Source organism: Carex rostrata, chromosome 16 (genome assembly GCF_964058835.1).
Source record: "Carex rostrata chromosome 16, lpCarRost1.2, whole genome shotgun sequence".
NCBI classification, from domain to species: Eukaryota; Viridiplantae; Streptophyta; class Magnoliopsida; order Poales; family Cyperaceae; genus Carex; species Carex rostrata.
In genome coordinates this window covers 4,237,740-4,361,305 of record NC_135933.1, presented here as the reverse complement: position 1 = coordinate 4,361,305, position 123,566 = coordinate 4,237,740, and the positions used below count along the sequence as shown (strand labels likewise).

The following is a 123,566-nucleotide window of genomic DNA, read 5'->3' as shown; positions in this document are numbered from 1 at the left end:
CGGATCGACCGTAAGGATTTTAAAAACTCAAATATGGAGCCGTAGCACGGGAGGCCTCTATGCAACCCATAGCATAGCCAAATCCTAATAAGGACTTGGCTACGGTGCTATGGGTTGCATAGAGGTCTCCCGTGCTACGGCTCAATATTTGAGTTTTTAAAATCCTAACGGTCGATCCGAACCATTCATCTTGTTCTCCATATTAATATGTGTTTGGAGATCAAATTTTACATTTTTTGGAAATTTTTTACTATATTTTTAGATTTATTGAAAATCGTTGTTTTTCAGATAAATCTGGACCATAAAAAACAGCGATATTCAATAAATCTAAAAAAATAGTACAAAATTTCCAAAAAATGTAAAATTTGGTCTCCAAACACATATTAATATGGAGAACAAGATAAACGGTTCGAATCGACCGTTAGGATTTTAAAAATTTAAATATTGAGCCGTAGCACGGGAGGCCTCTATGCAACCCATAGCATATTAGCCAAATTCTTGTTAATAATTATCATAGTTAGGTTTATTTGATGATTGTGATGTAAGTATTCTTTCTGAAATCACTGTGTATATTTAACGATTGATTGCTAAAAGCCTTAAAATTCTTTTTTTGATGTGTGTATGCTTGTTCCGCCGATATTTTTATTAATATCCAACTTACAATATAAATATCCAATTATATCCAACATCCAACAACCCAAATCGCAATTTTTTTTTGCAGTTTAGAATAAAAATTCCAAACGGCTAGATTATCTTGCGGTTTGAGTTTTTTTTGGATTTTTTCACTATAAATATACCATTTCTTTCTCCTCCCTCTCAAACTCATCAGAATTCAAAAAGAGAAAGAGAGGAAGAGAAGTAGAAGGCTATTTCTGTGGCGAAAAAGAATGACTTCAGAAGCGATTTTTGGGTAATGTCTTTTAATAAATTTTTTAACCTTTTAATTGTTAGAAATTATTAGAAAGTGTTACAAGCTACTCCGGAGAAATTGTTATTAATTTTTATGATTTTTTAGAATTAATACCCAATGTCTAATCTATCACTGTCATTTGAATTCCTAGTTTTAACCATGTCATGGGAAGAGAAAAGAGAGATTATTAACAACTTTTGGACAGGTAAAGCCCTCTCGAGGAGGCATATGCAACATTTATTTTCATCCAAGATGTTGAAGAATTCATGAACGGCCTAGATCCTCGTGTTAGAGATATCCTTGATGAGGATTTCGAAGACAAACCCTCTAACTGCATGGGGACATTGCTGCTTATGTTAGATTAAGAGAGATATGGTGGATATGTTCTTTTGTTTTAATTGTGGCATAGCTGTTCACCCCAATTGCATCGACAATGATGTAGATCCAGTGAATGACGCTCATCTCACTAAGTGGCAATGTCCTGCATGCATCATCAGGGCTGCGGAGAAGAAGGGAGCAAATTCCTCAGCTCGTAAGCCATAGGCTGGATTTGGATTTTTATTGTATCATAGCATTTTGTAAACTCCACTGGCTTGTATAATTTTATGTGTGAACTCTACTGGCTTGTACTCTAATTTTATGTGTCTGGATTTTATGTTGTAGTATTTATGTTGAATATGGATTGTAGTCCTTTATGTTTATTATGTTTCTTTTATTGTAATCGCAGCGTAGCGAGAGAAGGGTCAAAAAGTGGTTGAAGTAGGAATGAGGAAAAAAACATGCCGCTATAAAATATGCTTTGTGAAAAAAAGATTTTGTAGGTAGCCAATTCGGTTTGAAATTTCAGACGACGATTTTGTGGAAAATCCATATGGATATGGTTTGAAAAAAAAATTGATGTCGAGCCTCTAACATTAGACGATGACTTTGTTCCATGTGCTTATACTGATATGGCTAGCACTTTGTCGGGTGTCCCTGATCAAAAGCCGCCTCCTAAAGATTAGAATTTTCCGTTTTATGTTGTCGTATTGTTGTTGTTCAACTATGGGAACTTAATGAATTTATTTTTTGTATTATTGTTATTTTTATTTTTGGTTGTTATTTTTTGTATTGTTTTATTTATAATTTAGTGGCAAAAAAAGCTATAAAAATGATATAAATACTATCATAAAATTATAAAACTATATAATGTAGTTCAAACTAAAACAAAATAAAACACAACGAAACTAAAACTAAAACTAAAACTATAAAACTACTCTCTATTACTGGGAAGGCAAAGGGGAAAATCGTTGCGCTGCCTGTCCCTGTTAGCTCTGTCGAATGCGTGACGCCAGTCATGCCACTCTCCTTGACCAGGTGTAATCTCATCGAGCTAGGGCTCAGCCTCTTTGCTAATCCTGTTTTCTATATCCTAGGCATCCTTAGCCGTATAGGTAGCTCCTGGTGGGGGGTACAAAATATGGATGCCACAAATTCAGACCCATAGTCAGGCTGAGTCTCACTACCAGAGGCCTCCCTATTGTGTGTCATCTCTAGAAACGACTGATATGGGGAGGCACCTGTATCCCAATCATCTCTGACATAATCAGCCATGCTAAAATGGGTGATCTCCTCCTCCATAGGGTCGATCTCTTGAGGCTCCTGCTGCACTAGCAAAGGCTCCTGCGGCATGTAGGCAGGACCTTGCAAGGATACTGTAACACCGTGAAAAAAAAAAAAAAAAAAAAAAAAAAAAAATTCCTAAAACGTTATAACGTTTTTAAAACGTTATGTAACGTTTTTCACTGTAAAACTTGATGAAAAACGACGATTTTATGAAGGCTGGATTCAATTAAAACGTCATAACGTTTTCAGAAAACGTTATAACGTTTTATACACCAAATTATGCGTTTTATACACTATTTCCTGCGTTTTTCACTAGCTGAATCGTTATAACGATTTAACAAAACGTCATAACGTTTTATCCGATAAAGTGAGGGTTTATTTAGCAAAAATTCCTGTTCTCTCTCCTTCTTTCTCTTCCTCCTTTCCCCTTTTTCTCTTTGGCCGCCCCAACAGAGAGACATGAGAGAGAGTTTGATTTCCCGCGGAATTGGCCGAAACTTGAGAAAATTGTAGAGGAGCTCAAATCTCGCCCCTTCCTCCACTTGGTTTGGTAATCCCTCTTCACGTTTGCTCTATTTTCTCTTCTCTTGATTTCTAGGGTTTCGGTGAAACCCGACCAAATTGAACCAAACTCGAGAATCAATGTCTTTGTTGCTTCTTGAGCGTTATTTGATTGATTTTATGTCTCAATTCCAACTAAAACCCGAATGGTGAGATTATCCCAAATTGATTAGGGTTTTGAACCAACTTTCGAATGAATTGAATTGTAAATGACCGTGATTACGAGTTTGAGTGAATTGAGACTTCCTTATTGCTATCTATTCGATATAAACCCCAATTGAGAAGAAATGTGACTTAAACCCTAAAAAAAAAGGGGTGAATTGCAAGGGTAAGATGGTAAAACGTCCGAATTTGTTGAATTGACCGTTTACGAGTATTAGAATGCGATTGGGTATAGGAATTATGAATTATATTGAAATTGACTTGCTATGCCATGTAATTTAGGCATAGACCCGATTGACCGAGGATTAGCGGATTAGACGAGGTCGTCGAGTTTAGCGATACCGGATCCTACCCAAGTGCCCTACTTGATCAGGTGCGGGGGTTCACGGGATCTGTTTTGGATTCTATTACTTAGAATTAAATAACGGTACATGTATATATATATATATATATGTGTGCTTATATATATATACCGATTGAATTGTTAATTGACTTATTGTGCATGACCTCATGTTGGATCTCTATTGTTAGCATTATTTGCAGCATTGCATGAAAATAAGTAATGATATAATTGAATTGATATGATATTGTTGATCTAGCATGTTGGTATTGTTATTCGATTGATTGTTCTATTGTTTTGATAATTGAATGGAACCACAGTACTGAAATGTGAAGAGGGCAGAGGATAAGTTAATTGTGAATGAAATGAGTGAATTGTAGGGACAATGTCTAGCTAGCTACTAGACTTTGTCTCAGGGCCCATATGCGCATACGGTGAATAACCCTAATTGTGGAGGGTATCGGTAACCAAGGAGAAAGGCAGAGCTAGGTTAACTGATACCAAAAAGGTAGAGTATAGCAGGAGGATTGAAACTGTGGATAATTGATTGTTATTGGTCTCTCTTTGGAAGAGTGACAACCCGTTGCATGATCGGGAGATATGAAATCCTAAATTGGAAATTGACGAATTGATATGGATATTTGACTATAAACCAGACCAGAGAAATGTTGAGCCAAATGAGATGGATAGTCGATATCTATCAATTGTAACCGGACTTAGCAATTGTATCTGTTATACCAAACCATTCTATGAATTCTTCGATTTCATTTGATTGTGATGTGAGTTGGATTTCAATTGCTTCTATATATGTTACATATGCATTTCTTTTATCGAATTGTTGAATTGAAACTCGTTGCGGGTTTATTTAGTTCCGGTAATGGATTTCTTACAAATCCAGTAGCCCTGACTAAATTCCGCACTGAGAAAACGGTTGACAAGTTTTCTCACCCCCTATCCCCTCGGGGAACTTTATTCTTTTGTATGTGTTAGCAGGTAAACGCGAATAGAAGGGATTCGAGTGCTCGACCAGTGAGGTTTAAGCCGCATAGCGATAGGGTATGCCTCACATTGAGTCCATTTTGATGTCGATAGGGTTTTGGTATGGTATTTGTGTATAACCATGTTATCGGACCGTGTCGAGTGGTTTTGTAAACCTAATTGTATATTAAACGTTTACTGTGATTTAATATGAATTTTCTTTTATGTTTTAAACTGTGTATAAAATGTTAATGGGAATGGTTTATATTGATTTGGAAATATGAGGATCGATCGAGTTGAAATCGGGGAAGAGAAATGGTATAAAATGGGAATTGATTTGGGATTGTTTAATCTTTCGATTATATAGTTATTGCACGAATTTATACATATACTATTGAGTATAGTTTGATAATCTATAAATGTATTTGTATAAACATGATTTTAAATCGGATTAAATGATAAGTGGTGATGTTGTAAACCGATATTATGTTAGGTTTACACCGTAATTGCCTTGTGAATGTATAGTCATCTATATATTCACGGCGTAACTGCACGACCCCTAGTTCCGGGGTGTGACAGATACTAATAATTTAGTAAATTTTAACTAACTTGATCTAAAATAAAGAAAAAAATTTACTGAAAGAGAAAATTTTAACTAACTTGACTAAAATAAAGAATGAATATTTTTGCTAAAATATGCTAAAAAATGTAAAAATATATAAAAATAGTCAAAAAATTGCTAAAATATACTATTGGCGCTACAATATGCTAAAATTGACTAAAAAGACTAAAAATATGCAAAAATTGGCTAAAAAGACTAAAAATATGGTAATTGCAGTAAAAATATGCTAAAAAAAGCTAATATGCTAAAAATATATTATTTCGATAAAATATGCTAAAATAGACAAAAAAAAAATATACTAAAATTGGCTAAAAAACTTAAAAATACACTAATTGCGATCAAAAATTGCTCAAATAAGCTAATATGCTAAAATATGCTAAAAACAAAATATATGTCACTTAAATATGCTAATTATGCTAAGAAATGCTAAAATAAAAAAATATGCTAAAAAAGGTAAAATACACTCAAATAGGTCCATAAATATGCTAAAATAAGTTAAAATATGATAAAATTTGCTAATTACGCTTTATTGCACAAAATTAGGCTTAAATATGATAATTAGAACTAACTTTGGTACCTTAATTAACACTAATTACAAATAATTTTGGTACCAAAATTAACACTAATTACCACTAATTTTGGTACCTTAATTAACCATAATTACAACTAATTAACACTAATTCAAACTAACTAAATATAATTAACACTAATTACAACTACATTAGACTAATTTTAACACCTTACTAACTAAACTGGACTATTTTATAACTATTTTAACCATGAATGAAATTTGAAAAAAAATATAGAGACTTACTTACAAATATGGAGAGGAGAATAAATTCTAGAGAAAGAGAGGAAGTGAGGAGAGAGAAAATGAAATTTGAGAGAACGATTTTTGAAACTTTCGGCCAGCCCTCCACCTCTTTATATAGACCTCAAACTGCTAGATTTTTTTTGTGATTTAGAATGAAAATTTCAAAAAGCTAGATAATCCTGCAGAATTCTAAACTGCAAAAAAGTTCTAGGATTTGAATATTTAAAAGCAAAAAAGCTGAATATTGGATATAATTGAATATTTACATTATAAGTTGGATATTAATAAAAATATCGGCTTGTTCCGGTACTAGATTTACAATTACAATATCGATAAATATTTACCATGTTTTAATCTTTTTGAAATACTGTCCATGTTGCTGGTACTTTTTTATTGCCAACATTAATTACCCGTTTACACAATTAAAAGCGAAAGAGAGCGCGAAAAGGATATAATAGTTGTCAATTGAATTACTCATCCAAGAGATGATGAATAATACCATATAGTTTTATTTATTCCTCATGTATATTTATTAATAATATTAGGGCGTGTTCAGAATTTACTGTTTACGTGAGAATTTTTTTTTTTTCACTCAAACTGATTTTTTCTCTCTACATATGAACAGTAAAAATTAGTTCAAAAATTTTGCAATCTCATTCTCATTTCTATTTCTCTCCGTCGGCCGAACACGCCCTTGCTATATTGATTCATAAGAGTGCAAATCCTTTGAAATATCTCAACTTTTGCGTGACCGACATGTCCGGTGCCTATTCGGGGGGTGATGTAAGGGTTAGTATTATGTGTGCTTTGAGATTTGTGCATAACGTATTTAAACGGTTGGGATTTTTCATAAAGTTACGCAAAGTTTGAGATATCTCTGAGGATCCAGTCTTCCTTGTTTTTTTGGGTTTTTTTTTGCTACTTTTCGTTAAATTGCTAGCAGAGAGCCTCTTCTTCCGTATCTCATTCTTTTTATTCACAAAATTCCAAGTTTATTTGTTATATCCAAAAACACATCGAAATAAGAAGTCAGGATCGTACATTGCCATCCAATATCAATTGTTTATGCAAGATATATTTGATCGATGTAGGAGTTATGTTATGATCTAATTTTTATATGAGAAGTAGTGTGGGAAAAATGGCACAGCGAAGCCGGCTCTGTCAAGGAACGGCATGACTACGGCACGTGTTACTATTTTGTGCTGTGGCTATTCCTTGACATTTTGGTCACAGCACGGCACGTAATCACGCGAGTCAGGTGTAATTAGGACCGTTAGGTCTTAATCAAATGGTGAATCATGAAAAAACTAACTTAAATTATGAAAAAAATAGTTAAATGTGAGAAACGTAACCAATTACGTTTAGACACGGCACGTGAATAGTCACGGGACCATTCGTGTGCCGTGACCACCCCTTGACATTTTGATCACGACACGAGTCACTGTTCATTTGATCATGGCATGGCACGGCACGAGACCAAAGTCACGGCGTGTTAGTCACGGCACGTTTTTTCCACTTTAATGAGGAGGGTTCCAATACTTCATATTTTGTATCTTTATTTTTAAAGTCTAAATTGTCGATCCGAACCATTCAACATGATATTTATACTAAAATATGCTTGAGAATGAAATTTTATAATTTTTGAAATTTTTTTATTATTTTTTAAGATAGATACAAAATCACTGTTTTTTTACCGTTCAAAATACAGTCATTTTCCACCTATCCTAAAAATTAGTAAAAAAATTTCAAAAATTATAAAGTTTCATCCTAGCTTTTAGTATGGACATTATGTTGAACGGTTTGGATCGATGATTTAGACTTTGAAAATAAAAATATAAAATATGAGGCATGACGAGATATGAAAGACATGATGCATTGGAAATTTGAAACCCTCCTCTTTTTATATATGGTTGGTCATATTTTACTTTTAGTGGTAATGTTTTCGATAACTGATTTTTGTTAAAAAAAATATATTATATATGTAGATATAATTATTACATACGTGTTGTGTGATTTTGTATGCGACAATGATGGATAATATTTGATTTACCTCATAATAATGATCTAATATGTTTAATTGTGTAATGAGTAACTGTTTTATTTTTGAGGAGGGTTCAAATGTACTCAAATTTTTGTGCACCCAAATGCATCATATCTTTCAAATTCTTTTTTTCTATTTTGAAAGTCCAAAGAGTCAATCCGAACCGTTAGATGCGATCTACATATTAAGATGTGCTTGGAGAACAAATTTTACATTTTTTGAAATTTTTTTACTATTTATTAAGCTACTTTGAAAATAGCTGATTTTACATTTTCTGGACCATTGGATCAGCGATTTTCAAAGTGGCTTAATAAATAGTAAAAAAATTTCAAAAAATGTAAAATTTGGTCTCCAAGCACATCTTAATATGTAGATCGCATCTAACGGTTCGGATTGACTATTCAGACTTTGAAAACGGAGAAAAAAGATAGGGTGCATTTGGGTGCACAAAAATTTGGGTGCATTTGAACCCTCCTCTTTATTTTTTCATTTTTAATAAAGATAAAATGAGAATTTTGAACCTAAAAGAATGATGATTTGAGAATGATTGAAAATAAAATGAAGAATTGAACAAATATATCAGTTATTATAAATTTTAGAAGAAAATATATGAAATTTTTAAAAGATATATCTGTAATTGTTCATTTTTAAAATATGAGAAACAGTACACAAAACATGAAAATAAAAACAAATCTCTAGATTTCATTCCAGTCACTTTCCGTCCCCAGCTGTTTCTAACACGGAGATAAACACTGCCATTATTTCTGTAGTCCCGCGTTGCGACTCCCTGCCATCTGCTCCCACAACATATAAATACTCACTTCCTTTCACTTAGAAACTCAAAACACCAACGGTTTACAGTTGTCACTCTAAAACTCCACTCATCTCTATTAATTAATTCGCTCTTTCAATTCTCAAATGGAATCCTCTTCTAGCAACGCACCAGACTACATGACCGTATGGTCAGCGCCTCCAAAGAAGCCGTCAGGACGCACCAAGTATCAGAAACAAGGCATCCCGTCTACAGAGGAGTTCGGCGCCGAGGGTCTTTAAACCGGTGGGTCTGCGAGGTCAGAAACCCTAATAATAAATCTAGAATCTGGCTCGGTACTTACCCGACTGCTGAGAGGGCGGCTCGGGCGCATGATGTTGCAGTGATGGCGCTGCGGGGCCGCGCTGCTTGCCTAAATTTTGCCGACTCAGCATGTCTGATCAGCATCCCTCCTTCATTCTCCAGTGTGCAAGAGATGAAGCAGGCAGCTGCCGAGGTTGCCGAGACACTCCATTCAAGGGATTCATCATGCTCCGCTGATAATGTCTCTGTGTCTACATCATCGGTTAAGATGGCAGAGAAGAAGGAAGTGGATTCATTGTTGATGCTTGAATCTACCATCAATTCCGTTGCCTATGATCAAATGGAATTTAATTGTGATGGAAATGGAGATATGAATTTGGGACTGTACTATGCGAGCTTGGCTGAGGGACTGATGATGGAGCCTCCTGTTGAGGGGTTGAGCAATTTGGATGATGATAATGAATGGGGTGAGGCCGTGCCTCTGTGGAATTGGTGAAGGTTTAGGAACATATTTGGATAGTTTTCATAGACATTTCAACCGTCTCTGGTTTGACTTAATTGGTAGATTGGTGCCTATTTAAAACAGATAATGGAATAACTCCATTGTTATTAGTAAAAATGGAAATTTTAATCCTTCTATTCGTTTTTCTATTTTATGGTTACTTCCATGTGAGGACTGTGATTCAAGTATTTTTTTTTTTTTTTTTCTTTCAAATCACTGTTTGTATAAACCGATTGATTGCTAGAAAGTAGAAACCTTAAAGTCTTATTTTTACGAGGATGGTTCAAATGCCTTCATTTTTTGTGCCTCCATCATGTCTCTATTTTTTAAAATTTTAATTACTCGAGATTTAAAACTTAAAAGTCAAAATAAAACCGTTAGATGTGATCAATGTTATTTTCTCTGTGTGCTCATAAAAAATTATCACATTTCAATTTTGTTTTTATGTGAATCAATAAGTTTAAAAATCAACGTCTAGAAATCATCCAAATTAGTGTATTTTTTACAAGCTCTTGATGACAATCAAAATAAAATTGAAATGTCATAATTTTTTACATGTGCATAGATAAAATGATGTAATATCATATCCAACGGTTTTATTTTGATTTTTAAGTTTTAAATTTTGAATTATTAAAGTTTTAAAAAATAAAGACATGATGGAGACACAAAAAATAGAGGCATTTGAACTCTCCTCTATTTTTATATATGCATTCTTGTTCCGGTGCTAGATTTACAATTATAAGTAGAAGAAAAATATAACCAAGTTTTAAAGTTCTTGGAAATAATATCCATGTTACTTTTATTCTTGCCAACAAAAGCTGTATCTGATGACGAGCTACGCTGATATCCACATATCCTTCGCGAGAGAGAAGAATATTTCAGAGTGTGAGTGTGAGTGTTGCGGCTTTGTGATCCAAGGGAAACAGTTGGCGTGGGAAATTACCTTATTAATACCTCTACTGGTACCGGATATTTTTCTATTTATGTATTTTTAGTCTGTTCGTGACTCGCAAGTGGGGCGCTATCCTTTTCTAAGCATGGGTGCAGCATGTGGGCCCGCAGTCTTTTCTATCAGCATCTGGTTTCCATTCATCGTTTGAACAAAAATTACGGTATAGACTGTACAACATCGCTTAAACTCGTAAGTCGTAGCTCGCTCATAACTCGCTTACTAAGTGCTCGTTTTAACTCGTTTATTTACAACTCGAGTCAGTTTCAACTCAAATTGGCTAATTCTTTTAATAAATTAGCTAAGTTTTAGTATATCTCAATTCGAGTTACATAAAAATTCATCACAATAAATCTCATTTCCTTCTAAATGACTTCTAAGTTGTTTGAATTTTTTTATTTTCTTAGTTGTCTTATTATTTATGTTTAAATTGTTTGTGTTTTTAGATAAACTCTTATTTGTTTGTGCTTAGATAAACTATTACAAGTATATAACTATAACTAAGAAAATTGACTAGTCAAATGAGTAATAATTATAAATGAGTTGTGAGCCAACTTGAGTTAGTAATGAGCACTCGAGTTGGTTTTACAGCTCGTTATTGTTAACCTAACTCGAGTTAACTCGCTCATTTACTAAATGAGCTAAGCACGAGTTGGAGGTAACTCGCTCGAACTCACTCGAACTCGTCTCATTTACTATAGAAATTAGACATTCTTAGACTCCATATCTCTCTTGAAAATGATGACAAAGATATGTTATAACTGATCCGTCTTGTCAAGTCAGTGACATCTATACAGTTTCTATTGTTGTTGTTGATAGTGCTTAGTGGTATCTATTGGTGTGTTTGGAGAACACAAAATGCTATCTGTTTTGATAATACTTATTTACCTACAATTATAAATATGCTTTTGCTTATATGCTCTTTGCTAGATTATTGTCGCGCTCCTTTTTTTTACTAAGACTTTTAGTGACTGGCAACGGCACCGATCGCTAAAACAATTGATCGCCTGATTTTTGATGACTTTTTCTTTTTGAAAAAAAATGGGTATCATCGACCGGTGACCGCACCGGTCGCTGATACCCTTTTTTTGTTGTAGTGTCTGGTCCGAATATCCTCAACGGTATTGCCTCTTCATAGTAGGGGTGTCAATGGGTACGATACTGATAGGATGGAAGCATTTTCATACTCATACACATTAAGAATGACCTTATCCATACCATATCCTTATCCACTAATAATTGACTTTATCCTACCCTATTTTTACCTGTTAAAATTATTGGGTAATAAAACGGTAGCGTGTGAATAATGAATAATACTAGTATAATAATTAGTTTTATTATATTTTACAAATAAAACATAAAAATTCATTTATCTCGCACATATGCAATGACATTATTAATAAAAAAACAAAAAAAAAACAAATTTGCAATCAATTTCAACTAAATTATATTTTTTATAAAACAAGAGAATTCAAAAATAAGAATATATCTTCCGACAAATTATATTATTTAATTAAAGAACAAGACATGCAAATAAAAGTAATATGTTTAATATTTTTTTTGCAACAAAAATAATACACTAAATAACAAAAGTACTCACTAATTAATTATTGCTCAAACATTATCAAATAGGGTAATGGATGCGAAATAGCCTTTACCTATATCCTTACACGTAGTTAACAAAAAAAAAATCCTTATTCATACCCATACTTAATAAACTAAAAAAAAAAATTATCCATATCCACCTTATCGGATAGGATACGGATCGGGTAAGTCAAGAACAAGCAGGTAAATATGCTATTATAAATAAATATGTTATTATAAACTGTACAGTAGACAATTCTAAAAACCAAAACAAATATCTAGATTTCAATTATCTCAAAAAATATCTAGTTTCCCGTCCCCAGCTGTTTGTCCCACGGAGATAGACGCTGTCATTATTTCTGTAATCCCGCCTTGCTTGCGACTTCCTGATCTGTGCTCCCCCCAACCTATAAATACTACCGTTTTCCATTCAATTGCAAACTCAAATTAAACACCAACAGTTGTCACTCTAAACTCCATTCGTACTATCCCTCTATTAATTGGCTCTTTCAATTCTCAAATGGAATCCCTTTCTAGCAAGGAACCAGACTACATGACCGTTTGGTCAGCACCTCCCAAGAAGCCGTCTGGACGCACCAAATATATAGAAACAAGGCATCCCGTCTACAGAGGAGTTCGACGTCGAGGTACCATGAATCGGTGGGTCTGCGAGCTCAGAAACCCCAATAATAAATTGAGAATCTGGCTTGGTACTTACCCGACTGCTGAGATGGCTGCTCGGGCGCATGATGTGGCAGTGATGGCGCTGCGGGGCCGCTCTGCTTGCCTAAATTTTGCTGACTCAGAATGGCTGATCAGCATCCCTCCTTCCTTCTCCAGTGTGCAAGAGATGAAGCAGGCAGCTGCCGAGGTAGCTGAGGCCCTCCATTCCAGGGATTCCTCATACCCAGCTGAGTATGTCTCTGTTTCTACATCATCAGCTGAGATGGTAGAGGAGAAGAAAGTGGCTTCCTCACGGATGCCTGAACTTACCATCAATTCGGTTGCCTATAATCAAATGGAATTTAATTGGGATGGAAATGGAGATATGAATTTGGGACTGTACTATGCGAGCTTGGCCGAGGGGCTGATGATGGAGCCTCCTGTTGAGTGGTTAAGTAATTTGGATGATGATAATGAATGGGGAGGGGCCGTGTCTCTGTGGAATTGAGTAAGGTTTTAGTCTTTTAGAACAATTTTGAATAGTTTTGAGAGACATTTCAATATGCTCTGTTTTTAGTTGATGCCTACTTAGCACTGGGAATAGAATAGTTCCTTTGTTATTAGAGAACACGGAAATTTTGATTCTTTTATTCGTTTGTTTGTTATTTAAAATGGAGTAGTGAATAATTGTTATAGTTGGCTCCATTTGGGACTGTGATGTAAGTATTCGTTTTCAAATCATTGTTGTGTATATAAACGATTGATTGCTTTTTTTTTTTTGGAGAAATAATTAGGGTCAAGCCCCTATTTTAATTTGTTAACCGCAATTAATAAAACCTCTGAAAAAATAAAATAAATTAAATTAAATTAAAATGAAATAAAATGAAACTGGTACAGTCTGGTAAACACTAGAGCTGAGGGTCCAAAGTCAAAACAAGAAAGTTTTAGAAATCCAGAAGAAAACAAAAAGGAAACCTATAAAAATCTATAAGAAAAAATAAGAAAACATCATTCAATTAATGATCTGCCATTGTGAGTGAACTTTTCAACGAGCGCCACTTCGTGCTTGCTTTGTCCCCTGAAAATTCTATTACGACGCTCCCTCTAAATCACAAATTGTGGAGTGAACAGTATCTCCTTTGCTGCCTTGCTCATGCCTTCATCGACAATCAATTTAATAAAATCTTGTTGTGTATTAGATGCCCATGCATTTCTCAAAGAGAATATGTTACATTTAAATTCCATGTCATATATTGTCAGTGTTACCCGACATAAGTAACACATAGTAACCAAGGTGAAACCTCTCCTTTTCAGATTTTCTGCTGAAAGAATTATGTGCAAGGTCAGTAGCCCTGCAAAAACCTTGAAACGTGGAGGTGAATTTAGCTTCCAAATTCTTGATAGAACACATTTAATTCTAGGCCCATTCTTTAGAGTGAAATAAGTTGACTTTACCGAGAAAGCCCCAGAAGACTGTCCCCTCCATAATGATTCATCGTCCTGATTGGGTCTGAGTGAAATGAGGTTCGCATGGTGAAGTTCCTGTTGCAGAACATTAAGTTCCCTTTGTGGTTGAGCTGATAACAGTACCGATCAGAAGATGTCAGAGAGAATAAAGTGTTGAGAAACGTGCTTTCAAAAATCCCCTGACCCAAACGATTGATTGCTGGAAACCTTAAGGGCTTGTTCGGCCGACAAATGATAATGAGCGTGGGCACAGAGATTGAACTGAAAAGCACTGTTTTTGTAAGAAAATAAAAATTCAGACGTGAACAGTGATTCGCCCGAACAGGTCCTAAAAGTATTATCTGATAATTCTTGTTCCGGTACTAAATTTACAATTACAAGAAGAAATATGCAATGATGGTTTGATCTTACTGTTACTTTTATTCTTGCCAACAAAGGCTATCTCACAGGCATCACTGATATCCGCAGATGAATCCTTCGCGAGGGAGGAAAATATTCGAGAGAGACTATTGCACGGAAATGCAGACGTCAGCGTTGATGGTGAAGTGATTGTGAGTGCTGCTGCTATGGGGTCCAAGAGAAACAGTCGGCGTGGGAAGTTACCTTATTAATTAATGCCTCTCCTACCCCTGGTACCGGATATTTTCCAATTTATGTATTTTTTGTCTGTGGTGACTCAGTAATTGGGGCGCTACCCTTTTCTGAGCTTGTGTGCGACATGAGGGCCCGATGTCTTCTCTATCGCGCAGCTGTACTTCCCATTCACAGCCACACAGTTTAGATTTTGGTTGCTCTCAAGTAGATAGGGACTCCGCATCTTTCCTGAAAATAATGACAAGTTGACAACGACATGTATAACTATTTTAGCCCTTCAATTTAACTTAACGGTTTAAATTCAATTTCTTATACTATTTAAATATCAGCACTAATCTTAATCAATATCTTAAATTCGATCTTAAATATACATATGTTAGCCAATCTGATCTAAAATGTACATAAAAATTGTATGCGAAATATGAGATATAACACATACTAATAATGTGTCCAAATAATTGCTCTAAATAAAATCCAAAAACTTGGTAAATAAATGTTTTAGAGAATTTTAGTACAAAATAAAACGCAACATACTAGTATATTATTATAAATTTATTGAATAATAAAGTAAGAGTTTAATGGTATATTTATGATGTCATTGAAATTTTGAAAAACTAAATATACGACCAGTTAGATAACATATAAATGCGTGCATATTATTAAAAAATAATAATATATAAGCTGCGTAAAACATATATACATTATATCGTATTTAAAATACTAGTTTGAATAAGACAACTTATATTGTAATAACCAAAGTAGGACTGGGCAAAAAAGCTCGAACTCGTAACTCGCTCATTTACAGCTCGTTTAACTCGGCTCATTTATAATTTAAGTTGTCCAACTCGTTTAATAAATGAGCTGAGTTCGAGTTGGCCCCAACTCGTTCATTTATAACTCGAGTTACATAAAGTTACACAGTATTAGTCACAATAAATTTCAAAATAATTAAACCCGAATATCTAAACTGTTATTTGTGCTTTGAGATTCGTGTAAAATATGTTTGAACTTGTGTTGTAACACTATCACTAATTAAACGAGTTATGAGCCAACTCGAGTTGATAACGAGCTGAGTTCGAGTTGGCTCTACAACTCGTTATTATCATCTCAAATCGAGTTGGCTTGCTCGTTTATTAAACGAGCCGAGTTCGAGTTGAGAATAACTCGCTCAAACTCGGCTCATTTACAGCCCTAAACCAAAGGCAAATACACACGGATTACAACAATTGTGTAGAGAAACGGTTACACAGCAATCAATATAGTTCAAACAAAAACAGCGGTCCAAACGAAAAAAAAAAACAAAAAGACAAAAAAAAGCAACAACTGTGAGCGAACCGCCGCAGGCTAACAATTATAAACTAACGCCCACTCCGTACAAATGTTGAAATTGAGAGCAACACCCCGGACCTACCAGACATTATAAACTAACGCTCCCACGAATGTTGAAATTGAGAGCAACACTCCGGACCTGAAGGAAGAATAAACAAATTAGAATAAAAAAAAAAATATCAGGATCCCAGTCACTTTCCCGTGCCAGCTGTTTTATATCGTACCCTTTATTTCTCTAATCCAGCGTCGCAACGGAAATAAATCTGCTACGATCCTAAGAGATTGTAGGGTCCTACGAGGCTACGATTCTAAATCTAACCTTTTCATTTTTTTTTTGAATTGTATAAAATCTCTATAAAAATTGTTTTAATGCACGAATCTCAGAAAAATGAAATGTTGGATTTAGAATCGTAGGAACCTACAATCCCCTTAGGATCGTAGCAGATTTATTTCCGCGTCGCGACTCCCTTCTCTCTGTTCCCCACAACCTATAAATAAGCACCGACAGCTCACACCCTAAAATCTACTCATACTCTCCTTACTCTGCTTTATAATTCGCTCTTTCAATTCTCAAATGGAATCCTCATCTAGAAAGGAAATGAAGCAGGAAGCTGTTGAGGTGGCCAAGGCACTCCATTCAAGGGATTCATCATACCCGGCCGAGAATGATTCTGTTTTAACATCATTGATTGAGATAGTAAAGGAGAAGGAAGTGGATTTGTCGCTGAGGCCTGAATCTACCAACGGTTCGGTTGCCTATGATGAAGTGGAATTTAATTGGGATGGAAATGGAGATATGAATTTGGGACTGTACTACGCGAGCTTGGCTGAGGGGCTGATGATGCAGCCTCCTGTTGAGTGGTTAAGCAATATGGATGATGATAATGAATGGGGTGGGGCCGTGTCTCTGTGGAATTGAATTGGAGGAAGGTTTATGAACATTTTTGAGTAGTTTTGATAGATATTTTCAACATGCTCTGTTTTAACTTAATGCCTCCTTAGAACAGAGAATACAATAATTCCAATTTATTGGTGAAAACTTGGGGGTGAATGATACCCTTCTTAACCGTTTATTCTACTCATTCCGTATTCAATAAAACGAGTATATATATGTTTTTTTCTCGTTAACCTATCGAGTATGAGTATGGATAAGAATTTTTATCCGTTAGTTAAACAGGTAAGAGTACGATTATAATATTATTTCGTACTGTTATCTTAAAGGATAATTATATAAAATAAAAAATGTTAATCATATTATTATTATTATTTACATATTATTATTATTTATTTAAATAATTGAATTCGTCTAAAGAGATATTGGTATTTTAAATTTTAGTTGTATTTTATTGCATATTTATTTTTGTTTTTTTTTATCAATAATGTGATTGCATATGTCTGAAATGAATGAGTTTTAATATTCTATTTGTCAAATGTAATGAAATTAATTATTATAATAGTATTATTTCTTATTCATCTGCTACCATTTTGTTACCCAATAATTTTAACGGGTAATGCTAGAATAAGGTATGAGTAACAATTCTTAGTGAGTATGGATACTTATTGACATCTCTATGAAAACTGATATGTTCATATTTTTAATAGTTTTTATTGAATGACATAGTCAAACTTTAATTTTATATGTCTAATCACATAAAAATTTAAAAAACTAAATTGGTTGCATATTATTATAAGAGATAAATACGGTATTATTCATATAAATATGTGCAGATAAATTAAAAGAACAAATATATATTGAATGCATAAACAATATTTATATCATATTTTAGTAGTTAATTTATTTCTTCAATGTCAGGTGGCTCAACAAGTATGGTTCTGACTTGGTAGAAGTCAACACTACATGCATGCCTGGAGGGATTGGAAAGATATTTTCCAATTCTCATTCACCTTATCCAAATCTGACCAAGCCAAGCTGAATTTCTTTTAGTGTTTAGTGCTGTGTGCTGGATTTTATGGAAACATAGGAATGATTGTTGTTTTAATGGTAGTTCCTGTAAAACTACTAGATCTCTTATATTACTAATTAAAAATATTGTTTTGTACTGGACAGGGGGAACTAAAAAGAAGGCTCAGATGGCAGCTGAAGACTGGATGCCCATCATTGAAGATGCTATTTCCTTGGCATGCATTCCCCCTGGAAGGGAGCTGGTGGTGTATCAGGAGCCACCCTGTGTTCCTAACAGTGATATATGAGACCTTATGATTCCTACTTACTTTTTGTTATTAGTAGCAAATTTAGTCCATTGTGTTGCGGCTTAGTTATCTCAAACTTAAACTATTTCTGGTGTTTAGCTAATTCTGTATGCTGGCTTATCTGTTGCCAGCTAGACTGCTCACCTTTTTATTTTTTTTGATGTCAGCAGCATTCAAGATATAAAACTGATGAGCTGAAACAAAATAATGCCTAACTTGTAATTAACTGTTCCTTTAATGGAATGGGCTTTTTAGCCTCTTTTTAAAAAAAATATTTTAGTAGTTAATACTGATAAAAACACTATTTTTATTATGATATCCAAATCCACAATTATTTCAACAATTGAGAAGACAGACGGTCGTAGTACAAGTGTATCAGATCATCACTAGTTCAAAAGAAACGATAATAAAAAATCAGCACGGTGAAAAGTTGTAAACTTGTAATCAAGCTCTTGAGAGGTATAAAGAAAAATGTAACTTTTTTTTGTGCCACTGCATTAAGTTTGTGGCTCCTTGACTTTTATATATATACCTAAAAAAATTTGCATTTTTTTTCTAAAATCTTCAGTTCCATTTTTTTTTTTCTAAATTCTACAATAACATATTTATTCTAGCAATTAAAACAACTCAACACATTTACCGAATATAATTTCAATATATATAAAATATATCAAAAATTCAGATTAACTATATTTGATATAATTGAAACTATAATTAAACATGTAATTCATGAATTGTAGATCAATTATGTTCCTTCTCTGTCTTTTTTGTCTTAAAGAGCTCATCTTCTCTTAATCACTTGTGCCTTTTACTTCATTCTCATTTTTGTCTCCGTTTCTTCTAATCACTTATCGGCTTATCGAAAATGGTACTGGATGAAGAACCTTCGAGACCTAAATAGGAGCTTTGGGTGGAATCACCCACAATTGAGCAAGCTCCTCAAATTATAACCAGTCTTACTTTTTCTCTAGATTATCTCCAGAGCTCATCTTCTTTAGATCACTTATGCCTTTTACTTAACTACAATAGCTTCAGCCTCCACATCTTCTAATCACTTGTCGACTTAATGAAGATGACATTGGAGGAAGAGGCCTCGAAAACTAAATAGGAGCTCAATGTGGAATCACCAATAATTGATCAAGCTAGCTCCTCAAATTATGATCCAGCCTTCCCTTTTCTTTTCTTTTTTCTTTTGCTACTTATTACGCCAAATTGCTAGGAGAGCCTCTTCTTTAGGGGTGAAAACGGAACGGATACAGAGCAGATAATGGTAAAATTATATTCATATTTTATTTTCTAATTTTCGGATACGGATACGGAACGAATATCAGATGAATACGGATCAAATCGGATATTTACTAAAATAATATTAAAAAATAACATTAATATTTTCACATCATTGCATATTAATTTTGTTGTATGTCAATGTGTCATGCAATAATATTTACTAATATAGTTACAACTTTACTAATATTGATCGCGAAATTAGTAAGCGGTTCAATTAATCAAACTTTCCATATAAATATAGAGATCGATTGATAAAACTTTCTTATTTAAAAATTTAATGAATTTTTTTGTTCATTATGTTATAATTGGTAATTAATATTTTTATTTATCCAAAAAAACGTCCTTTGTTTTGGATAATCCTAAAAACATGTCGGGTCCTAAATCTCATCTTCTCACAGATCTCCATCCAACCACATTATTTAACTATAGCTATTTTATAATTTTGATTTATAACTAATCTATTTTAATATTATTTATAGTTATTATTTTCATTGATTTTTTTATTTTATGAAAATATGACATTTTGTATAAAATTTGTTTTTTCTTTTATAATATGTCTATGTTACAACTCACAAGCAAAATACCAGTAACTTTTTATTTAAGTAAGAGTTATAGCATGATCTAATTCTTATATACGTTTGTGTGATTTTGTATGCCACAATGAAGGACAATGTATGATTTATCTAATTATATAGATCTAACACTACTAGAATTTACCAGTGTTATTAAAACCGGACCGGACCGGTTGATTCAACCAAAAAAATCGGAACCGGACACTTGTCATGTTCGGTTCTTCATAAATATCACATCAGTTAATGAACCGTTCAAAAGGGGTTTAACCGGCCGGTTTTATTAAAAAAATGCTAAATCAAACGGACCCAAATTCCCGGTTCAAAACAATTTCGCTTAAGTTTTTCATTTACTCTATTTGGTATATTCATATTTAAACGTGGCTCACATAAGACTACTTATAAACTCTTTCCACAGCTCACGTGCACCAAGCTTAGATGAACGAAGGGGTCTTCTATGCCATCTAAAAACACAAAAACAAAAGAGAAGCATGCCCGACAGAGAAGAAAGCAAAACCAACAACAAAGATGGGAAAGGACAAAACTGACTTTCTTAAGACAGTTCCTTGCAGCCACCAAATATACATACACAAGTACCTGCACGACAACACAAGTACTCCCGGTCATTGTTATTTGATACCGGGTCGAGCAAGTAGGTAGCATTCTGTCTTGGGATAATAACAAGAAGCCTCTAACGTTCCCTACAATTTAAGTAATAAAATAATATTTTTATCCTATTAAGAATAGAAAATAAACATGAGTATAATTAGCAGCTTACCCATCTTTGTGGCATGGTAAGAATACAAGATTCTTATTCTGCAACTTTAGCAAGGAATCGGTCAAGTACGAAAGAGAATGTTCACCGGTATATTTAATAGCTGTGTTGCTAAGCTGACTGGGGTTCAGGAAACCAATAGTTTCATTATTTTGGGCACCATTAGGAATTAGTTTTGTGCAATACCTGAAAACAATTAGTGTCAGAATGAAATAAAGGAGTTGATTGTAAAAATAATAGATCTGTTTATAATAATAAATACTTACATCGTCCAGACTTGAATAATAGAGATGACAATGTCATTGAAAGTCATAAAATCATGAAGATCTTTGAAATTCACTGTTATCTGAAAGCTCTCATCCCGTAAAGCTTCCGGCCCGATAGAGAGGCGGAAGGCTCCTCTTTCGGATGGTGGCTAGGGGTGTTCAAACGGTCGGTTCGGTTAAAACCAAAATAAAATAGTCAAACCGGAAAAAAAATTGGTTTACAAAAATAAAACCGAACCGAACCGATTTATCTTATGAACCGATTAAAAACCGAACCAAACAAACCGAACTAAAATTTGGTTTGTTCGGTTTAACCGAAATAAGAAATTATTAATCACAAAAATAAATATCAATCACAGCTCATTCTAATGGCACGGCTGGTACAACACCTCATCCAAATCAAGAAAATTAAGCACAACGTGAGATGTGTTAAATTTGCAGAAACACGAGCAACACTTCCTTGAAGAAAAAAATAATTACATCAAACTTTATCACTCAAGTATCATTTTTTTGAACAAAGGCATAAATTGATGCACACTAATTTTTCAATAGCGAAATCAAATTTCATGGCAGACCCAATTAAAGCATGAATTGATTCACATTGATTTTGCAAATAAATAAGCTATAAAAAAAAAGATTTATTAAAACAATCAATTTTACAAGGAAAAGACAAGAGACACAAATGACTTGCGCCTTGAGTTAATTGCCCCAAGCAACGCAGTGGAAGGGAAAAAGGGATGGCCGGTTTTGCTTGCCTTTCTGTAGCTTCGTCTTTTGGCCGACCTTGGAGCTTATGTGAACAAGTAATAGAAGCGCAAAAGAGAATCTCTAGATCGGACTTGAAGAATCAGATCAGAGAAATAAAGGCTACAAGCCCTTGAGTCGCACGGTGAAAAGGCGTAAGAATTTGAAGTGAACACCAAAAATGTGAGAGAGAATGGGAGAAGTCTGCAAAGAGACAAGGAGAAGCAAGGTGAAGTCACGGCTTACGAGAAAGCTGAGAGTAGGTGAGGAAAAGAAAGAGGAAAGTAAACCACGAGAGGGCTGTGGTCTGTGGACCGCTGGGGAGCGGGACTAGGGTTTCGAGATTTTATGAAAAGATAGGTTCGGTCGGTTCGGTCCAGCCGAAGTTCAAAATTTTCAAACTGAACCAAACAACAGAAACCGAATTAAATCAAAAAATGAACCGAACCGATCCATTTAAACCGAAAAACCAAACCATTTAGTCCAAAGTTTTACGGTTCGGTTTAAAACCAAATAAACCGAACCATTTGAACACCCCTAATGGTGGCATCGCAAGATATCTGTTTATGTATATTTGAGATTTCCCTTTTAATAGTGAATACAGTAACAAGCAGTATATTATTAAGATTCAAGTGTTGGTCAATAGAATAAGCCAATGTATTTAATTGAGATACAAAAAAAAATGTACAAACATTGGGTCAAATAAAAACAGTGTATAATTAAGTTCTCTCTTTGAATGTCTCTTTTGTCGTCCTGCATAATTTTTTTTAAACATATTATGGGTGTTACTAATGCGAAAAATTAGCATAAAATCAAAGTTAGAAATAAAACCATACTTGAAGCAAATAATTTTTCTAAGCCTACCAACTTAACCTTGTGTTATCTCAACTCCCAAGAATATAGAAGCAACTGACATAGTGGCTTATGTCAATTCTAAGGTCATTTGCTTCTATTCTTTAGAGGGAAACATCTTAAAAGTTGTTGATAGCCCTTAATAATTTTGTATGACTTTCTCATAATCCTACTGGCGTACATGAAATTATTTTATATATAAGCTCATGAATACAACTCAAGTAAATAAAAGGATGGCATATATTATGGTACCATTGTTAATCTTAATCAGCAGCATTGCACTGAACTTCTCGCAAAACAACATACAAAAAAAAAAAACATAAATAAACTACATGAATCTTACAATGTCACAGAAGCAAAAGGACAAAATGGTATTACAACCTAATTTTACATGAATTAGCTACTAAACATTACATAAATACATAACAATTAGTACTCGGTGACCGAATTTTACTTGCAAATGTATAAATGTATAAATAAGGGCAGCAAAGATATTTATCTTCAAATAATCTGAATGAATATAAATACAAACAATCAATACTTATGGAATTAAGTAGATAAAATTTACAAATTGGATGCGACTGATGATCTAATGGATATGCTGATAAAATGAGATTGAGTTTTCTGCAACTGATAAACTGAGATTGAGTTTTCTACAACTGATAAACTGAGATTAAGCTCCCATGTGAACCATTTCTCCAGCTCAAGGTACACCTGCACCAAATTGCTGTAAATCAGAGCCAGAGCCATAACACTGATAAAAATATTTATGGCCAAAAATAATTAATAGTTATATTGACCATGTTGAGAAATAAAGGCCTCAGACCCGTGAGGGTATTTTCGTCATAGGCCCTTTTTAGGAAAAAATAAAGAGCTCACAGTTAAGGAGCTTCAATCTATTTATTCCTTTTTTAGGGACTGTACTGTTACCTTTTTGGGACTGTACCGTTAGGTTTTTTACCGTTATAACTCTGGCTATATAAGCCATGTACACAGTATCAGAAAATAGGATGATTCAATATTTCATCACATAAAAACTCTCTGATTTCAACTGTTAAAACCAACATGGTATCAGAGCAATTCTGATCCAAACCAAAGCTTCCGCAAACTCTCTTCAAGATCCCTCAACCAAGTAAAATTCAAAACAAGGCACTGTCAAAATGGCAGAGATCCTTCCAGATCCAAGGGAAACCACCACAATAATCAGGCATCAAGCCGATTTCAATTCATCTCAAAAATTAACCAATTACCCTTTGGATGGAAAAAACTATATACAATGGGCCAAAGCAGCCAGAGTTACTCTCAAAGCAAAAAGGTTGCTCGGGTATGTCAATGGCAGCAAAATAAGACCCACTCAAGGGGAGGATGATCAAGAAGAATGGGATGTGATAGATAGTCAAGCCATGACATTAATCACAAATTCAATCGATTCACAACTAACCACTTCTTTCTGGGCTTGCGAGACAGCCGCAGAGCTATGGCAAGCCATCGAGAAGCAGTTTAGTGATCCAACAAATCATTCTCAAATCTACCAACTAAAAACCGAAATCATTCAAATTACTCAAGAATCAAGAGACATACCAGAATTAATCGGACTTGTAACAGCCAAATACGAAGAACTCAAACTATACAGACCACCAACCACTGACCTCAATGTGCTCCGAGAACGAGAAGAGATGGATAAAATTTACACATTCCTGGCAGCCCTTGATTCAAGCTACGAAGCCGTGAGAGCTCAGATTCTCCTCTCCAAAGAGAAATTGTCATTTGATGATGTGACAGCCCGTATCCGGCAAGAGGCGACAAGGCGAGTTGCAATGAAGACCTCCGACTTGAACCCGAAGCCGGAGGCTCATGCCTTCTCAGCCCAGCACCTCATCGCCAAAGGAAAGGGTAAGGGGGAGACCGAGAGATGCTCGCACTGTAAGAGGGATGGCCATACTCAGGAAAGGTGCTGGATCCTTCATCCCCATCTCCGACCCAAGAGAACTGATCGGACTCAAGAGGCGGCGAAGAAGAAACCTTTCTTCAAAACCCTAGATCCGAAAGAGGGGGAGAGAAAGGGATTCGCCTCAGCGAAAGAAAAAGAAAGGGGAGAAGAGAGGGGCACCGACTCGCGGAATGAATCGGGTCGAAGTGAAGCAGATAGACTCGACCGACTCGAGTCTATGTTGTCTGCACTACTGGGCCAAAAAATGGGCCAAGGTCAATTTCCGTTTTTTCAAAACAGTAATATTAAAACCAGCCCAAGTTATAATCTGATTGGCCCAGAGATTAATTCAGAAAATTGTACAATTAGGTGTTTAACTATAGGACTTACAACCAAAAATGCACCACAAAATTGTACCAAATGGGTCCTTGATTCTGGTGCCACCGATCATATGACCGGGAATCGAAACTTGTTAAAAAATTATCGACCAATCAATAATGAACAATTTTTTACGGTTGCAAATAATGAAAAAATAAGAATTAGAGGATGGGGCATGGTTAGCATTTTTCCTAAAAAATTTCTTCAAGATGTTTTTTATGTTGAAAATTGCTCTGTAAACTTGTTATCTATTAGCAAGCTTGCTAATGAATTGAATTGTGAAATTATTTTTAAAGAAAAAAATGTTGTTTTTCAGGATCCATTCACCAAGGAGAAGATTGGTGAAGGTTTCTTAGAAAATGGATTATATTTTCTGAATAGCAACAAGTTTATTTTCAATACTAGGAAAAATGAAGATTTATGTGAACTTTGGCACAAGCGGGTGGGACACCCTTCCGACAAGATACTTAAACTAATGTTTAATTTTACTAATATTGATTGTAGCAAATGTGAAGTTTGTAAGCTTGCCAAGCATACAAAACTTCCTTTTTGTAACTCAAATTCTAAGAGTAATGAAATTTTTGAGCTAGTTCACTCCGATGTGTGGGGACCCGCTCCCGTAAATTCTTACAATAACTTTAGATATTATGTTATATTTATCGATGATTTTTCAAGAACAACTTGGATATATTTAATGAAAAATAAAAGTGAAGTTTTCTCTCACTTTCAAACATTTGTAAATTTTGTAGAAACTCAATTTAATAAGAAAATCAAAACTTTTAGAACGGACAATGGAACGGAATTTATAAATCAAAATTTCTTGGATTTTATAAAACAAAAAGGAATTATTCATCAAACTTCTTGTGTTTATACTCCTCAACAAAATGGTATTTCCGAGAGAAAAAACCGTCATCTACTTAAGATGACGAGAACACTTTTATTTCAAAATAATGTTCCAAAGATTTTTTGGTCGGAAGCGGTTCTCACCGCAACTTATCTAATAAATAGGTTGCCTAGTGTCATTCTAGATTTTAAATGCCCAATCGAGATACTTTATAATAAAAAACCAAATCTCGATCATTTGAAAGTCTTTGGTTGCATTTGCTTTGTGCATAAAAATAAAATAGATAAATTGGATTTTACCTCGACCAAAGCCTTTTTTGTTGGTTACTCTCTTGAAAAAAAGGGATTTAAATGCTATGATCCAAAAACAAGAAAACTCTACATCTCAAGAGATGTAACTTTCCTAGAAAATAAATCATTTTATGATAAAAGTGAAGAAAACCACTCTAATAAATTATTGTCAAATGAGTTTGTTATACCTTGTATTACTAATCCGGAAAGAAGAGAAATTCTTCTTGAAAATGTTGAGATAGGTAATCAGGAATCTGAAGAAGATGAGCAATCATCGGAAGAAACCGAGGAGAACGAGGATTATGGAGAAGTCCAAACGGAAGAAATACCGTTAAGAAGATCTAGTCGACAAACTCAACCTTCAACAAGATTGAGGGATTTCGTCACATATTCGGTACAATATCCCATACAAAACTATATTTCCTATAATAATATTTCTTGTGATCATTATGCATTTTTAAACTCTATGACAAAAATAGAAGAACCAACCAATTATGAGATAGCAAAATTGGATCCGAAATGGTGTAAGGCAATGAAAGAAGAATTACATGCCTTAGAAAAAAAATCAAACTTGGGAGTTGTGTGAATTACCAAAAAATAAGAAACCGGTTGGATGCAAATGGGTGTACAAAGTTAAATATAATTGTGATGGCACCATAGAACGGTACAAGGCTAGATTAGTAGCCAAAGGTTATACCCAAACATATGGTATTGACTATCATGAAACCTTTGCACCCGTAGCTAAAATGAATACCGTGAGAATTCTTTTTTCCATTGCGGTTAATAAAAATTGGAATCTATACCAAATGGATGTAAAAAATGCATTTCTCCAAGGGACACTTGAGGAAGAAGTGTATATGTCCTTACCCCCCGGTCACAAAAAGGAAGGAATGTCTAACTTTGTTTGTAGGTTAAAAAAATCAATCTACGGACTAAAACAATCTCCAAGGGCATGGTACGGTAAACTTAACCATTTCTTATTATCTTGTGATTTCAAAATGAGTCTAGCCGATTCATCCTTGTTTACCAAGCATAATTTTAACGGTACCACTGTGGTTTTGGTTTATGTAGATGACATAATTATAACCGGAGATAACCAAAATGAAATTGAAGGTGTTAAAAGAAATTTAAAACAAAAATTTGAAATAAAGGATTTGGGCAAATTAAAATATTTTCTTGGAATAGAAATTGCCCATTCTACAAAAGGGCTATTTTTATCACAAAGAAAATACGTTCTTGATTTGCTCAAAGAAACCGGAAAATTAGGGTGTAAACCAGCTATCACTCCAATTGACACCAATATAAAGCTCAATACCGAAGATGGTGAACCATTGAGTGATATTAACCAATTTCAAAGACTGGTAGGAAAATTAATCTATTTAACCGTGACTAGACCGGATCTTGCTTTTGCTGTGAGTCAAATTAGCAAATTTATGCATACACCAAGAACACCTCACTTAGATGCCATTGATAGAATATTAAGGTATCTAAAAAGTTCTCCCGGAAAGGGAATTTGGATGAGGAAAAATGGTACTAATGCAATATGTGGCTATTCCGATGCAGATTGGGCCGGTAGCTTCGATAGAAAATCGACCACCGGTTTTTGCACATTTGTAGGCGGAAACTTAGTCACATGGAAGAGCAAGAAGCAAAATGTCGTGGCACGATCAAGTGCAGAAGCAGAATATCGAGCCATGGCATCAACCGCAAGTGAACTGACGTGGATTAAGCAAGTGTTGACCGACTTGAATGTGAAGGCTAATGAACCAATGAAAATGTTTTGTGACAATCAAGCGGCAAGACACATTGCGGCAAATCCAATCTTTCACGAGCGCACCAAACACATTGAAGTGGATTGCCACTATATCCGGGAAAAAATTCAAACTCAAGAAATCGAAACTCCATTTGTCAAGAGTGAAGATCAACTAGCGGATATATTTACGAAAGGATTAAGTTCAAAGACTTTCGAGACTATTTCATGCAAGCTAGGATTATATGATCTCTATAATCCTAGCTTGAGGGGGAGTGTTGAGAAATAAAGGCCTCAGACCCGTGAGGGTATTTTCGTCATAGGCCCTTTTTAGGAAAAAATAAAGAGCTCACAGTTAAGGAGCTTCAATCTATTTATTCCTTTTTTAGGGACTGTACTGTTACCTTTTTGGGACTGTACCGTTAGGTTTTTTACCGTTATAACTCTGGCTATATAAGCCATGTACACAGTATCAGAAAATAGGATGATTCAATATTTCATCACATAAAAACTCTCTGATTTCAACTGTTAAAACCAACAGACCATTTTGCCCCCTTTCAAAGTATGAGTTTTCATTCTCATGAGCAACGTTTTCACAGAAGATGAATTGAAGTGATGTTTTTCACTAACCCCACTCGAACCAGTAAACCAAATCAAGCTTTGAGTTGATCGTAACCTCATTTTCATACCGGCAAACCAAAGAAATTAAACAAAAAGAAAACCACACATTTATACCAGTACCTATTCTCCGATGAGCACCCTCCAAAATCTGGCAAGATATGTTCCAGCAACTACGAAAAACTAGCAAAAATAAACAAAGAATTCAAGAAATCGACAATCGGCAAATTGACTTACACTTGCAAGTTGTTCCTCTCAGTAATTCAAACCTAGATCATGGTTGATTCTCCAACCGCCTCTGTCATAACCTCATCCCTCTACCCATTGTTATCAATCCCATCCAATTTCAATACACAATCAATCCAAAACATTAGATAAAAGGAATAAGTAAATTAACCATGTTGAAATAACTACAGTGAAGCTAAATAAGAAAATGAACATTTAATACTAACCGATGCCAATATGAGTATAGTGAAGAAATTTAGATGCTGGATTGGGAGAGAAGCCAATGTTTCATCCGCTTGAACAATGAAGAGAATAGACCATCTTATTCTTTGGAGTATTTTTTTTTTTTTTGGTTCTTCATTGGAGCATTCTCTATCCAATTCTTGAATAGACTCAAATCTGATGCTCGAAAGGCGTGTTGTGTTGTACGTAGTATATATAAAAATTGTCATTATAAAAGTAAGAAACTAACACAAATCAACATGAAGTAAGAAATAACATGTGCAATAATTTGGATAATTTTTTTTCTCAGTAAAAAGGAAATATTATAGCATGTTGGCAAGTATTTGTACATATTTGTCTTAGCATAGCAAATTATGAAATATTTGTACATATTATAGCATGTTGGCAAGTATTTGTACATATTGTGTAATGAGTAACTGTATTAATTTTTTTTTTATAAAGATAAAATGAGAATTATGAACCTGAAAAAACGACGAATTGAGAATTATTGGAAAATAAAAATCAGCTATTAATAATCTTAGAAGAAAATATATGTAAATTTTGAAAGATATATCTGAAATTATTTATTTAAAAAAGAGAGAGAGAGAGAGAGAAACAGTACGCAAAACCTGAAAATCAAAACAAATTTCTATATTCCATTCCAGTCACTTTCCCGAAGTGCATATCCTCTGAGATATCTCATATTTTGCGTGGTCCGGGGGTGACGTAGGGGGCCAGTATTATTTGAGCTTTGAGATTCGCGCAGAACGTATTGAAACGGTTGAGATTTTCCAAAAAGTGCATATCCTCTGAGATATCTCATATTTTGCGTGACCGACGTGTCCGGTGCTTGCTCGGGGTGACGTAGGGGTCAGTATTATTTGAGCTTTGAGATTCTCGCAGAACGTATTGAAACGGTTGAGATTTTCCAAAAAGTCACGCAGAATAAGAGATCTCTCAGAGGATGCGAATTCACTTTCCCGTCCCCAGCTGTATTTAACACGTAGATAAACGCTGCTATTATTTCTGTAGTCCCGCGTTGCGACTCCCTGCCATATGCTCCCACAACCTATAAAATACTTTCTTCGATTCACTTACCAACTCAAAACACCGAAATTTTAGAGTTGTGACTCTAAACTCCACTCATACTCTCCCACTCAGCTCTATTAATTAATTGGCTCTTTCAATTCTCAAATGGAATCCTCTTCTAGCAATGAACCACACTACACGACCGTATGGTCAGCACCTCCGAAGAAGCCGTCAGGACGCACCAAGTATATAGAAACAAGGCATCCCGTCTACAGAGGAGTTCGGCGCCGAGGTAACTTGAACCGGTGGGTCTGTGAGGTCAGAAATCCTAATAATAAATTAAGAATCTGGCTCGGTACTTTCCCGACTGCTGAGATGGCGGCTCGTGCACATGATGTTGCAGTGATGGCACTGAGGGGCCGCTCTGCTTGCCTAAATTTTGCCGACTCAGCATGGCTGATCAACATCCCTCCTTCCTTCTCCAGCGTGCAGGAGATGAAGCGGGCCGCTGCCGAGGTTGCCCAGGCACTCCATTCAAGGGATTCGACATACCCGGCCAAGAATGTTTTTGTTTCTACATCATCAATTGAGATGGTAGAGGGGAAGGAAGTGGCTTCGTCGCTGATGCCTGAATCTACCATCAATTCGGTTGCCTGTGATCAAATGGAATTCAAATGGGATGGAAATGCAGATATGAATGTGGGACTGTACTATGCGAGCTTGGCTGAGGGGCTGATGATGGAGCCTCCTGTTGAGGGATTGAGCAATTTGGATGATGATAATGAATGGGGTCAGGCTGTGTCTCTGTGGAATTGGTGAAGGTTTAGGAACATTTTTAATAGTTTTATGAGACATTTCAGCCTGCTGTGGTTTGACTTGAAGTATACCTAGAACAGAGAATAGAATAATTCCGTTGTTACTAGTGAAAACAGAAAGTTTGATCCTCCTATTCGTTTGTTTTTTTTATTTAAAATCGAGTAGTGAATAATTGTTATAATTGTTATTGTTTTAAAAATCACTCTGTATATATATAAACCGATTGATTTCTAGAAGCCTAGAAACTTTGAAGTCTTTTCTGATGTATGCATTCTAGCTTGTTCCGGTACTATCTAAATTTACAGTTACAATTAGTAGAAGAAAAAAAATGTAACCATCTTTTAACTTTGGAAATACAAGTCTATGTTACTGACTGTTACTATTCTTGCCAACAAAGGCTGTATCTGATAAGCTACGCAGATACACGCTGATGGATTCTTACTGAGACAGAGCTTTACATGTTTACGAGTAACATAGTTTTAAATGTTTTGATATTAGCGCTGAAAATGAAAGTTAAAATACATTGAAAATTATTTTTTCTATTAAATTACTTGGAAAACGAGCTCAGATATGATAGCTCAGGGTACCAGAACATTTTTCATAAAAATATACATAACATAATATAAATATAAATATTTGGGATGTGTTGGAATATATAGAAGAGGTAGTGAGGCACAGTCTAAGAACATGAAATGAAAATAAATCTGTGTTAGAATAAATCTGTGTTAGGCCTAACTGGAGGTTAATTGAAAAATTAAAAAATTCCAAAAGTATAAGGTTAAATATAATAATAATTTTAATATTTATCCTATATAGTAACTGGTATGAAATAGTCATAATTCATATCCTTACCTATTAAGCTAACAAAAAAAAAATTCTTACTCATATTTATACTCAATAAGCTAACAAAAAAAAATCTTATTCATACTTACGATATGAGTGGGATAAACGACTAAAAGGGTATCATTGAGGTACTGGATATTTTTCTATATATGTATTTTTTATGTTTTATATCTGTCGTTTTCTGAGCATGGGAGTGGGCCCGCCATCCTGTAGAAATGTACAGCGGTTTATATTTTGGTTACTCTCCAGTAGACACGGGACTCCGCATCTGTAATGGCAATGATATCTTATTACTTCTTGAGTTCTTGATTTAGTTCTAAACAATGATTATTGTAATATAGCGGCGAGATAAAGAAAAAAGAGGTAATTTTATACCCTTCAAAACTCTTAGGTCATGTTTGGTTGTGGAGTAAAGTTAAACCGGATTAAATTTTTTATTTCAAGCTAAATCAGAGTAAGTTAATTATATTTGGTGGAGTAAGCTAAATCATCTCTCTAGGTGGTGTAAGTTACTCCGATTTAGCTCAAATCTTACTCCATCTTAAACCGCCTATGTTACTTCTCGTTTGGCTTCTTAAGCGTGGAGTAAGGAATTTACTCCACCTCTTACTCCACAACCAAACATGGCCTTACAGTTTCTTATTTACCCTTCAAGTTTTTAATTTATCTTATTTACCTCTCAACTTATTAAACTATTTTTTATTTGTCCTTCCTCTAATTAACCTTTCACTTAAAGTATGAAAACTCCTTAATTTATCTATACTTTGAAAAGAAAGACAAAATTGTACTTTGTTCTTTCTCTTGAAACACAAAATAAATATACCAATCATAAGCAAGAGCAAGCACGAAACCGTCGGAGAACAAACTGTAGCAACTAGCAAAAAATATCAGCCAAAACACAAAGAAGATTGCAAATGCTTAGAATTAGCATGTCTAGAAAAGAGCACGGGAAAAAAGAAAGAAATAAAGGAGGAAAGAGGGTACAAAATTGGATACAATATAACCCTCGTGTATTGCAATGGAAAGAAAGAACTTCAGCTTGGGTCCGATGGTCATTGGATCCAAAGTGGTTATAATAGATTTGTTTACTATCAGATCTGTTTTAGAATTCGTGTGCACGAATTTTAAAGCATACGCAAAGTGCAGGCGCGAATTCTAAAACAGATCCGATAGTGAGTGAAATCATTAGAACCACTTTGAATCCAATAGCTATCGGACCCAAGCTGTTCTAGAAAGAAGGAACATCTTTGTTGTGCTCCATGACTAGTCAAATTAGAGATATCAGGAGCAACAAGCGGAGCGATGTGAACTCGAAATTTAGGTATTTGATAGACCTTTATTGCCAAATCATCTCTAAAACTAGAATCTCTAGCAAATTCAATTAAGATTAAAAGAAAAAAATGATTGCGGTCTATCACCAACAACATTACTGGTTTGGTTTTCAAATGGCGCTGCTAATTCTTAATAAATTAAAACAGATTCAAGGAAAACATATATGTTTTAAGTGCTTTATCCACCTAAAAAACTAAAATTGAAATTGTTATAACCGGTAGTTTTAATTATTGTTAAATAATTATAAACAAGTAATAGGAAATTAAACAAATTATTGATGACAAAATCTGAACTAATTTAAAATTTGAAATTTTGAAAGGGAATTTTATACTAAGATTTAACGAAATAAATTAATTTCACTAATGAATTAATTAAATGAACGATTATAAAATTATAATAAGTAACTGAAATCAAATTTAGTGGATCGAAGCATATTATGGAGTAGAACTAGGGTGTTCTTAAGTTCACCAAGTCCCTTGGTGAACTCAAGTCTAAAACCTGTCAAATCAGCTTCAAATGATGAATCCGAACCGTTGAGGCCTGCCTATCTTACAAGTGATGCGTCTATATGTGAAACATTCGAATTAATTTAGTATAAAGTCAAGCAGTCAAAATTAGAAACTTAATAAATTAATTTTGTTACATTCATCTTTTGAATATTTTTTAACTACTTGACTTTATATTAAATTAATTCAAATATTTAAAATTTTCACAAGTAGACGCATTACTCGTAAGGTAGGTGAGTTTCAACGGTTTGAATTCATCATTTGAAGCTGATTTCATGAGTTTTAAGCTTGAGTTCACCAAGTTCCTGAACACCCTTCTACTCCATATTATGAACTAGAAACATTTGAAAAATAAATACTAATAATATAGAAAATGAGATGTTATAGTCTAAAATTTTAAATTAATTAATTAAGCTAACTATTAAAAATTTAGAACTAATTAAAATGAATTAAAAATTAGTTAATTTAACATATAACTAAAATTATATAAAGTTGGTTATTAAACTGATTTAGAACTTACAAATTCATAAATTAAATTGTATAAATAAGATTTTATTACTTAAAAATATAAATTGAGTGACATATTAAGAAATGAGGAATTTTATGAAAATAATAAGTTTATTAAAAAAATTAGATAAAGTTTTACATAAATTTTATAAGTTTTAAGACTAACGTTCGACTTCAAACGCCGAATCCAAATCGTTGAAATCCATGTACTTCATGAGTGATGCATGTATATACAAAATTTTGAAAGTTTCGAATTTATTTGCTACAAAGTCAAGCTGTTAAAGAAATGATAAAAATTGAATATATAAAATAACTTATAAAATATTTATTTCTTTGACCGCTTGACCTTGTAGCAATAAACTCGAAACTTTTAAAATTGTACATGTACATGCATCACTAATGAAGTACATGGATTTTCATGGTTTGAATTCGGTGTTTGAAGTCGATCCGATATACTTTTGAAGTTGTGCTCACCAAACCCTCTTGCTAAGTATATCACACCATAGCTTTGCTCTAGAAGTATAATTATTTCTGAAAACAAAGACTCACAAATAAATTTCAAATTAGAATATCATTCAGAATAACCGATCCAAATTTTACAGGACAGATGAAATCTTTGTTACACTACGTGCACCTCTAAATTGCTCAAAAACTGAAATTAAATTGTAATTGAAAGTAAATAGATGAGTTTAGATAAATTTGACACGCGGGATGTTAACAGAGTTCGGCAAAATAAAGGCCTACATCTCCGGGGGTGCGCCTTTCTATTTTCCAATACGAAAGAATTACAACTTGTGAACCGTTGAGCCCTTACACACCAAGCGGGAAATCAAACGGTCAACTCAAAGATATGAGAACAAGGTCTCAACTGTCTAGAAACTCAAGAGAAACACTCAATAGATCACTATAACCTAATTTAGATCAAGATTAGTGAAGTGGGTTTGAGGTTGTTTGAGGGACTTTGAAGTTTTAAGCTCTCACAACAATGAAGTAAACTAAGCTCTCCGAAAATTGTTTTTTAAAAGTTTAGGGTCGGCTAAGATGCTTTGGGAAGAAAGCCCTATTTATAGAAACAACTCAAAAATGAGCTAAAACGTTACCAACGTTTTAGTTCAAAATGTGATTTAGGGTTTCAATTTTCTGACAGCTTAGTAAATCGTTACAACATTTTTAAAACGTTACATAACGTTTTGCTCTGTAAAATCTTGATCAAAAACAGGAATTGTTTGAAGCTCAGATTTAATTAAAACGTTATAACTTTTTGTGAAACGTTACAACGTTTGTAATTTGAATTTTGAATTTGATGCAGCTGTATTTATCGTTCTGACAATCCTAAAACGTTACAACGTTTCAAGTTGTTTCTGTATAGCTGTGCTTCAGCAGTTCTGACAATCATAAAACATTATAACGTTTTGTAAAAACGTTACAACGTTTTAAGTTGTTTATGAGTTTGATCAAGTTGTTACTTCAGCATTTCTGACAGGTTTAAAACATTACAACGTTTTACAAACGTTACCAATGTTTTACCTCTGTTAAAACAGCCTCAAACTTATTTTACCAAGTATCTGATTTTACAATTTGTATTCTTGATAAAGGTCTTCATGATTTATTCAGTTAAAGTACTCCATAATGCAATTTCATTTGACTTGAACCTATATATCTTTCAAAAAATAGAAGAAATCGTAAAATTCAATAATTTTATATTTTTGCAAATTAGTCAAATAAACGAAAAAGATTATTGCTCGAACAACAATCTTCACTTCTGAAAAAAAAAAAAAAAAAAAAAATTGGACGGTTCCGTCAAAACCATTGTTAAGGCAATTTTAAGTGGCGGATTCAGGTTTATAATAATTGAAAGCTGTTGGGATGCAATAATGCGAGAATATTTAAAAACAAAGCTAAGGACATCACAAACTTAGCGGAGGAAGTATCTGATCAATGGAGGATTATACAACACAGTTAGCAGGCCACACCTTATATGTTTATTGTTTCTGTGATTTCATTTTCAGATTTATTTTATTTCGTTTTCTTTTCGGCTCAACTGTTTTGAGCCACTTAAACTTGTTTTGTAATGGGTCTTACATTTAAGACCAAACTCCATCAAACAATGAAAAAATAAGGGCCCCTTGTTCTTCTTAAAAAAGAAACAAATTTGAAAGCTGTTTGATTCTTTTATTATTTTTCACCATTTATATTACATTTTTTCTTTCTCTATTGTCTTTCTTTATTTTAAATCGTTATTATTTGCAAAAGAGATGTAATGGCAACTCATGGTTTGTTACTTCTACCGTTTAAGTAGTGGTAATTCTTCAAGAACAAAAAACATTACTGCTGGCGCTGACTCTGAAAAAACACTATGGATTCCACCAGCAATCTCTCACTTTTTTTTTTTTAGTATACAAGAGGTTAACAATTTTGGTACTGGTGACTAGACTAGGTCAGAAATCAGGACAGTAAGAAATTTTTGAACCTCGTTATAAATAATTATAGAGAACTTATAGATAACATCCCTCTCAAAGCACATATTTTCTTGTATAAACAAAACCCTACCCACTTTACATAGCTTACTAACATAAAATAACAGCAAATAACGCACACTACATCTTAGCCAAACAGAAGGCGGCGTCTGATAGACTTTGGCAGGTTCTCGTCCAAATCAGCAGATGCTTTTTCTTTACCCCTAGATTTTTGTACTTCTCCCATTTTACTTCCCTCTCCATGTCCCTTTGTTGAACGGTAGAATTCAGTTATGCTTTTCTGAATCCCAGTACTCTTAGACTTCTTCTCCATGGACTTCAATTCTTTCATCCTCTGCAACAAAATCATATTTTAGTTGTGCAAAAAGTTAATGTGATAGCAATTGTGTAAGATGAGTTATCTATTATTTAAGGTACCTGCTCTTCGTGAAACCTTTCGACTGCCTTTGGAAATGCAGCTTGCACAAGCTCCATGTTTTCATCAGTCAAAAGGTAACAGCCCTTATCATTTCTAACTATCTCTGGCAAAACAGGTTCATCAAGTAAATCCACATCTGGATCGATGGGGTCCGTTTGTTCTTCTATTGTGCTCTCCTCACTAGACCGTTCACCAAAATTATTACAACCAACAGCTCGTCGCCACTTAACCAAGTAATAGCGGTGGCCACGCTGAATTTTGACACGTTGAATTGAGTCAAATTCATATTGTTTGGAGAGAAGGGGTTGCTCAATTGAGGGGCTGTCAGCTATTTTTCTCAAATAGATGGTAGATTGCATAGGTAATATACTCTTGCGAATATATGATGGGTCCCAGTGCTGGTGATAAACTAAAAAATCAATCAATTCTTCAAGTTTATAGTTATCCCACCTATGGACCAGAGAGTCTGTACCTGAAAATAGCAATAGCCCAAAAATGAGAACTCTCCAGAATATAAACATATCATTACAAAAATCAACCAATAAATTGATATTTACCAACTCAAAAGTAAAAGCTTTTTAAGAGAAATTACCTCCGTAACCTCCATGGTTTTCTCTTAAATATAACTGAATAATCTCATCATTAGGAAAGTTCTTCTCTGATGCAATTTTTTCACACACTTTTGTCAACCAATTTTCATGCCTCTTCTTCTCTTTAATCTTACGCTCCTGAAAACAATAAAGAAAACTGGTTATTATGTACACCTCAACATAGTGCAGTATGACATGACCTGATATACTGACAAGGTTGTTATGTACACCAACATGATGTACGTGCTTTATGTCAAAGCTAAGAAATAATTTGCACATATAAAGGTTAAATGCAGCTATCTGGGTTAGTCTGGTGAAAAGAACAGCATTGAAGCATGACTGCACAATTGAAGTCTAAGCTGAAGCAATATCAATTTGCCAGAAAGCAATGCCGAAAGTACCATCATTTATATCTTCAACTCCAATAATTTTTTATTGGGAGAAAATGCACACAGCGGAATAACGCACCTGATCACAACTGGGGCAGATGCATATGAATCCAGTCGACTTCTCCACACAAGAAAACTCAGAGCCGTCAGGAAAGCAGTATTCACAAGCAATTTTACTGTGAGCTCTTTTACTGCCCGGATGGCCACAATTTGAACAATGCGGAGATTTCATGCTTGTTGAAGCTGCAATGGTATCCATATCTTCATTTGCCTTTTCTAAGTCAGAAAAACTACCTTTACTAATTTGACGTAATCTGTATAGATAGCAAGTATTAGTAAATGGACACAGTAGTAAAATCGGGGCTGATTCAAGCAAGAAAGTGTACCTATCAAATATTTCATCTTCAGAAAATAGTCTGACGAGACGAAGAGCGGTATCAACCCCAACACCCAGTACACCATGCAAGTCATGGTCGTTGCCAACCAAAAGTGCAATGGCTATCATTTGGTTTCTCTTCAGCCCGAGACCTGACTCTATATCTGATATTTTATAGCATTCAAATGGTTCCTGTAACAAAAGCAGTGTTCTCTTACAAACAATACTCACTACAAAATTCCACAAACGCCTATGGTTTATGGCATTCCAAAAGAATAACCAATCAATCTAAATGAGACAAAGGAATATACTGTGTTATTAATTATTAATTGTCTCTACAATTATCTTTTCATACAAACAATTTACCAGCATCCCATCTCTCTTTTCGTAATATAGATTGCTTGTTCTGGATTTTGGAATTCAAAGGGTGTTTGTGTAAATAGATGACGAACAACTCCCCCTCTAATCATCTTTATTCTGATCTTCTCTGTGCTAATTGTAATTCTCAAAACAGCTTTAGAACACAGCAATTATTTAATTTTAATCTGACAGAACATGTTAGGGTGTTGGTTTGAGACATTAATAGAAGGAATAAGAGGAAACAAAGGACCTAGTATGAGAAGAACTTAATATAAAGATGAAATCATTTGTACAAGAGTAGACCCATGTTGAGGTTTATACCAGAGTTACATTGGGTTCAAAATCATTAAAAATTTGGTCATGCTTTATTATTTATTTTTCTTTCTTTTGCCTAACATAGTTAGGACTCATGTTAAGTATGAATTACTGATAAAAATCACACGCATCATTACAAAACCCTATGAGTTGTACATGCTGTACTGCTACTTGTGGGTACATTGTTCTTGAGAACACAAGTGGAACATTAACAAAAAACTGAACTCACCTTGGAATTAGATCGGAGGGACTTTATGACACATTTAGCCCCAAACAGAAATGCATCGCTGTCAGCTGTGATACAAGCATCTACACAACCTTCACGGTTTAGCTGTGCACACAAAGCTTCAGCTTCACCATCAGCTCTTAGAACATGCATGCCGAGTAGTTCAAGCAGCTCCTACAAGTGGGATCCACTGGTCAGCAACAGATCCCAAAATTAACGGTGGAAGTAAAAAAGTAAAAGATATAAGATGATGGGGATCTCACCGTGCACTCTTTGATATATTGGGTGTATACAGGGTTGCGCTTAACTGGAGACTCCTTTTGTTTCCCATCAGTTGGCACCAGTGCCTTAACCAGCTCCGATGAGTCCAGTCCGGACCCACGGAAGAAGCGTTCTATTCTGGCCTGATGCTTGAGGGGTGAGGGATTGCCATCAATGACAAAGATAGGAAACACCCCCATCTGAAATTTGCATTTTTCTGTCAATACTGGATGGAAATATTATTTGGCTATTTCTCTATTACGTTTGTTTCATGATACCAAATTGTTTATCCTTCAACAAGAGGTGTTTGATGAACCTTTTCCAATTATTCTTAGCCCAGCAACTCGAATAGTCTCAATTGATAACAATAATTTTGTAAGTTACCGAATATCTATATGTTATTGATGTAAAGACAGCAACTTCGGATCAGATATATGAAGAGCAAGAAGAAGAAAAAAAAGAGGTAAAATCCTCTAAATTACAGAATCAGAAAGCCTTAATTCCTTCACAGGTAAGGCAACACCAAATCAACTTGGTGCCTGGTCCAAATCAAAGCCAACCTGACGACATTTTACAGAAGAGGGACACCTCCAATACCAGCACAAAGGCTAAATAATCAAACAATTAAAGCACGCACCTTGGAGAAGAGAGCGACAGTACGAAAAAAGGTGGTGCGGAGATGCGGATTGCGAGCATGCGGGAGGCGAGCGCGGATCGCTGCGTCGTGCTGCACGATCCAGAAAGGGAGGTCGATAGCCACGCGCTTGCCACGTAGAAAGTCGATGTCCTCGTACTTCGAATAGGGTTTGAGGAGTTCCCAGAAACGGCCTCCGACCCCCATTTTTACGGGGAATTAGGAGGAAGAGAAGAGAAGAGGTGAGAGGAAGGAGAAAGGGTTTTGCGGGTTTTTTCGGTGGTTTGTATTTTTCTTTTTCTAGGGGTTTTTTTTTTTTTTGAAAGGTACGGAGAAATGTTAGGATCAGAGACTCGGAAGGAAAATATGGGACGTGATCTTAACCGTCCATTTGTAAAATGCAAAACAGCCGACCGTTGAGACCTCCGCAGTTTCTTTTTCTGGAACGGTCAAATAGTCGCAGTTAATGCTGTATGGAAAATGCTTTGGAGTTCACAGCTTTCGCCTGTCCATCTTTCTTAACAGATAGCTATTAATTTTTTTTTAACAAATTGCACATGAAAAATATTTAATGAATTTGTCTTTAACAATAATTTTAATCATTTTATGATATAATAATAACCAATAATCTGATGAGTATGTGTTTTAATATTAAATTACTTCTAATAAAATACTATTATTGTAAATGTAAACACTTAATTTGTAGGTTAGGTTTTAGTGAAAAAAATATGTATGACTTGACTTGGTCATGTCATGCTATGGTGTTGTAAATTAAAAATATTTTTCCGTGGCGTGACATGATTTAAATTAATAGTCACATTTTGTCAAGTGAATGATCACGTTAGATTATGTTTAATTATTTTTCATATTTTAAGTTTATAGGGGAAAAAATACTCATAAATTGGTCACATAACGTAAGTTATATTGTGTGATGTGTCATTTTCAATTAAAAGAAGATACATTATACAAACAGATACATCATGCAACATGTAAGTCACGTTGTATAATCAACACACATAACGTGACGTGCAATAACAAAATTGTTCACAATGTGACTCTTCACTAGTCAGGTTTAAATAACATGCAACTCTTCTCTAAAACAAATAACATGTGATGTAACTAAATCATCAGGAATCAGGATTGGATGGCACCTAAATAAACCCAACACAAAAGCTAAGTAGATTAAACTTTTTTTTGGGGTAAAATCTCGTAGGTGTATTGATAAAAAAGATACATGATAGCTCTTACATAAGATTAGATAATGAGTGTCTGTGAAAACATACAACTAAATAAAACTAAAAATGTAGAGAGGTATGCGTATCATGTGGACACAATTTGATCATCCTTGCTTGATTGGAGTGATAGGAGTCTAGTGATGGTTTCCTCTATACGCATATTACAGCTGAGAAGGCACTGAATTGAAACTGAACCGGAAACTAAATTGATCGAACCAGGACAGTCACCCATCAACGACAACAAGAAGGCAATGAATCAAACCAAACTGGAAACTGAATCAACCAGTTCAGAACAGTCACCTTTCAGTAGAAAGAGAGGAAGAGAGAGAGAAAAGAAGCAGAAAGCAGCACAAAACAACACTCAAACATCAAATAAAAAATGGAAGGTATACCTAATGTACACAAAGAGAGAGACCACTCGTTCTTCCATCACCGAAGAAGAGAAGGCATCCGCGACTGATATATTACTTTAGTCTGACACCTATCAGAAGAAAATAGAAGCGGCAGATGAGACCTTGACGTTTTCCGTCACTGATTACCTCATATCGCCTTTCTGTATCCCACGGCCTTAGGCACCGCCTTTTATTCCTTTTAATCCGACACTAGGATACCAAGTAGATTAAACCATGTGTTGTTCCAAGCACAACTAGGGAGATAAAACCATTTTCATTTTCTAGTGTTGAATCTTTGATGAAGATCTTATTACGTGTTAAAGAAAATTATATCAATAGCATGGGCCAACAAGCTTCGTATTTGTGCTTCAGTTTAAAGCCCAACTAAATGTCGCAATTACCCAAAAAAATCAATATGGGCTAGTTCTCAAAATGAGAAAACAGATATAGGCCTATATCATGGCCTGTTATTTAAAAGAAAACGGAAAAGTAGTTGAGATTAACAAAGCTTCCATATCTTGGCCTAATTTCTAGGCTTATTATCAGACAATAATATATCTTCACACAACAATTCCCTTCTTTTTTATAATATTTCAATTTATAAAAACAAAAAAATATTTCAAGTTTCAAATGTTGGTGTGGAGAAGATCATCCCGGTGACCAAAATTATCTGTGTTGAGTCTAAAATCAGGCGGAACTGAATAAATTGTTCAAATCTAATTATTGGATTGTTTAATGAATTGTTGGAATCAGGAATTAAATAAAGATACAACTCGGTTATATGTGATACAACTCGGTTATATGTGATACATCTCACCCGAGAAGAATTAATAGCGTTGTATTAATTCTGGAGGTCGTAGCTTTAACATAAATGGTACATATTTATGCATTGGTCCTTCTCATTTTTGTCACAGTGTGTATACACAATTTTCAAAAAGGGAACAATAATTTCTACACATTTTTTTTCCAAATGAAAACAATAATGAGTACACAATTTTCTGTGAAAGATTTGGAGACGAACAGCCCTTGATGCATTTACTCCCAATTGGCTAGACACCTTTTTGGGTTTCCAATCAGACTTCAATCCAATTAAGAAAAAAAGATATCATTTTTCCAGACAATTAACTAGTACTTCCTCCAGTTGTAAATTTAAAAAGTAGTTCGCTATCTTTTTATATCCTTATGCCACCAACATGTTTTTAGCCATTCTATCATAAAGTTAAAAAAAAAAAAAAATCACCAATAAAAATACATCCCTTTTTTTTCACCTTGCCAGCATACCAACAAGTCTGAGAAAAAAATGAGTACAAGTGTTTCCAAATTAAAGCTAGACTAAAATATTAATCATGAGCGAGGGATTTAAACACAACATGGTGAGAAATTGTAGAACCTTGTCATCACTCAAACAAAAATGAAAGTCATGACTCATGCGTGCATCAAGTGGGCCTAACTGTTACTATATTTAAAAGCGTTCAAAGAAATCCACACTTTGCCTCCTGACGTACAGAAAATTTCTTCATTAATTTTTTTTTTAAAATCAAATAAAAAAAAAAGCTGTCTAATATCCATCCTCCCTAGTTAAAGCTTACAAAAACTAGCATTGAAGAGAAAAGAAGTAATTATAAGAAAATGAATCATCAGGACCTCAGTTGATTCTCTTTCACACTGACTCGTAGCCTCACAAGTCACAACAGTAACTCAAATAGACTCACATTGACCTCCTCCCCGCCCCTCTCTTCCTTGTTTACATCTGAATTCCTAAATTAAACTACAGAATACAACCCAATGGACAAAGGCCTAAATTTCACAACGCTCCTATCTGCATTCCTCTTTGTCCTGTTTCTATTTTCAAAAACTCAAGCACAGAAAAATGGTGGCACGTGGATGCTTCTCAAACAAAGTATCGGTATCTCGGCCATGCACACAGCTGTGCTTCCTAATGGTCATCTAGTTACTTTCGACCGTACCGATTTTGGCCGGTCTAACATCTCGTTACCGCCACTTATGTGCATAAACAAGCTCAAGGATTGTACTGCTCACTCAGTTGAGTTTGACCCTGTCACACGTGCAGTAAGGCCGTTAATGGTTCTCACTGACACATGGTGCTCCTCTGGTGCATTGTTGCCAAATGGCACCCTTCTACAAACTGGTGGGTACTTTACTGGTGAGCGTACCATTCGGTATCTCTCGGCATGTGATAATTGCAATTGGTTGGAGGTGTCGAATGGGTTGTCGGTACGGAGATGGTACGCAACAAACCATGCATTGCCTGATGGAAGGGTGATTGTTGTTGGTGGTCGACGCCAATTTAATTACGAGTTTGTACCGAAGTTTGAAAATGAGCAGCCGATGTATGCACTACCTTTTTTATATGAGACGAAGGACCAATGGGAGAACAATCTCTATCCATTTGTTCATCTCTCAACAGATGGAAATCTCTTCATATTTGCTAATACCAAATCTATTTTACTAGACTACATGAACAGCAAAGTTATAAGAACTTATCCTGAAATGCCTGGTGGAATTGCACGGAATTACCCTTCGACTGGCTCCTCGGTTCTACTACCTATTTGGCTAAACAAAGCAAGCAATGACACCAATTTGAGTGCTGAAATTATGATATGTGGCGGCACAAATCCTCAGGCTTTCTCATTAGCAAACAATTCTAATATATTCTTACCAGCCTCAGATACATGTGGCAGGCTGGTGATAACCGCTGAGTCACCAAGTTGGGTAATTGAAAAAATGCCGATGGCGAGAATAATGGGAGATATGGTTTTGCTACCGTCAGGTAGGGACCTGCTTATAATTAATGGTGCTGGTAAAGGGTCTGCTGGCTGGACACTCGGCCGTGAACCTGTACTCCAACCTGTGATTTACAACATTGGCTCTGTTGAAGAGAATTTCAATCCTAAATTTGAGATCATGAATCCATCAACCATACCGAGACTCTATCACTCAACCGCACAATTAATTCCGGATGGTAGGGTTTTGGTCGGGGGAAGTAACCCAAATGTACGCTATGAATTCTCTGGGGTGTTATATCCAACTGAGCTTAGCTTGGAAGCCTTCTTGCCACCTTATTTTGAATCCCCTCGGCCAAAAATTTTGCGCATCTATCCAAATGACAGGAAAATTGGATACAGTAGCAAAATCACTATAATATTTGATGATGGAGCTGAATCCAAGGTGGAAAAGGATGTCATGGTGACAATGGTGGTACCGGCTTTCACTACACATTCATTCTCAATGAGTCAGAGAGTGTTGATTTTGAGTGTAGATGCGGTACGAAATGTGGCTTTTTCACCGAGTAATCGGTACTTATTGGATGCTTCCGCTCCGGTGACGTGCAATGTGGCACCTCCAGGTTATTATATGTTGTTTGTGGTGTATGGAGGAATACCAAGTAAGGGGGAGTGGATACAGTTGATTTAGTGAAATTATTACGAAAATTATTGAATTTAAGAAACTATATAGTTTCACTAAAATTGTATGCTGATTTGTTGAAAATTAAGAGTTTCTAATTAAGTTCTGTCTCAGGTTCTCATTTTCTCTTATATTAAAAAAAAACCTTGTAGAGTCATTTTTTCAAAATGCAAGGTTGAAAAGCAATATATGGCGTATTGATTAATTGTATGTATGTGCAACTTATCATTTGGACCAACGGAATATATCTTTTTCCCATACCTGTCCTTTATAGTTATAAACCATGTTATATGCAAACAACTGCATGAAATCTCTTTTTGTACTTCTTTTCTTTAATGAACTGAAAATGATTTTCATATCCATCATCATTAATGATTGCCATCACATGGTTTTAGTTATGAAGCTATGATACTATGCATAGAGTATATTGAGGGGCACTATGGATTCAAATTTTCAGTTTGAAAGTCCTAACAATCGATTTGAACCGTTCAATATGGTCTCCATATGAATATGTAATCGTAAACTAAATTTTACAATTTAAAAAAAAATTATAATTATTTTACTATTCTTTTAGATGAGTAGAAAATCACTTGATCTAAAAATTCTGAATCATCCAAAAACAATGATTTTCTACATATCTAAAGATAGTAAAAAAATTCTAACAAATGTGAAATTTAGTTTACATGTACATCTTTCATACAGAGACAATATTGAACCGTTTAAATTGATTGTTAGAATTTCGAAAACAAAAATATTGATTCCAAACCGCACTATGCAGTCTCGAGACTGAAAGGGAAGTTTCTATTTGTAAGGAACTAGCCAGGCAGGCCGGGAATTTGGAAATTTTTTATTCATAGAAATTAAGAAAAAGGGAGAGAGAGAAACAGAAAGAGTACAGTATTTATTATATTGATAGAAAGATCGGTACAGATTCTACCGATCCTAACAATCAAAATACTTATGATAGGCAGAATTTCTACCCATCCTAACTCATCTTGGATCTTCTGTGAAGACAGTGCCTGAGAAGATCAAGAATTGATCTATTGCTATTCCTGTTTTGAAGGCAGTGTCACAGAAGATCCAAGATGAGTTAGGATGGGTAGAAATTCTGCTTATCCTAACTGTTTTGATTGTTAGGATCGGTAAAATCTGTACCTATCTTTCTATCAATATAATAAATATTGTATTCTTTCTGTTTCTCACTCTCCCTTTTTCTGAATTTCTATGAATAAAAAATTTCCCGGGAATTTCACTGTGTTTGAAACAAAAAAAAATTAGTAGTTGAGAACTTAAATTAAAAATCATTTTTAAGAATAATCGGATTTAAGAACTCCGGCATCTATTTTGGGCCGGATTTTCTTTTGAATCAAGTCTTGAAATAAATATAAGAATAAAATCCGACATTTTAAAAATACCAAAAAAAAAACAAATTATTAATAATAACCAGGTTTTTGGAAAAATTTTAAAAATGCCCAAACCGCTTGAAAATTTGGCAGTCCGGAATTTTTATTCCAAACCGCCTATTTTTCGGGCGGTCCGAGATTTTTTTTTTTTTTTTTTTTTGCAAATCAAATTTGCATATCTGGTTAACATAGCAAAACACTTTCAAAAATTGTGAAAATTGACCGACATGTAGTCTTGACATCGTAGAACAGGACTGTGAAGTTTCATACAAAATCTCCGAACAGATCGTGAGATATCAGCTCTCAAAAATTACCCGAACTGCTGAATATTTCATTCTGAGCCCAACTGTGCACATCTGATTAACATAGCAAAACACCTTCAAAAATCGTGAAAATTGACCGACATACAGTCTTGACATCGTAGAACAGGACTGCGAAGTTTCATACAAAATCTCCGAGCAAATCGTGAGATATCAGCTCTCAAAAATTATCCGAACTGCTGAATATTTCATTCTGAGCCCAACTTTGCACATCTGGTTAACATAGCAAAACACCTTCAAAAATTATGAAAATTGACCGACATGCAGTTTTGACATCGTAGAACAGGACTGTAAAGTTTCATACAAAATCTCCGAACATGTGTTTTGCTATGTTAACCAAATGTGCAAATTTGGGATCATAATGAAATATTCAGCAATTCGGGCAATTTTTGAGAGCCGATATCTCACGATCTGTTCGGAGATTTTGTATGAAACTTCACAGTTCTATTCTACGATGTGAAGACTAGATGTCGGTCAATTTTCATGATTTTTGAAAGTTTTTTGCTATGTTAACCAGATGTGCAAATTTGGGCTCATAATGAAATATTCAGCTGTTCGGGTAATTTTTGAGAGCTGATATCTCACGATCTGTTAGGAAATTTTGTATGAAACTTCACAGTCCTGTTCTACGATGTCAAGACTGCATGTCGGTCAATTTTTACGATTTTTGAAAGTGTTTTGCTATGTTAACCAGATATGCAAATTTGATTTGCGAAAAAAAAAAAAAAAAATCTCGGACCGCCGAATTTTGAGGCGGTTTGGGCATTTTTAAAATTTTTTCAGAAATCTGATTATTATTAATAATTTGTTTATTTTTGGGTATTTTTAAAAATGTCGGGAATAAAATAGGCCTTGAAATGAAAAATTATTTGACAGACTCTAAATGCTCAGCTTGGAAATGGAAGCTGAACTTAATTTCAAAGCACGGTATTTTTTTGTTTTGCAAAACTTTTACAGTTTTATCCGTGCTGATGAAAAGGGGCAGACACGTGTATTAAATGGATCAATTAATCTTTATTTATTTTTAATATTTATATATAACTTTTTATATAATTTAGAATAAAATGTTACGAGTATCGTAAAATTAATCTCATTCACTATGAAAAAATTTACATAACTGATTCTCAATATGTGCTTGATCCTCGTAGCTTGAAAGTCCGACTCCACTTCTACTAATAAGGTAAATTGTGTGGGCTAAAATCTTGTTACTTGTTACTGCAGAATCAATCCTAGGGTGTGTGTGAATAAAGCATTTTGATATCTCGAGGGTTTTCTTAGCAAAGAGTTTTTTTCTTTGTTTGAAGTTGAAATATAGATAGATAATTGCAACATCTTTTAATATTATAGAAATATGGGTTGTATTGCCTTTCTTAAAAAATAATAATAATTACTTCCAGTTTCAACATTTAAACGTTAATTTTGATTTTTCTTTATCAGAACATAATCTGAATGGTTTTATCCTGTAGCTGCGCCAGTACATCTAAATTGAACTCCAGAGAGTTGAGCAAATAGTCCATAGCTGCAGAAAGCCCTTTTTTTTTCCTCATAGTAAGATAGTAAGATAGAGGTCTAGTCTTTCAAATTTCAATATCCATAAAAGACCCCTTATCCGGGTTCCGAACCCGCAGCCTCCCACAAGGAGGATGATGTCTTTTGTACCAGCAAGTAGTCCTCAGCTGCAAAAAGTTCTTATAAAGTAAAGAGTGAGTCTATGGTACTATGCATATTACGATTTGGCACCGTGCTACGGCTCTATATTCGAGTTTTCAAATCCTAACGGTCGATCCGAACCGTTCATCTTGTTCTCCATATTAATATGTGTTTGGATACCAAATTTTACATTTTTTTAAAAAATTTTACTATTTTTTTAGATATTTAGAAAATCACTTGATCTGAAAATTCTGGACCATCCAAAAACAGTGATTTTCAATAAATTTCAAAAAATGTAAAATTTGGTCTCCAAACACATATTAATATGGAGAACAAGATGAACGGTTCGGATCGACCGTTAGGATTTGAAAACTCGAATATAGAGCCGTAGCACGGTGCCAAATCGTAATATGCATAGTACCATAGACTCACTCTAAAGTAAATATCTATTGATACTATTGGCTGGTGCCATATCTATTTATGTACCACAACAAAAACTAAGGGGACAATAATTTGTACATAAAATAGTAAACCAAGATCTTAAACAACACCTCATAATATAATTATTACTGTGATGATTTTTACTGTGATCAAATCATCACATTATTCTTGCAAGGTCACTACCAAAGCCATAGAACTCAAGCAAGAGATCTAGTCTACAGATTGAACATGACTTTGATTGCATCTCCGCCACTAGCACTCACCTCGAAGGCCTCCTCAACCTCTTTCTGGGAGAAGCCGTACCGGTGCGTTATCAGTGGCTTTACATTGATCTTTCCCGATCTCAGAAACTCGAGGCACAATGGCCACGTATCCTTGTACCGAAAGATCCCCACAATGTCCACCTCTCTGTTAAAAAGTAAAATTGGATCAGAATTTCTTTCTTTTACGAGGTAACAACAGGAGCTATTTAATTGAGGAAAACATAAATAGTACCTAGCTGCAGCTGAGGTAAGAGGCACTGTCAATTCATTATGGCCCATACCGACCAGACACACTTTACCACCGGCGCAGGTTGCATTTAGAGCAGTTGACATTGTTTTGCTAAAACCGGCACAGTCAAAACTCACATCTATCTCAGCCCTCATGGCTTCTTGTATACGCATAACCTCATCATCTATATCCTACACAAAAAAGATAACAATTAACTACTCTGTATGCATAATTGAAAAAAGAAAAAGAAAAAAGAAAGAAACTTCAGAGGGAGATTTATGCCATACTTGCACACTTGTGGAGACCTTAACAGTTTCATCAGCTCCAAGGGATTTCGCAACAGACAACCTGTACTCATCAACATCCACAATGACAATTCTCGGTGCACCAAAGGCACGAGCAGCAAGCATGGTGACAAGTCCAATGGGCCCTGCTCCCATGATGAGAACAGTTTTTTCTGGGCCCACGTCTGCACGCCGACATGCATGGATCCCCACACTGAGCGGTTCACACATGGCACCTTCCTCTAAGCTCACATTGTCAGGTAACTTGAAGCACAGATCAGCTGGGTGTACCACCTATAATTTGAATTAAACATCACAGATTAAATATCAGCTGATACCAGTTGGTGCATATTCATAAGATTCATGAGGTTTCAGCAACTATCAGGTCAGGTAATACAAGAAAAGTCTCAACCTTAATGCTGTGATTAGTATGGTACAAAAATTTAAATCCTTTACACAATGATGGCATTTTATCGAGCAATTTCCATGCAATGAATAAAATGAAGGGATTAATTCATTACAATAGACCTGGTTAGCCAGAGAGCCATGGTAGGGAGGTGTGGCAAAGAACTTCATATCAGGACAGAGATTGTAACGGCCACCTTTGCAGTGTTTGCACCTCCAGCAACTGATTCCCGGCTCAAGCGCCACTCGGTCACCTACGGCAAGTGCCTTTACCTCACTTCCAATTTCTTCTATGAGCCCGGCACACTCATGGCCAATCACCATAGGCTCTTTGACCACAAAATGTGCACACCTCAGTGTCTGACAAACAGAATATCAATTGGATAGTGAGTACCAGGAAAGAAAATGTTATTAGGTTGATAGTTATGAAGTTTGACTGAGTTTTGATGAATGGGACTAAGAGAGAGTAATACCTTCAGGTAGTGAACATCACTTCCGCAGATGCCAACTGCTTTCATGCGAACTCGTACGTCATGTGGGCCTAAGAAAAAATCAGTTAAGACAAAATGATTATTAGCGTGATTGGTAGATCTATGGGAGACAAGAAAAGGAATAGGAGGTGATTAGGAAATACTGAATCAAAATTGAAACTGATTGAGTGATTGCAAACAATAATGACCTCAAAATCAGGATATCAAATCTCCTTTGGTCCATGAATATTTTAAATGTCAAGGCCAGCAGTAATATAATTTTTCTTACTTTTCAAAGTCTAATGTAACTAAATATTTTAATAAATGTTGACTATCTAATGAAATTAATTAAGTTAGTTTCGCCCCTAAATATATAATTGGTTTTTATTACATGTCATAATTAAGTTAAACTAATTTGTTTTGAAACATCATTTCATTATTACTGAAAAATTGAGCTCATGTCATTATTGGATTAGTTGTCAATCATTTGATTTAATTAAATACTGATTAGTATTATTAAGTTAATAAACAAAGCTCAATTTGCTATATAATAAAGCTCATAAATAATCCTGCAATCTTAATGAACATGAGCTCCTTAGTAGAGAGTAAATATTTTAATCCATGACCCCTTAATCATTGGAAACAAAATACTAAATTCAGAACATCACACAATCAAATAATAATAGAAATAGAACAAAAATAACGAAAGAGGCGGTACCAAGAGGTGGGAGCTCAAAGGGTTGGATCTTGAGAGTATTCACAGAAACCAACCAAGCAGCCAAGTTCACCTCTTTATCATCTCCCGCCGTACCTAACCCTTCGCCTCCGCCTTTCCCCATTTCTCTCTGATCAAACGAGTTCTCAATTCGTGGCAAGCAACGCCCGAGGCGATTAGATTTTATGAGAGAAGAAAGGGAGTGATGTGAGAGATCAGAGAGCTCATGTCAAAAGATAAACAAATAAAAATAAATAAACAAAGTTGTGATTGTTCTAAGAGGCAATTTGTATAGTGAGAATCTGAAAAGTGGCCCCACATGAGGATAAAACCAACATTAAAGATTTAAAGATCTATTAAATAATCGAAATCTTAGTTGCTACAATTAGTGGATTGAAAATACCCGCCTGGGTCGGATCTGGATCGGACCGCCCGTGGTCTGTACCTGAACGGATCGTACACGAGGCCGGGTTTGAAACAGATAGGCGGGTTGGCCGGATAAGGGTTAAAATGGACCAGGACCATTTTTTTGGAAAAAAAAACCCGTGATAATCCGAACCGTGCCAAACTCAGATCTGCCCAAACCGGACTATGAACCCGCCTACCTGCCCGCCCGTGATTTAAGAAATTTTTTTTATATTTTATTGTTTTAAAATAATTCGTAATTTTGATTTATATTTTATTATAACAAAAATTATTGAGTTCAAATTTGCAATCATGTCAAATGAATTTTAGTTTAAATTAATTTTGATTTATATTTTATTGGATTAAAAAGAAAAAAAATAGAAAAAGGAAAAGAAAAAAAAGGGTCCGGACCGGATTGAGCAACCCGCGGACCCGTGTTACCGGGGATTGAGCCGGATAAGGATAGAATTTTTGAAAATAAATCCGTACTATCCGGACCGAACAACATGTGAACTCAAACAATCCGTGCTTGTGCTAACTCCCGCCGACCCGGACCGCCCGGTCCGACCCGTTTTCAATCCACTAGCTACAATGTGTGATACTCTGTATTTGTCAGATAGTATGGGATATCATTGATTCAGTTTCAGGACAGTAGATATAGTCAAAGTTGCTGTTGTCATTTAATGGGATTGCTTTTTAGTCTTTATCCAATTCGAGAAAATAAATCTGCTGCTCTCTATAGAATCGCAGGAACCCTGCTATTCAAATTCAACGCGTTCATTTGTTTCAACTTTTTTTTCAGATTCATACATTCCAGAAAATTAACGGTTTAATTTGAAATAGCAGCGATCCTGCGATTCTACAGGATCGCAGCTGATTTATTTCTCTAATTCGATAGAGAGAAATTATTTCTGCCACGATGGGCCGTTATTCGGCCCTAAATAGAATTAGCCCAGGCCGAAGTCGGAGTCCGTGTCCCCACTCCCCAGAGTGGAAAAAATGGGTCGGTGAGTCGGCTCTATCACGGGAAGGGCACGACGAGATTACGTGTTGTGATTTACATGTTTTGTATCGTGATCATTTACGTGCTGTGATTATATTTAAAAAATTTTGCACAGCACATCACGTGAAAGATCTAATCATGATATGACACGGCACATAATCACACGAGTCATGTATAATTAAGACCATTTAATCTTTACTAAATAATGATTCTTGAATAAATTAACCTAAATTATAATTGAATGGTCACATGAGTCACGCGAGTCATGTTTGGGCGCGGCGTGATTCCCGTGGCATGGTCATTCGCATGCCATGACCAGTGTTTTAAAATGCGATTTTATTCATGCATGCAGAAGGCCACTACATACCGCATATGCAGTATGCGGACGCATATGCGGATTTTCATGCAGATTTATATATGCGGATTTTAAAATAAAAATTCACGTATATATATATATATATATATATATATATATATATATATATATATATATATATATATATATATATATATATATATGGGGTCTGGCTAAATTGCTGCCGGCAGCATTTCAGCAGAGGTGCTGCCGGGGCTATATTTAGTCGTGTGATGTTCAAACAACAAATCCAAACCGTTAGATGTTTAATCTATATTAAAATTAACTTTGAGACTAAATTTTATATTTTTTGGAATTTTTTACTATTTATTAAGCTGGTTTGAAAACCGTTGTTTTTCAATGCTGTAGAAATTTACTGAAAACAGCGATTTTCATTCTGCATATTCAGACTGCATGGTCGTTTTCATTCCGCATGGCCGCATATTCAGACCGCATATGCAGCCGCATGCTCAAAACCGCATGGGAGAACCATATGGTCATTCTGAGCACGGCTGCCGATTGCATAGGCATATGCGGCCCATGCGGCCACATTTTAAAACACTGGCCATGACTATCTTTTGACATTTTAGTCACAACACAGTATAACAAGTGAAAAATTAACTTAATTATGATATGTTAGTCACGGCATGACATGTTTTTTTCACTCTATCTCCAGTATCTGAGGTACAATTTAAAAAAAAAAAAAAAAAATCAAACGCCCAATTAATCCAGTGCTTTGAGATGCGTATCAAGTTAGAAGAACAGCCCGGATTTATCACTTGCCTGAGATACGCGGGCTGATAAGGATTTCCTAAGTCGAGCAATCCCGGAAACTTCTGAAGTTCTGATCATTTTATTGGATGCTGTTGTTTGCTGTTTATTCTCCAGAATATTAATTAGAGAAATAAGATAATTTTTAATAGCATGTGAGGCTTTGCCTCGTTTTGTTTATTGTAATTTATATATAGATACAATTTAAGATGTCCGGTTACCGTAGATAACATTAACATCTACAGTAACATTTCAATTTTACATCAATACACTACTACACAATGTTATCAGAACTGGACTAGACGTTGAACCGGTAAACCTCCAAGTCAACGGTTTACTGGTCAACCGGTTGAACCGCTGATTTTTTAAATAATTATAATTTATTAATTTATAATATGAAAACCCAAAATATTATTTATTGTAATATACTTGATACATTTAACATGGCCATACCACGATTCAAGCTCATCAAAACAGTGAAGGAAAAAATATTTTGTTGACAATTAAATTAAATAAACAACATCAAAATAAATAATGAGTATTTTTCAGTACCAATAAATAAAATTATTTCTAAAATAATATTTTTTATCTGACCTTTCAATCTATCAATATGATCTCTCAAGCAGTTTTATTATGCTGATTCACTCCTTTTATTAAGAAGACTATTTCACACTCTCTTTTTTCTAGGAAATTATTTAGTATTTGATCCAGCAAAACATGTAGCTAAATTATTTTTCAAATATTAAAATATAGTTAATTATGATCGTAATATTTATGGCAGCATTTAATAAGTTTCTAGTTAATAAGATTCAAAAATTTACTTGGAAGTTGGAACTCATTCCATTTCATCTAATATAATGAATAAATTTATAACTAAAGCTGCTGTACAAATTTCTTAGATTGACTAAAAATTACAAACTATGCATTGGGAGAAGAGCATCTTCAAAAAAAAAAAACACTGCATCAAAAGAAGAGAAACCAGAAAAAAGTACAATTGCACAAAACTGGATGGTTTAGTAGTGTTTTTTTTATTATAAAAACAGGTCAATTGAACCGGATTTTACTGGTTTAACTCATGTTTGGTTGTGGCTTAGAGCTAAGAGGTCTAAATTGGTACTTTCAATTTAGACCGGTCTAAATTATTTATGTTTGATTGAGATCTAAAGTTAAATCATAGCTTAAAGTATTTCTTGTTTGGTTAGAATTGGTGGAGGACTAAAGTTTTGAAAGCCTAAATTGGTTAATTATTTATAATAAAATACTAATTATATAATATTAATATATTAATAATAACTGTAATATATTATATATTATTATAAAATTTATTTAATGTATTAATAATAACTATAATATATTATATATTATTATAAAATTTATTTAATATATTAAATAATATAAAATATTAATTATATATTAATAATAATTACTAATAATAAAATACTAATTATATAATTATAAATTAATAATAATTATTAATAAAAAGATACTAATTATATAATTTTATTAAAATAATTATTAATAAAAAGATACTAATTATATAATTTTATTAAAATAATTATTTAATATATTAATAATATAAAATATTAATTATGTAATTATATATTAATAATAAGGTACTAATTATATAATATTAATATATTAATAATTACTATAAAATATTATTATATTATTATAATAATTATTTAATATATTAACAATATAACATATTAATTATATAGTTTATATCTTTAATAAGATACTAATTACATAATATTAATATATTAATAATAACTATAATATATTACATTATTATATAATAATCATTTAATATATTAACGATATAACATAATAATTATTAATAAAAGGATATTAATAATAGAGGAGGGTTCAAATGCCTCCATGTTTTTGTGCCTCCATCATGCCTCCATCTCCCTCCATCATTTTCAAAGTTCAAACAGTCGATCCGAACCGCTCAATCTAAACTCCATACTAAAATATGTTTGGAGACCAAATTTTATATTTTTAGGAATTTTTTTACTATTTTTTTAGATAGGTAGAAAAATACTGTTTTTAGATGGTTCAGATTTACTGATTTTGTACCTATCTAAAAAAATAGTAAAAAAATTCCTAAAAATATAAAATTTGATCTCCAAACATATTTTAGTATGGAGGTTAGGTTGAGTGGTTCGAATTGACTGTTTGAACTTTGAAAATGATAGAGAGAGATGGAGGCATGATGGAGGCACAAAAACATGGAGGCATTTGAACCCTCCTCTTAATAATATACAAATAAAATATTATTATAATCATTCAAGTTAGGCCACGAGATGGAATAAAATTAAACCACCATGTGAGGTGGTTTAATTTAAGCCAGCCTGAAGATTGGCTCGTTTGGTGGAATAATGAGGCCTAAACTCCTTATTTCAACGCGGCCCTTGTTGCCCCACACTCCTATCCCCCTTTTGTCCCCGCAGCTACAATTTAGAAAGATTGTACTATGGTCCCCACTAATTATTTAAACATTTTCAAAAATTAGAGGATCTACGTTAAATAAGGAAGGTGATAATTATTTAGAGGTTATATAATGGTCCCCACTAATTATTTAAATACTTCTAAAATTAGAGGGCCCACTTCTAAAATTAGAGGTTGAATTGTACTATGGTCCTCACTAAAATATATGACAAAAAATATTTATCACAATAAACGTATGCGAGGTGATTATTGAAGTATTTTTTTACATAGGTATAAATACTCTAGTGTATAGGTATAAATATTTGTAATACTTGATATTAATACTTTCATATATCAATCAATATCATATGTAAAAAATACTTGGAAGTATAAATATAAAATCTTGCACAATGAGGTATAAATACTTGTGTGACGACGAGCTTGAAAATACGTCATCATGAATCTCATTTGAAAGAGAAAATTGCGTAGAAGACGCTCGTAGTTTTATATTCAAAAAATTCTCATATATCATCAGAAATGTAGACGAGATTGAACAAAGAAAAGAAAATGCACCTCTAAAAACGTGTATGGTTCACCCATGCAGTTTGAGATTTGATTGGAGAGACAATTATTTATGTAAAAATTGTTAACCTTATATGTATAAATACTTCCGTTCTTAGGGATAAATACTTTTGTGCATAAATATTAATACTTAAAAAAAAATCAGTGTTGGAGCTAGTATGGTCCCCATAGTAGTTATGAAAATTAATGCGGGGATAAATACGGGAATGGAAGTGCGGGAATAATTATCAGGATTCTAAAAAAATTGCTACTTAGTCATGTTTCTTTATAAAAAAAAACATTTTTTTTTCTCTTTGTGTGTGTGTGGTGGGGGTGGGTGGGTGGGTGTGTGTGGGGTGGGGGGGGGGGGGGGGGGGGGGGTGAGGGGTGGATATCAAAGTTCAAATTAAAACTTAAAAAAAAATATAGGAATGATATATATAGCAATTACAGCATGTTTGGAGACATGACTTTGCTAAGCCGGTTATCTGCTAGGGCATTTTTACTACGCAGCACCTTTAGGGCGTGTTCGGCCGACAAATGGGAATGGGCGCGGGCGCGGGATTTGAACTGAAAAACACTGTTCCCGTGGGAAAAAAAAAATTCAGTTCAACTGAATTTTTTTTTCCCACGTGAATAGTGATCTGGCCGAACACGCCCTTAGGGTGTGTTCGGTTGCTAAGCGGGAACGGGAATGGGTTTGGGTTTTGATCCAATTTGAATGGCCAAAACACTATTCGCGTGGGAAAAAAAAATTCACTCTGAGTGAATTTTTTTTTCCCGCGAGCACAGTGGCACGCCGAACACGCCTTTAGAATCATCCATGACATGTACGAATAGAGGCAAGGCAAGTATCATTTCTTTAGTCCCGTTGATACTTTGCTTCGAAGAAAGGATCAACTAGTAGTTTAACTACCAAGTAATATAGGTGAGGGGGGAAGAGAGCTTTATTACATTTAATGTTAAGGAAGGTGAACAATTTTGTGCAGTAAAAGTTGGTTGTTTATAAAGATATTTAAATTGGAACCGAATACTTTTTTATACAAATAAAAAATGTTTGTTTTGTTAACATCACCATTATAGTTTCGATTAATGAGAACTTTTCTTTAAATTGGCCAAAATAATATTCAGTGCAACTTATATAGCAATGTCCACAACTGCAAATCTCTATTCTTATATTAAGCACGTATATGTTTTAATCTGCCAACGACTGTGATTAAAAAATAAAATTTTAGATTGAATATCAGCCCTTCGATAAAGCATTTTGTCTTTTTTTTTATTCTATGCATCTTTTTTATGTATTTTTATGTGTAGAAGTCTAAATTTATTTAGATACGTACTTGCTACACGTATTTGCCACAAGTTTATTTAGTTTGAATTTTTCTTGTCTTGATTTCTTTCTATTTTTTAAATGACATTTAAGAAATTTTTGAATTGATTGATAATTAATTAATCATATATTTAATTTTTTTTGCAATTTTTTTATATCGTATAAGATATTTTATTTTTTAATATTCAAGTAAACACGATTATGTTCTCTATATTTCTAAGAAAAGAAGAATCACCCTTAACAATAACAATAGCCATAATATGACAACATAAGGTATTATAATATGACAACAATAAATAATACAACTTATTTTGATGATATTTTTTTTCTTGTTTCTCCGTTAAACAACATAACAAAACAAAAACTTGAGTAAAGCTAGCGTGTGACATGCTCACCAAGAAAGTTTGGTGAGCATAACTCCAAAAGTATATCGGATCGACGTCAAATGCCAAATCCAAACCGTTGAAATCCATGTACTTCATGAGTGATGCATATACATGCAAAATTTTGAAAGTTTCGAGTTTATTTGCTACATGGTCAAGTGGTCAAAGAAATAATAAAAATTGAATATATAAAATAACTTATAATAAAATGTTCATTTCTTTGACCACTTGTCCGTGTAGCAAATAAACTCGAAACTTTCAAAATTTTGCATGTATATGCATCACTCATGAAGTACATGGATTTCAACGGTTTGGATTTGGCATTTGATGTCGATCCGATATACTTTTGGAGTTATGCTCACCAAACTTTCTTGGTGAGCATGTCACACGCTAGCTTTACTCCAAAAACTTTATGTACTTAAAAAAAATCATCAAGTATGTCATTAAAAATGGGTTTTACATTTGTATGAGAATATATTGCTTTATTTTTTTATTGTTGAATAATTATTATTTTCATTGATCTATTTTTTTTAATGAAATATGTTATTTTATATGAGAATGTTTTTGTTCTCTTATAATATGTTTCAGCTGTAACGCACGGGTACAATACTAGTAATTAAACTATTCATTCACTCATTTGAACAACAATCAATTTGATCATAAATTTTTATTTATACCATAATATTAAAAAAAAACACTCCATTTTTGGGAGAATTCAAATTTTACCCAAACCACCAAGCACCAGTGCGGCTCCAGAGACTGAGGCTGCTCAATGCCCCTACGGCTCAAGTCTAGGGGTTGCCCAATGCACATGCGGCCCCTTGCTTGGCACACTGGCGATGAGGAGTTGTTATTTTTGAGTGTCCAGGATGCTGAGATCGTCAGTCAGGCGTTCGACTGAGGTGCAGAGGCATTGCACTGAGCCACAGACTCGGTTATGCCTACTCAGGATGTCGAGGTATACTATTATTGAATAAACCTAATTGTGATTTTTATTTCAAAATTCTTGAGTAACAAACTTGTAAGTTTATGCAGGGTGATGAGGAGTACCTATCATATTACAACATCTCGGCTGAGTTTGGCACAGAGGGAGATGGATTGTATTCTCAAGAATACAGTCCGATTCATTAAGTACCTCCTGCCTATCAGCCGGGCTTTGTTCAGACAGAGCCATTTTCCAGAGTTTCTTGGATCTTCCACACAGCAGGCATCATGTTCTCTCGTGTCCTACCCTCCATTAAATGACCCTATAGTGAGATAAGTGTTTTTATTCACGCATAGTGAGTCTGGGTAGACTACGATTTTTGTCTTGGAGTCTAGCAGACATCTGAGATTGAGGAAATTCATGACGAGCCTAGTTTATGAGAAGGATGTCCATGCGGGGGGCGATGACTCAGATATTGACGAGACACCACTCTCCAGGCGGGGTAGGGGGTTTAGGAAAAGAAGCAGAGGACGATATTTAGTCTAGACCCGTAGGGCTTGATTTATTAGGTGTTTTGACAGACACTATGACTTATTTATTTTGTTGCTTTGTTATTTATTTCATTTGCTGCTTTGTTGTTTATTCATTTTGTTCATTATATCATTATTTCTTCGTACACAAATAATATTTCAAAGGAATGATATTTTCAAAAATAAACAACAGATTCACAATTTTGATCCGATAAATGTGGAATTTCATAATAAACGACATTTAAAACAAAATATATAAACTATATTGAAAAATAAAAACCAAACAAAATAATACAATTTCTCATAATTAAAAACAAAAAAGGAGGGGGCGTAGGGGCATCGAGCAATCCCTAGACTGGAGCCCCCAGAGGCATTGGGTGACTCCTAGTCTTTGAGATTGCACTGACGTTTGGCGGCCTGAATAAGTTTCGAATTCCTTCAAAGAATAGGTGTTTTTTCTCTAATATGCTATAAATAAAAATTTGGGATTAATTAATATAAGCTAATCATAATGTCCAACATTATAAAGTTTTTTTTTTGAGAGGAAAAGCCCTTGGGCGTAACAATATAAAGTTAGTATTTGTGCTTCCACCTATTACTTTTAGGGTCTTTGATCACAAATTTTTAATTTATTAAATTGTTAGGTGTCCACTTAATAACCAAAAAAAAAATACGAATTGCTAGTTGTCATGCATATTGTGATTCGGAAACATTTAGTTTTTGAGTGGGATTAGACTTTTATCCAAGGTTCTAAATAGCGTTTATAGCGGCGTAGCGGGAGATAAAAAAAAAAAAAAAAAAAACTTTAGTGAATAGCGCAGCTATAGCGGAAACTGTCATAAATAGCATTTTTTTTATTTCAAAAATTATATTTTATATTTCTACTAATAGTAAACATGTCTCGTCAAGAAAAAAAAAACCAAATTGATTAAGAAGTTATAATATTCATATTGAAGTTCAATTTCTCATGGACAAGATTCCTAGGCATTGTTTTAATTTTTTATTTTTGGAAAACTCAACAATAATACATAATACAAAATTTAATTGATATAGCGGTATAGCCCGCACATGTTCCATTATATTGATATAGCTTGACAAGGTAAAAAAAAAGCTCATCTGGACATTAAGGCCCATTAAAACTGCAAAATCATAAACCAATGTAGCATAGCCGACCGCTATTGCCGCTACGTGCTACAGCGGCCGTAGCTCGATTAGCGCAATTTTACCCCGTAGCTTAGCTTTCTAGGTCCAAAACCGCTATAGAAGCTATAGCTAGCTATTTAGAATACTGCTTTTATCTATTAAAAACACGACCATAGAAATGGACACTACTGAGTACTTGATACCAAAAGGTAGGGGTGCAAACGGATCGGATAGTGGTAAAACCATATCCGTATCCGTTTTTATTTTCTGGATACGGATACGGATGAGATATTAGACGGATACGGATACGGATCGGATATTAACCGGATACGGATATCCGCTTTTTATAATAGTGAATAACATATTTTTTTTCATAATTCATATTAAATTATATAATATATATCTACTATTCGGATACAGATAATTAAAATTCAAAACCATATCTGTATCTGTATCCGCACGGATATTCGGATATCGGATATCCATATTAAATTTTCGGATACGGTCGGATAATATCCAACCCGTTTGCACCCCTACCAAAAGGGGGTGGTTTAAGGCTTTAAGCTCCTGTCCGAACTGACAACACTTCCGACTGTATGCCTCTGTGATACAAAAAATCTTAACTTTCTCAGAAAACACAGGTCCAGGAAACGCCGAGTGCGTATCCCCTGAGATATCTCAACTTTTGCGTGACCGACGTGTCCGGTGCCTATTCGGGGGTGATGTAGGGGTCAGTATTATTTGTGCTTTGAGATTCGTGCATATCATATTTAAACAGTTGGGATTTTACATAAAGTCACTCAAAGTTTGAGATATCTCAGAGGATACTACCTCATTCTCAAAGAACTGGACTCTCCAGTTAGTGCTACTTTTTTCTCCGCCGTAGTCTCTCTCACGGTCTCACCCTTGCCCGAACCGAGAAGAAACGTGAACCAACCTCTCCACCTCTCTCTCCTCCTCACCTTCCGAATCCCCTCCAGTTATCCCCATCTCCCTCCTGAAGTAACCGAATCGGGACCTAAAGAAATTAATAAAGGATGGAGATGCCGGAGGGATCGGTGAGGAACGTACTGGAGCAGGAGTCCCTGAAATGGGTTTTCGTCGGAGGCAAGGGAGGGGTGGGGAAGACGACATGTAGCTCCATCCTCTCCATTTTGCTAGCGGGAGTGCGACAGTCGGTGCTGGTTATCTCCACCGACCCGGCCCATAACCTAAGCGACGCGTTTCAACAGCGCTTCACCAAGATCCCCACGCTCGTCAATGGCTTCTCCAACCTCTATGCTATGGTAATTTTCTGTGCTCCTTGCTCAATTGGATTGATTCGGTGGGAATTTAGGGGATTTTGATGGTATCTGTGGTTAATTGGATTGAATTGGGTGTAGGAAGTAGATCCGAAGGTAGAAAATGATGAACTGGCTAGTGATGACGGCATGGATGGCATCTTGTCAGAACTAACTAATGCAATTCCTGGAGTTGACGAGGCTATGAGTTTTGCTGAAATGCTCAAGTAAGAAACCTCTCTAGTGTTAAAAGATAAAACTCCGCATCAGTTTTTCCTCAAAACAAAAACAAGATAAAAACTCCCAAGTTAGAAACTGTCAAGCCTGAGTTTCACTGGCAAAGCACTGACAGAAAACAAGTTTTATTGAAAATAAGAAATGTTAGTGCAAAAGGCTCTTACTGTTGTACTGCTGCCTGTGTGAGATCTTTATAGAGTTACATGTTGGATTACACCAAGGAGTTTACCAACAAAACATTACATTTTGAACCAATGCACGCTATTTCATTTAAACTTGTAATAGGTAGATGGAAATATCACAGAAATTGAAAATTTAATTCCACTTATTGAATTATCTAGTTGATGTTTGCTAATAACTTTGAATATCCTGTGTTATTTTTTGGAATTCTGTTGTTCATAGAAGCCTCTGCACCCATCTTGCATCAACTGCTGACTCAAGTAAAAGGCATTAATCCCCTTTTTTGTTTATTTTACTTAGATTGGTGCAAACAATGGATTACTCAGTAATAGTGTTTGACACTGCTCCTACTGGACACACATTAAGACTATTGCAATTCCCGTCAACATTAGAGAAAGGCCTAGAGAAAATGATGTCTCTTAAGAACAAATTTGGTGGCCTGATAAACCAGGTGTGTCATTATTTACTAAACTGTACTTTGCTTAAAGTAACCTCATAGAGCTGGCTTAAAAATTTGAGTATTTATGACAGGCAACTCGACTTTTTGGCCTTGGAGATGAATTCAGTGAAGATGCAATGCTTGGTAAACTTGAGGGCATGAAGGATATTATTGAAAAAGTCAATCGGCAATTTAAGGACCCTGTATGATTTTGTTTGCATGTAGCTTATTTAATTGATTTTTTTTATTAAACAGGTTTGTACCAGTTGATGATGTATACAATTGTTCTATCAAGGTTACATCTTCAATGTGTAATTTAGGATAACATGGACTAGCTTTAAGGGTAAATTCAGATTGTATTCTCTATTTTTATTTGTGGAATTTCTTCTTTTACTTGACAGGACATGACGACATTTGTCTGTGTGTGCATACCAGAGTTTCTCTCTCTTTATGAAACAGAACGACTGGTACAAGAGCTTGCAAAATTTGATATTGATTCTCACAACATCATCATTAATCAAGTGATTTTTGACGAGGAAGGTACAAATAAAATGTATCATGATGCGGTCATTCTTTTATTCAACATTCATTTAGTCTTTACAAATTAGAACTATTTTGTAAAATCTGATGTACATATTTTCTACAGCCGTTGAATCTAAGCTACTGCGAGCTAGGATAAAGATGCAGCAGAAATACATTGATCAGTTCTACATGTTGTATGAAGATTTCAATATTACCAAATTGCCTCTTCTTCCTCAGGAGGTACCATCCTTCAGTCCATTTTACCTCTTCCATAATGTTCAAAAGTTTTTTTTTTTTTTTTTAAAATCGGTATGGTTAATGTTGCATAAATGTAAAACTAGGTCACAGGAGTCCAAGCTTTGAAAGCTTTGTCTCGGCATTTTCTCACCCCCTATCAACCGTGTCTGATAAAAGGTACATTAGAAGAGCTGGAAGAGAGAGTATCTATCTTGAAGTCTCAATTGCGAGAGGCCGAGACAGAATTAGATAGGCTCAGGAAAGGCAAACAGAAGGTCTAGTAATTTTTTTTGGTCTTGCATTATTTCTGGTACGTAGAAACGGCTGTATAATTTATATTTTTATGAGGCATGCATCCCCTTTGCATTTTTTGTTTTCTTAGCTGTATTGATTATTGCTGCTCTTTCTTTTCTTTTTTTCTGTGGTTTGTGGTTGGAGTTGTTGTGTCATGTACTGTTAATGTACTTAGTGCACCAATAGTTGGATGAGCGTTCTATTGTTTATTTTCCTTGTGACAATAAGTTTTTATAGATGAATGATTATGTGGGAATATATTGTTTAATAAAAAAAATTGTGGCATTGATTTTGTTGATCATGTTACTGAACAAAACAGGCACGGTTATGCTATTTGTCATGCTTTAACTTTTTCCAGGGATGGGCTTCCCTATATTCGAATAAATAAAAGTGGTAAATGCCTGTACCAGAAGTGTTAAATGTTTGTACCACTTTTGTACAGTTGTGTAGGAAACAAAAAGTTTCTATTTAAGAAAACAGATAAATTTAATACAGGGAGCTCTCAACGAGTGGAACCAATGGTGGTGCTGATTTTATTCGGCGGAGATCACGGAAACTGAGAAATACAAAGAGAAAAGCAGACTAATGAAAATATTAATTTGGTCATTAGTATAGGGTAACTATGAAATACAAAGAGAAAAGCAGACTAATGAAAATATTAATTTGGTCATTAGTATAGCATGATATGCTTATTTTTAGTTATAAATGTGGAATTTTGTCAAATTTTATTATAAAATTAACAAAAAATTTGGTTAAAAAATATAATCTAGAAAAGATTGAGTTATAATTACTATAAACTTTAATATGAAATTAGATATAAAAACGTTCTAATAATTGAGTTTGTGTTCGATTACAACTATAAATTGATTGGAATTCAATAGCTCAAATGATTTTCATTTTGAAATGGAATCGATTTGATTTATAATCAAATCAAGCTAGAATTAGAGGAGTTTGCTCGACTTTGCAATCCTACTTTTAGCTGTTCACTCAGGAAAGATGGGAAACAAAGAAAGAATGTGGCTGTATTATTTGTCCCCTACAAAGTACCTCCATATCTTTCCGTGGGCCACTTTTAATGCGCAAAAAATGTCTATACAAAGGAATATACGCTAAAATGTTCCCCATAATCTTTCATCTTAAGTTGATGAGAGCTTAAAATCTCATTTCTGTCTGTATTTATTACGATGGAAGTATTACTGTCAAAATAAATTGTATTTTGGGTGCAGATATCTCATTATGAAGTTTTTGTTTCTCTGTGTGAATGCCCCACTTGAATCTTGTTTATTAAAAGTAAAAAAAATAATCTAATAAACTCAAATTTTGACATTATCAGCAGTCATTACATGTTTGATGACTTATTTGCATCACAGTCAGTGTTCTAAATAGTTAGCTATAGCTACGCTATAGTTTTTTTGGACTCTAAAAGCTATGGCGCTATGGGTGATATATAGCTAGCTACTTAGTGCAATCGCTTAGTTTTTTTAACCGCCCCACTATACCGCTATAATCGCTATTTAAACCATTGATCACGATAAATCTATATATATAAGGAAAGATCCACCTGCAACATACTATAATTACAACATCTTACATCATTAAATAATGATATTGTTTTCTAATGAATGAACATGGATTCTCTTTATAGTCAGATCGGGCTACATATCCATCACTCCATCAGGGAAGGAGGGATCTCTTGGCAAAAGGTTATGTATGAGCAAACGGCCAAAGTCAAATAGTTGATTCAAATCATTCAACATGATTTTTATATTAAATATATTTAGAGATCAAATTTTGCATTTTTTTAATTTTTTTTACTATTTATTAAGTATTTTACAAAACTATTGTTTTCAGACCATTGAATTTTGTAATCATCTTAATTAATAGTAAAAAAAAATATAAAATTTGATCTCCAAGTATATTTTAATATGTAGATCATGTTAGAAATAGTCTGTTTGAACTTTAAAAAATCATAGTATAAAATATTATAACTATAGAATGTTATAAGTGAATTCCTCAATCTATATATGTCATCGGATCTCATCCAAATAATCTGGATTTTACAGCACACTTGCAATTTTTTTATTTTTCGGACGGCATATATATCCTAACGCAATACTCTTGCCAATAAAGCATTCCAATTTTACTCCTGGATTCCTATCAAGTAATCAAACAATTATAATTCCCATCACCTATTTTGTTCTTCTCCCGCCTTCTCACTTGTTGCGAAGCACTGCTCAAACATATATTAAGTTACAGAAATTAAGCTATTCAACTATTTAATATTTATTTAATATTTATAAAGAATTTTTCATTCAGATTTCGAACCTGCATATTATGTTATTAGTTTAAATAACATATAATGGATTTATAGAGGATAGTGGTCAAATATTTTTAATTCCGGATTGCCACATTATTGTGGATGTCATTTCATACCATGTTTATGTGTATATATTTTAAGGAGTCAAATAATTGTACCCCAAACAAAATTTCTGAGCGTGTTCCTAAGTAGTTTAATTGAAAAAACTTCAAATGTTGTCTAATTTTCATTTTCAGCACTAATATCCAAATATTTAAAGTTTTATTTATAACATTTTAAAATGTTACTTACAAGCATTTAAACCTCTATATGAAATCATTAAAATTCTAAATTTAGATAGTTTTAACTCTTAACTACTTTTCTCTTTAAGCCAAAAGAAAAGATTTATTTCACTCATCTTTTTTTTTTCTCTGATCATTCTCATTCATTTTCCTGACGATCTGTGATGAATTTGTGAATCTAAAAATTCGAACATTTTTTAGTTGATTTTTTCTTTCAAATGAGATCCATGAAGAATAACTTTCGAGTTATATTTGTGTCATCTTTTTTCAATCACATTAAATCTCTATGACTTTCAGTTTTTTTATTTTACTTCAAAACAATTTAAACCTCTATTTACAGACCTTCAAATCTTTTGTATAAACCTCAACAATAACACTGCAGGTATAAAGTTCATGTACAAAGCATATAAATCTCATGTACGAAGTCTTGAAATTTTTAATGGTTGTAAACTGAGATTTAAAAACTTAAAAATTTAAAGTACTCATGAGTTTTAATTTAAAAAAAAAAACAAATTACTTCAAAATTACTCAAAAGTATTTCTTCATGGATCTTATTTGAAAGATAAAATCAAATATAAAATATTTGTATTTTTCTATTCGTAAAATTCATCACATTTTGTCGGAAAAATGGATTAGAATAATCAGAGGAAAAAAAATGAGTGAAAATAATCTTTCATTTTTTGGCTTGAAGACAAAAGTAGTTAAGAATTAAACTATTTATAAATGCTTTCAGATAGAGGTTTAAATGTTTACAAGTAACATTTTAAAAGGTTATAAACATAGCTTTAAATGTTTAAATATTAGCACTGAAAATAGAAGTTAGACAACATTGGAAGATTTTTTCTGTTAATCTACTCGGGGGACATGCTCGGATATGATGGCTTGGGGGACTAGAACATTTCTCATATTTTAATTATTATTTTGTAATTTGTAGCATCCAAATATTGAACTAAAGCTAATTAAGAAAAAAGTTATGTTAGTAAATAAATTGGTTGACAACTATGACAACAAACTCAATAATTGTCAAAAAAAAAAACAATGATAATTCTTAATGACTTAGTTATGTTGTGTATGAAAGATTAAAGAATTTAATAATGGGCAAAAAAAATTCTAAATTACACCAAACTAAATTAATGTACCACCTACCTAAATCATAAATAACATATAAATTAAGTTGTGAAATAAAGTTGGTTGTTTATATATCTAAAAATTGAATTACACAAATTATCATGTATAATAATTATTTAAATGTAGATAATGGAAATTTATTGTGCTCTGTTTGTTAATACAATATTTTTACTTCAGAATTATGAACTAATCAAGGAAATAGTTGGCTCATATAAAACAGTTCCATAAATTTCATATAAAACAACATCCGATTAGTATATCCTGCACCAATCTTGACAGGAAACCAAGGCTCCAAATTTAAGAGTGGAGAATTCCTTTTGCAAAGCATAACTAAAAGAGAATACAAAAAGTCTAGATATCAAGAGAACCCAATGCCAGGTAAAGAGAGGGAGCTTTTTGGTTTATGGATAGGGATGTGCATTGGAGAGAGAAGGATATCCATGGCATTATGCCCCTTTCTCAATTTTGGAGATGCCATTGCGGATGTACACTATAAAGGGGGCTGAAATGATCATGGAGAGAACACAAGCAGCAGCACAGGAGATGTCAATTGTCGTTAGTGACCAGCAAGCGAGATAGTTTTACGGCTACCCTTCTTTGGCAGGCAATGGAGAGAGAGAAGAGTTTAGAAAGAGATTGCGCATTATTCTCCAATAGTCTAATCCAAGGGCTTGCCAAAGGAGAGTTGCCCTATGACTGCCTCAGTGCATGACTACATCAACTTAAGTACTTAACTGTAAGAGCTTTTCGTGCAAATATGCCCCCAAGGGCCCAAGGTAAACAATTATTTACATCTTCATACTCAATATAGGAAATATAGAGATAGGTTACAATAAAGAATTAATTAAGGCTACTTTTTTGTTATATTGGGACATGTGGGAGATGAATATAGTTGATTAGTTGTCATGCATACAGTTTACCCTTGGTCAAAACGGACCCTATTGACCCCTCTTATTTTATGATTTGGCACAATTTTCGGACCCTTTGAACTGATATATAGAATGCTTGATTCTGATTATTTAAGTGCAGATATGCATATAAACAGTTCAGGAGTGCGCGCAAAGATATAGCTCAAGACCCAAGTAATTAATATGTATCGAGTTACTGTACTGTAGTTAGCTTTTGGTTTTTTATTTTCTAATCTTTTTGTCCCTTTGATTCTCTCAAATTTGTGTAGTGTTTTTGAAATGCTTTAATAAAGTTATCTGTAGTTAGTAGTTACTTAGCCAAGTACGTACGTAGGACTTCATCATAGCATACTTACTATACGATTTGTTAGTCTGATCAGCCTTTAAAGTTTAAACCTGATTTTTCTTAATGGATTCATACCATATTGATCAGTACGTATATTTTTTCACGTAATTAGTCCAGAACGAGGATATGCAGATGCAAGGGATATCACTTGTTGTCACCGTGCAATAACAGTTTTCTTTTATCGGCAGTTTAATGAATGGCGATCTGCAGATATACATGCATGGAGCTGAAATGCAGCGCACCCAGAATACTCACAAGCTGGTTTTTCTCTTGAAAGGTTGATGTATAACAATCTTCTCGACCTTTCTGAACTTCCTCAGAAAAGTGCTGCTATATATTTGTGTTAATTAACAAATGATGCTGCCTGTATTCATACTCTCGACTTTCAGTTCATTATGACCAAAGTCCCAAACTAGCTATAGGTGGACATCATATACTGTATTTTTATTTTCCATGTGACATTTGTTGTAATAATATTTTAATACTATTTGATAGGACTTATAGAAATGCAATTTAACTATCTACATTAATTATCTAGCTCGTTCTACAACTGTCGAATTGGATATACTATATATAGTGCTGAAAGTGGACTGGTAGAAGTTCCTGTACCATCTGAATTCTTGATATATAAGCAGCACATACTATGAAATTTTTGACCATATATAGGATATATATCATCTGTTTGTATAATGAGGTACTTCTCGTTATGTACGAAATTAATGTGGGAAAGGACAAGGAGACACTTCATTATATTGCAATTATTTCAATTTGATGAATAAAATTGTCCTTAGTATGTTGTATGTACTTCAATATATATATATAGAGAGAGAGGGGCTAATATACAAAATGTTTGTTCCTGGACTCAAGAACAAACGGTTCGGTTCTCCGATTTTTAAAGTCCAAACAGTCGATCCAACCGTTAGATATTCAATCTATATTAAAATGTGCTTGGAGACCAAATTTTACATTTTTTTTGAAATTTTTTTACTATTTATTAAGATGGTTTGAAAATCGTTATTTTTATTAAAATTTTGCCCCATTAAAAAACAACGATTTTGAAACCATCTTAATAAATAGTAAAAAGAATTCAAAATATGTAAAATTTGGTCTCCAAGTGCATTTCAATATGGAGATCATGTTGAGTGATTCGAATCGACGTTTTAAATTTTAAAATCGCAAAATATGAGTGTGAAGTAAAATAGTCACTTTACTTCGCAACTCACCACTCAGTCCATCAACATATATATGTGTTTATTTTTTTTGAGGTGGTAAAGCATTGTACCCACCAGCGATATATATAAATCTCGATCCTTGGACAGCCTGCCATTACCTATTGAATTCCATCCAAGACAATGTACCGATTTCCAATTTTTTATGGCATTAAAAATAAATAAATTAAATGCATAACACAGAGACACCCAAATTGCAGAAATAGAAACTATCAATGATGCTGACGTGCAGTTTTCAAGCTGGACGTGGCAATGCCAAGTTCCAATTTTGTGCCAGCGTCCTTTTAAGCCTTCCATCAGTCCATCAACATATAGAAGTACATACCTAAATTAGCAATCACATAAAATTACAGAAAAATAAAAATCACACCAAATATAGTATAATATATGTCTTATATTTTTCATGTGATTAAGTTGGTATGCGCACTTCAGTAAGAACAATATGGGGTAGGGGGATTAAACCGGCTTTGGTTTGGTGTACCGTCGCGGTATAAATTTCAATCATACGGTATCTAGCTAGCATGTTCTGTCCTTTGTCATCTCATAAATCATGCACCAATTAATTCATCTTTCTTCATAAATTGGAAACAACTGATAAAAGCTAGTTCCTAGTGTTCCTAAATTGTGACGATGTTTAATTATGTGTACTCATTCTCATAATATTCGAGGCTTTTATAGATCTCACTTTTAAGTTTTAAATCCCTCAAATTAAAACTGATGTCATCGGTAACATGTGATTCTAGGATTTATAATGTTGTATAAAACCTCCGGTTTACCATAACGGAGATCACCACCGATATATACTAAAACACAAAACATATTTGGTTATATGGCTAATTTGACCTACACATTTGAAATTATAAATTCTCATAGAGTTAAGGTTAGGATATATGATCTGAAGGAAGGATGCGTAGGGACAGGAGGGCAAGCCAAGGAAGATGGCAGAGAGAGAAGGAAAAATTCGGCACCAAACCAAAGACATCTCTTGTATTTAATTTATTTAATTTACTGCCATAAAAAAATTCGGCAGCAAACCAAAGACAAGCGCTTATCGCCATCAGACATTTTAATGAAGCACACTTTTCTAGACTTCAGAATAAAATGGCAACTATAAATGTTATCAGTTATTTAATTCTATATTTAATTAAAAGGAGAACATAAGTCCCTGTTACAAATTACTTACAGGCCGCTACTTCCAAAATTTAGGCTGTCTATATAGATCTAACCAAGGATATGAAGGGATCTTCTGAAATTTTGCCAAGTAAAAAGGCAAATTAGATATATAAAATTAGTAATTTCACTTGAGCTAATGAAACCACGGCACGTTGCTCTTTTTTCTTTCTTTTTTTCCCCATTTTATAGGTATTTAACAAGAAAAAGTACCCTTTAGAGTTTAGATAATGAAATTGCAGTGCATCAATCTGCCCCCTTCGAAAAATGCCCCCTGAGCATCCTCAAATCTATCCTGGACTGCTTGAGATGTACACAAGAATAGCTTTTGTTAGGAATATACAACAGAATGTGCTGTGCCACTGTAAGCTCATTTCCCTTTAGCCTCTCATCCCAGCTTTAATCTGCAAGAAGAATATGTGATCGAGTTTAGGATATTAATATTGTAAGACACCTAATTTTGACAGCCATATATATACCATCCAGCATCATACACTACAACAAAGTAGAGACTTTTTGCGCGGGAAAAAACGCATTTATGACGGTCGTCCGTCGCAAAAAGAAAAAGCTGAACAATGAGGATAGTCCGTCGCAAAAAATCACTTTTTTATCCTCGCGAAAAATGTCTTATTCTTGTTGTGATAACTTGTCAGAATTAAAACCGAAAGTTGTAGCTACATTCTCCATCATTTAGAAAACAATCTAGCAAATTTAGTTTACTTTCAAAATATTTTAGCTATTTATTAGATGAATTGACTATTCAAAGGTTAACTAACAGCCTTTGCAGGATGACAAAAAAGTTCCAAATTCCGCCAAGTTTGATATGCATGCATGCTGTCTTGATCAGAATGGTGTAGAACAGTTCTACAATTGTAATTTTTTTTTTAACTTTTGGCCCTGGATGTAATGATTGTCCAAATTAAGTAGTTCTGTCACTACTGTTGATAACTTGGTATCTCATAACCATATCTCTACGAGATATTAATTCTATTAGTTATACTTGATTTATAAAATATATATTACTGGAACCACTGATACGTAATTCAAAATGAAACATGGACTCGTAATTCACAATAATACTATAGAAGTATCGTTTATATCACGTTTAAGTGACATGTGTCATGTTCTCAATCTCTATTTTCTTAAAATAATTGCAAGTCAAATAACAGAAAAAGAATAAATAGAGGCAGCTTTGAGGAAACTAAAGATATAAAGTCAAGATCGTGGTGAGAAGAATCGCATATAACATACAATAGCACGAAATCTCTTTTTGTTTATGGAGAGTGACTTGCACAGGAGAGAGAAGGATATCCATGAGGTTATACCCTTCCTTAATTTGGGAGATGCCACTGTTTTTTTTTTAAGTTTTGCACTATAAAAGGCAGTTGATATGGGACGGGGAGAACTCGAGAAGCAACAAAGACAAGTTGAGAGAGTACTAATTAAAACAGAGGACAAAGAGTAAGCAAGGCAGTTGTACGGCTACCCTCCTTTGGCAGGCAAAGGAGAGATAGAGATCTTTACTCCAATCCAATGGCTTGCCAAAGGAGAGTTGCCCTATGACTGGCTCAGCTTTAGTGGGCCTGACTACATATGCCCAGCCCCAAGGTAAACAACTATTTGCATCTTCATACTCATAGTAGATATAAAAAAAATTAACAGTAAAGAAGGTACTTGTTTGTTATATTGGGACATGGAAGTGAAAATGGTATATGGGAGATAATATATAGATGACTGATTGTCATACAGTGTACCCTTAGTAAAAAATCAAAACAGAGCCAATTGAATGAATTGACCCTTCCTCTTATTTTACACGAGAAGCTTACTAATTTATTCGCACAATTATCGGACCCTTTGAACTAATAGAATTCTTAATTCTGATTATTTAAGAGCAGCGATAAAGATACACAGTCCAGGAGTGTGCGCAAAGATAGCTCAAGACCCAAATAATATGATGAGTTATTAACTGTACTGAAGTTCGCTTTAGCTTTTATTTCTGATCTTTTTGTCACTTTATTCTCTACAATTTTTTAGTGTTTTTGAACTTCTTTAATGAAGTTATCTATAGTTAGTTAGTTACTTGGCCAAAAGTAGATCGTCATAGCATACTTACTGTACAGTTTGTTAGTCTGATCAGCCTTTAAAGTTTAAACCTGATCTTTCTTATTGGAGTAATTGCAGTTTGCAGGGACATTCACCTTCAGATCATATTGACCAGTATTTATTTTTTGTCACTTAATTAGTCCAGAAGGAGGATATGGAGATACAATTGAAGGATCACTTGTCGTCACCGTGCAAATACAGTTTTCTTTTTATTGGCATTTTTAATGAATGACGATCTGCACATATACATGCATGGAGCTGAAATCTCTCCTAATGCAGCGCACCCAGAATACTTACAATAAGTTGGTTTTTCTCTTGAAAGGTTGATGTATAACAATCTTCTCGACCGTTCTGAACTTCCTCAGAAAAGTGCTGCTATTTGTATTAATTAACAAATGATGCTGTATTCATACTCTGGACTTTCAGTTCATTATGACCAAAGTCACAAACTAGCTATAGGTGGACATCACATACTGTATTTTATTTTCTGTGTGACATTTTGTTGTAATAATATTTGAATACTATTTGATAGGACTTACAGAAATGCAAATTTAACTACCCAGCTCGATCTGCAACTGTCGAATTGTATATATATAGTGCTGAAAGTGGACTGGAAGAAGTTCCTATACCATCTTGAATTCTTGATAGATAAGCAGTACATACTAAGAAAAGTTTGACCATATACAGGATATCATCTGTTTGTATAATGAGGTACTTCTCATTATGTATGAAACTAATGTAGGAAAGGACAAGGAGGCACTTCATTATGATGCAATTATTTCAGTTTGATGAATAAATTTGTCCTTGGTATATATGTTGCATGTACTTCAATATGTATATGCATGAATTTTATGTTTATTTTTCTTGAGGTGGTGGAGCACTATACCCACCAGTAATATATAAATATCTGTCCTCGGACGGCCTACCATTACCTATTGAATTCCATCCTAGACAATTAACAGATTTCCTATTATTTGTGGCATTAAAAAATTAATTAATTAAATGCATGACATAAGGACACTCAAATTGCAGAAATAGACACTAGCAATGCTGACGTGCAGTTTTCAATTGTGCCACCGTCCTTTTAAGCCTTCTATCAGCCGATCAACATATAGAAGTACATACCTAAATTAGAAATCACATAATATAACAGCAAAATAACAATCACACCAAATATAGTTATTTTTCATGTGATTGTTGGTGTGCACACAATCTTTAAGCACTATATGGTGTAGGAGGGCGGATTAATTAAACCCGCTTTGGATTGGTACCATCTCGGTAATAAGTTCGGTCACACGGTAACTTGTTCTATCCTTTGTTGTCTCATAAATCATGCACCAACATCTTTCTTCGTAAATTGGAAACAACTGATACCCTACTAGTTTCTGGTGTTTCTAATTGTAACAATGTTTAATTATGTATACTCATTACCATAATATTCGAGGCCTTTATAGATCTCATTTCTACTCCCTCAAACTGATTTCATTGGTAACATGAACTGTGATTCTTCAACTCAAGTAAAAAAAAACTGTGATTCTAGGATAGATGTTGTATTAAACCTCCGTTTGACCATAACGGATTTCACCACCGATATATACCAAAGCACAAAACATATTTGGTTATATGGCCATAATTTAACCTACAAATTTGAAATTATAAGATCTCGTAGAATTAGAAAAGGGTTTTGGATCTGAAGAAAGGATGCATAGGGACAGGAGGGCAAAGCCGAGCAGAGAAATGAAGCTCATGCTAAGCCGATGAAGATGGCAGAGAGAAAAGGAAAAACCGATGGTCACTTGAGGGTGGGTGACAAAAGAGACGGTTTTTTTGTGTGGACATGATTATAGAGAATGAGAGAACGAGCTCGAGAAAGGAGTACAGTCACTCGCAGGGGGTATTGATGGAACGGGATGTGGATGTTGGTTTGAGCCTGAATGCTAGCATTATTTTTGTAAATAATTCGTCCGCAATCTCATGTATTTAATTTATTTATTTTAGTGCCATCTCGGCACCATTTTTCAGCACTGGCAGAAAAAAAAAAAAGACATTTTTTTTTGAAAGACGTGCACATGCTAATCATCAGATATTTTAATGAAGCACACTTTTGTAGACTTAAAATTTAAAACGGCAACTATAATTATAATCAGTTATTTTGATTCATATGTAATTAAAAGGAGAACATTATCTATTCATATATAAATCTGCTGCGATTCTTTGGAATCGCAGGGACACTGCTTTTCCAAATCAAACCATCCATTTTTTGGAATACACGTACGGATCTCAAAATCAGTTGGTTTGAAGCACGAATCTCAAAACAAATGGATGGTTTGATTTGGAAAAGCAGGATCCCTGCAATTCCAAAGAATCGCAGCAGATTTATTTCCCTTTAGATAATGAAAATGCAGTGCATCTGCCCCTTCGAAAAATACCCCTTGAGCATCCTCATATCTATCGTCGACTGCTTGAGATGGACGAAAACAAGAATAGCTTTTGTTAGGAATATACAACAGAATGTGCCCCTGTAACTGTAATACTCTTTTCCTTTAGCCTCTCGTTGTCCCATCTTTAATCTGTAAGAGTGATATGTTGGGTTAGGATATTAAATATTAATATTGCGTAATGCAAAATGATACTATAGAAGTATCGTTTATATCATGTTTAAGTGACATGTGTCTATGTCTCAATCCCTATTTTCGTATAATAAGTCCTTAGCAAGTCAACTAACAGAAAAAGAATAAATAGAGGTAGCTTTGAGAGGAAACTAAAGATATAAAGTCAAGATTGTGGTGAGAAGAATCGCATATAACATGCATATAAAGCAGGAGATCTTTTTTTGTTTATGGAGAGTGACATGCACAGGAGAGAGAAGGATATCCATGAGGTTATGCCCTTCCTCAATTTGGAAGATGCCACTGCTTTTTTCAGTTTTTCACTATAAAAGGTAGTTGATACGGGACGGGGAGAACTCGAGAAGCAACAAAGACAAGTTGAGAAAGTATTGAAAGGAGAGGACAAAGGGTAAGCGAGGCAGTCGTACGGCTACCCTCCTTTGGCAGGCAGAGAATAGAGAAAAAGATCTTTACTCCAATCCAATGGCTTGCCAAAGGAGAGTTGCCCTATGACTGTTCTCAGCTTATGAAATAATCATGCATGTAACAGTAAGAGCTTCCATGCATTGGTAGCAGAAGATGTCAAGTTAAATTAACAAGGTACGTAGACGCGTAGTTTATCATGGAGATTTTCTTAATCTACGCGAAAAGAAATATATTAACAGGGCAGCAAGTAGTTCCTTTACTGATTGTGCATCTTAGAGTTGGTCAACAAAAAAAATGTTACTATTTTGGCATTAGTGGTGTCAATGACACCCGTTTATCCATTTACCCTACCCGTATCGTAAAGACGGATATGGGTAAAAAATTGTTTTGGTTAACTTATTGGGTATGGGTATAGATAAGGATTTTTAGTTAGATAAATGGGTATGGGTACAGGTAAAGGTTATTTCGTACCCGTTGGGTAACGAGTAATTATATAAAATAAATTATATCATAAGAAAAATATTATACTAAACATTTTACTTCTTTATTTGAATGTTAATTTATTATTTAGTTAAGAAATTCAATTTGTTAGAAGAGATATTTGTGATTTTATTTTTGTGCTTAATAAAAAACTATTACTTAGAATTAATTGCATATTTATACTTTAATTTTATATTAGTAATTGTGATTGCATATGTATAAAATGATAAGTTTGATGGTTTATTTGTAAAAATAATAAAACTATTATATTTGTATTATTCGTTATTCGCCCACTACCGTTTCGTTACCCACTAATTTTAACGGGTATGAATAGGGTAGGATAACAAAAAAAATTAACGGGTATAAATAGAGTATGAATAAGATCAATTCTTAATGGGTATGAATATGAAAATGGTTCCACCCTACCTGTATCGTATCCATTGACACCCCTATTTGGCATTGTTCTACACCAGTTGGTACTCACAGACGACATATATATTTCTGCATTAGTTGGAATGGGTGTACTTACATTTCTTTAATTAAAGGTCCCGGTACCCCACCTTTCAGATTCCTTTCTCAGAAATCAATCTTGTGCCTCCCGTAGAGAGACGTAGCTTGTGCCACTGCGCTAAGTTCACAGTTCCTAAACAATATCGGTTTTTTTTTTTTTTTGCAAGTCATCAAAAAAAAAAAAACATTTAACCCCAATAATATGCATATAATAAAACACGAATACACTGGACCAACAAACGGTGCATGCACTTACAAAATATATAGAAGATTAGCAGTACTGCAGTAATTAATTAATCATTTATTTTGACCAATAATTAACCATTTTGCACAGTAAATTAATTAAGTGCCTTACATAGTAGTTATGTTTGATATTAACTGTAGATACCAACGAATTTGGATTAATCGAGGCAGAGAGCAATATATTCTCTCTCCTTGTACGGAGAGCTCCAACCAAAGGCGATGGGAAGGCGATTCAAGGAAATTCCAACTGGAGATGGCTGGAGAAAGCTAGTGCGCCTTGAAAAACGTTCAACTACTGCTACGGGAAGATTTCAGAGCAAATTCTCAGGTAAGTACAACTCATTTAATGCCAATCCTACAATAAACGGTAATAGATTGTACCAACGCCGAACACATCGTACCTATCGAAATGACCGTGCCAACGTCTTGTACCAACCCCAACGTACCAGTAGTCATCTAAACACCCTTCTACCATACCCATCTATCCCTCATCCAAACAAGAACTCTACTTTCGTATCTCCCATTTTATCTCTTCTTCAAACTGACCTAACACAAACCTCCAACACCTTCAATCCTCACGCAACCATGCCTAAGAAAAAACAAACCTATGTCCCTGTTTCTAAACTCAACACCACTTCAGACTCCACTCCCACTCCTCCAAGGTCATACTCAAATGTCACAACCCCTCCAAATAACATCCATCTCATACAAAACCCGTTTCGATTCCCACAACCTATATGGAAGAGCTACCTAGACACCAACCCATGGACCTTCTCTGCTCCGTCAAACACGCCGCCTACCGAAGAAACAACCATTGACCAGCAGGAACCGTTACCATTACCTCCGAATCCGACACACCCGCGTTGGCAAGGAAGATGCTATAATTGTCTCTCTATCGGCCACGACCAAAATGACTGCACCAAAGGCGACCGAGTATGTGCGAGGTGCTGGAATACCGGCCATGCGGCAAGAAATTGCACATATACCCCATCGGCTAAATTGCAGCCGTTTGACCCACTCATGCCACGTGGCAATATGGGAGATGCGGATATGCCCAAAAACAGGCCACACATGGCAATGGTTTTCATTCCGGAGACAAACAAAATGCAACACGACGCTTGTGAGATGCTTAGAGCTATTGTCATTGACGCTCGTCTACGTCAACACCACAACCTCCACATTTTGCAGTCTATCCTAATGGCAACTTGTGCGACTCCATACCCTTTCCCTATCACCAAAACAAACAGCACCCAATATCTCCTTGTCCTGCCGCCGGGCATAGATAGAGAAGCTTTTCTCAATGCACACTCTGCCCACCTTAGAGAAACAGGATATGTACCATTCCCGTGGAGTGCCTCAGTCAACGGGACCCCCATGCAGATGAAATTCAAGGTATGGGTGGAGTTAGAAGGCATGTCGCCTTGCTCATGGACGGTAGAACACCTACTACACGCGGCGGGATCATTCGGGATAGTTCTAGAACATGCGCACATGAATAATAGAGCATCCCTAGAAAGAATGCGTGCAGTAGTAGCTGTCCCTAAGCTGGACTTAGTCCCGGAAAATACGGGGGTATGGGTCAGAGGTATAATGCGCATAGTCAAGGTAAACGTTCATGCTTGGATAGAAGAACCAATCCCAAACTCGGCGCCCCTAGACACTACTCCACCAGCAGAGTTCTTCGAGCAAGTCAAGAACAACTTTGCAGGTCTTTCAGAGGTACAGCCGATGGCAATGCAAATCCAACATGGTGACTCTCTAACGGTTGACTTTGACACTCTGTTTTCCATCTGGCCAACCATGAAAGAAGGAGCAAAAAAAAATAAGATTGAGGTGATTCTCAAAGGTAGCCCACTGTTTGCCGAGCGACTGGGAATGATGGTTTCAAGCTCTACGACCATAAACCTTCATACAGTAATGGGGCAAGGTGATGAATCAAAAGAACTGGAGATGAACAGTGCAAACGAAACTGGAGGGGATAATAATGAAGGACAAGGTCACAACAGCATTTATGAGGGCTCTGAAGTCGTACAACACGCGGAGGAAACAAACATTCCCCAAGGCACTGTTCAAACGGCTGATACAGTACTGGATAATTCAAAGGGGGTCCCATGTAATCAGGTAAATCGAAACCATTTCTCAAATCAGATTAGTCCGGACCAAGTTAATTCGGCAGGGGCCCAAATTCTCAAAGCAATATTAGAAGGCCCAAATATTAATAAAGCCCAACTCAAACTAAACAAAGACCCAACCTCTTCCATCTCTCCCAAACCGTTATCTTACACGGACAGCCCGACTACACCTACTCGCCCAGCCCAGGACCACAGTGCAGGCCCCATTACAGCACGCCTTTATCCGATGGAATTGACGGGTGGGGTCCCACTACCAGAGGATGTACACCCAGATATTGCTGCAAACTTTGCTGCAAACCTAGGTCCCCACCGCCGCTGCTCTCAGCCTTATCTCCCACTACCGCCCACCCCTCTATCCCACCCGTGGCTTTACACTGAGGCAGAGCGAGAAACCTACAGGGCAAAACTGATCCGATCAGCCACTGAACCGGATGCAGATACGCTAATTAAAGAGAAAAATGATGGCACGGAACAACCATACGCCATGGAGAACTCTGACTCTGATTTGGGGGATGATGAAATGGAATTTCATGAAGATAACACTGAAGGGACTAAGGATACGCAACTATCGGACACCAATGAATACAACTCAACCGATGAGGACTCTGGTGGGAGTTGCGGCAGGGTAAGAAAGATTCCGAAAGGGGAAGCACCAACCCCGAGGAGAAGCCGTCGCATCTCTGAAAGGAATTCAAAGAGGAAGACCCACTCTCCCAAAAAATCAAGAAAGTCGGCAGGTGCGGCAGATAAAGGTAAGCAAGCGGCGATCCCGGAAATGGTTGCACAAATCAATGAAGCTCTTCAGGAAGACCAACTAGAATCAGAGCCGCTGCAAGAGGGCTTGATTAAGGAGGTTAATGAGTACTGTGGCACACACTTAGGTGACAGACTCATCCCTCCTAAAGTGGCTGCATCGAACCTTGACCTACAAGCGGCCATATCAGAGGGGCTGGACACGGAAGAATCAATACTCAAATCATTGGAGTATAACCCAGAGGAGGATGATTTCACAGACGATGAGGAGCTGGATGAAACCATTCTTGAAGAAGAGCCCGAGGAAGAACCCGAGGAGGAGGAGCCGGAGGAGTATCTCTCCGACTGAGCGCTATGGTGCCGCATAGCTATGCATTAGAGACAGTGCAAATTTTGTTTTAATGATTAAGAACTATAACTTACCTTTATCTCTATTTTTCTTATATGTGCTTATGCCTGTGCAGAGGCGTATTTACTTCCTGTTTTTATCTACCTATGTGCTTCCTGGCAATATGCCACAGGACAAATTTGCTTTTAATTTAGGTGCTATGTTTAAATTAGGTGCCTGGTGCTTATATGGCACTAGGTTCGTACTTATTTTTTATTTAGGTGCTATGTTTAATTTGGGTGCCTGGTGCTTATATGGCTCTAGGTTCATGCACTGTAATATTGATGCTTTTTGTGTAAGAGCTATGCGTATTAGTTAATTAATGAATTTTAATTCTAATTTCTTGTGTTGGAATGTTAGAGGATTGGGTGATGCAAATAAATGCGCGGTAATTAAAAATGTAGTAATAGACTCTCAATGTGATATATTATGCTTTCAAGAGACTAAATGGAGTTCAAACTCTAATTTGCGTGTTAGTCAAATTTGCCCTGTAAGATTGAGAAACTATGCGGCTTTGAATTCAGTTGGAAGCAAAGGAGGAGTGTTGCTCGCGTGGAGCAACGACTACCAGACAATGCTCACAACAACTAATTCTTATAGCATAACGGTGATTTTAAAAAGAGATAATTTTACATTCATGTTAACGGGAGTATATGGACCTCAGTCAAATAGCGAGAAAATTTTATTTTTAAATGAGCTTAGAACAACGAGAAATTTAAATACATATCCTTGGATCATAATGGGGGATTTTAATATCATTAGATCACTCGCAGAAACAACAGGGACTAACATAGACATGAATAGAATTATAGATTTCAACAGGTTCATCTTGGATTTGAATTTATTTGATGTACCACTCACGGGCCGCAGATACACTTGGTCGAGTAAGAGACCAAACCCAACCTTTACGAAGCTTGATAGGATTCTCATTTCAGATGCATGGAACTCCATGGGAGTCACACACACGCTCACTGATCTAGCGGCAGCGGCATCCGACCATGTGCCGATGTTGTTTAAGATCAAACCGCATTCAAACAACAAAAAGAGGCAATTCAAATTCGAGGTATATTGGCTGCGACATGAAGGAGTTAGGCAGGTGGTATCAGCGGCATGGCAGGAGGGGAACAACTCTGGAAATCCGATCAAATTATTTGCGAATAAAATTCAGACGGTGGCAAAAAGACTCAAACAATGGGCAAATGAGGCCTTTGCGAAAAAAGAAACATATCTTGCAAGATCAAAATGGGTGGTTCAGCAGCTTGATAGAGTAGAGGAAAAAAGAAACCTAAATCAACTCGAGTTCCAACTCAGAATTCATCTAAGGGAACACATATTTCGACTGGCAATGGTAATTGAAGCGAAATGGAAGCAGAGATCGGGATGTAGGTGGTTGAAGCTGGGTGATAAAAACACAAAATTTTTTCATGCATCGGCAAACGCAAGGAAAAACAGAAACACAATACATGACCTCAAGAGGGATGATGGTTCAGATATTCTTCCGAATAATCTGGAACAGGAGATACTAAACCACTACAAACGATTACTAGGTGAGAGTACAACAAACACGTTACCCTTTGATCTAACGGGAAAGGTAGGCCCGAACTTGCAGGCCCAGCTTGCATTCTTGGATAACGAGATCTCCTCAGCGGAAGTGAAACAGGCAGTAATGCAACTGCCTAAAAACAAAGCGAGTGGCCCGGACGGATTTCCCATTGAATTCTATCAACACTTCTGGGATACAATTGGTAACCAGTTCATGGAGGTAATTAAATCAGTGCATTTAGGGGCTGGTGATCTACATTACATTAACAAAGCGGCAATTTCACTGATTCAGAAAAAAGATCAGGCAACGGTGATAGGAGATTTTAGACCGATAAGTGTGATCAACACATCGGTCAAGATAATAACAAAGATCATGGCAAATAGGCTGCAGGAGGTGTTACCTATACTGGTGTCGAATAGGCAGACGGCATTCATCAAGGGTAGATCAATCATGGAGTCCTTCCTGGTGGCAAGAGAGTTTCTATGCTCAAGCAGTAAAAGGAAAATACCGTCCGTACTTTACAAGGTGGATTTTGAGAAGGCATTTGATACGGTAAACTGGTGCTTCATGACAAACCTATTGATTGAGAGGGGTTTGCCACCTAAATGGATCGCATCATTGCTTAATATACTGAAATCATCGGTATCAACAATCAGGATCAACGAAAATCTAACGGAATACTTTCGGCATAAGAGGGGACTCAGACAGGGAGACCCGCTATCTCCGATGTTGTTTATAATAGTGTCGGACTCGTTAAATTGGCTAATTAAAAATAACATCAGATCCATGCACCCACCGATATTCATTCCACCGCAGCCAATTCAGTACGCGGATGATACAGTGATCATAGCAGAGGCACACCCTCAGACGCTAAAGGTAATATCCCTAATCCTTGCTATATATGCTCAGTTAACGGGTCTCAAAATAAACAGGGCCAAGAGCTCTTTTGTCCCGGTGGCTATCCGACCGGACCTAATTGGAGTCATTGAAACAATCCTGGGATGCCCCCGGTCAGACCTACCGATCACATATCTAGGATTACCGTTATCAGCAAGGAAACTAAGAAAGGCATACTACCTGCCACTAATTTCAGCGGTGGAGAGAAGAGTGGCAAGCTGGAAGTCGGCAATGTTGTCATTCGGAGGCAGACTAATCCTAGTCAAATCTGTACTATCGGCAATTCCAATACACTACATGCAGGCTATCAAAATTCCAAAATGGGTGTTTAATCACATAGATAGGATTAGAAGGAACTTCCTATGGAAGGGGCACCTGCCGTGCAAACCAATCAACTGTCTAGTAAATTGGGAAAGGACATGCGCTCTGAGGGAAGAAGGAGGATTGGGGATTATCCGACTACAGACACAAAATGATGCACTGTTGACGAAGTGGATCTGGATCCTACAGTACAGACCACTAAGCAATTGGGCTCAAACGCTCAGATTACTATACGAGATAGAGGACATAGATAGTGTGGGAAACTCTCAAGGTCAGTCTTTCTTCCTCAAAGACCTTAAGAGTTTAAAACCGTTCTATGAGGCATCCACAGTTACACAACAGAACAGGGTACAGCTCAGATGGAGATGGGAGGAGAATGGGCTCTTCTCCACCTCATCAGCCTATAAAATGATTCACAGAAACGGGGTTAATTGGAGACACCATAGAAAACTGTGGAAATTAAGGGCTCCACCAAAGGTGCGATTCTTTGTTTGGATATTGTTACAAAATAGGTTACTTACGAGGGCGGTTTTGAGGAGAAGAGGTTGTCAGGTGCCAGATGGATGTGCACTATGTGGGACGGATGCAAGAGAGACGGATGTGCACATGTTCTGGTCATGTTCATTTACGATGGAATTCTGGATCTCTCTTATAAACAGACTAGGTGGCACGATGCCTACAACACACATAAGCAACCACATCCAACTGTGGAAGTTTAGGCAAATCATAACTGAGATACGGGGTGTACGAACGTGGGAAATAGCATGGGCAGCAGGGCTATGGACAATCTGGAAAGAGAGGAACAATAGAATCTTCAACGAAAAATCAAAGTCCATCCACATGCTTTGTAACGAGGCGGCTATGGATATTCAACAGTGGGCGAGTCACTGCTGATTATATATACAATGCCGTGCATTTTGTATTAACTTTTTCTTAAATTCTGCACGGTAGGAGCATTAGAGAGAGATATAAATAATGTATATGTTGCTGTTACTATCAGTCCACTTGGGCTTCTGTAAAAAACTTTCTTATGAATCAAAATGTAGGATGGCAAGTTGCCACCCTACCCTCAAAAAAAAACTGTAGATACCGGTTTGAGATGGATTTTATTTTCTGTTATGTAATGTAGTGTTAAAAGTTTTTAAACTGGGTTTTTAATACAAAATAAAATCTGGTGAGTAGTGACTACAAAAGAGCATTATCACTTGAAAAAAAAAAAAAAAAAAATTACGATCCGAAACGGATTGAGGTTCATTATAGTGATCACTCACTGGTACCCACTACAGACCGGCCCATTCTGAGTCTTAATAAAACCAAGCCATTTTGGGCTTGTTAATGAACAGAAACCATACCAACTCATGTCTCTTACTGGGCTCTTTCATTGGGCCCTCTAACTCATTTTGGGCTTGTTAATGAACAGAAACCATACCAACTCATGTCTCTTACTGGGCTTTTTCATTGGGCCCTCTAACTCCGCCGTCGGTTTATTTTAAACTGGGATTTAGAAGGGGACCAGGTCGATTGATATATTACGAATTTAGATTAATATTTATTTATTTATTAACAGATATAAATGTTACGAGTCAACTAACAGTCTAACATTCATCTCATACATTTAAACAACATAACTATTTTCTTTCAATAATTTTAGTTAAAAAATTTCTTATTATACATACGACTATCAAAAAATATAATAAGTTTTTGGAAAATATGAATTCGCACAATTTTCCGTATACGTATCTACTTTCAAAACTGACAATATATATGCATCCAGGGACCGACCAAGTGCCTCTCTGGATTTTAAAATTTTATAGAGGATATATACGTTCAGAAAATTTTGCCCCCTCTGAAAATAATTTTGACCCCCTAAATTTAAAGCATTACAAATTAGAAATCAGACTAGTAAAAAATTAAAACATTTTTTTAGCTAATATTAAATTAGCTATTGAGTTTAAATTCGATTCAATTAGTCATTTAAACCCAGGAGTGGAACCAGGCTTTCAGACAATGGGGGTCGAACATGAATGGAGGTTAAGTATATAAAAATTTTATATTATGAATGGATGTCAATTTCACACTATCCATAATATTTTGGTTTAAACTATATTCAAAATAGAATCTAAATACAAAAAAATAAAAAATAAATGGAGGTTAATACCTCCATTCATTGACTGTAGATTCGCCTCTGTTTAAACCTAATTTATTTTTATTTTTCTTTTGCTCCTGTCTAAATCTGTCCCTGTTTACATCCACGTACGTAAAAGTTTAAATACAAATTAACTACGGACGGACCACATATGACGCATACAAACGAAATTTTGTCTGAGGTTGAGAGCTCGACATGCCGATTTTTTTAAAAATACCTATTTAATAAATAAATTAAATTAAAATAACCAAGTTTTAACAAAATTTATAAAAATACCCCAACCGCGGATTTTATCCGCGCTCCGAAATTTTTATTCCGGGGCGCGGATAAAATTCGCGCCCCGAAAAAAAAAAAAAAAAAAAAAAAATTTTTTTTTGGTCCCGAGCGCGGATAATATCCGCGGGCCGAATTTTAAAATAATTTTTTTTTTTTTTTTTTTTTTTTTTTTCCTTTTTTTTTTTTTTTTCTAGAGTCTGGAGAAAAAAAATTTATTTTTTTGGTCCAACTTTGTACCTCTGGTTAACATATCAAAACACCTTCAAAAATCATGAAAATTTACCGACATGCATTATTGACTTCATAGAATAAGACTGTAAAGTTTCATACAAAATATCAAAACAGATCGTGAGATATCGGTTCTCAAAAATTGCCCGAACTGCTGAAGGAGTGCTTCTGACCCCAACTTTGCACCTCTGATTAACATACCAAAACACCTTCAAAAATCATGAAAATGTACCGACATGCATTCTTGACTTCATAGAATAAGACTGTAAAGTTTCATACAAAATCTCAAAACAGATCGTGAGATATCGGCTCTCAAAAATTGCCCGAACTTCTGAAGGAGTGCTTCTGACCCCAACTTTGCACCTCTGATTAACATACCAAACCACCTTCAAAAATCATTAAAATATACTGACATGCATTCTTGACTTCATAGAATAATACTGTAAAGTTTCATACAAAATCTCAAAACAGATCGTGAGATATCGGCTCTCAAAAATTGCCCGAACTGCTGAAGGAGTGCATCTGACCCCAACTTTGCACCTCTGATTAACATACCAAAACACCTTCAAAAATCATGAAAATTTACCGAAATGCATTCTTGACTTCATAGAATAAGACTGTAAAGTTTCATACAAAATATCAAAACAGATCGTGAGATATCGGTTCTCAAAAATTGCCCGAACTGCTGAAGGAGTGCTTCTGACCCCAACTTTGCACCTCTGATTAACATACCAAAACACCTTCAAAAATCATGAAAATGTACCGACATGCATTCTTGACTTCATAGAATAAGACTGTAAAGTTTCATACAAAATCTCAAAACAGATCGTGAGATATCGGCTCTCAAAAATTGCCCGAACTTCTGAAGGAGTGCTTCTGACCCCAACTTTGCACCTCTGATTAACATACCAAAACACCTTCAAAAATCATTAAAATGTACTGACATGCATTCTTGACTTCATAGAATAATACTGTAAAGTTTCATACAAAATCTCAAAACAGATCGTGAGATATCGGCTCTCAAAAATTGCCCGAACTGCTGAAGGAGTGCATCTGACCCCAACTTTGCACCTCTGATTAACATACCAAAACACCTTCAAAAATCATGAAAATTTACCGAAATTCATTCTTGACTTCATAGAATAAGACTGTAAAGTTTCATACAAAATATCAAAACAGATCGTGAGATATCGGTTCTCAAAAATTGCCCGAACTGCTGAAGGAGTGCTTCTGACCCCAACTTTGCACCTCTGATTAACATACCAAAACACCTTCAAAAATCATGAAAATGTACCGACATGCATTCTTGACTTCATAGAATAAGACTGTAAAGTTTCATACAAAATCTCAAAACAGATCGTGAGATATCGGCTCTCAAAAATTGCCCGAACTGCTGAAGGAGTGCATCTGACCCCAACTTTGCACCTCTGATTAACATACCAAAACACCTTCAAAAATCATGAAAATTTACCGACATGCATTATTGACTTCATAGAATAAGGCTGTAAAGTTTCATACAAAATATCAAAACAGATCGTGAGATATCGGTTCTCAAAAATTGCCCGAACTGCTGAAGGAGTGCTTCTGACCCCAACTTTGCACCTCTGATTAACATACCAAAACACCTTCAAAAATCATGAAAATGTACCGACATGCATTCTTGACTTCATAGAATAAGACTGTAAAGTTTCATACAAAATCTCAAAACAGATCGTGAGATATCGGCTCTCAAAAATTGCCCGAACTTCTGAAGGAGTGCTTCTGACCCCAACTTTGCACCTCTGATTAACATACCAAAACACCTTCAAAAATCATGAAAATGTACTGACATGCATTCTTGACTTCATAGAATAATACTGTAAAGTTTCATACAAAATCTCAAAACAGATCGTGAGATATCGGCTCTCAAAAATTGCCCGAACTGCTGAAGGAGTGCATCTGACCCCAACTTTGCACCTCTGATTAACATACCAAAACACCTTCAAAAATCATGAAAATTTACCTAAATGCATTCTTGACTTCATAGAATAAGACTGTAAAGTTTCATACAAAATATCAAAACAGATCGTGAGATATCGGATCTCAAAAATTGCCCGAACTGCTGAAGGAGTGCTTCTGACCCCAACTTTGCACCTCTGATTAACATACCAAAACACCTTCAAAAATCATGAAAATGTACTGACATGCATTCTTGACTTCATAGAATAAGACTGTAAAGTTTCATACAAAATCTCAAAACAGATCGTGAGATATCGGCTCTCAAAAATTGCCCGAACTGCTGAAGGAGTGCTTCTGACCCCAACTTTGCACCTCTGATTAACATACCAAACCACCTTCAAAAATCATGAAAATTTACCGACATGCATTCTTGACTTCATAGAATAAGACTGTAAAGTTTCATACAAAATCTCAAAACAGATCGTGAGATATCGGCTCTCAAAAATTGCCCGAACTGCTGAAGAAGTGCATCTGACCCCAACTTTGCACCTCTGATTAACATACCAAAATACATTCAAAAATCATGAAAATTTACCGACATGCATTTTTGACTTCATAGAATAGGACTGTAAAGTTTCATACAAAATCTCAAAACAGATCGTGAGATATCGGCTCTCAAAAATTGCCCGAACTGCTGAAGGAGTGCTTCTGACCCCAAATTTGCACCCCTGATTAACATATCAAAGCACCTTCAAAAATCATGAAAATTTACCGAAATGCATTCTTGACTTCATAGAATAAGACTGTAAAGTTTCATACAAAATATCAAAACAGATCGTGAGATATCGGTTCTCAAAAATTGCCCGAACTGCTGAAGGAGTGCTTCTGACCCCAACTTTGCACCTCTGATTAACATACCAAAACACCTTCAAAAATCATGAAAATTTACCGACATGCATTCTTGACTTCATAGAATAAGACTGTAAAGTTTCATACAAAATCTCAAAACAGATCGTGAGATATCGGCTCTCAAAAATTGCCCGAACTGCTGAAGGAGTGCTTCTGACCCCAACTTTGCACCCCTGATTAACATATCAAAGCACCTTCAAAAATCATGAAAATTTACCAACATGTATTCTTGATTTCATAGAACAAGATTGTGAAATTTCATACAAAATCTCAAAGTTTTTGAGAGCCGTTACATACAAAATATCAAAGCACCGTTACATCAAAGCACCGTTACATCTTCAGGCAATTTTTGAGAGCCGATATCTCACGATCTGTTTTGAGATTTTTATTGAAACTTTACAGTCTTATTATATGAAGTCAAGAATGCATGTCGGTAAATTTTCATGATTTTTGAAGGTGTTTTGGTATGTTAATCAGAGGTGCAAAGTTGGGGTCAGAAGCACTCCTTCAGCAGTTCGGGCAATTTTTGAGAACCGATATCTCACGATCTGTTTTGACATTTTGTATGAAATTTTACAGTCTTATTCTATGAAGTCAATAATGCATGTAGGTAAATTTTCATGATTTTTGAAGGTGTTTTGGTATGTTAATCAGAGGTGCAAAGTTGGGGTCAGAAGCACTCCTTCAGCAGTTCGGGCAATTTTTGAGAGCCGATATCTCATGATCTGTTTTGAGATTTTGTATGAAACTTTACAGTCTTATTCTATGAAGTCAAGAATGCATGTCGGTAAATTTTCATGATTTTTGAACGTATTTTGATATGTTAACCAGAGGTACAAAGTTGGACCAAAAAAATAATTTTTTTTTCTCCAGACTCTAATAAAAATAAAAAAATAAAAAATAAAAAAAAATAAAAAATAAAAAAATAAATAAATTATTTTAAAATTCGGCCCGCGGATATTATCCGCGCTCGGGACCAAAAAAAATTTTTTTTTTTTTTTTTTTTTTTTTTCGGGGCGCGAATTTTATCCGCGCCCCGGAATAAAAATCCCGGAGCGCGGATAAAATCCGCGGTTGGAGTATTTTTATAAATTTTGTTGAAACTTGGGTATTTTAATTTAATTTATTTATTAAATAGGTATTTTTAAAAAAATCGGCTCGACATGTAATGGGTATTTTTGAAATTTTTTTTTTTTTATTTTGTCTGGTGATTGTACACTTTATACTAAAATACATGAAATGTCCTTGTGATATCTGTGCTAAAAAAGTGTGCATATGTACAAGAGTATCTTTCTGTGTCTTCAAAATAATGATTTATTTATTAAAGAATTTGTGTGATTTCTTAAACCAAATTATTGTTCTACTAAGTTTTTTTTGTTTAATTTTTTTTTTTTACTGGTAAATTAAAATGGTCCCACACCGGCATATAGTGGCTACATAAAGGTTGCTTCAGAAACTTGGCACCTTGACTTGGTCATGCACAAAAAAACTTTATTTAAAAGCAAACCGCGTTGAATGATTGCTGGCGGCTTGGAATAACATATCTTCGGCCATTTTTATTAATATCCTTAAAAAAAATTAATTTTAAAAATACCCTTACATTAAATTTCTTTTTAAAAATGCCCCAACTGCCAGGCCCACGGGCGGCCCAAAACAAAAGCGGACCGCCCGTGGCACTGGCGGGTCACTTTAACTAGCGGGGCGCCCGTGGCACGGGCGGTTCACTGTTCACAATTTTTTTTTTTTTTTTTTTTTAGATCTTAGTATTTTGATTTGAATAATTTTGTGAAATTTTTTTTTCTTATTTAGAGTGTATGTCAAAAAAATAAAATATTTGATATATTTACGAAGTGATGTCGTAAATCTTTATAACTTTGATTTTTTTATTTCTATTTTTTTGGTGAACTTTGATTTTATTTGTCGGTTGAATATCACCAGTCTAAATATAACAATAATTAAGGACTTGGCCTTTATTCTGATTTTTATAATATATGTATAATATACACATATACACATGTAGAACATTCAAAAATACACATAATTGATATAAATTTCAACTTATTTGCATTTTTCTACAATTAGTTAAGAATTTTCATATATATATATAGAGAGAGAGAGAGAGAGATGGGCTACAGTGAGTTGCGAAGTAAAACGCGTTTCTACTTCACGCTGTATTTTTATTTTGAAAGTCCAAACGACCGATCCGAACCGTTAGATGTTTAATCCATATTGAAATGTGTTTGGAGACCAAATTTTACATTTTTTGAAATTTGTTTACTATTTATTAAGCATTTTTGAAAATTGCTGTTTTGCTGTGAACAATGAAAAACAGTAAAATTTTCTGGACCATCAGATCAGTGACTTTCAAAATTGCTTAATAAATAGTAAAAAAATTCCAAAAAATGTAAAATTTGGTCTCCAGCCACATTTCAATATGGAGAACAAGATGAACGGTTCGGATCGACATTTTGAACTTTAAAATCACAAAATATGAGCGTGAAGTAAAATAGTCGCTTTACTTCACAACTCACCGTAGCCCATCTCATATATATATATATATATATATATATAGAGTTAGGCTGGGGTGCTATGGATAGCATAGTGGCCTCTATGCTACGGCTCAATATTCGAGTTTTCAAAATCCAAACGGTCGATCCGAACCGTTCATCTTATTCTCCATATTAATATCTGCTTGGAGACCAAATTTTACATTTTTCTGAATTTTTTTACTATTTATTAAGTATTTTACAAAATTGTTGATCCAACGGTGGCTGCACAAAACAGTAAAACCGTTGGATTAGCGATTTTCAAAGTGGCTTAATAAATAGTAAAAAAATTCAGAAAATTATAAAATTTGGTCTCCAAGCAGATATTAATATGGAGAATAAGATGAACGGTTCGGATCGACCGTTTGGATTTTGAAAACTCGAATATTGAGCCGTAGCATAGAGGCCACTATGCTATCCATAGCACCCCAGCCTAACTCTCTCTATATATATATATATATATAGAGTTAGGCTGGGGTGCTATGGATAGCATAGTGGCCTCTATGCTACGGCTCAATATTCGAGTTTTCAAAATCCAAACGGTCGATCCGAACCGTTCATCTTATTCTCCATATTAATATCTGCTTGGAGACCAAATTTTATAATTTTCTGAATTTTTTTACTATTTATTAAGCCACTTTGAAAATCGCTAATCCAACGGTTTTACTGTTTTGTGCAGCCACCGTTGGATCAACAATTTTGTAAAATACTTAATAAATAGTAAAAAAATTCATAAAAATGTAAAATTTGGTCTCCAAGCAGATATTAATATGGAGAATAAGATGAACGGTTCGGATCGACCGTTTGGATTTTGAAAACTCGAATATTGAGCCGTAGCATAGAGGTCACTATGCTATCCATAGCACCCCAGCCTAACTCTATATATATATATATATATATATATATATATATATATATTATAAATAAATGAGTTTATAAAAAAAAATTGTATATATGTGTATATGTGTATATGTGTATATGTGTATATGTTTATATGTTTATATGTGTATATGTGTATATGTTTATATGTGTATATGTGTATATGTATATGTGTATATTATACATATATTATAAAAACCAGAATAAAGATCAAGTCCTTAATTAGTGTTATATTTAGACTTGTGATATCCAACTGAAAAATAAAATCAAAGTTCACCAAAAAAATAAAAATCAAAGTTATAAAAATTTACGACATCACTTATATCAAATATTTTATTTTTTGGCATACACTATAAATAAGAAAACTTTTTTTCACAAAATTATTCAAATCAAAATACTAAAAAAAAAAAAAAAAATGTGAACAGTGAACCGCCCGTGCCACGGGCGCCCCGCTAGTTAAAGTGACCCGCCAGTGGCACGGACGGTCCGCTTTTGTTTTGGGCCGCCCGTGGGCCTGACGGTTGGGGCATTTTTAAAAAGAAATTTAATGTGGGGGTATTTTTAAAATTAATTTTTTTTTTTAAGGATATTAATAAAAATGGCCGCATTATCTTGCTTAATGTAAATAGACGCATTAAATTTCAGCACTAAATATATGGAAAGAGTTTGTGAGTAGCTAGAGTGTGTGGCTGTGTGCCTATGAATTTGTATTGGAAAAATATTAATTACAGTATTATACTAGCATTTTTTAATTTTATTATTTTTTATAAACATAGTGTAATAATATTTTTTTTAATAAAGCCTACTAAGAATTACAAATTATTTTGTCGTGTCTCTCTCATCAATAACAACTATAATGGTAAAAATATATGCTCATTAGAGAAATAAATGATGTACAAATAAGTATGAATGAAGTTCACGATTAATTTATTCTATCAAAATATTAATTAGTCCTATATGTGATGAATTTTGTGCAAACTTATTCACAATTTTGATCACTTGTTGCACCAAAATATGTCTCGATGCTTTGAAGTTCATATTTGTGTAGGTGAGTAGGAGATTTAGTTCCAAATTTCCGATAATGAGAACATATTGATCAAAATCATTTATCTATCTTTAATTGATACATATGTTCATTAAAAAGACAGAGAGATCAAAAGTCAAATCATAAGGTGTTAATTACCTCATGATTTAATAAAAAAAATGTATATTGAAATTTTATTAAAAAAAAACAATATTTTAAGTTTTTATATAGTTCAACCCCTCCATAAAATATTAATTTTGTATTTGTAGTCAAAGTAGTAAATCCATAATTGCAGAGACTCAAGTTATAATTTCATTAGCCACATATACATGTTATGCGTTGTATGTTTTAATCTTCAATCTAAATTTTCTAGTTATTTCCTCAGAAGATCAATATTCTTCTGCGAGACACATGTTCGGTGTTCCAAGCCGATTAAATGATTTCGTGAAATTAAACGATCAAAATATGGATTGTATATAAGTTTTTATCAATAATTGTCCAAAGAGTAAGGCTTGGGTGCTATGGATAGCATAGAGGGCTACGGTGCTACGGCTCAATATTCGAGTTTTCAAAATCCTAACGGTCGATCCAAACCGTTCATCTTGTTCTCCATATTAATATGTGTTTGGAGATCAAATTTTATATTTTTTGAAAATTTTTTACTATTTTTTTATATAGGTAAAAAATCACTTGATCTAAAAAATTCTGCACCATTGAGATATTTGATTTTCTACCTATTTAAAAAAATAGTAAAAAATTTCAAAAAAATGTAAAATTTGATCTCCGAACACATATTAATATGGAGAACAAGATGAACGGTTCGGATCGACTATTAGAATTTTAAAAACTTGAATATTGAGCCGTAGCACCGTAGCTCTCTATACTATCCATAGCACCCAAGCCTTACTCATTGCCCAAAATATTAATTCCGATAATTAGGTATAAAAAAAAAAATGTATCCCGTACAATATATGTATATAATATCAATTCCCAAAATAATTATATAACGATAAAATTTACAGATTTTATTATTTTTATACATACTATGTATAAAGTCATGCTTATTATTTAATTACCCGGGCATTTAAAATATTTGCATTGATAACAGACCTAGAGACTGATAACCAGTTGTATTATACAAGGCTATATCAAATAAATATCTCTTGTCATGTGTCATGTCAACGTTGAACGTTGCTATCACCGACTAGTGGAGACAAAATTAAAGTTGTTTCTCTACGAGTGGATATCGTTGCTTGGACCAACTACCTCTCAATTTTTTGACTAAAATTTGATTTACGAGACAGGTTTCTTTCCAACTTGCTTTTATTTTTATAAATCAAAATCAAAATTATGGAAAACAAGATGTATTACATTACATTTTTTTATTCTATTGATGGAATCGAACTAATTATTCGATTCTGGTTGTTTTTGTAAATTGTAGTCTAAATTCAAAAATTACTGAGAAATTAGTGGGACAGAATTATTAGTTGATGTACAGAAATTAGTGGGACAGAATTATTAGTTTGATCCTAGTGGTCTCAAATTGTTGGTTCGATTTATTCATTTATTAATAGAAAAAAATAAATCCATCTTATTTCTGACAAATTAGATTTTGATTTTTTTATATTAAAAAAAATTAGTAAGCCGTATAATTATCTCATCTATGGTTGTCAAGTTAGTTGCATTTTCAATGGATCCTAACTCTAAAGTGGAGCTAGGTTTGGCAGATCTCAGATGTGGTTTTTTTAGTAAGCCGTATAATTATCTTACTTTGCTCTGCGACATAATATATAATTGGAGTTTAAATATCTCATATCTTTCATGCTTCATCGTACCTCACATCATTTATCTAAGTCCAAACAGTTGATCCAAATCTATCAACATGACATTTATATTGAAATATACTTGAAAACTAAAATTTATATTTTTTTAATTTATTTTTACTATTTTTTTAATAGATACAAAATCATTGATTAGTGTAAAATACAAGTAAGATGGAATAAACAATTCAGTCCTGCTAACTTTACTTCACAATCAAATATGAAATAACATAAGAGATAAGCTGGATGGTATATCTACTAATATTGAACATTTTGTGCCAATGTAAACAATTTGTTGTCATTAGAGTACCCCCTTTTATATATATACACTGATATTAGCATTCAGTTAGTGTAATTGAATTAAAAAGGTTACAAAATTTAGATAGACAAAACAAACTAGAAAAACTTAATTAAAACAAAAAACAAATCAATCTTAAGTTAATGACCGGAGTTATGACAACGGAACAAAGTATGGCGACCACAAATAACATTGGCTCCAAAAATATTAGTGATTAATTTAAGGTCAAATGAAACTAGCAAACACGGATCATCGAATAATACAGCAATTAAAGCAATGAAAGGGAAAACTCTGAAGCTGGGTAAGATAATAGTCAGCTAGGGATGAAAATGATATGGATAATATCTGATTTGTATTCGATTCGTATTTGAAAATTTAGATATGGATATTCGATATTCGAATATCCGTGTGGATAAGGATACTGATAGGGCTGGCAAAAAAATTCGTAGTTCGTGATTCGATTCGGGTTTGATTCGAGTTTAATTCGATTCGAATTGAAACGAACCCAACCAGTTTCGGTTAGAAATTAATTCAACCCAAACTCAAACCTAGCCTAGTTCGATCGAAATGGGTTCGCGAACTTTTATGATTCGAATCTCATAACATCGGCCGTTCATTTACCTGATGAAATTAAAACCCAAGATAGAGAGTCATAATTTAACATCGCTCTCAAATCTCAATAATTTAGTTCTCTCTCCGCCTCTCTCTAACTCACTCTCTCTCTCGTTCTAAAACCTAGCCAACACTCTCGGGGACTGGCTGTCTCTCCGATCGTCACTTCTCTCTCCGGCCTAGACAGCTGTCTCTCCTCTCTATTCGGCCGTCTCTCCTCCACCTTTTCTACCTTTCAGATTCTCACTACATTAGATGGTTCGATCGAGGGTTTGATCGAGTGAGCACTCGAGGTACGATTACTTGTTTTACTGCATATTTCAATTCTTGTACTTAATCCTCTTTTTATGATTATTTGTTGTGATGTATTTTTTTATAAATAATTTTTCAACTTAAAAATACTCATTTCATACCGATAAAAGGAAGTCATGTGAATTTTGTTCCGCAAGAAAAAATTAATGTATAAACTACCGGTATAACTAGGACTGGTAAAAAATAATTTAGTTCATGATTCAATTCAGGTTTGATTCGAAAAATGTGTAGTTCGCAATTAATTCTATTCGAAATGGGTTCGATTCGAAACGAATCAAACCAAGTTCGGTTCGAATCTTATTCAAACCAAACTCAAACCTGGGTAAGTTCGATTCGGTTCGATTCGTTGCCAGATATATATCATATATTTTAATATATATTATGAAAATTTTATATTATTCACCATTATATTAGATAAATATTATGAACTTTAATTTTTTTATATTTTTTATATTATTTTAATAAATATTCAATTTGATTTGAACCCATATCCGTATTCATTTGATATCCGCTCCGTATCCGTATTTGAAAAACAAAAAAAGAAAGATATGAATATGGTTTTACCACTATCCGCTTCGTATCTGTTATGTTTATAATCTGATGTAACAGTTTCTAATATAGTTTCAGGGTTTACTACATAGTTTCTTATTTAGAAACTATGCAGTAAAATTTCTTAGTAAGAAACTGTTTATGAACTCTATACTGACTAAATGATTGGCTCAAATTATTTCTCATTTTTAATTTGTTGCTGACATGACTTAATAGAAACTATAAAATTGATTTCAAAAATGTGTGAGTTAGAAACTTTAGAAAACTTAATTTCGAAAAAATAATTAATAGTAAAACTCCTTTTGAGTTGCTAGGACTTTATGTAAGCCTAAAAGAATAAAACAAAACAACAACAAAAATCGAATGTATTGTGTACTCTCGGCTAGGGGTGGGCAACGAATCAAACCGAATCGAACTTATCCTAGTTTGAGTTTGAGTTTGAATAAGATTCGAACCGAATTGGGTTTGATTTGTTTCGAATTGAACTAATTTTGAATCAAATTAATTGCAAACTACACATTTCGAATCAAAGTCAATCGAATTACGAACTACAATTTTTTTTGGCAACCTAGTTATACCAATAGTTTATGCATTAGTTTTCTTCTCGCGGAACAAAATTCACACGATTTCCTTTTACCTTTCACGAATTCACACTAATGAATTATGGGCTAGTTCAAGATTTTCTTAGCTTTTATACTACTGGATTGATTAAAATCACGACATAAACCTAACCAAATGAAATTTATTACATTGTTAGTTTGTTACACTGCTGAAACATTTTCTTATTATAACGTACCATTATATTAACAATTTTGAGTTGTGATATAAATTTAGTTCCTGCATTATTAAAATTAATGGTTGAATTCATTAGTTGTATTATTTAAGATTCGAACTTAAATAATTCACGAATTAATTTCGAACGAATTATACACAGTTTGAGTTTGATTTAAGTAAAATTTAAACCGAACTAAATTTAATTTGTTTCAAAACGAACTAATTTCGAATCGAACTAAACTCAAATCAAGCTTAAACCAAATCACGAACTACGAATTCTTTTGCCACCCTTGCTCCGGCGCCCGAAAACATAAAAGCTGGGCCTACGGGCATTTAAGAACCAAAAAGAAATAAAAAAAATAAACATAAAAGCTTCCTTTACTTCCATGTCACATTATAACTACCCACGTGTACCTAATGTACACCTTATTCTAAACTGTATACATTGCAACAATTCTATAGATTATTTTTTGAACTGAAGGTTGAAATCAAACCATCGACTTTAAATAGTTACAAGAAATTCTCATTCAAATTTAAAACTTTCGACCTTCTATACACAAAATGTTATTTTAGTCACTCGATCAAAATTTAATTCTAAATACTAAAAATGTTTGTTCGTCAATTTTCAAACAAGTCTTGGAGGATAGAAAATTTCTTCGTAGCACTTTAATCTCATCGACAAATGAAAACCAGTCGAAGGCATAATTTTTTCCTTTCCTTTTTTTGAAATCTTCGCAACCTCGCGAAGTCGTGAGCCGGTTCAAACTCTCAACCTTTGAAACTGTGCTACCCCCATCTCAGTCAAAGGCACACGTTAATACAAATTAAGGAGCATCTTATCAAAGCCTTTAAATGGTAAAGATGAATGGCATACGAAACTGAGAATTATTATATCTGAAAAACCACTTTGAATTAAAAGGTTTTTGATAAGATGCCATGTAGCGTACCAAAGGAGACACCTAATTGAATTGGTAATAGACTTCTAGTTGACTAGTAGTTGTCTCAATTCAAGTCATCGCCATGATCACTAATGCTGCAAAAAAGGTAGCTCCAAATCTAACAGATCAAAAGAAAAAAGAAAAACTTTGTTGTATCACCACTAAAATATATAACAAGACAATGACAGAATAAAACAACTAGATAGAGTTTAGTTCATTAATCTAGAGCATTTTAATAGATGTTTTCACCGTTCAAGACATGCTCTGTAGTGGTTGGTACCAGTTGGACTTGATTTTTATTTTTTTTATTTTTTCCTAGGCAAGTTAGTTAATGGGGTCTCAACTGCTTAAGCTAATTCTAGTAGAAAAGTAAATAAATGCAGTTTATAGATACCTTATCCAAGAGGTGGGCTACAGTGAGTTGCGAAGTAAAACGCGTTTCTACTTCACGCCGTATTTTTATTTTGAAAGTCCAAACGACCGATCCGAACCATTAGATGTTTAATCCATATTGAAATGTGATGGAGACCAAATTTTATATTTTTTGGAATTTATTTACTATTTATTAAGTATTTTTGAAAATTGCTGTTTTGCTGTGAACAGTAAAAAACAGTAAAATTTTCTGAACCATCAGATCAGCGACTTTCAAAATTGCTTAATAAATAGTAAAAAATTCCAAAAAATGTAAAATTTGGTCTCCAAGCACATTTCAATATGGAAAACAAGATGAACGGTTCGGATCGACGTTTTGAACTTAAAAATCACAAAATATGAGCGTGAAGTAAAATAGTCGCTTTACTTCGCCACTCACCGCAGCCCATCTCCCTTATCCAAACCAACAAGTGGAATACATGTCGGCCGCCTAAGTTCACACACTAATTCCAAATCCAATTTGACTATTACATTTCAAAGGACATCACTGTCTCCCTATATATCTTTATTTTACAATTATATAAAAGGCCAAATTGAGAGAAGTGAACAAACAGCCTGAATAGAAATATAAATTAGAACTGTACCATACATTTTTAATAATTACTCTTGTATGATTAATAAAATTTAATCGGCCCCATTACTTCAAAAAAATTCTAACAGTCACAATAGCAAGCAATCATAAATGACAAATTGGCTGCTGGTCAGAAGTCATAACCATAAAAATGTTCATACCAAAACCACTTGTATGGATTAGCCATTGCAATTAGTCTATATATTGCAATTAGTCGTAACCATAAAAATTAGGTATTGAACTTGGACACGTCACACGTGAGCAACATTCACTATACAAAGTGCATGTACAGAAGTCTTTAAAACTCAGAGTCAACGGCCAATTGTTGACCAACCAACTCAACCCCATGACTCCAAATTGCCACTATCAATTGATGGTGCCATTGTGTGTAGCCGTACAAGTGATTAATTATATATAGAGAATAAGAGATAGAGAAAGTGAGTGAGACCTGGATAGAAGATATTTCATCTAAGAAAGCTACATCCACTTCAAAAAATAAAATAGACCAATTACAATAATTCATGACCCGGAACCAATCATTCACCCCTGCCTAATTCCTGCCTATGTTACACAATGCTTCCTCTCTTCAGAAAATACTTTAAGAGAAGGCCTCCGGAGAACACCAAAGAAGAGACTGAGAACAACATCAAAAGATACACAGCCGATATGCCGCCTGAAAACAAACCAAAAATCTCCTATTACATCTGTTTCCGTAGTTTTCTGACAGCTGGGACCAACTTAACCCCAGTTGAGCAGAGTAATCAGACCATCACTGGCACCACAGCCACTGCTACAACCACTGCCAGGATTTCGCGATCAAACTTTTCTAAAACCACCACTTCTTCTCTTTTCCCGAGTACCCAATTCACTAACCACGAGTCCCTCCCGTCCATGTCAGACGCCTTCTCGATTTTCCTGTCAGTCTTTCCCCAGTATGGTGGGACCCAGATGGCAGACTCAATAAGACATCTACAGTACAGCCACCTGTCGACCCATGCTTGCTTCGATTATTCGGGCATCGGTCTGTTTTCTCACTCACAGATGGATTCTGACTCAGTTACGACATCCACCTCTACCGACACTGTACCACCTTCCTGCTTGAAACCTCCCTTTTTCGAAATTGCATATAAATCAGCTAGCCTAAGGTCTCAAGTTCAATCAAGGGATAAAGATACAAATCTTGAAGGGGAGATTCGAAAGAGAATTATGAAACTATTATCGATTTCAGATGAAGAGTATAGCATGGTATGCACTGCTAATAGAACTACTGCTTTTAGGCTACTAGCAGAATCATACTCCTTCAAACCAAAAATTAAACTGTTGACCGTGTATGATTACGAGAGCGAGGCGGTAACTTCCATGATAGAAACCGCACAAAAGAAAGGTGCTGATGTGGCAACAGCTAATTTCAAATGGCCAGGGCTGAGAATCAATACGATGAAACTGAGAAAAAAGCTGACTGAAAGAAAGAAGAAAAAAGGCTTGTTTGTTTTCCCTCTCATATCAAGGATGACTGGTACAAGATACCCATACCTATGGATGAAATTAGCCCAAGATCATGGTTGGCATATTGCATTAGATGCATGTGCACTTGGGCCAAAAGATATGGATTCATTAGGCCTCTCTCTTATCCAGCCTGACTTTATAATTTGCAATTTCTTCAAGGTCTTCGGTGAAAACCCATCCGGTTTTGCAGGGCTTTTTGTCAAGAAACCAAGTTGTGAAGTACTTGAGAGGTCAAGTATTGCCAGGAGTATTGGGATAGTAAGTATTGTACCAGCGCGAAGGTTTTCTAACATTGGAGAAGATTATTCTGGTACCAATTTAGAGGCCTCTCAGCCTCTTAGTATAAGAAATGAGGAAGAAGAAGATTTGGAAACGACAAGTTCATTTTCTGGGCCAATTGGAGCCCGAAACAGAGAGAACAGATCGCAGGAGCTTGGTGAAGTTTCAAAGATTTCAGAGGAAGAACGAACACAAGAAATTGAAATTGAACAAGAAATAAGAATGGAAATAAACTGCCACGGTTTAGATCATGCGCACGCACTTGGTTTGGTACTAATAAGCACAAGGCTAAGATGCATTACAAATTGGTTAGTAGTAGCTTTGTCAAAGCTTAGACATCCTAACTCGACAAATGGTTATTATTTGGTAAGAATATATGGGCCTAAGGTGAAATTTGACCATGGCCCCGCATTGGCATTCAATATCTTTGATTGGAAGGGGGAGAAAATTGATCCTTCCTTGGTGCAAAAGCTCGGGGACAGAAGTGGAATTTCACTATGTTGTGGGTTTTTAAAGAACATTTTGTTTGAAAATGCACATCAAGGAGAGGAAAAAAATGTATTAGAGAAAAAAGAAGGGGATGCAAATGATGTTGGAATTAGTGTGGTTAATGTTTCATTTGGGTTTTTAAGTAGCTTTGAAGATGCGTATAAGCTTTGGGTTTTTATTGCAAAATTTTTAGATGCCGATTTCCTTGAGAAAGAGAGGTGGAGATACATGGCACTGAATCAGAAAATGGTTGAGATTTAATTGTTTTAATGAACTGAATGATGTTCTTTTCCTGTGTCAAAAGTTAGGTTGTTTAAATAGTTGTGTATTTGTTTATTCTTTGTCATTATGTGTAGTTCTTATCCAATTGTTGATACTTGGTTGTGAATTTGGTCCATTTGAACTACCACTATTCTTTTTCTTATCTGTTTATTTTTAAGATCTATATTCTAACAAAATAAGTATAACAACAAAAGTTGCTTATTGTTTCAATTGGGCTTTACTGAAAACTATGGAGAGCTGGATCTTGATTGGTAAACTTAGCTTTACTGAAAAAAGAACCTGAGTCGTATTTTAGCTACAATAAATAGGACATTAAACACTGTATATATCATTCATCATGTCTTTATCGGCTTCTTCTAGAATAAAATAAAATTGCCAATTCAGCTTTCTATTACAATCTTTGCATGCTCAGTGGAAATTTTGAAAGAGAAAAGTCACTCAGTGGGTTTAAAAAATACAATAATTTACGATGACTGGAATGTCTTTCTAAAATGTGAATGGGGTAAGATGTCTTTCTCAGATTTCTGTCTTACATTACTCAGTACATTGAAACTGCAAGTCTGCACTAATTATATCAATTGGTGTACCAGTTATGCTACATTTATTAATAAATTATGAATCAATACCAATTTACCCCAAGAGATCAACAAATTATGAAAAGGCCTATAATCATTAGAAATATATGATTCTAAAATAGACCAATATAACCCTACTTCCTAACGACGGCCTTCATTATATATCAGATAGCAGAGAAGAACTTACCAGATATCAATTGACAAGATTACTGCAAGTGCGGGAGAGCGAGTGCCAATAAGAAAGGAGAATGGTGTAACTCTGTGCCATTCCTGGATCAAGGAAAGCTTTGCGCTTGTTCTGTAAGCGATGTAGAAGAAAAAAAACATCAAAGAGCGAAGAGCGAAGAGCGAAGAGCGAAGAGAATTATGGGTTCTATTTTGGGCCCAGAAACGAGGCCCGATAAATTTATTTCACAAATAAAGGAAACTACAATTAAGAAATGCTGGCTGCGCAGTGAAGTATCAGTATTTTATCATTTTCATTTCTTAATATTCCAATTTTACAATTTCGGTCCATGAAGTTATGAACGTGTACCAAATCAATCATCCTATTAAAATATGTTTGAATTAAATGAATTATGTAGTTCTAAGATAACATGAATGTCGATAGTAATGTTCATATCAGCAATGGCAATAGTTTGTAATTCATCTATCTAGATGATAGCATGTCATTTTTATTGACGATGTGAATGATCACTAATAACCTTAATTAATGATGACCCTATTATATATCAAAAAAAAATATTTACAATAGAATCTATATTATCAAATCAGCATGATAATGATATGGTGGTGTGGGTTTGCATCTATTTTTTTTAATCAAATTTTACTGACAGGATCAATTTAATACATATTGATAGATGTAGGATGAAAATGGTATTTTGTAAACTTTAAAAACCGATATAGCAAAAGTGTGATAATTCAACAACTATTTATGTAAATTATCATAATAAAAAAATAAAAAATAAAAGAAAAATCACGCATGCATGCAATGTATATCACAGATAATGAACAACCATTAAATAAGTGTGTGCGCAGTACATCGAAGTGAAATGCTCGTGATTTACCCAACTTTAGGTAAAAAATTAAATTAAATTGGTCCTTTGGTTGTAAATATTCTGTGAGAGCCTATATATGTTTCATGGATACGGTTACATGTATTGTATCAGATACAATATGAATATGGTAATATGGTAATTTTTAAAAATCTAGAATACAATACGTCTATTATATTTATTATTTTTTATTATTTTAATTACAGTATTAAGATTAATTATAATCATAACTTAAATCAAATTTGTACAACAAAAAAAACTAAACGCTTAATCTAAGTATAAATTAAATACCATAGTAATTACTAGTATATATCACATAAGATACTCTAGAGTAGTGGCTAAGAGTTTTGAATCTCAACTAATAGTATATGGGTTCGAATCATAAAAAATAAAAAAAATAAAAAAGGAAGGAAAGACGCTTGATCATTTTTTTTCTTTCTTATTTGCAGAGATGATTATATATCATGTTGGGTAAACTAAAACGGTTTGATAAAAGAAATTTCTAGAGCTCTGATATCATTAAATATTTCATTAAATTTCTAGAGCTCTCCTATTAAAAAGTAGTGCCGGCTCATCTAGGATGCACACCCGCTCCAATAACTGGATGTATTTAGAAACAAAATCAATTGAGAAGATAAATGAAGACCTAGAAATTCTAGATGCTTCCGTGTAAAACAGTACATTTGACCTTTAATTTGGTAAAAAGAAAGGTACATTTCTTAATTGCAAAATGAAAATAAGCCTTTACTGCTTCTGCCATGGTTAATAGCTAGAAAGCAACCTAGCATCAGATGTCATTATGACCCCTCTGGTGCGAGACTGAGAGCAGTTAAGACATACTCAGGGAAAATTCAAGAAGACTCAATAAATGATTTTAACCCAAGCAGCCAAATTGGAATCATTGGAGTAGAACTAGGGCGTTCTTAAGTTCACTGAGTCTTTTGATTAACTCAAGTCTAAAACCTATCAAATTGACTTTAAATGACGAATTTGAACCGTTGAAATCCGTCTATCTTATAAGTGATGCGTCTACGTGTGAAAATTTTAAACATTCGAATTAATTTAGTATAAAGTCAAGTGGTCAAAAAACATTCAAAAAATAAAAACATTAAAATTAATTTATTAACCTTCTAATTTTGACCGATTGACTTTATATGAAATTAATTCAAATGTTTAAAATTTTCACATACAAACGCATCACTCGTAAGATATGTTGAAAATTGAACTCGGATTGTGGTATTGGATATAGAAGAGGAGTTTATATAACTTTGATATATTCTATTATTTAAGAGGAGTACAAGGTTTGAGTACAAAGCTTTGATGTATTTTCTCACGCCTCACTGTTTTTTTTTTTAAATCATGAGTTGGGGGTCAAGTCACCCAACACACTTTCAAACTCTTATGTATATTATAGAAGATTTTCCCACTTCGTGGGTTTCGAACACATGACATCTCACATGGGAGCCATGTGCTTTTGCCACTAGACCAAAGACAAATTCTTCATGTCTCAGTGTTATACTCTAATTCACACTCCTATCTTCTATTTATATTACATAAATGTCGGTTACTAACTATCTAGATTGTTCCTAATACAAATATATGAAACATTATAGAAGCTTCTACTACAATCCCATAACAGTCGGTAGAAGTTTCTAGATTACATTTAATTATTTCTAAAAGTAATTTCTAGTGAATTCTTACTAACCAACTTGCTTGAATAATCTAGAATGGATTATTGGGCTTGGGCTTTCTCCAAATATTAATTGGGCTTTGACCTTCGGTGTTGTTATTTTCAATAAGATAGACGGATTTCAACAATTCAGATTCGTCATTTAAAGACGATTTGATGGGTTTTAGTCTTGAGTTCACCAAGAATCTTATGAACACCCTAGTTTCACTCTCTCTCTTTTTTTGGACAGTTGAAGCCCTTAGGCAGAGTTCTACTCTCACGAGTGAATTTCTCAGTTTTCTGGCATAAAGCCTGCACCAATTTATGTTATCAGTACTTCCAAAACAGGAAAAAAGAAATTGTTTTTTGAATATAAATTTGTTGATACTATTCTCTGCGGGACTGAATTTTAGAAGTACGGCCTTCGTTCATTCCTTGTGATTTCAGTTGACAATAGTGATTAAGGCAGGGCTTAGTACGTACAACCCTGATTTTAGGACTAAATTTGAAAATTTGAAGTTTGGTTTTCCAAATTTCTTAATTTTTGTAATATGATTTTGAGGAGAGTTTAAATGGTTTCATTTTTTGTGTCTTTATCGTGCCTTTATTTTTTTAATTTTCTATTAACAAAACTTAAAAAAATTATATGTCAAAATGAAATATCGCTTTACAATTTTGATTTTATATAAATCAATGAATTTAAAAATTAACGTCCAGAATTTATCGATATCGGTGTATTTTTACAAACTCTTGATACTGATAAAGAAAAATCAAAATGTCGTGATATTTTACATGTGTCTAGAGAAAATAATATAGATTATATCTAACGGTTTTATTTTGACATTTTAAGTTTTAAATTTTATGTTATTGTAATTGTAAAAATGAAGACACAAAAAATAGAGCTAGGCATTTGAACTCTCCTCCTTAATTTTACAGCGCTATTCCAGTGAAATTGTGCTTTCATACACAATTTATCCTTAAAATTCTCATTTGCTTTATTTGTTAATGATGCAATATTTTTTTAATATACATACAGAGAGTAAGGTGGAGGTCTAACCTATCAAATTTTTTTTAATTGTAAAATATCTTTATATAAATTTCGAACTCATGATCTCCCAATATCATAAGCCGTGTGTTTTTATCCTAGATCAAATACTAGTTCTTTAGTGATGCAATGTTTATACAAAGCGATACTTTGTTGAGCACAAGATGAGTGTTAAGTTCAATTCTATTCTACTCCAGATACTAGATTTTAAACATGACATCTCTTTAATATAAAGTATATATTAATATTGTAGCTTGGCTACTGCCAACTATAACCTTGGAAAAAACATAAAGCATATCGGTACAATGCAGCTCTTTTTAAACTTTTGCATTTTAAACAAGAATTGGTAAACGATTAATATTATCTATGCTTACCAATCCGATTAAACAACCCAATTATTAAACGTAGACAGCACCGCCTTGGTTGTAACTTCTGAGTTCTCCCCACATACACTAGGTACCATTATCATCCCATACCGGGTACTGGTAAGATTCAAACAATTATCCCCATGGACCAGAATTTTCAGCTCTGTCAAAATCTCTAACACACTCCAACACCAAACTGTTGCACTTGGGGCCACTGCCTAATCCAAGTTGCAATACTTTATCACCCTTTTTTATCTTCCCTTTTGCCTCTGTATAAGCCATTTGGTACCATATGGAGGCCGATGACTGGTTTCCATACCGGTGAAATGTTGCTAAAACTGCCTCAAGCTCTTCCTCATCAAATCCTAACCCTTTCCCAACTCTTTTTATTAATTGCATACCAGATGATGGAAAGCAAAGGTGAGTCACTGCCTTTTTGAAATCTGGCACATATCCAATACCGTCGTCGTTGAAAATGTGGTACATGATATACCTGATTTTCTCTTCCCATGGTAGGATAATTGGCCCGAGATATTTAAGGTGGGACCGGATTAGGTCCGACACTACATTTGCTACATGGCGCTCAATTGAGAAGCCTGTGATGCCTTCATCGTCCTCCTTAAATGAAGCAACGTGATATGCGATGTCATCAAATGTGTGTTGGGTACGTAGCAAGTGTCTGAGACGGTACTTTGGTTGCGAGATACCAGCTTTGACGTGATTTGTCACAAGTGTGGCTGCACAACCCATCCGGAAGAAACAATTGAGTATCAGCTTGCGCGTGTCCTTGCCACGGTACCTACAATAACTCAAATTAATTACAGTCGATTCATCAAGTATACGAATCATTATGTTCTCAACTCGATTCCTAAATATATTCAAATTATTTCATTCATTATTTTCCCAAGTACTTAAAAACTATTGAAATTTTCAATTTATCAAATAATTTAACTTTCAAATTTCAACAACAGAAAATACGAATAAGGTTCAAACAAATATAAACATTTTAATTGAAAAGAAACCACACTATGCAGCTGCGTACCATCCGGTGGAGAGTATCTCTGTGCTGATGACTAGAGCATATGACCTTGCTCTACGTTTCTCAAGAAAGCCTTTTGCAATGTCAACCCCGATTACACCGGCCCCGCAACCCATGCCTGAAATGTTGTAACTCTTCACATCTGACCGCATATCATAGTGGTTTACTATTATCGAAGAAAGAGAAGGAGAAGCACAGAAGCCGCTACAATTCACCACAACCAAGTCTATTTCGCAAGGCAAAACCTTCGTTTTGGCAAAGAGTTCATCGAGTGTTGGAAAGAATAGCATGTGGCTTTCTTGTATTGCATCTTCATGTTTGGAAGAAGGTGGGATGAGATGGAGAGAAGGCGGGAAGCACGTCTCATTTCCCATGCCAGAAGATGTTACAACTTTGGTCATAAAAGAAACGCTCTCTTTGTCAAAGCATTTCATGAGGCAGAGGTGCTCATGGAACATTGAAACGGGAACTCTTAGACTCTTTGGAGGCTTGAGGCATGAGAAATCTATTATGTAGGTTTGCGAAGGGGAGAGTAAGCGATGGAACAACAATGCAAGAGACATTGGCATCAAGTGGTATATTGGGTGATAGTTAAAAAAGAAGAAGAAGGTTTGTATGGCAATGCAAAGGAGAAGAGAAAAAATAGCACTAAAATGGTGAAGTAGGAAAAAGATGTGATCTTTGTGGGATATGTCCATCTTGAATTTGACCGAGAGAGAGGTGATGCATTGGGTGAGAAGTGAGGTGAGATAAATCGATCGAGGCATATTAGATAGGGTAGCGTTGGATATTTATCCTTACCCCGATGATACTATATGAATCCACTTGAGTAAATCAATATTATTAAAATAGATGATTATCAAGTGATCCTCTATAAATTCGTAACTATAACTTAGTGTGTTTAGGTATAATGAAGGTCACAGTGGCAGAATCAAGTTTTTTTGTTAGTGATGTCTATCAAGAAAAAATTTAAATACTTTTAACAAAGTTGAAAATTTCATTTTATATTAAACACTTTCGTACAAGTTCAATACCCCTCCAAATTTCAATGGCTCCACCGCTCAAAACTTTTCTTGGGCTGTATTGTGATGAAAATTATTACTTAAGGGGATTATTCGGAATATGGGCTTACAGCGGGCCTTTTCAAGCCCATATTTTTGGAGGGATCTCCATCTCGTTAAATTTATTATGATCCGTCCAGTTTCAATTTATATATTTTTAACATTCTTTGGGCTCAGGTTTAGCTGTGGCCTATGGGATATTTTCACAAAACACAGACGCACAAGAAAAAGAATTATTGCTTGTTTACAGTAATTTGGCAATGATTACACCAGAAGAGTATGTACAAATCTTTTCTGAAATTGACGAAAGGGTTCAGATTTTCGTTTTTAACGTACTAATGTAGTTTGATTTAGAATTAAAGAGTATTTCCTTGACTAATTGAACCAAATGTGATTTTCATGTAAAAGGATTCTTATTAAAAAAAAAAAAAAAGATGCATTATTCTTACGTTTGCTCAATCTTGCTTCAATAGCTACAGCTTTTCACATGAGTTTTTGTTATAGTTATTTCCTCACTAGCCTAGTTTATCTTTGTTATCTTTCAACACTATTAGCCTAATTCGATCGAATCAGCGCATGGAATGCATGCCCTTTCCTTAATTGACTATGGATTGTTTTACTATTGATGGTACTTTTTGCACAACATTTATTGTAATCATTTTCTATGCTTGTGATATGAACATGTAAACAAATAACAGCAAGTGAGTCCCACAAGTTTGGCAAAACTTTGTGCCAATGCAAAAGGCTTTTTGCCCATATATGCAAGTACCCAAGCAAGGCCAAGCACCAATTTCCAAAATATATACTTTGTTTCCTTGTCATTATTGGTTTTCTTGACTGTTTGTGCGGCCACAACCAACCCGTGAATATCTGCCTCTTATATCATGTTCTGCACTAAGATATCTAACAGATATCAAACGATTTATAGGAGAAAATTAGAAATGCAAAGATGATAGATAGAAGTTAATTAATGGCGAATTACAGATTTAGTACAATGGCATGAACTCTTATATCTTGTATATTCAATTTTCAAAAATAGTATCTAAAAAATGTTAGAGTATACCGGAACTCTTTATTAAAAAAAAAAAAACAAATTAATGGTGATATTTAAGATTATATCATAATCAAGCATATAAATAGACTCCACCCTTCATACTCAAAATAAATAAAATAAAATAACATTTTTGGCGCGGAAGAAATGTCCACAAATTTTGATGGGATATGTATCAATACAAAACTATGCGTATGATTTACGGATAAATATGTATTGTATATAAATTATTTTTTAAGGTATATTATTATAGATGGAGATGCATAAACAAGATGATTCTGAACATATTTCTAAATTTCATTTATATTTCGAATGAAATTGTTTAAGGATGACAGTTAGCTACTTTTAAAATAAAATGAAATTGAAAAATGTAAGAATGGGATAACATTTTTGTTCTATGAAATATTAAATTACACATAATAAGAAAAATAAAATAGCAAAAATATTCACACCATGATTCAATTCTGTAATATAGTGAGCTAGACCTTATCCATTATACACTAAACCACACAATCTTAACTAGAGACTATCTAAAAGTACTAAAAATTAGAATACAATGATAAAGTTTGCTGGAAGTATGACACGCTACCAATTCTTTTTGGATAAATAAATGGGTTTTTTTTTTTTTTGAAAAAGTGAAATTTCACCTACTTCGTTATCAAATAATATAGGTCATACAAAAATTCAATTATTCTGAACTAGTAGAATATCAATCAACTAGTATCAGCAACCACAAAACAAAGTAGTATATCATAAAATATAATCAAACTAACATCAAAATTTCTAATATCAATCACTAAGAACAATTACATCAGTAGAAGAAGAACTATCAACTAAAGACTAATCAGAAGACAATAAACCAGCTGTCTAATCAATGGCATCAAAGATGTCCCTATCATCCAACTCTCCTAAACTAGGTTATACTTGAGAGAAGAATAAGTTATGAATACAATTAATGACACATGGAAAATTGAATCGGAAACAAAACAAAGGTTCGGATAACAAATCCAGAAATTTGAAGAATTTCAAAATTTTCCATTATTTAGTATTTTCTTGCTAACAGAGGAACCTCTGTTATTTGTCCCATATCTCTCTTCTCATTTAGGTCATCTTTGCTCCAGTCAATACACACAAGTCACAACTAACATGAACTTGGTAACATTTTGTTTCATATCTCTACTCTACCAAATTCAATTTTCTCAATCAGAGCTCACAGCTCCACCCCTTCCAATTTCCCCTGTTCCCTCTTACTCTCAACTGAAATGGCAACGCCGCGAAATCATAATGTTCTTCCATTTCGGCATGAACACTTTCACTGATTCCGAATGGGGTACCGGTCAAGAAAGCCCGTCTCTCTTCAACCCGGCCCATCTCGACACGAACCAATGGATGGAAGGTGCGGTTCAAACTGGTGCCACACTTGTGATACTAGTTGCAAAACACCATGATGGGTTTTGTTTGTGGCCAACACAATACACTGATCATTCAGTAAAATGGAGCCCGTGGAGAGAAGGAAAGGGGGATGTGGTGAAGGAATTTGTCGACGCTGCAAAGGCACGAGGCCTTGATGCCGGAATTTATTTGTCACCCTGGGACCGGCATGAGAGAACATATGGCCATGAGGTAGCTTATAATGAGTACTACCTTGCGCAGTTGCACGAATTACTCACCAGGTAAGTTGTTCGGTATATGGTATATATATTATTAATTGAAATCATAAATTGTTGAAAGTTATCATCTCTGTAAATAAATTTTCTTTTCTTAAAAGACATAATTTAATCTTTCTCATTGAAAATACATATAGTTTAATATCTTCAATAACATTTTTTTTTAACCTTATATCTTCATATTTCGTTGTAGATATGGAAGTATACAGGAAATATGGTTTGACGGGGCAAAGGGGAAGAATGCAACCAACATGACATACCACTTCCAAGAATGGTTTCAGACAGTGAAACAACTGCAACCATCCATTAACATATTTTCCGATGCGGGTCCCGACATCCGGTGGGTAGGTGATGAGACAGGCTCTGCCGGTTCAACATGTTGGTCCACCGCAAACCGAACTCATCTAAAGATTGGAGACGCTAGCCTTGAAAAGTAAGTCATCTTGATATAACTAAGCTTTGTTTGGACCTCTGAGTAATTTAAGCTTTGTTTGGACACAAACAAAGATTTCTGTTTCTGTTTTATATTTTCCAGCCATATTTGTGATGTTGTAACCTTCTAAAATAATATTAATTAGATCTCTTTCTATTGGAGGCTTCAATTGGATGTTTGGTTCATTTTAATTATGAAGAGCTAAGCAAGATTTTTCTGATCATTCGCATGAGATAAAAATAATTGATGGGTCGATGTGATTTCAGTAAAATTAAGGGTCTATATATGTAAATTCCTACCTTAAAATGAAATTTTCCACTGAAGATTGCATTTTGAATTCAGGTACTTAAATACGGGTGATCCACATGGAACGGACTGGATTCCCCCGGAGTGCGATGTGTCGATCCGACCAGGTTGGTTTTGGCACAAAAATGAGACAGCCAAACCACTGAGCCAGTTACTCAACATATATTACAAGTCGGTCGGGAGAAACTGTGTGCTACTTTTAAATGTGCCACCAAACTCCACTGGCCTCGTATCTGAAGCCGACATAACACGGCTGAAAGAATTTCATCATGCAATTCAGACAATCTTTTCTACTGACATGGCAACAGGTAGTGAGGCAAAAGCTAGTAGCCAAAGAGGTGGTATTACCGGTGGTTTCACAGCATTCAGTGTGATAGATGGAAATGAGGAGACTTACTGGGCACCTAAGCAAACTGACGGTGGTCATGGACAAGGCTATTGGATAGAACTATGCCGGGTCGATACAAATAGTGCATTTAATGTGGTAAGGATACAGGAAGCCATACAGATGGGACAGAGAATAAAACGGTATGTGGTGCTTGTGGATGGTGTTATGTTGGTAAACGGTACCACGGTTGGACACAAGCGGCTTCATCGGCTAAAATGGCCGGTTGTTGGCCAGGTAATTAGGGTTTGGATAAAAGAGTCACGGGGACCGCCGCTCTTGTCAGCGGTGGGGTTGCATTTTGACCCATTTAGGAAGGGGATAGATGGGTAGATCTAACAATAATTGAGGTGTGATTTGTTGACACTTGCCAGCTAAATTAGGCCCAAAAAAATCTCACTTCTACCAGCTCACATGAAGTCTGATCAGGATTGATCAGCTTTTCTTTTAAATCGTGAAAGGCGCCCCACATTAATAAATAGTGAAATGTGGAAGCTCTTTGATAGCATTCACTGCATCAATTACGAAGGGATATGAGTATATGACAGATTGATAGTTACAGTGGAATCAGAGATAAGAAGCAATATATTGTAGAATTGCATCTAAATTTTAAGCCCTTTGTATGTTGGTGTCAATAAAGGACACATCGTAACCGAGCAAATCTACATACAGAAAACAAATTATGTTTTACGTGTAATTTCAACTCTGTTTTTTCGTTTCTTATTTGGAATTATTGCTGAAAAAAGTAGGAGGTTTCGTCTTACAGAGAAAATCTTCATGAGAAATCCAAAGTACAACGGTGTCTCTTGCGTGTTAAGTTCAATATAACATCAACAAGATCAAGTGGTTACCGTGGAACTTTTTCTTTACCGTGGAATTTCCACAATAAAAGGGCACACCCAACCTTGTCAGTTGTCACCAATCCTGATAAAGGATTAAACACTATTTAAAGCAGGGAATAGTTTTCGATTTTCTTAAAAAAGCAACGGTGCTTAACAAAAACAAATGTTACATGTTACCTCTCCAACGGGAGTCTAACAAGCAACTAAAAGCATGATGAGTTGGCGAAAGTGAGCGCGCAACAACAAAACCAAAAGTCAATGACCATTTACCAATTGGATATATTCTGTCTCCACGAAATACAAAAGGAGACAATAAACTGATAAATGGAGGAAAAGTAGGAAATATTGAAAGCGACAACATCACAGATCAACCAAAGATGGTTAGGACTGAACCTATCCTCACAGTGGTGAGTGGTGAGTGGTGTAACAAACAAGTAGCTTTTTTATGGCCAGAACCCTCTTTTATGTTTCAGTAGACCAAGTCTATCGCGCCCTCCCGTTCTGCAACTACTGTAATGCAACTAAAATAAAAAATTAAAAATTAAAAATTAGAACAGTATGCAACTCCAGCTGTTTAGTCTCTTTATAAATTATAATTCGCTGCATTGCAGAGGATCCCGATTCCTCGACATGCAAAGCAGCAGTGTTGTAAAAAAAACGTCCGTTTAAGCTGATTAGTCATTGGCAGTGACCAAATCATTATGCATTTTTTCAATTAATCAAACATTAATTTCGAATATGACCGATTAGTCCTGATTAAAAAAACGTCCGTTTAGGCTGATTAGTCATTGGCAGTGACCAAACCATTATGCATTTTTTCAATTAATCAAACATTATTTTCGAATATGATCGATTAGTCCTGATTATTCCCGATTAATCACTTTACAATACCTTGTCCGTCTGACAAACCCCGTACCGTTATTTATAACACTGCAAAGCAGCAGCCCCAAGCCCCCAACCTAAACTTAACCAAAAATCTTTGAGTGCGTTTGGATGAATTAATGGAATAGCGAGATTCGAAACAACCGCTAATTTAATAAATCAATAAAATAGCATAATAGCGAGCTAACTTAAGCTAATTCAAGTATTCACAGGTAATAACAATATACCTTCTGCTATTTTTGCTATTCCGTAACGTAGCCTTTTGTGACAAAACACTTCCACTAAATATGGAAAACGGTCATTTAGCTACCCTTGTCTCTTTTTTCATTGAAGTTTACTAGGCATGAATAGTCGTATAGAGAGCAATAATGAACAGCTCACATTAGTTGATTCAATTCTGACAAGTGCAAATCTCAAAATCCCAACACAATAAATCAACTATAACGCAGACCTAAATAACTCCCTATCCCATCTATAAAAATTGAAACATACAAAGGCATATCAGCCTGTCGACCTAAATAAATCAAAACTTATACAAATGATTTTGGATCATGTGTAATCCTAAGAACATAAATAGAGACCACCAATACATAAAATCCATCAGTACAAAATTTTTTGCTCCAGATATGAGCTTCAATTCCTTCTACCACCAAATCTGCCGCCGCCCCCACCTCTTCCACCGAATCTGCCTCCACCGCCTCTTCCACCACCTCTTCCACCAAATCTGCTTCCACCACCGCCTCTTCCACCATATCTATTTCCACCGCCTCTGCTTTCTTCTTTCTCTTGCAAAGGTGGCAGAGTCTCCAATACCTCAATTGTTACCATGTGTCCATTCTCTTGAGCTAAATACACAGTTACTTCAACAGTTAGTAATTTGACTACTGTAAACACATTTATTCAGACAAAGATTGATGGGCGATATAAAATGTACTTGGGAATAGATTTAATTTTCTTTTCTTTAATTTTAAAAATATACTAGTCCAGCTGGATGAAATTATTTACAGTATCAAACGTGCCTTCTTCATAAAATGGGATGCACTCAACATTATATTGTTGGGGTTATTCTGAAATTAATTTGAAATTTGTACCTTCTATAAACGTATCAACATCTTCTGAAGGAACATCAAACACAGCTCCCATTCCATCAGCAGTGAGTGCCATGCCCTTTATGGCTGAAATCTTCTCATCGGGAAGTATTCTCCTCAATATAGTGAAAGCAAACCTGCATTCAAATCAATTAAAAGTTAGACAACACAAAATAACAGCAATTAAATCAAGTATTTCATTGGAAAACAAACTGTGTTATGATTAACAAAAGTTAGTACAAGTTTGAAGTTTAAAGTTCAAATGATCATCATCTTTAGTACAAATCATTAAAGGTAGATGTGGATGATCTTACAAATGAGTCCGGCTAGTATGACATCGGTGTTACATGACACTAACTTCAAAATTGATTGAATAGACTTCAAACGACTAATCCAAACCGTTCAAACAAATTTACTTTATGAGTGATGCGTTTATATGTAAACTTTTTATATTTTCGAGTTATTTTAGTATCAAATCAAGCGGTAGAAAAATTGAAAAAGGAATGTACTAAAATTTACTTAAAAACTCACACATTTGACCGCTTGACTTAATACCAAATAAATTCACAAAGTTACAAAATTTACAAGTAAACGCACAACTAATGAAGAAGATCGGTTTGAACGGTTTGGATTCACCGTTTGAAGTCGATTCGATAGGTTTTGGAGTTATATAGACTGAAATGACACTGATGTTATACTAGCCATACTCCTTACAGATGGATGCAAGATAAGAGTTAACTTACGATGGGGTGTACATGGATTTTCCAGCCTGAAGAAGCAGTGTAGAATAGTTCTCCATCGAAGAAAGAATCGATCTCTTCTTAATATCACTGTATCCCTACAATATATGACAATTTGCAATCAATAACTATTACTTATTTCCAGCGAAGCTAATCAATACTTGCACAAGGATATATCTTTACAGAAAGGACTTACAGCTGCCTTAGCAAGTGCTTTTGCTAGCAACTCCACAGGGGTCTTTCCCGAGGAGTTTAAAAGCTCCTCTGCTTGCTTCATGAAAACTGGTACCACACTGCAACCACAGAATGAAATCAAATTTTAAATTTCAGATCCAAAAACAATTCTACCCACCTCCTTTTGAAAAGAAGAGCAAAATTGAAACTTGGGTAGCACATAAATAAATATTTTAACATGAAGAATAAACTGACCTGTCAGAAACATTAGAAATAGCTTCAGCTGCTTCTGAGCCAGCTGATTCCGCAATATCAGCAGGTTGAGGAGCAGAGATGTGCTCAAATTTAACACCTGACTCCCTCTCAATGGTTGAAACCCGGCGCTTGTGCTTGGCTTCGTATAATAATATAGCAATGCCACTTGCTCCTGCAGAATAAAGCATGGTATTTATTAGAGCTTAAAAAAGAAAATCAGATAACGATAGATTTATATTTCTGCACTAACAAATTGCTTAATACCTGCTCTACCAGTACGACCTGACCGGTGAATGTAGGCTTCTACATCACGAGGGGGTTCACACTACAAAAAGGAATATAGCAAACAGAATGATCAGTACCGGGTTTGGAATGAGAAAAACATAGAACAAAATCTAATATCAAAAACCAAATTCTGCAAATCAATGTGACACGAGGATAAAATTCTTGGATTAAAGAATGAAGGAATAATCATGCAAATGTTGTTTCTACATTACAGAAAAATGAGATATTCGACAAGATTTAATTGCACAAAAATAAGATTATAAAAAACCTGAATAATTAATTGCACGTCGTTAATGTCAAGACCACGTGCTGCCACGCTGGTAGCAACCATAACTTGAAACCTCCCTGCCCTGAATCCAGCCAATATCACCTGCACAAGATTTGAGCATTAAATGAAAAAGTTGCTGAAAGAAAAGAAGACTTCTATTTAGAAGAAGCAAGTGTTGTGAACTTAATTAATCTTCAAAAAAACTGACTTCTAGGGGTGAAAACAGATCTGATATGGAGCGGATATTGGTAAAACCATATCTGTATCCATTTTTATTTCTCGTATACATATACGGATCGGATATTTATTAAAAAAAATATAAATATTATTAAACAATATTAAAATTCATAAGATTTATCCAATTATATTGGTGAATAATATACAAAATTTGATCAAATATATTAAACTGTAGTAGTATATATCTACTATTCGGATACAGATAATTATAACTTTAAACCATATCTATTTCCGTATCCACACGGATATTTGGATACGGATATCCGTATCTAATTTTTCGAATACAGATCGCTCCGTTTTCAAAATATCCAATCTGTTTTCATCCCTACTGACTTCTCATCAACTCAGGTGACCTGAGAAAATGGGTGGAGTATACATTGATGATGGCTTAACTCAACAATCTTAATGATGCTTTCTAAAATCAATTTATAAAAAAAAATCTAAAATAATTTTTATACATTGCTTGTCTTACAATTGGTTGTGTATCAACTTTCAAACAATTTTAAACATCATCTGATATTACAACAGATGCCGTTAAACATGGACTGCTGTGAATTTCAAGTCATTTCAAAAACAGCAAAACATGCATCGAATTTCATCATTTATCAAATTGATGATGTGCATGCTGTATAAATTACATTCTATGTTTGATTTCCAAACTACAATTAAACTTTCATGGTTATCAAACCTGTGGAGTTAATTCATTATCAATAAAAATCCATCCTGAAAAAATTGCAAATTGCTTTCAAGAACAATTGGTTGGCATACCTCACGCTGAGCTTGCACTACGTCACCATGCAAAGCACGTGCACCAGTAATCAACCCAGACAGCTCAGATGCCGATTCCTTAGTCTCCGTGAAAATAATGGTACGACCACCCCTGTAACAGAAATTTCATATACACGAAGAATTAATAACCAGAAACAGAAAAAATACATGCTAATTCTGATAAACAAGGTGTCCTACACTTGCCCTAAAAAAATTACAAGCTAACTCACTGGCTGTAACACCGAATAATGTCTGGTATGAGTTGAGGCATGGCTGCACGATTGCATGGGAGAACCAGGTGTCTGACACTTGCACTTGCCTTTAACCTGTCATTGCCAACTAGATCTGCAGTCTTCTTGTCGGCTTTCAGAAACCGCATAGATAGCTACAAGCATTTCAGCTCATTCAGAAAGTAGAAGAGATTGTAAATATTAGGTGAAAGAAGTATCTGCATGTTGCTGCTTCAAACTAACCTTTTGAACCCATTGGGGAAGAGTAGCACTAAAGAGAAGTGTCTGGACTTTGGTCACATCTTCAACTTTGCCTAAATAAATTATTGTCAAAGGAATTGAAATATAAACATTCTGTGAGAAATCAGAAAAAAAGTGTTTACTCAGGTGATGGCAGAATTTAATTTAACCTGGCTGACACTACTAGCATGTAAAGGTGCTTCACATTGCCAATTACTCTACTGGTTTTGTTCATTCATTTCTTCGGTGCTGGTACAATTTAATTACAATGGCAGTCACCATTAGCAACTACAAGTGCTGGACATTAGCAATACCATCCTGATACAGCTGGTTTTCTTCTGTTCTAGAGTTGTGCTCTACTTATTCCTTCACTGATATCAGCCTTGTAACCTAACCAGAATTGAATATTAAGAAGAAAGAGAAAAGACCAAGTGGGGCATTACAACATGTACAGCTCTCCTCTGCTAACAGATCGAAGTCATTTAGGAAATCATCAAAGATAAAAAAAAAAAAAAAAATTTAAAATGTGAACAATTTTTAATGCATACCGAGAATAAGCTCCACGTCATCGACGAAACCCATATTAAGCATTTCATCAGCTTCATCAAGCACCCGAAATTTCAAGTTCTTCAAGTTCAAATTTCCTCTTTCTATATGGTCCTACACCGAGAAACGAAAAAAAAAAAATCAACTACAATGAACAGAACAGTGACTTGAAAAAAAAAATACAGACAGTAAACAATAGAATATCACTAATAATAATTTTTACCTTTATTCTTCCAGGTGCCCCAACAACAATATCTACACCTTTTTTCAGTGCCATCTCTTGAGTCCTGTAAGGAGTACCTCCATATATGCAGCAGCTGGTTAACCCAGCAGCTGAACCGTAAAATTCAAAATCAGCATGCACCTGCAAAATTTATTCAAAAATGTGAACACTAAATATATACATATGAGTACAAAAACTATTTAAAAGTTATTAGGAGGAAGAAGTCTCAAACCTGATTAGCCAGCTCTCTTGTTGGGAGTAGAACCAGGACACTTGGAGGTCTGCCATAGCCAGTCTTTTTTGTGTCTTTGTTTTTCCCATTTGTCAAGGACTCCAGTATAGGTAGAACAAAGGCCAAAGTTTTACCCTGTAAATACAAAGCCAACAAAGATAAAAATTAGGTTTATAATCGCAAAATGAAGCAAAGTCAATTTTATCGATTGTGGTCCATCACATTTCCATCTAAGTTTTGCCGGTTTTAAAGGTTTTACCTTTTCTTTTACACTATCCACCAACAGGATTACAATTGAAAACAAAGTTGATAATTGATAACTTGTTATAAAATCCTAGACAAATGGTTTACCTGACCAGTTCGGGCACGGCCAACCAAATCATGTCCGTCCAAAACTAGATCAAAAGTCATGGCTTGAATCGGGAAGAGGCTTTCAATCCCCTTTGACTTCAACTTCTCTCTGAGCACATCAGATATTCTGAAATTGACAGTGGCATTCGGATCCTCGATCTTCTGCTTCTTATTTAATGCTACCAAGTCCGAATCAGAGCTGGTTTCGCTCCTCTCATCATCCGACTCCTTCTTTCTCTTCTTCTTCTCCTTCTTCTCCTTCTTCTCCTTCTTCTCTTTCTTCGATGGGGTCTCTACTGCTGTTTCGATTTCATCCTCGTCTGAGTCCAATTTCTGCTGCTTTTTCGACTTCTTCTTCTCTACATCCATGGAATCCGAGTCCTTCGACTTCTTAGATTTTGATTTCATGCTTCCCTCGGACTGGGAAGAGGAGAGCAGAAGAGAAGGCATGGAGCGGAGGGAGAGAGCGCTGGAGTTGCGAGGCGGTGTAGGAAAGAGGCGGCCGCTATAATAATAGCGGAAAAGAGGAGGAGAAAGGTTAGGGTTTTGGGCTTTATATTTTGGGAGTCATAACGTGGAAAACCAGAAACCCTAGATTGGCACGTGCGCGCCAAGCGAGAGAGGAATATTCGAAGTATGTATTTATAAATTTAACGTGTAACGAGTATCTGTATCTGTCAAATGCTTATGTACTTTCAAGTTTCTACAACTCGCAACATTTTTTCTTTCACAGATTCGTTCTCATTTATACATGGCCTTTGATGCCGCCTACGATTGACCGCGTATCCTCTGAGATATCTCATATTTTGCGTGACCGACGTGTCCGGTGTCTATTCGGGGGTGACGTAGGGGCCAGTATTATTAGAGCTTTAAGATTCGCGCAAAACGTATTACAACGGTTGAGATTTTCCAAAAAGTCACGCAAAAATATGAGATATCTCAGAGGTTACGAATTCGGATTGACCGCGCTAAAACTGTCCACGTGGCTATGATCGGAGAGTCCATACATGATACAAGTGTTACTTGATTTATTTGCGCGAAACGAACCCAATGAATCAGCTCCGACTTGCCGGGACTGTGAGTGGACCCGCCAACGGAGAGTCCGCTTCCTCTGCATCAAGTCACCGTTTAGCTCCGGACCGACCGATCAGAATTTCACCCAATCCAGCCCACGTCTGTAAAAGCACGGGTCCTCTAAAATTCGTGCGGATCTAAACGGACGGTCCAAATCAAAAAATTAAGTTGACTCGGAGGATACAAATTCCCGCCTCATGAATAGAATACAGGCACAGCTGATGAGCCAACATTTTTATTAATATCCAAACTTAATTATAAATTATCAAATCTGCTGCCATATCTTAGCTTTTATTAAAAATACTCAAATCGGTGATTAGATGGCTAGTTCGGAATTTTTATTCCAAAGTGGTCGGTTTGGTATATTTTTTTTTTTAAAACAAGATTCTGAAATCTAAGATTACTCAATGTTGTTGTTTTGTAAATTTTCAAAAAATGAAATAAGCTAGCTAGAGACGACCATTTCGAGAGTGCGTTATAACACTTCTGTATTGTTGGATATTAATAACGCCAATTTATGTAACGAAAATCACTATTTTTTAGTACGGAAAATGACAAAAAAGCGTATGCAAAGTACTCATTTTTCTGAATTATTCACCGCAAACGTGTTTTTAGGCTATTTTGGCATGTTTTGGAGAAAGTTGCGAATTTAGGCCGAAAACAGAGCAAAAATGTCATATTTAGGCCAATTCTGAAAGAAGCATCAAAATAGGACATCATATGGAATATGCAAACACCTCACACAAAGTGCACAACATGCAACATGACAAAATTCACTGAAATTCGGCTAAGTACAGTGCCATGCGGTATAAACTATACTGTATACGGTATAGAGCCTATGCCGCACGAGCACACGAATTGAATCTGTGGACTATCTAGTTTGGATGAAATCTCGACAGTTGAATAGCAACCTTCTAGAAGAACGAATCTCCATATGTGGTAGGCCTTGCTACGCATTGAAATCTATTATTGGCGCTCCAAATATAGCATGAAAGGCTATATTTGGCACCCATGTTCTCCATGACTCCACTCTTTTAAGAAAACTACATAAACCCCTCATGTAATAGGAATTAGTGTGCATGTTTTAGTTGTGTAAGTCCATAGTTTAGAACAGAATATTGCATGTAATTTCTAGAGTCGGAGAAGAAGAGGCGCTCGAAGTCCAAAGCGGAAGATGGAGCCATCCAAGGAAGAAGTGTTTTGGGTTTTAGGTTATGTATTTGAGTAGCTAAGCTCCTCCTCTCTAGGAATGGATGTAATGAATTATAATTTATCTCTTTACTATCATATGTATTTTTCTTTTATGTCTTTTGAGATTTCATTATATTTATAATGTTATTGAAATATGTCATTGCATACATAATTCTGTCTACTATATGCCAATGTCATCCACA

At 34.8% G+C, this 123,566-nt stretch overlaps 9 protein-coding genes, 2 long non-coding RNA genes and 2 pseudogenes across 13 annotated transcripts; 9 read left to right on the top strand and 4 right to left on the bottom strand.

Annotated features, from left to right (window-relative positions):
• The first annotated feature begins 8,827 nt into the window (after window positions 1–8,827).
• LOC144567029 (dehydration-responsive element-binding protein 1A-like) lies at window positions 8,828–9,837 on the top strand (annotated as a pseudogene).
• A 2,752-nt stretch (window positions 9,838–12,589) lies between these two features.
• LOC144567030 (dehydration-responsive element-binding protein 1A-like) lies at window positions 12,590–13,587 on the top strand. The gene has a single exon (XM_078317054.1). It carries the CDS (start codon window positions 12,664–12,666, stop codon window positions 13,312–13,314), a length of 651 nt encoding a protein of 216 aa, XP_078173180.1. The 5' UTR covers window positions 12,590–12,663; the 3' UTR covers window positions 13,315–13,587.
• Window positions 13,588–30,257: 16,670 nt separating this feature from the next.
• On the top strand, window positions 30,258–31,180 carry LOC144567026 (dehydration-responsive element-binding protein 1A-like). Its single transcript, XM_078317052.1, has one exon. The coding sequence runs from the start codon at window positions 30,352–30,354 to the stop codon at window positions 31,003–31,005; it is 654 nt and encodes a 217-aa protein (XP_078173178.1). The 5' UTR covers window positions 30,258–30,351; the 3' UTR covers window positions 31,006–31,180.
• A 5,464-nt stretch (window positions 31,181–36,644) lies between these two features.
• LOC144567024 (5'-3' exonuclease family protein) lies at window positions 36,645–40,566 on the bottom strand. The gene is made up of 8 exons (XM_078317049.1): window positions 40,240–40,566; window positions 39,605–39,802; window positions 39,345–39,515; window positions 38,451–38,632; window positions 38,144–38,378; window positions 37,678–37,813; window positions 37,085–37,557; window positions 36,645–37,001 (listed from the first exon to the last, which is right to left on the bottom strand). The coding sequence occupies exons 1-8, from the start codon at window positions 40,441–40,443 to the stop codon at window positions 36,795–36,797; spliced, it is 1,806 nt and encodes a 601-aa protein (XP_078173175.1). The 5' UTR covers window positions 40,444–40,566; the 3' UTR covers window positions 36,645–36,794.
• A 3,082-nt stretch (window positions 40,567–43,648) lies between these two features.
• On the top strand, window positions 43,649–45,298 carry LOC144567685 (aldehyde oxidase GLOX1 pseudogene; annotated as a pseudogene).
• Window positions 45,299–49,160: 3,862 nt separating this feature from the next.
• On the bottom strand, window positions 49,161–51,686 carry LOC144567369 (sorbitol dehydrogenase-like). Its single transcript, XM_078317492.1, has 6 exons — window positions 51,473–51,686; window positions 50,758–50,825; window positions 50,408–50,644; window positions 49,883–50,173; window positions 49,599–49,786; window positions 49,161–49,511 (listed from the first exon to the last, which is right to left on the bottom strand). Exons 1-6 carry the CDS (start codon window positions 51,591–51,593, stop codon window positions 49,319–49,321), a joined length of 1,098 nt encoding a protein of 365 aa, XP_078173618.1. The 5' UTR covers window positions 51,594–51,686; the 3' UTR covers window positions 49,161–49,318.
• A 10,479-nt stretch (window positions 51,687–62,165) lies between these two features.
• Window positions 62,166–64,781, top strand: LOC144567150 (P-loop containing nucleoside triphosphate hydrolases superfamily protein). Its single transcript, XM_078317208.1, has 7 exons — window positions 62,166–62,591; window positions 62,688–62,812; window positions 63,303–63,453; window positions 63,534–63,644; window positions 63,843–63,981; window positions 64,088–64,203; window positions 64,305–64,781. The coding sequence occupies exons 1-7, from the start codon at window positions 62,343–62,345 to the stop codon at window positions 64,479–64,481; spliced, it is 1,068 nt and encodes a 355-aa protein (XP_078173334.1). The 5' UTR covers window positions 62,166–62,342; the 3' UTR covers window positions 64,482–64,781.
• Window positions 64,782–68,605: 3,824 nt separating this feature from the next.
• LOC144567001 (uncharacterized) lies at window positions 68,606–69,998 on the top strand. 2 transcript variants are annotated; one of them, XR_013515333.1, is made up of 2 exons: window positions 68,606–68,996; window positions 69,250–69,998. It is a non-coding gene; the product is annotated as an uncharacterized LOC144567001 (long non-coding RNA). The 2 variants fall into 2 exon arrangements; XR_013515334.1 differs by having other exon boundaries at window positions 69,245–69,998.
• Window positions 69,999–73,296: 3,298 nt separating this feature from the next.
• LOC144566998 (uncharacterized) lies at window positions 73,297–74,507 on the top strand. The gene is made up of 2 exons (XR_013515332.1): window positions 73,297–73,481; window positions 74,117–74,507. It is a non-coding gene; the product is annotated as an uncharacterized LOC144566998 (long non-coding RNA).
• Window positions 74,508–100,978: 26,471 nt separating this feature from the next.
• On the top strand, window positions 100,979–103,210 carry LOC144567791 (Pyridoxal phosphate (PLP)-dependent transferases superfamily protein). Its single transcript, XM_078317973.1, has one exon. The coding sequence runs from the start codon at window positions 101,104–101,106 to the stop codon at window positions 103,063–103,065; it is 1,962 nt and encodes a 653-aa protein (XP_078174099.1). The 5' UTR covers window positions 100,979–101,103; the 3' UTR covers window positions 103,066–103,210.
• Window positions 103,211–107,727: 4,517 nt separating this feature from the next.
• LOC144567470 (3-ketoacyl-CoA synthase 6-like) lies at window positions 107,728–109,591 on the bottom strand. The gene is made up of 2 exons (XM_078317616.1): window positions 108,838–109,591; window positions 107,728–108,594 (listed from the first exon to the last, which is right to left on the bottom strand). The coding sequence occupies exons 1-2, from the start codon at window positions 109,530–109,532 to the stop codon at window positions 107,931–107,933; spliced, it is 1,359 nt and encodes a 452-aa protein (XP_078173742.1). The 5' UTR covers window positions 109,533–109,591; the 3' UTR covers window positions 107,728–107,930.
• A 2,313-nt stretch (window positions 109,592–111,904) lies between these two features.
• Window positions 111,905–114,333, top strand: LOC144567790 (alpha-L-fucosidase 1-like). The gene is made up of 3 exons (XM_078317972.1): window positions 111,905–112,619; window positions 112,807–113,046; window positions 113,389–114,333. The coding sequence occupies exons 1-3, from the start codon at window positions 112,093–112,095 to the stop codon at window positions 114,068–114,070; spliced, it is 1,449 nt and encodes a 482-aa protein (XP_078174098.1). The 5' UTR covers window positions 111,905–112,092; the 3' UTR covers window positions 114,071–114,333.
• Window positions 114,334–115,838: 1,505 nt separating this feature from the next.
• On the bottom strand, window positions 115,839–121,714 carry PRH75 (DEAD box RNA helicase (PRH75)). 2 transcript variants are annotated; one of them, XM_078317971.1, is made up of 15 exons: window positions 121,099–121,714; window positions 120,748–120,882; window positions 120,516–120,656; window positions 120,295–120,406; window positions 119,750–119,820; window positions 119,507–119,661; window positions 119,277–119,388; window positions 118,272–118,373; window positions 117,983–118,043; window positions 117,719–117,890; window positions 117,486–117,582; window positions 117,293–117,387; window positions 116,553–116,686; window positions 116,172–116,306; window positions 115,977–116,132 (listed from the first exon to the last, which is right to left on the bottom strand). In XM_078317971.1, exons 1-15 carry the CDS (start codon window positions 121,546–121,548, stop codon window positions 116,095–116,097), a joined length of 2,010 nt encoding a protein of 669 aa, XP_078174097.1. In that variant the 5' UTR covers window positions 121,549–121,714; the 3' UTR covers window positions 115,977–116,094. The 2 variants fall into 2 exon arrangements, with proteins under 2 accessions (XP_078174096.1, XP_078174097.1); XM_078317970.1 differs by having other exon boundaries at window positions 115,839–116,306.
• Between the last annotated feature and the right edge of the window lie 1,852 nt (window positions 121,715–123,566).

Bases quoted from the DNA above. Each gene is read 5' to 3' on its own strand.
- LOC144567030 (XM_078317054.1), top strand. From the start codon at position 12,664: ATGGAATCCCTTTCTAGCAAGGAACCAGACTACATGACCGTTTGGTCA.
- LOC144567026 (XM_078317052.1), top strand. From the start codon at position 30,352: ATGGAATCCTCTTCTAGCAATGAACCACACTACACGACCGTATGGTCA.
- LOC144567024 (XM_078317049.1), bottom strand. From the start codon at position 40,443: ATGGGGGTCGGAGGCCGTTTCTGGGAACTCCTCAAACCCTATTCGAAG. The intron at 37,814-38,143 runs GTGCGTTATTCC...TATTGTTTTCAG, and splicing joins TCTGCCCCAGTTGTGATCAG to GAGCGTAAGATTAAAGAGAA. The intron at 37,002-37,084 runs GTACCTTAAATA...ATTTTGTTGCAG, and splicing joins AAAGGTTTCACGAAGAGCAG to AGGATGAAAGAATTGAAGTC.
- LOC144567369 (XM_078317492.1), bottom strand. From the start codon at position 51,593: ATGGGGAAAGGCGGAGGCGAAGGGTTAGGTACGGCGGGAGATGATAAA. The intron at 50,826-51,472 runs GTACCGCCTCTT...ATTTTTTCTTAG, and splicing joins CTTTGAGCTCCCACCTCTTG to GCCCACATGACGTACGAGTT. The intron at 50,174-50,407 runs GTCTATTGTAAT...TTCAAATTATAG, and splicing joins ATGGCTCTCTGGCTAACCAG to GTGGTACACCCAGCTGATCT.
- LOC144567150 (XM_078317208.1), top strand. From the start codon at position 62,343: ATGGAGATGCCGGAGGGATCGGTGAGGAACGTACTGGAGCAGGAGTCC. The intron at 62,592-62,687 runs GTAATTTTCTGT...AATTGGGTGTAG, and splicing joins TCTCCAACCTCTATGCTATG to GAAGTAGATCCGAAGGTAGA. The intron at 63,645-63,842 runs GTATGATTTTGT...TTTACTTGACAG, and splicing joins ATCGGCAATTTAAGGACCCT to GACATGACGACATTTGTCTG.
- LOC144567791 (XM_078317973.1), top strand. From the start codon at position 101,104: ATGCTTCCTCTCTTCAGAAAATACTTTAAGAGAAGGCCTCCGGAGAAC.
- LOC144567470 (XM_078317616.1), bottom strand. From the start codon at position 109,532: ATGGACATATCCCACAAAGATCACATCTTTTTCCTACTTCACCATTTT. The intron at 108,595-108,837 runs GTACGCAGCTGC...GAGTTATTGTAG, and splicing joins GAGATACTCTCCACCGGATG to GTACCGTGGCAAGGACACGC.
- LOC144567790 (XM_078317972.1), top strand. From the start codon at position 112,093: ATGAACTTGGTAACATTTTGTTTCATATCTCTACTCTACCAAATTCAA. The intron at 112,620-112,806 runs GTAAGTTGTTCG...ATTTCGTTGTAG, and splicing joins TTGCACGAATTACTCACCAG to ATATGGAAGTATACAGGAAA. The intron at 113,047-113,388 runs GTAAGTCATCTT...TTTTGAATTCAG, and splicing joins GGAGACGCTAGCCTTGAAAA to GTACTTAAATACGGGTGATC.
- PRH75 (XM_078317970.1), bottom strand. From the start codon at position 121,548: ATGCCTTCTCTTCTGCTCTCCTCTTCCCAGTCCGAGGGAAGCATGAAA. The intron at 120,883-121,098 runs GTAAACCATTTG...TTGTATTTACAG, and splicing joins GCCGTGCCCGAACTGGTCAG to GGTAAAACTTTGGCCTTTGT. The intron at 119,662-119,749 runs GTTAGTTTGAAG...AAATGCTTGTAG, and splicing joins TTCCCCAATGGGTTCAAAAG to CTATCTATGCGGTTTCTGAA.